The 138,010-nt window shown below is 36.4% G+C and overlaps 9 protein-coding genes, 1 long non-coding RNA gene and 1 other non-coding gene across 14 annotated transcripts; 5 read left to right on the top strand and 6 right to left on the bottom strand.

Annotated features, from left to right (window-relative positions):
* Positions 1–12,462: 12,462 nt before the first annotated feature.
* LOC121252513 (protein ACTIVITY OF BC1 COMPLEX KINASE 8, chloroplastic-like) lies at positions 12,463–25,123 on the bottom strand. Its single transcript, XM_041152207.1, has 21 exons — positions 24,385–25,123; positions 23,597–23,732; positions 22,963–23,129; positions 21,279–21,399; positions 20,980–21,080; positions 20,429–20,527; positions 18,090–18,200; positions 17,903–17,982; positions 17,706–17,775; positions 16,878–16,951; positions 16,706–16,775; positions 16,499–16,587; positions 15,726–15,850; positions 14,930–15,010; positions 14,780–14,840; positions 14,635–14,689; positions 14,446–14,544; positions 14,271–14,360; positions 13,829–13,888; positions 13,607–13,730; positions 12,463–12,889 (listed from the first exon to the last, which is right to left on the bottom strand). Exons 1-20 carry the CDS (start codon positions 24,841–24,843, stop codon positions 13,614–13,616), a joined length of 2,265 nt encoding a protein of 754 aa, XP_041008141.1. The 5' UTR covers positions 24,844–25,123; the 3' UTR covers positions 12,463–12,889; positions 13,607–13,613.
* Positions 25,124–26,233: 1,110 nt separating this feature from the next.
* On the bottom strand, positions 26,234–55,815 carry LOC121252512 (E3 ubiquitin-protein ligase RKP). 3 transcript variants are annotated; one of them, XM_041152204.1, is made up of 11 exons: positions 55,589–55,812; positions 53,665–55,352; positions 50,725–51,552; positions 43,094–43,254; positions 41,456–41,594; positions 38,739–38,822; positions 37,972–38,250; positions 37,744–37,875; positions 28,313–28,512; positions 27,559–27,763; positions 26,234–26,978 (listed from the first exon to the last, which is right to left on the bottom strand). In XM_041152204.1, exons 2-11 carry the CDS (start codon positions 55,162–55,164, stop codon positions 26,679–26,681), a joined length of 3,828 nt encoding a protein of 1,275 aa, XP_041008138.1. In that variant the 5' UTR covers positions 55,165–55,352; positions 55,589–55,812; the 3' UTR covers positions 26,234–26,678. The 3 variants fall into 3 exon arrangements, 2 of the variants coding, with proteins under 2 accessions (XP_041008138.1, XP_041008140.1); XR_005938229.1 differs by lacking the exons at positions 26,234–26,978; positions 27,559–27,763 and adding an exon at positions 29,356–29,452 and having other exon boundaries at positions 28,375–28,512; positions 55,589–55,815; XM_041152206.1 differs by lacking the exons at positions 26,234–26,978; positions 27,559–27,763; positions 28,313–28,512 and adding an exon at positions 37,405–37,587 and having other exon boundaries at positions 55,589–55,815.
* Positions 55,816–77,254: 21,439 nt separating this feature from the next.
* LOC121253322 (protein FAR1-RELATED SEQUENCE 5-like) lies at positions 77,255–77,934 on the bottom strand. Its single transcript, XM_041153354.1, has 3 exons — positions 77,860–77,934; positions 77,556–77,767; positions 77,255–77,438 (listed from the first exon to the last, which is right to left on the bottom strand). The coding sequence occupies exons 1-3, from the start codon at positions 77,932–77,934 to the stop codon at positions 77,255–77,257; spliced, it is 471 nt and encodes a 156-aa protein (XP_041009288.1).
* Positions 77,935–80,814: 2,880 nt separating this feature from the next.
* LOC121251845 (protein HEAT INTOLERANT 4-like) lies at positions 80,815–89,155 on the top strand. The gene is given in 16 exon segments (XM_041151231.1): positions 80,815–81,288; positions 82,048–82,086; positions 82,171–82,224; positions 82,307–82,325; positions 82,328–82,369; positions 82,535–82,593; positions 83,558–83,682; positions 83,793–83,852; positions 86,004–86,062; positions 86,347–86,426; positions 86,646–86,684; positions 87,144–87,206; positions 87,291–87,338; positions 87,424–87,552; positions 88,746–88,871; positions 88,907–89,155. Coding segments are annotated over 15 exon segments (1,023 nt in total). The 5' UTR covers positions 80,815–81,129; the 3' UTR covers positions 88,794–88,871; positions 88,907–89,155.
* Positions 89,156–89,778: 623 nt separating this feature from the next.
* LOC121251844 (protein CPR-5) lies at positions 89,779–93,948 on the bottom strand. 2 transcript variants are annotated; one of them, XM_041151228.1, is made up of 5 exons: positions 93,412–93,948; positions 92,581–92,637; positions 92,314–92,349; positions 91,435–92,172; positions 89,779–90,581 (listed from the first exon to the last, which is right to left on the bottom strand). In XM_041151228.1, exons 1-5 carry the CDS (start codon positions 93,808–93,810, stop codon positions 90,051–90,053), a joined length of 1,761 nt encoding a protein of 586 aa, XP_041007162.1. In that variant the 5' UTR covers positions 93,811–93,948; the 3' UTR covers positions 89,779–90,050. The 2 variants fall into 2 exon arrangements, with proteins under 2 accessions (XP_041007162.1, XP_041007163.1); XM_041151229.1 differs by having other exon boundaries at positions 91,435–92,169.
* A 1,055-nt stretch (positions 93,949–95,003) lies between these two features.
* LOC121251846 (nuclear transcription factor Y subunit B-like) lies at positions 95,004–96,051 on the bottom strand. The gene has a single exon (XM_041151232.1). The coding sequence runs from the start codon at positions 95,820–95,822 to the stop codon at positions 95,106–95,108; it is 717 nt and encodes a 238-aa protein (XP_041007166.1). The 5' UTR covers positions 95,823–96,051; the 3' UTR covers positions 95,004–95,105.
* Positions 96,052–106,754: 10,703 nt separating this feature from the next.
* On the bottom strand, positions 106,755–109,692 carry LOC121253165. Its single transcript, XM_041153107.1, has 2 exons — positions 109,306–109,692; positions 106,755–107,041 (listed from the first exon to the last, which is right to left on the bottom strand). Exons 1-2 carry the CDS (start codon positions 109,585–109,587, stop codon positions 106,802–106,804), a joined length of 522 nt encoding a protein of 173 aa, XP_041009041.1. The 5' UTR covers positions 109,588–109,692; the 3' UTR covers positions 106,755–106,801.
* A 2,175-nt stretch (positions 109,693–111,867) lies between these two features.
* LOC121253122 (protein MIZU-KUSSEI 1-like) lies at positions 111,868–112,806 on the top strand. The gene has a single exon (XM_041153046.1). The coding sequence runs from the start codon at positions 111,949–111,951 to the stop codon at positions 112,687–112,689; it is 741 nt and encodes a 246-aa protein (XP_041008980.1). The 5' UTR covers positions 111,868–111,948; the 3' UTR covers positions 112,690–112,806.
* Positions 112,807–115,190: 2,384 nt separating this feature from the next.
* Positions 115,191–115,297, top strand: LOC121253744. The gene has a single exon (XR_005938465.1). It is a non-coding gene; the product is annotated as a small nucleolar RNA R71 (small nucleolar RNA).
* Positions 115,298–131,418: 16,121 nt separating this feature from the next.
* On the top strand, positions 131,419–133,542 carry LOC121253178. The gene is made up of 2 exons (XR_005938366.1): positions 131,419–131,456; positions 133,401–133,542. It is a non-coding gene; the product is annotated as an uncharacterized LOC121253178 (long non-coding RNA).
* On the top strand, positions 132,449–133,359 carry LOC121253177 (stress enhanced protein 2, chloroplastic). The gene is made up of 2 exons (XM_041153120.1): positions 132,449–132,853; positions 132,946–133,359. Exons 1-2 carry the CDS (start codon positions 132,542–132,544, stop codon positions 133,213–133,215), a joined length of 582 nt encoding a protein of 193 aa, XP_041009054.1. The 5' UTR covers positions 132,449–132,541; the 3' UTR covers positions 133,216–133,359.
* Positions 133,543–138,010: the final 4,468 nt, after the last annotated feature.

Genomic DNA, 138,010 nt, shown 5'->3' with positions numbered 1-138,010 from the left:
TGCAACATACACATACACTTCCCACCAACCATCCCTTCTCATTACCACCCCCATAATAGTAACTCTCATCCAAGCTCTACAAACTATCACCCTCAAGACAAACAGATCCAAACCCTTTACCCAACACAAAAGTCAAACTTCCAAAAATAAAACTCCCAAAGCCATGAATTCCATCCCTGATACAGAAAGCCATGTCTCAACAACCATAACCCCAAACTGGAAAGAATTGAATCTGGAACCAAAAACTGAGTATGCAACATATCTCTTTGATCATGCACTCATTGGCAAGATCGTGTCATTCAAACCCCTCAACAAAAAGGTCATTCATGCTACCATAAGAGCAGTCTGAAGCTTTGTTATTGGGCTTACCATAGAAGATCTAACCATCAATACTTTTCTGTTTACCTTCTCAACTCAGTAGGACAATAGTACAGAGATGGATCAACGTCTATGGAACATCAAGGGCTTCCACATGCTGATAAGAGACTGGCCTCTAGGTTTGAGCTTACAGGAAATAGACTTAAAAATGTTAGTGTTTTGGGTGAAAATCCACAGGCTACCTCTAGAGTTAATAACAAACCAAAATGCTGGAAAAATAGGGAGGAAACTAGGAAACTTTATTCAACTTGAGCAATCTTATAGCCCAAGTATAGTCTTTAGAAGGTACATGAGGATACTAGTTGAGATCAATGTACACAACCCACTGCCAAATGGATTCCTTCTAGCAAGAAAAATAAGGCCTGCCACATGGATAAGCTTCAAGTATGAGAGGTTATCAGACTTCTGCTATTGTTGTGGTTGCTTAGGCCATATACAACAAGTTTGCCCCCTCTTTCGAATTCAAACCGAGGTCACCAACTTTGATCCATGGATGAGAGCAGACAATCCAGCCTCCAGAAGAACCCCCTACATTACACATCAGTATGATCATCAAGGAAGTCAACAAACTGAAATGGTGGCCTTTGGAGAAAATGTAACAAGCATGCCACCAACTCATCGACCATCACCAGCAACAAGACAATTTTTTCCACAAACTCCCAGAAAAGGAAAGGAAAAGGTGATATATGAGAAGGAAAGTCACACTGCTAACCAAAACATCTTCTAGGTACAAAACAGTGTTGCAAGCCCCCATTGCATTCAGCTTGATACCCGTGGTGCACCCTTCCATGGAAGCCAAACCTGCATGAGCATGGAACTCAAGCTACAAAAAGAAACACGTGGCAGATATCCAACTTAGCAGACAAAGACTCAAGAAACAATTAAAGATAGCAGTGACTATCACATCTGACCTCCTATACAGACTCATATAGTACAAGCTAACCTCCCCATCACATTAGTCAAGGCAATCCAGCCCCTCCAAGAAAATAGTGGAGATCTAATGGCCAAAATCAAGCCTCCAGCATTAAAACTTAGCCCACAAGCCCCCTCACCCATCACCTCACCTTCAATTAACTCCCTCTCTAAGCAGCACAACCCTTCTAAACCCAACCTTTTCAAACAAATCATAGCACAGTTCAAGAAACTCCAAAGCCCAACAAGTATGGATCCAAAACACCATTCAATTTCACTCCTAGTCAGCCAATCGGGTAAATCTTGTTTTGCTATAAGGCCTAACTCAAACACACTCACCAACACAGCAAACCCAGACCATGACAACAATACAAACTCAACCCAAGAACTCAACATGTTCTTCCCCCCTTGCAACAAAAATATCACGGCCTTCCATTCAACCTGCATTAATACAACCAAGAACAATCCCTCCATCACTGAAACATAAATGGTGTTGACTCAAGAGGGACAAGGGGATTCGAGCAACCTTGGAGAGAAAGGAAACTGGAATGCTAAGTTGGGGAGACACAAATTTCAGATAAAGGAAGAGGATGTCCCAATTGCAATGTACATTCAGCTAGCAAAGAGCAAAGAGCAAGAGGAATGATGCCAATAACAGGAAGACAAAAAGACTTGGGTTCTCTCCATATCAAAAGGAGGGACAACTTCCTAGTAATATGACTTAGACTCACACTTTTGATAAGGCTGGAGTGGCAGGGCCCAAGTTGTCACCAAAAAATGAAGTTGTTATCATGGAATTGCAGGGGTATAGCCTGACCCCATGCAATCAGAAGCCTGCGGGCTAACATCAGGAGCTACAACCCTGATGTTGTCTTCATCTCGGAGACCATTTTAATGCATGTGAATATCTCTAGTATTGTTAATAGAGTAGGTTTCTCTATGTATATAGATGTTCCCCCTAATAGCAGAAAAGGGGGGCTTTTGTGTTTATGGAAACATGGCTTGGATGTAGAACCTGTGTTTGTTAATAGTAATATTATGTCTTTGTTTGTGTAGTCTAACCCCACCCATAATCCTTGGCTTCTTAATCTTGTTTATTGCCATGCTCAAAACAATCATAAATTGAAGTTTTGGGAAACCATGAACCAAATTGTTAATAGCTTTAGTGGTCCAATTTTAGATATTGGAGACTTAAATTCCATATTGAGCCAAAATGAGAAAATAGGTAGGAGAACCTTTGCTTGTTCCTCTCAAGGAAATGGTCTTAGACTTTACATGGAAAACACTGTCAAAATTGATCTAGGTTTCCATGGTCCTATGTACACATGGACTAACAACAGACAGGGCCTAGGAAGCATTAGGGAAAGGCTTGATAGAGGGATTGCTAACCACCAATGGATGATCATTTTCCCTAATGCCACTCACCACTACCTTCCAATTAGCTCATCTGACCACTCCCCAATTATTCTTGATACCTCATGGAGAAACCAGCACAAAACCTCCTTTAAATTTGAAGAGTTTTGGATGAGAGACTCCACCTGCCAAATCACCATTCAGAAGGACCATCCATTTTACAAGGACTCCTAGCTTCATTCTCTAAAAAAATGAAGTCAAAAAGGCCCTGAAAGTATGGAACAAGAACTACTTTGGTCACATCAAACTGCCATTAGAAATCTCACTCAAGAACTGTCTCAAATCCAATCCAATGACCCAACCATTCAGTCCATGATTAAGGAAACTGAAATCAAGGATTACCTTAATGAGCAGCTTAAAATAGAGGAGACCCTATGGAGGCAGAAAGCTAGACTAAATTGGTTAACCACTACTGATCTGAATACTAAGTTTTTCCACATGTCAAAAACCATAAAGAGGCGCACCAATTCCATTGAGAGCCTTAAGATCAACCCTCATACATGGGCAACTAAGATCTCTATAATTCAGAACAATTTCCTTGAGCACTTTAATGAGATCTTCACAACCTTTAACCCAATCATGCACACAGAAATGAGTGACCTATTCCATAACAAGATTTCAGACCTGGAGAACTAGTTCCTTTGTGAGGTTCCATCTGACCTTGAAATCCTCTCAACTCTGAGACAAACCCCTTTCACCAAGGCCCCTGGCCCAAATGGCTTCACTGGTATGTTCTATAAACATTATTGGGACATCATCAAAGAAGAATTTAATGTTGTCATCAAGAACTTTTTCATCAAAGGGAAACTGCTCAAAGAATGGAATCACACACACATTATACTAATTCCAAAGACAAATAGCCCTAATACTGTCCACCAATTCAAGCCTATTAGTCTCTCAAATGTCTGTTGCAAAGTAATAGCTAAGATTCTGGCCAACAGGCTGAAATTCCTTCCCAAGTTCACTTCTTCATACCAGACAGCCTTTGTCCCTGGGAGGATCATTCAAGAAAACACCATCATGGCTCAAGAGATCTTTCATCTCATTAAAAGGAAAATGAAAGGAAAAAATGGGCTAATGGCTATCAAGATAGACACGAAAAAAGTTTTTGACTTTATAAAATGGAATGTCCTGCTTAGTATTATAGACAACCTTGGTTTCCATAGCAAGTGGGTTAACTGGATCAGACAGTGTGTCTCCATTGTCTCTTACTTAGTGATCATAAATGGCAACCCTTGTGGTTACTTTCAGCCTTCTAGAGGACTTAGGCAAGGGGATCCACTATCCCCCTTTCTATTCATTCTTGGTATTAAGGTCCTAACACGTATGATAACAAGAGAGGAAAATCTTGGTCACCTCAGAGGGATCTCAACAAGCAGAAATGGACCAAACATCTCTCATCTGCTCTTTGCAGATGATCTTTTATCCTGTTTGGTAAAGCCTTAAAGAACAATGCTCAAAGGTTTTATAACTGTCTGGAGAAGTACTCCCTATGGTCTAGTCAAAAGGTCCATATTGTTAAGATGACCATTCAATTCAGCTGCAACACATTACCTCAAATCAGAAGAGAAGTGAAAGAAATCATTAATTTTAAAATTACCTCTTCTAATATCAAATATCTTGGTCTCCCCCTCATTTTCAAAGCTTCAAAAAAAAGCTCATTTCAAAGAAATGCAAGAAAGGGTCACTCGGAAATTGGTAGGGTGGAAGGCTAAGCTCATCTCTCAATCTGGTAGGACCACTTTAATAAGATCAATAGCTAGCTCTATTCATTCCTATCAAATGGCCACCCTTTCAATCCCAAAAACAGTTACTCACTTCATGGATAATTCCTTTATGAAGTTTTGGTGGGGTTTTCCTACTCAAAAATTACACAATTTCAGTCCTAAATAATGGAAGTCTATTTGCAAATCTAAACCAATAAATGGCCTCGGGCTAAGAATAACCTATGATTTCAACTATGCTCTTATTAGCAAAATAGGTTGGCAAATGATTAATGAGAGTGACAATACTTGGAAGAGAATGTTCACTGAGAGATACTTGAAGAATTCTTCATTCTTTACAACCAGTCCAAGATCTTTTGACTCTTGGGTTTGAAAATGGATCCTAAAACAAAAAGATTTCCTGAAAAATAGTGTTTGCTTTCATATAAGCAATGGTGTCACCACTAAGGTTTGGATTGACCCTTGGACCCCTACCCTCTCATCCTATCAACCCAGTCCAAAATCACCATCCACTCATAGGGACCGTTCACTAACTGTCTCTGAACTAACAATGGAGGAACCAAGAAGATGGAACACCATCCTTCTCCAAGCCCTCTTCCACCAAGACACCGTGAATGAGATTCAGAAAATCCCTCTTGACCAATTTGACTTTCATCACAAAAAGGAAAAAATCATGTGGATGCATCACAACTCGGGCAATTTCTCTGTCAAATCTGCCTATGTTGCCCTCTCTATGAACCAAGACCACACCAACCCCTTAATCAATTCAGTAACTGGAAAAAAACTTTGGAAAATTAGGATCCAAGACAGACTTAAACTATTTTGCTAGAAAATCATTCACAACATCACTCCTACAAAGAATAACCTGAAAAGGTTCATCCCTCTTAGTGCAGAAGACACCAAATGCCCCATTTGCAACACTGAGGAACAAACACAAAGGCATCTCTTCCTGAATTGCCCCTTCACAAGAATCCTTTGGGATTGTTTGGAGGCAATCCTCTTGGCCAATAGATATTACTAGCTTTGCAAATAGGGACATCAAACATTGGATAGATTGTATAACCACTCCCTCTACGAGTCTAAATATCCTCACCAATGATAAACATCACTTTCAAAGTTTTGCTATCATAGCCATGGACAGCATTTGGTTTCTTAGAAACAAGATTGTTCATGAAGCCATCCAACCTTGTGTTAGCAATTTTGTTAATGGCATCATCAAAACTTTTAAAGAGTACTGTTATGTTTGGGGCACTAAACAGGTAAATGAAAGCCACCACTCCAGTCATACCTAGTGATCACTACACTTTAACTTTTGATGTGGCAGTCAAAAGCTCAGGTAGTACAGCAGCTGCCATTTGTAGATCAGAAGAAGGTACACCAATCTTTGTCCAGACTGAGTTCATCCCCAGCCAAAATCCAAATCATGGTGAAGCCACAGCACTACGTATAGGAGTCAAGGAGGCAAAGGAAAGAAATATAGGAAAAATTGTAATTGTAGGTGACTCACTACTCACACTACAAGTAGTGAATGAACCAAAAGATATTGCATACTGGACTGTTCAGCCTATCATAAAGGATATCAAAACTTTACCGAACACTTTTCTAAGCTGGCAAACTAGGAAAATTCATCGAGATCTGAATCAATGCGCATATTCAATTACGCAGTGGGCAGCATCCAATAACATTTACAGAAACATACCCCTCATCTCAATTGCCCCTTGGCTCCTAAACTTTCATAGTGGCAAAGACCCCCCAGGTCTATGGTTTTCTTCTGGTCTGTAATGTGCTAAGTGTTTGGGTTGATGAACAATGTTTGTAAGTTATATTCTAGGAATGAAGCACTATTTGTAGGAAAAAAAAAGATACCGAGAAAAAAGACAGATGGTTATATAAGAAGAATACGAAAGTGTTCTAAACTTTTAGAGTTTTAAATTGTCTAATATTTATTTACAGTTGTTTTTAACTTAGGGTCTCTTTACAGACCAATGATGTGCACCGATCATGTACATCAATGGTGCATTTCCTCTGTATGTTTTTTTAATATTTATAAATAAATAAATAAACACAGAAGAAATGCACCATCTGTGCACATTATCGATTCAATTAGTAGTTTCTTTTAACTTAAATGACGAAACTCATGGTCATTTAATGTCGGAGTAGATGATGTTATCAAGCTAAGTAACTCTTCTGAGAGTTTTCACAAACACATGGAGAGCACTCTAGACAACTCAGCAGTAACGTAATGGCCAAAGAGTCTTTTCTCCAATTGTACACTTAGCTTATAGAATCTTCTAGAATACAACAGGAGAGGAAACCGTTACCCATTTCTCTCAAGTTATCTGCAAATTCATTATTCTTTTATTAGTTATTTCTGTGTATAAATAGCACTCACTACACATCAATGAAATTAGAAAAATTCTTTCTATTTTTGTCTTCATTCTGTTATCATGGTATCGAGAGCCACTTAAGGACCCACGTCCGAACTCATTCATGGCTTCCCCTGCACCATCTCTTTCCCCACCCACCCTCTCCTCATTCTCTCATATCGTAATTACAAAATTAACTAATGATAATTTTCTCCTCTGGAAGGTGCAAATTTCTGCCTACCTTCGTGGTCAGGGTCTCTTTGGTCATGTCGATGGATCTCTCCCATCTCCTCCTAAATACCTCACTGATTCTTCAACCTCTCAACCCAAACCCAACCCTGATTTTACATCCTGGCAGCGCACTGATCAACTTGTTCTCAGTGTGTTATTCTCTTCTCTTTCAGACTCCATTCTTGGCCATGTGTTATCTTCAACCACTGCGTATTCTCTTTGGTCCTCTGTTGTCTCAATGTTTGATTCTCACTCTCATGCTAAGGAGTTTCAGATCCGATTTCAACTCACCAATCTTTCCAAAGGTGACCAAACGATCTCGGATTATTTTGGGAAGGTACGTTCCCTGGTTGATTCACTGGCCTCGACTGGAAATACTCTCCCTGATAAGGAAATTGTCACTTATCTTCTGAATGGGTTAGGACCCTCCTATGAGGCATTTATCACTTCTGTCACTGCAAGGGCCGATCCTCTTTCCTCCCATGAATTATTTCAACTCTTACTTATTAATGAAAGTAGAGCTTCTCATCAAAATAGGAGCATCATCTCCTCTGAGCACTCTGTGAATTTTAGTATTTCTGGACAACGTGATCAACGTGGTCGTGGAAGTCAAGGAAGAGGAAGAGGCCGTTCAAATTCCTGGAACAACTTCCGTGGTGGGCGTTCAAACTCTCCTCAACAAAGCTACAACAATCAGCGTCCTACCTGTCAAGTTTGCAACAAATCGGGACATGTTGCCCTCCAATGTCGGTATAGGTTTGATCATGCATATCAGTACAAGGCTCCTCCATTTTTTTCGGCAAATTACACTGCTCCTAGCTCCACATCTGACACTTCTTGGTATCCTGACTCTGGAGCTACACATCATCTTACCAACGAACTCAGTAACTTGAACATCTCATCAGCACCTTATACTGGTAGTGATTCAATACACGTGGGTGATGGAACTGGTATTCCGATTCAAAACTTCGGTGATTCTCATCTCTCAACTCATAACTCCTCTTTTTATCTTAAAAATCTCTTACATGTCCCTGCCATCACCAAGAATCTTGTGTCTGTTCTTCGATTTTGTATAGACAACTCTTGTTATTTTGAATTTCATTCTTCTCATTTTTCTGTGAAGGACAATCAGACGAAGAAGGTGCTCCTCACCGGACTCACGCATAATGGACTTTACATTTTTCCCTCTCTATCTAAGTCTACGTCCAGTCGATCCAGCTATCTTGGTGAAAGAACCTCTCCAGCCCAATGGCATAAGAGACTTGGCCATCCTTCCTTAGGCCTTGTTTCTCGCATCTTACGGCAATATTGCTTGCCCACTAGTTTCAGTGATTCCGTTTTCTTTTGTAATGAATGTCCAATAGCAAAGGCACATCAATTGCCCTTTAGTGCTTCTCGAACAGTTTATACTAAGCCTCTTCAACTCTTATGTGCAGATGTTTGGGTCCTGCACCTCATACATCTAGGCTTGGTTTTAAATATTATCTTTCCTTTGTTGAGCAATTCACCAGATATACATGGATATTTCCTATAAAATTAAAATCAGATGTTCAAGTTTTTACCACTTTCCTTCCCTATCTTGAAAGTTTATTTAATACCAAACTTCTAACACTTCAAACTGATGGTGGTGGGGAATTCAAACCTCTCACTCAAATTTGTCAAAAGGTTGGTAAACATCGTCTTTCTTGTCCTCATACGCATCAACAAAATGGACTCATTGAACTCAAACACCGTCATATAGTTGAAACCGGTCTAGCTCTTTTGGCACATTCCTCACTTCCATTCTCTTTTTGGGCTGATGCTTTTGAAACTGCAGTATATTTAATTAATCTTCTTCCTTCTCCTGTCACAAAAAATGTATCCCCATATTTTCTTGTTCATAAAAGTGATCCTGATTATAAATTTCTCAAAATTTTTGGATGTGAATGCTGGCCCAATCTTAGGCCTTATCTTTCCAACAAATTGAATTTCAGATCTGTCTCTTGTTTATTCTTGGGGTACAGTACATCGCATAAGGGATACAAGTGTTTAGATCTCATCAAAAATCGCCTCTACATTTCACGTGATGTTATCTTTAATGAGGTATATTTTCCTTACAACAAAATTCGGCCCATTCCAAATACACAAATTCAATCTCCTGTTACAGTTCCTTTACCCATTTTACAACCGTCTATTCTTGGGCCTGGTCCATACCCATCCATTCCTCTGAACACTTCGGCCCACTCATCTCCTTCGTCTTCCTCCCACACCCCTTCTACCGCGAACACTCCCATTTCGACTTCTCCTACATCTGTTGTTCCTCCAAACTCCACTGACCTTTCCCTTCCCTCTAATCCAATACCCCCACCGCCTCACACCTCTCTTGTTCCTCCCCGTTCTCCCATCGTTACTCGTGCCCACACCAACTCTTCTCGACCCTGTATGTTCACCGACAGAACCATTCATTATCCTTCTCGGTATTGTTTCACTACTGATATTTGTGTGCCTAATGAGCCGTCTAGTTTTTCTGCAGCTTCTAGGTTTCCCGAATGGTGGCAAGCTATGCGACAGGAGTTCAGTGCACTACAACAGAACCGGACATGGAGCCTTGTTCCTCCACCTCCCTCAGCTAACGTTCTTGGTTGTCGATGGGTGTTTCGCACCAAAACTAAAGCCGATGGTTCCTTTGAAAGAAGAAAAGCTCGACTGGTAGCTAAAGGCTACCATCAGCTTCATGGCTTGGACTACACTGAGACATTCAGTCCAGTGGTCAAACCTTCAACAATCCGTCTCATTCTATCTATTGCAGTGACCCGTTCTTGGCCCCTCAGACAACTGGATATCCAAAATGCTTTCCTACATGGATCATTAACAGAGGATGTTTATATGCAACAGCCTCAAGGCTTTGTGGACACTGCTCATCCAAATTATATCTGCAAGCTTCACAAAGCTATATACGGCCTTAAACAGGCTCCTAGAGCTTGGTTTGCTCAATTAAGCACATGGCTTCTTGATTTTGGTTTTACAGCATCCAAAGCAGATCCTTCCCTGTTTACCTTATTTCATGGTAATGTGCAGATCTATTTTCTCGTGTATGTAGATGATATTGTCATCACAGCATCACACTCCTCTGCTATTGATGATTTAATCTCAGCCATGGGTTGCAACTTCCCAGTTAAGGATCTTGGTCCGCTCTCTTTTTTTCTTGGAGTTGAAGTGGATTATACTGCCAGTGGTACAATTCTGTCTCAACAAAAATATATCAAACAATTGCTCACCAAAAGCAAGATGTTATTTGCTAAGCCCATCACCTCTCCCATGGCTGCCAACCTTAAGCTCTCCAAGTTTGACTCTACAGATTTTGAAGATCCTACTCTCTATAGGAGCATCGTTGGGGGCCTCCAATATTTGTTACTCACGAGACCTGATCTCTCTTTCGCAGTTAATAAAGTGTGTCAATTTATGCACACTCCAAAAACTGCTCACTGGACAGCAGTGAAACGTATCCTGAGGTATCTCAAAGCCACGATCAATCACGGCCTCATCTTCAAGCAACAAAATGCATTCACTCTTCAAGCATATTCTGACGCTGATTGGGGAGGTTGTCCCGATGATCGACGTTCAACGGGTGGCTTCTGTATATACTTGGGTCACCACCTAATCTCGTGGAGCTCAAAGAAACAGAGTACGGTAGCTCGATCTTCCACGGAATCAGAATATAAGTCTCTTGCATCCGCAGCAGCCGAAGTCATCTGGTTACAAACTGTACTTCGAGAGCTACGTATCTTTCTTCCTTCAGCTCCTATATTATGGTGCGATAACATCGGCGCGACATACCTTTCTGTGAATCCAGTGTATCATTCCAAAACCAAACACATGGATATTGACTTTCATTTTGTGCGAGATCGAGTTGCAGCAAATACTCTACAAGTCAAGTTCTGTAGTTCACAAGATCAGTTGGCTGACCTTCTTACAAAACCAATTGTGGCTGATCGCTTCCTTCGTTTCAGGACGAGTCTGAACGTGGTCGACACCCCGTTCAACTCGCAGGGGCGTATCAAGCTAAGTAACTCTTCTGAGAGTTTTCACAAACACATGGAGAGCACTCTAGACAACTCAGCAGTAACGTAATGGCCAAAGAGTCTTTTCTCCAATTGTACACTTAGCTTATAGAATCTTCTAGAATACAACAGGAGAGGAAACCGTTACCCATTTCTCTCAAGTTATCTGCAAATTCATTATTCTTTTATTAGTTATTTCTGTGTATAAATAGCACTCACTACACATCAATGAAATTAGAAAAATTCTTTCTATTTTTGTCTTCATTCTGTTATCAGATGTGACTCATTGTTGCTCCGGCTTGGAAATAGATGGTGGAACCTCTTCAATTGAAAGGCTCTAGAGAAAAACACATACATCTCTATCTAAATGAACTGACAGGTAACAAGGCAACAAGACTAACAGATAACACAATAGAAATAGGATGGGTGTCCTATTGAAAGAAATTGGATGGGTGTCCTATTGAAACCTAGAAATGTAAAGTTTTCTGGCATATAGATTTGGCTCATCTTGAAAAACTATTGCGTTTGGATGTTGAGGTAATTTCAGATAATTTGGGTTGATTTGTGTATAGTAGTATTTTGTAGATCTCATTGAGATGTGTTTGAATGTAAATAGGTTGAGATATGAGTTTAAATGTATGAAATGGGTTGAAATGAATTTAACTTTTTTTTATAGGAAGTTGAAAAAGTAGTAGACCCCATCAATAATTGGTTTGGGACAAGTTGATTTCACTCCAACAACCAAACACAACTAAAACACCAATTGATTTGTGCAAAACTAGTCTCATTTGTTTTCAGTACTCATCTCATCTAATCATTATAAGTTTCTCAAATTACCACATAAAATAAAATAAACAATTCAATTTTTTCAAATCACAAAACAAAAATAATATTAAAAAAATATATTCTGACAATATTTTATTAAATTTTAACTTTAATTTCAACTCATCTCATCTTATATCATATCATCTTATCTAAAAAACAAACGAATACTTAGACTAACTTATAAGGGCATATACTAATTTCTCTTGCAACATATTTCTTGGTCGGTGCGAGTTGGTGATTAACAAAACAATACATGTCCACTAATTTGGGTTCAGCAGATCTGGCTTCAAGCACTAGGACAATGGTCATGTCATTGAAGATTCTCTCTGAGAGAGACTTTATCAGCTAAAAGTATGGGAACATGACCATGTGGGAATCTTTAGGATTGCTGATTTTTTTTTTTTTTTTTTTTTTAAATGGCGCAAGGGTCTATTACAAACATTTTTATATTGTGACAGTCATTTACTCTCCGGTATACCACTGCCTCTAAGATCTAACCAATAAGATAGACAAAAAAATAAGTGATGTGATAAACAGATACCATAACTTTTTTATAGAATCAAAGCAGAAACATTAAAAAAGCACATTTTATTGAATAATTTTGTCTTATATTACAAAATTATACACCATTAGTAGACATCCATCCAGTCAAAGATGACTACCATAGAATTGTTACAAATTACAAATGTAACTCCTCGTTGGGGGCTGAAAGCTATCCTTTATGGGCAACCACCAACTTGCGATTAGAAGGCATCAGGTGAAAGTAGACTTGAGAGTCCTTTTGGGATCATTCTTGTAAAAACTCAAAATTAAAATGGAACAGCTTCAGCTAACCTAATTACAAGTTCCAATCTCCCTATAAGCCCGCCCTTGCTTATACCGAGATAAAGGGACCCACCGTCCACGACATGCTCCTTCAAGCTCTTGCTTTTTTCTGATGATTGGACAGCTGACTTGGGTGATCATAAAACTTCATAAGAGCAGCGTCTGCACTCTAGATCTGTAATGAGCCCAACCAAAGGAATAAATTTGCTGAAAGGTTAAGATCGATAAAATATAAACAGTTCACAGCAGTTTCTATGGTTATAGCATAAAAATGTGACCCGGATTATACAAACGATCAAGCACATTCTAATAGCCATTAGAAAGTTTCTGATTTGGTCATGCAGCGGTAAGACAGTAGGTACAGTTGCTTATGATTCTAATAACCACCATCAAACTCCAAGGTGATTGTCATGCAACCCAAAGGTGCTCCAAATTCAGTTCACTTGATTTAGAATCCAATCTTGTAAGCCTTTCTAAAAGGTAAAGATTATGGGGAAATAAATTAACATGTTTGTCCACTTTCTTGCTAGCTTATACATGGGATCATCCATTCTCACATGAGTTCTCCAATAAGGCCCTCGGCTTACATATATCCACGATATTCTGCCATCCAATAACTTCAAACACCACTTAGGTGCACAGATTCATACAAAAAGACAAACATTGCTGAATATCAGAAATGAATTATGAAAAATAATGTCATTGTTTCCTAGCTTGAACACCTCCCACCACACAAATTGGCGTGTTAAATAAAGCTCACAAGTTGACGTCAAGGAAGTAGGTTATATGTTCTATATTCTGTCAATTTTTGTAGTGTTTGGTCATACATTACAGACACTCACATATGCAACTTTTCATCTGTCCAGAAGAAGAGGAAAGGGTATTCACTTACCGGTGGCTTAAGCAGTTCCTGTTACCAACCTCTCACGTTCATCAAGTTTTTTGACCTTTATAATGCCAAATAGAACTTGAAAGCCAAAAAATGCACAGAAGACATATGCTATAGTTGCAGGCACCTGAAAAGAAACAATTTAAGCAAAGCAATGAATAAAAATTAAGCCCCAAAGAGATCTGTATTGCCATAAAGAAAAAATATTAAAAGGGATTAGCTTACTCGTATGGAATTAAAATACAAAATCGTTGCAAGGTTTATTAGGCTGCCAGCAGCTACGGCCTGTTGATTAGTCGAAAGGAGATACAATCAAGGAGATAACATGATAAAGGGAGTATTACAAAAATTTTGTTAGCCTTTTAAATTGTGTCTTAGAGACCCCAGGTTATTGTATGTGTGCATTTTTGGTGTGACACTCTCATGCGTGCGCACACACGTACACACCCTCTCTCTCCCCTTTTTATTTTATGGTCTTCATTCTGGTGTTGGGAGACTTGAATCGCCTAAGGCCCAATAACCCTCCAAGTTTCATAAACTCTCTACTTTATATTAGATGAAGCTGCAGAAGAAGGAAAGAGGGAAAAAAACAAATAAACAAATTGCTCTAGGAGTGGAGGGGTAACACTTGTACAATTCCCCTAGAAGATAAGCCAGCCAAACTCACATTCCCTATAGTCCTCTGAACAGCTGCAACACGCTGGAACGCCCGCTCTGACTCCAAGGTTCGAACTCGAAGTTTCAGATCACCTCGCTCCTGTATTAAATGGAGGAAGGAAATTCAATTTGAAACCTACCAGATCAATGGAACATAATAAATCAGAGAAATTTTTAATAAGTACCAATCGTTGGATAATCTCTGCAAGCTTTTCAACTCTGTCAGCCTGTCTGAATAAATTGTAGAACGCACGAGATTGTCTGTCCCATCTCTTTCTGAAGTCCTGAAATACTCATAAGATTCATAAAAAATTGAGAAACAGACCAGAGAAATGCAAAAGATACTGAGAAAATCAAGAGAGTTTTGAGTTTGCCTTCAGGATAACTTCAACCCCAGCTTCCTTAAACCTTAACAACTCCATCGCATAGCTACAAGGTAAAGCATCAAAGGCATGTCAGAAACAAGGAATATCTAGCTTGCTAAATCTCAGAGTTGGAAGAAGCAAAGATCAAACTCACGGTTTGGCAATCTCAGTAATATCAAATCGAGGGTCAAGGCCCTTTCCAATGCCATCCAAAACTGCAGAGATGATAATATTTTACTGGTCTGAGGTTCATGTAGCACGTACAATTCATAACAATCAAGCCGGCAATCTCTTATTATATTACCTGAAAATGCTCTAACAACAAATGTGAATGTGGCGGGAAATCGAAAGGGTTGATCTGCTGCAATAGCTAATAGATCTTCCCCTGTTAGGAGAATGCAACAGTTAGAATCTCATGTTCATGGGGAACATGTGAAAACCCTAGCACTTGCTTTTGTTATCCGAAGTAGAACATTCACACGACTAACTGATCTGAGGGTAGAAAGTTCAAAGATAAGATAGAACTATCTGTTTACTTTATTATATCTGTACATATGCAGATATGCACACGTGTTACTGTACACGCATGGATACATTACATAATCTTCGTTATTCAGTTACCCATGAACAATTTAAATAACTTCTAAAATCTCGAGCATTAATGGGGCAGAATACAGTTGCATGTGTATGCATCAAACAAGCAGAGGGTTTTCTTATTCTAACCCCAGAGTATGCCTTAACTTCCTATTCCTATGTCTCAAGTTCAACAAGACAAAACTGACCCCAGAACAGAATCTTCTCTGAAAAGTCAAGACTCCCAATAAAACAGAGGACCACCCAGTTCCCATTTTATATGCTGGTAAGAAGCATGTAAGAGGTATTGCAATTGATTGCTATCCCTGAGAATATACCTAAAAATCATAAGACCAAATTACTATTTATGTTTCTATAAAAACAATATCCCAAAATGCATTGTATTGATTATGCCCACCACATGCACTTAACTCTCAAAATCTATTGCCATATAGTTGCGACATTCGAAACTTAATCAACCATGATAAAACCTATCACAGACATAAGATCTGCACCAGGTGAATTACCAATTGCAGCCAGTCTTTGTTTCTTTTTCATTACTCTTTCATCCTTACTCAATGGCTTTTTAAACCCCGGCTCCATTGTCGCCAGCTCTCTTTCCTTTCTTTGTGCAGCAAGACGCTCTTCAAAACTGCAAAACAGAAAGGTTATAATTTTAGAGTCAGAAAAACTCAACCAGGAAAAAAATGTCTTCAGAAAATTTAGCAGGACATTTTTGTTTATTGACATTAGACAATTTGGCAGGAAAAAAAAAATGTCTAATATATAATTGGCAGGACATTTTTGTTAATTGATATTACCCAGAGCTCCATCTTTTGTTTTTTCATAGGTAAACAGGACTGCTTTTAAAAAGAAGGAATAAAAAGCTCCATATTTTATTTAAGACTCAAAAAGAAAAACCATTAGCATTCCCAATCAATACACACAGGGCCTGGCTGTACTCAATCCCACCCTGTATATGATTAAATTCAAGCATCATTCTTGGTTTACAGACGGATAAGACAACAGCTAATATTTTTCTTTCTATTGAATTTAGAAATGACTTGTGTCAGATCTATAGTGCAATAAATTTAGCCCGCTGGAAGCATTGTTAGTATTCTTGGGGTATTACACTTGACCTGACATGGAGGCATTTCCCCGAAGTGAGCTCTTGAGGCATCACTGAACTTAAATTTATTTCTGTTTTCAAAAAAAGTTTATGGAATAAACTACTAAAGAAAGTAAAAGCATATCAACATATTAGAAAATTTGAGAGAGAAAACAAGAAAAGATGGAGCACCTGTTAAGGAAGAACTGTGCCGTTCGTCTGACAGCAGTCATATCTCCAGTAGGTACAAGAACACCCATTTGAATCATTGCCTGAAGCACCTGCACTAGCATAAGAGTTTCCACCAGTAAGTACATAAGAACCAACCATAGGAACTACAATATCATTAAAATATGATAATTGTAATGATGGCCACCACCCTTAAGGGGAAACAATTACCTTATCTGGATCTTTCTCATAGACTCCATAGAATGTTTCGAGCAAACCTTCTCTGATATTTTGGCTGATACTACAGGGAGAGTAAATGCACAGGACAGTCACCATAGGGTGCTACAGAAATGGAAAAGAATCAATGGATACTTAGAGTGGATAGCACAGGACCAGAAAATACCTTCCCATCATGCCAAAATCATAAAAGATCAATCTTCCACCGTTGACATCATCAACAGCAATATTTCCAGGATGCTGCAGAAAGAAACAAAGAAAGATTCTGGTTACATCCATGAGACAGATTTTTTTTTTATAGGTATCCACGAGACAGATATGCAATGGCCAGATCCGAAACTAGAGTAATGCTAGATACAGTCCTAAGGTGTGCAAGCTTACTAGAACTCTATCAGGGTATTAGGTTTGAAAGAGGCTATAAAGGAGGAGGGGGGGAAGAGATGCTCTAAAGAATGCAAGGGATTAACAACACGATTTCAAGAATGTTCCAAGAGGGTATTCTTGACCATCTCTTTTAATTCTTCATATGATTCTGATTTTATACACCATAATTTTTCTCCAATTTTACTAAATCTGTCTTGCCTATACCTTCACCTGTGAAGTGCTACTCTCCTGCTTACGAAAGATTACTTCCCAAGCAAACTACTGAAGACAGACTACTGAGAGTGGGAATAAAGCTCCAGCCCTTAGCCCTGAAATGCTTTTTTCCTCAGCAAATACTATCATAACTCTATATAGGGACCTTCTGACACCACAAAAGATAAGACTTATGACCAGTCACTCCTCCAGCAACCTCCCCCCCTCTTCCCAACCTGCTTCTCTATATGATCACTAGGGATTTTAAACTCCTCTATGAACCAAGTTAGTATAACTTATATTTATCCAAATAAAACAGTGCAAATTATGAATAATATATCTAGAAAATAGTCCTAATCATGGCATGCTTTATCAACCTTTATAGCATTAAAACAAAAAAGCAACAGCAGGAACTCACAGGATCAGCATGGAAAAAACCATGGGACAGAATTTGTTCCAAGTACGATTCAACAGCATATCGACCCAACCTAGAAAACAAATAAATAGAATTATCAGGTGTTACAGGTAAATCATCTTTTCATCAAGATGTACAAGAGTAGGTGATCTCGTGCAAACAGGGTTTTGCCCTGATGTAAGCCATGAGATTGGATTAACCTTTGGCGATCAACACCCAGCTGATCCAAAGCTTGTATCTTGTTTATCTTGATCCCTGGGACATACTCCATTGTCAGAACCTACACACAAAATTTTTATAATGATAATGATCAAAAGAGGTTAGATATTAAAAGGTAAATAATAATCACTTTAACTGGTTGAGGTTATGACTTCTAAAAGATTAAACCTGTGGTGTCGTATACTCCCAATATATTGATGGAACTTTCACATAATCCATATTTTTGAAGTTACTTGCGAATAGTTCTGCATTGGCGGCTTCTTTTGTGTAATCGATCTCCTGAAAATTGAAAATTCTAGTTGCTAATTGAACAGGAAAAATAAAAGAAAAGAAGGGAAAGTGTAAATTGATTCATTAAGATTTGAGTTCTGTTTGTTTATATTGAATAACTGTATAAGGTTTGAGTTAGTCTATATCTTTTTTTGATGCCTAGGTTTGGATTCTATGATTATATGTAACCCCTAGGCATCTGCTTGTAACCACGGTATTCCTCCGCCATAAGTGAGGGCTATCAATAAAATTGAGGTACCGTCCTCTTCTTAAGAAAAAAAAAGTAAAAGAATAAGAGAGGGAGAGAGAGAGAGAGAGAGAGAGAGAGAGAGAGAGAGAGAGAGCTTGATATCAAGGTAAAAGAGAGTATAAGTTGCATCAGAGACCTATTAGGGACTGACCAACTTCAAACAAAAGATGATCCTAATGTGTTAAAAGTTCTGCTCATTAAATCTAAAGTATTTTGAATTGTAACAGAGGTGAATTGAAAAGGCAACCCCATGCAATTTCTTTTCCCGAACAGTGTTATAATTTTCACACTTTTAGGCTTAAAGTAGATCACATACAATCCTCCATCAGCCCCATTTCAGAACACTGGGGCATATTATTATCAAGTCAGCCTTCTTGAAAGTGTGCAGATTATACATTATGCGGTTATCATATTCCAACTAGTTTGAAATTTGGATCCTTAACAAGGTATAAGTCAATTATATTATAACTTTAATCATTGGAAGGCACCCTATGGAGGACTGTCATTAACTCAAAATTTTGTGGGGCTAGGGGTGGATGGAGTATAAATGAGGTGAGTGTACCACATGGGGTGGGGCTCTAGAAACACACAAGAAGAAGATGGGAATCCTTCTCTAGACATACTCGGTTTGAGGTGGGAGATGGGAGATGAGTCTAGAATCATTTTGGCACGACCTATGGAGCCGGGAAAAAATCCTCAAGGAAGTCCATCCAGGAATTTATGGAATCACGAGGTCACAATAAGCCTTAGTTGCAAATCCATTCCCATGGAAGAGCACTTGGAAGACTAAGGCACTCCTAAAAGCAACTTTCTTCATATGGACGATCTCCTTAGGGAAGATCCTCACCATAGAAAATCTAAGGAAATGCCAGATTATGATAATCGATTAGTGTTGCATGAGCAAAACTAGCAGGGAGACGGTTGATCATTTACTTCTTTATTGTGAGGTCGCCACGACCCAATGGAATGACTTCTTTGCTAGAGAAGGAATAGCTTGGGTGATGCCAAGGAGGGTAGTTGAGTTCCTAGCAAATTGGAGAGGCTTACATGGTGATTGCAAATTGCAACAATATGGAGTATGGTTCCCATTTGTCTTTGGTGGTCTTTGGAGGGAGAGGAATGATAGAAACTTTGAAAATCAAGAACAGTCAACGGATGAGCTCAGAAGTTTCTTTTTTAAACTTTATTCCATTGGTTGGTAGAAATAGACTTCAATGCCATGCCTATTATCATCAATAAAATTCTTGTTTATTGATAAAAAATAAAAATCATTGGAAGGCCAACTTGAGCATGACATCTAACATGACCATGTGATTTTGGTACCAACCTCAATGTTTTAAGCTCTTTACAATCAGTTGGATGATGTTTTAAACACACCTTTACCAAAGGGGATCAAAATCAACTAGGCACCACAAAGAACATGTCCAACAAACTAGATTTAAGCTATAAGTAAATCTCTTGGCTAGCTTAACTAACAACAAAATGCCAGGCAAAGATGAAGAGGATTCCTGTCATAGTCAATAACACAACATAACAAACTCGACTTGCGCTGTCCAGAGGCCCTGGCAAATTTCATTGACACATTCTGTTTTACCACTTTAGTCTATGATCGTTGCATACAAGATTCTAGACCAGTGTTTACTCACAACCTTGACGCACACTCCTTTTTGTTCCCCTCATCTTTGTTGCATGATGGAACCATCTCAATCAACTTGCTTCAAAGTTATCCTTGACGCTGTTTAGGCCTAAAGTTCCTTAAATGTTTTGGTATGATATTATCAGTGTATCCTGTCCCAGCCCCTACTGTTCCATATGAACTTCCTTGTCTCAGATCAATTCATTTACCAATATTGATTTTTTTTTTTTCTTTAAACAAAGCGACCCTCACAGACAGGTATCTTATGAGCCTTACATTTATGTAGAAAAAGGTATGAAATTCCATCAAAACCCAAGCATAAGAATGAGCCTATCAAGGTAATATGACTACCTGATATAAGACACTAGCACACTCATCATAGATAGCAACCCAATCCCTCTTAGCACCGTCTGACTTTGGGTCAACTTTCTGAAGATATTCTGCAATTACCTGAAATAAAGAATGGTTACAGTATCAATGCATGTCAGAGTTGACAAACCTGTTAACATGCATAAATATCAAGAAATAACTTTCAGACAAGTTTATATATGAGCAGCAGGACACAAGTGCATGCCCATACAGACACGTCTCATACAGACATACAACATGCTCGCATGGAGACATAAATAAAGAAGCACAAAAAAATTACAAAAATGAGAAAGAAATAAGAAAATAAAACCTCCAAGTGTCTTTGTTATATTAAGCAATAATCTAATAAAAAATTTCATTTTCTGCAGGCAAAAGAAAGCATGGAAGGCCACAATTAATATATGATGAGTACTGGCAATTAACGATAGAAAACTTTTTTTTTTTTATAAGCAAAAATATTATATATATAAATCAATAGGAGTAGCCAAGTATACTGGACGTATACAAGAAACAATTAACAATAGAAAACTAACCCTCAGGTTTTTAAGATCAATATCAAAGAGATCCTTGAGACCAGGCCTTTGTACTTTAACAACAACTTCCCGTCCCTTCAATCTTGCACGATGAACCTGACCTGCATAAAAAATAAATAAAAATTAAAAAAATTAAAAAAAAAAAAAAAAAAAAGAAGAAGAAGAAAGATAGTATTTTGATACTTGAAATCTTATAAGTTAATGCAAAAATTAAAAAAAAACGATTTTACTGTAAATAGAACATATAAGGTACATTGAGCTAGGTTCATCATAAGCATCAAAAAGCAAATAAAAATTACCAAGACTAGCAGCAGCTATTGGTTCATACTCAAACTGATCAAATATATCACTCAAAGGAGCTCCAAGTTCTTCTTCAACTATAGACATAGCAGTCTCTGAAGGGAAGGGAGGAACTTGATCCTGAAGCAACAAAAAAAAAAAAAAAAAAAAAAGCAATTCAGTTTTACAAGAAAAATCACCAATATATAAAAGATAGCATCATAGCAGGGCCATAATATCTTTTCTTTTAAAAAAAAAACTTTATTAATATGAATAAAATAGGCATTGCCGACGTACACAGGAAGCAGGTCCATAATATCTGGTGACTGTTGTTCACTTATTCTTTTTTTATAATTAATAAGAGTTTTATTACTATGAATGGGTATAGCCCGAGTACACAGGAAGTATACAAGAGGAAATACCTACACACAGTGACTAAAAAGATAGAAAATACTAGATTAACTCCAACACATCATCACCGTTCATTACATTAGCCTTAGCCCATAGACATAAGAGTTTTAAAGAAAAATTCCCTAAGTGTACAAAATTATTCTTTCAGAAAGGTAAGAAGAAAAACAAGCTTAACTTCTACTTTTAGGTTCTGATAGCAAAGAAATGGTGAATGCCCAGAAAGAAAAGGCGGCAATGTAAAGAAAAGTGGTCCATATGTTATTTTTTATTTTTAAGCAATATTTCATTATGGTTGTTGCCACCACGTCTCTAGCTCCTATAAGGTGAGAACAGAAAATTAAAAAATAAAATAAAAATAAATTTATCTGCATCATCATGTTTTGACAAACTTTACATGCTCCAAGTTGAAAAGAAGTTTTCCAATCAAGTTTTTTCCATCTAGGAACATAATTTATTGCAACCACATATACTTTGGAAAATTAAATGGCTTTTATTTCTTTGTACATAAAAAATCTGCTGTTGATTTATTTTTTATTATTCTCGGAAAAAGAGATATACCCATCAAACAAAGGAAAAGGGAATATTAAGTCCAGTGGTCATTAGTATGGCATGGATGAGGAATTATAAAGACTGTTAAACTGACTGTCTCACATCAAGAGGCACACTAATTCTCTGAGGTTTTTGACATTGATGTACATTTTCAAGAGTATTGTGACTATTGTCCACAAATAAATGATCAAAATGATATTACTGGCATGGCTGTACAAATCTATCCGAGTTCAAAGGACTTCAACCTTTATTTGAACATCTCTCCCCATTCCACCCCCCAACACCTTCCCCAAAATTGAAATATAAAGCAAATCAATACACATTGGTTGCTCGCTTGTTAGCCATACTGGGAACTCCAATTGAGAAAGTAACATTGGAATGAGAAACCCTCTTTCTTACCCTACATTGCTATCGGCTAGCTATTCATGTTTGTTCCTTAGATGAGATCACAATGTAGCAACCTATCTCAGTCTCAGAAGGCTCTAAATGAACAACAGTCATAAAGTTAAAAGGAAAAAAAGGTTGATGAAAACACATTTATTAATCTGGTTCATTTCAAGATGAGCACTAGACAGTGGAGTGTTGAAGAGAATTAGAAGCAGAGCAGTGAAGTGCAAATGAAAACTTAAAAGAAGCATCCGAGCGGCAAGTACTAAGATGGTTCAGCCAATCAACACAACATTATTGATACACACTGTGGCATGAAGCACTCATGAATGACATCTAAAATAACATAAATTCAACCTGAAGTTCTGACAACTGATCAACGTATTCTTGTGCAAGAATGTCCACCCTTGTAGAGAACTGCTGGCCAATTTTGATGAACGTAGGACCTAATCTCAAAATACTTTCTTTAAGCCACTTGGCAAGGGCCTTCCGCCTTAAAGCTTTCTTCTCTTCCGTCATTCCTCCTGCAAATCCACATCTTCAAAATCAGATCTATTAACAACCCCATCCACCCCCCCCCCCCCACCCCCCGAAAAAAAAAAAAAAAACAAAACTACAGTTTTATCGAAGTAGATGTAATCATATCGAGAGAATTCTAGATATCAAGCCTGCTCCTAATTGGAATCTAGTAGAATTTACTTTAGCAATTCCAAGTTTGGCAGTACAACCCTTTGCAAATATTGCACCACAGGCTTTTGAACAGCTTTCTCGTCCTTGAGACTTACAAAATATTGCTGTTCGTCACTAAATATTGCAAAAATCTTGCTTTATTGATTCACTTCAACTTTGATGGATGAACCCATATTTCAAAAAGGTTGCTAAGTTTTCAAAGCTATTCTCAACGACACAGTATTGGAGTCTTATTATGAACAGATACTAAACTACATGCTTTCATTTGTTGGAAATTTTCAATCCAGTAGAAGTGCCAGACCTCTATAAGAGAACTTTTTATTGTTCAGCCAAGCCTTAAAAATAAATGTCAGAACAAATCCCCATATTTCCAAGGTCCTTTGTATTGTTGAGTAGGTTTTGAATCTACTCCAGCGGCCACCAGGTGCAACAGAAACCTGCAAAATGTTTCGCAAAAAGATTTTTCTCAATATATAAATATATATGCATGTTGCTTTTGTGTGTGTGTCGACAGATGGATAGACAGATATAAGCTCTCTTGTGAATAACCACATATATATATATATAAACAAAACGGCCACTTCCAACACCATCAACCAACCATTAACCTGAACTTAATTCCAAGTTTGATACCTTGGGTTATATTCTTCAATTACATATAAATGTTGAGTACCTTTAGCACATGAATTAGCTTATCGTTTATACTTTGTATCCATTACCATTTTTTCCTAGCTGTAATAGAAGAGATTTATATATGAACTGGCATTTAACTTTCTATCAAACCGCACTTACAATTTACTTGACAGACAATGACATGATGCTTTAAATAGCTGCCTTTTCTCTTTAGATTTTGGACACACTCAATCTACATTCCCTTGCACAGAGCCAGGCCCTTCAAAAGTGATTCCTAGGCCCCACTTCCAAATCTAGTAGTTTTCATGTATGTACTCAAATTCACTAAACTCCAAATTGAAAACAATAATAAAACAGCTAAGCAAAGTTTTTTTTTTCAAATTCCATAGAACTATTTTTTTTATAGGTAAAATGGAAAAATTCCATAGAACTGTATCCTCAAATCAACACCAATACCTCAATGGATTCTTTCCCGGATCCCTTGAACCACGCATCTTCTTTACCAATCTCCTCAATCCTTCTCTTCCTCCCGTCCTCCTTCGAAACCGTATCTACCTCGTCCACCAACTCCGCCGAGGCCACACCATTCCCGTTCACATACTTCACCAAGCTCCCATTCTCACGCTCAGACACGCCCACACTGCCATTCGAGTACCACTCAGTAGACACACCGTACCTAGTATCGCCAGTAGCAGCACTAGCAGCTCCATTTCCATTTTTCAATTCCTTGATCAATTGCCTCTCTCTCTCTTCTACCAGCAAACCTTCCTCACTCACAGCCCTAATTCGATTCCTAAAAGAAGGACGGCACCTAAGGTTCCTAGATACAGAAATATGAGAGAGAAAAAGCCGGTGTTTGGGAGTTGATTGCGGAGAGAGAAAAATGAGCTCGGGTAACGTTAGAGAAGCGGCCATGCTCAGGGTTTTTTGCAAAGAGAAATTTCTATTGAACCCTAACCTAGTTTGTCATTGAATGTGCAACACAGAAACGAATCCGAAGGCTTTCTTGTGGCTGTGGACAGTGAAGCATTTGCAAGACGAAGAAGACGACTAGGACGGTTACGGTAAGTGAAGGAAGGAGGGAGGGAAAAGGGTGGAAGTGGATACGACACGTGGCAAATGGAAAGATGAGCATAGTGGGGGATTAGGGGATTCTTATTGGGTGAGAACCCCGGCGTGTTGTCTTGGCCACAATCGCGTCTCGGTATCCTTTGCCTGCAAACTTCTCCTTGGGCGCTTTTTGGCTTACGTGTATACCCACATGTAACATGTTGCAATGCTCCCTCGTCAATAACATTATAAAAGATTTTTTTGTTTTTATAAAATATTAATTTTCTTATTTATTTTATAAATCAAAGTAAATTAAATTAACATTATATTCACGCTGAATTACAAATAATTTTTTTATAACTGTGATACATTCTTTGAGAAGATAAGCAGATATTATGAAAAATTGTGATGCACCTCCTCCTTTTTTTGTTTATAGAATCAAGTATTACTTCATTCAATATTCAATAACAAATACAATGAAAATCATATTATTACAAACACTGATAAGCCTTAAAACTACACCGCAGAACATCCCTCCGCATCCACTGCTAAACCATTGAAGAGTATCTTCCATCACACCTCGTCCTACCCAAACTTTTTATTAGATTTGTGTGATTTTCTTATGTATAAGCAATTTTGTTAAATTTTTTGTGAAAAATATGTTGTCAAACTGGGTGACCAGACAGTGGCAACGCTCACCTCGTCCGTTCCTTTTTTGTTTAACTGAACGATTTGGGGGGAAATCAATTAACAGTTTACAACTTTTACCTATCAAATGCCATGTTCTGATCTACTCCTAGCTGAGTGCATCCTCTACCAAACATTTATGCATTTTACATTACACACTAATCAACATCTTCTGTCCACTCTACGATCCACAAAATTAAAAGTACAAAATTATAAGGAATCTTACTAATCAAATCATGTCAATTCAATAATATAGAATGTATACCCTCCACACCAACTTGCATAAACAGAATTTTTATAACTGTAATGCTTTCTTTGAGAAGCTAAGCAACTAATATGAACAATTGTAATACACTTCATCCGTTCCTTTTCTCTGTGAATTTTTTTTTTTTTTTTTTTTTTTTTTTTTTTTTTTTGGGGGGGGGGGGGGGGGGGGGGGGGGGGGGGGGGGGGGGTGTTGGTTTGTGGAGTTTACAACTTCTAGCTGTCCAATGCCATGTTCTGATATACTCCTAGCTGAGTGCATCCTCTACTTCGCATTTATGCATTTTACACACAAATCAACATCTTTTGTCCAAATTCTATGTAGATTTCCGAGAGAGAAACGGTGTATACACCTTATAACATCTAATTCTGCTCTAAGATCCACAAAATTATACGGGATCTAAATCTTACATGCATCATGCAAAGAACCATACTGATTCAGACACCTTTCTGAAATTTCTGATAATGTTTAGAGAGAGATTTTCTCGCCATTTACATCTCATATTTACAGACTAATGCTCTATAATTACCTACAAAATTCCTATAAAACTCCACAAGAATCTCTCTCCCCCGACCACTTTGACTAGCATAGCACCAATGACTCACAATTATAATTGCAGCAACTCACTCTTTTCCCAAGCGAATGAGCAGAATATCTCCCCCAGGCAGGCAGCAGTTTCCTGTGTGCCATGGTTTTCAACAAGTTCTGTGTTGAAGCTTAAACGGCAACTGGCTGATTGCCTACCAACTCACAGTTCATTGGTAATACTGACAACTTCTGTGACTGTTGCGTTGCAAAAGAAACATCTACGGCAATTTAAAAGATGCCTGGTTATGCAGCAAGAACAAGATATGTGAGAACAAGGCACGAACCGGGCATCTGCTTCACCAGTATAACAGATGCAGCATGTGTTATCGTCCTCCTCAGTTTCTCCCCCATATCCCATTTTATCAACTACTTGCGACTCAGTCCGGCTGATAAGGATGCTCACAAAGTTCTCAAGCTGCCCAAGTTTTCCAGGATAAGCATCCCCCCGGAAAGATCCAGCCTGGAGAAAGTAAGAATGAGAGCATAAATTCCAGTTAAAACCTTCATCTTAACAGAGAATATCTAGTCATTTCAAGCAATCAAGATTGGGGTGAGCTAAAAACACAAATTGTATTATCCCACAAGCTGACAAGCTATTCCACCCACCAATACAGACATGAACAAGTTGCAAGTTTAATTCAAAGGGCTAATGCAAATGCCGTGAAAGCTTAAGCCACGTATGCAATAATTGGGAAAACGGAATATGACAGATGTCCAAAAGACATCGAGGCTAGCAGTTGTATGCAGTTGTATGGAAACACAGAATCCAGATCCACAAGTTTGGCAAATTACTAGCAGCTAGTATACATTTGCAATTAATCAAATAACCATCGTAAAAAGGGTAAGGTTGGGGGCATTACCAGCATAATACTAGTGAGTTCTTGTACCAAGTGATAGCACAATAAAAGTAAAAAATGAGTCTCATAAACTGAAACAATTTTCCAGCTGATGGGAAAAGATTAGGATTCATGCCAATATGAATGTACATAACCATGGGGAGAGACAGAAAGGACGGAGGGGGGAATCAGTCAGGGACTAACCCAGTTGTAATCCAAGAGATATTGGAAACCACAATGAACAGTTTTAGGGCAGTCCATGCTTGCAAAGACACCCACAAAATCATTGTGCTCCCTGCACTCTGCACCTGAACTGGCATCCAGCAAATTCAAGATGATCCCCACAAGAGGTGCCAATATCATGCCTCTGTTAACTTTTTCTAAAGAATGACCATGTCGTCTAAGCAGCCTGCAAAATTAACAGGCAATATGAAATTAGTTTGTAGGATTTTAAAATTCCTGATTCATTTCAGCTATTTATAATGTTATGATAAGATATCAAGTTATCCATGAGAAGGCATTGGTGGCCCAAATATGATATTAGGTTGGGAATGCAGAGTTCTTTAGTACGGAGCAAAAAAAAAAAAAAGAGCAAAAGGGAGGCATAAAATGATGTGGGTAGAAATCAAAGGCAAAGACATGACTGTTAAACGGTAAATGGAGCAGTGGCCCTAGGTAAGGATGAGTGGCATAATAGGATCCATATAGCCAACCTAAATTAGCTTGTTTTTAATCTCAGCCGAGTACATCAAGTTAAACTATAACCAAGTTTACTTTGTACCAAGAAGTAACAATCAATATGTTCCATACAGTCGAGGTGTGAAAATAGACTTATTTCATACAAGTTCAAATACTACAAGAAACAGAACAGATTCATGCAAATTTGATTGGAAAAGGGTAGACAGGTTCAGGGGGGAGAGTAACAGCACAAGTTTGTATTCAATAGCCAGGAACTTACAAGTCAAAAAACTCAGCATCTGTTGCTGAAGTTATGTGGTTCAGAATAAAAATGATCAGTTCAGTTAGCCGTCGAAGATTTGTATCAGTCCCCAACAAGAATGCTTGAGGGATTTCATGGGTACAGAATTCCAATACCCTGGTAAGATTGCATGAGAGATCAAATATGACACTGCATTTTCTTTGCTGAAACTCTAATACCTGCAAGAATGTTTTACAACTATTACATGGCATGATGGAGAATGGGGGAAGAAAGGTGTTAGGAAGGCATAATGGGGAGGGGGGTGGTTCAAACAAGAAAAAAAAGCTATGCACTTGCCAGCAAAATGCATATCAGTAAACCTATTATAAACTACTCTACCCGACAAAAACCTCAAAGGCAGAGAATTAACCTCTTTTGATATACCGCACCGTTAATGACTCAATCGCATCATGTGATTTACCACAATTAATTAATCCAATCATGATAAACATACATAAACAGATGAGAAAAAGCGAATCTCCATGTCTGAGAACAGGTAAGAATTCTTTTTTTTTCAATAAGTAATAGAAGATTTCACTAAAAAGGCAAAAGTCGTAGTTCAGATACATAAGAAGTATACAACAGGAACACTTAATTAGAAATAGGAAAAGAAACAATAAAATCAAGAAAATTCAACCCATTAAAATTAGTAGAAACTATCAAAAGGAACAAAGGATTGAAAGAAAATTCTCTGTTGTCTGCCCTCGATCCTCAAAATTTCTAACATAAAATAATTAAGAGGATAAAATTTAAAATTTTTTAAAACTTTTGTCCATAATTAGTGTGGCAGCAGGATATTCGATCGCCTTGCAACTGCACAACCCAACCCAGAAAACTGAGTAAGCAACCACGACAACTGGAAGAACAAGTAGGTCACTCCAAGTTAATTAATATTGACCACATGAGAGAGTTTTTATAGTCAATTTCAAAACAGACCTCAGCACAATGAAATAAATGTGGAACAACAGAAGCAAATATATGGATCTAAAAACCTACATCCACTAGAATATTCAAATCCCTACATCATATTTATTATGCACTGACAGCATGTCAATACACCCAGGCTGCACCATCCGACGTGTGAACCACCCGTCATAGTAGAGCCTTAACCCAGCCCATCTGTTTGCAAAAGTAGATAATTTAGAGGCACAGTAAAGAAGAATCAAGTCCAAATATTTCACCACAATCCCACCTAGTACTCTCAGGCTATAGATTAAGCCAATCATATTAATTACTATCTAAATCACGTGAACGGGTCAAAGAACACACTATCATCATTTGAACAGTTCAGAAAATGAAAAAGGCAGTGAGTTCAAAGATCAGACAGAAGTCAATTAAACAACTGAAAAATTGTTCGAAGATATCTCATTAATAGGCCAGCTATGGGCCTAACTCTCTAACAACTATGGAAATCTCCTACATAACAAGTCGCTACCCACCCCCCCCTTCCCCCCGTGTCCCCCAAACTATTTCTCACATACAAATACACACTAATCTCCAGTGTTAACCACAGCTTTGATCACTGCAGTGGACATGCACAAGACATGTTACCAACTCCCAAACATTAACCTTCGTGTCAGTCACTACGGTGGATGTGCACATCGCACGCAACCTGCTCCCAACCACAAAGTGGTGTAACATCTATCACAATATATAAAGCTGAAGCATTCTCTTGGTAAAAAATTGTGCCACCTCAGCATTCACTCAATTAGTTTTATTATTTTACTATTTTCAATTTTATTTTGCTTCACCACTTTCATTTTCCACTTTCAATTTTCAGCCCCTTCAATCACCAGTCCGTTCTATTCCTTTTGTTTTAATTTTTTTTTTTATAAGTAAGAGATAAACTTTATTGATGTGAATGAAATAGGCATGTACCAGGTACACAGGAAGTATACAAAAGAACACCCAAATACATTCTAACAGCGATGAACTAAGGACAAGAATTCATGAATATCATCCCCGTTTAATACAATAGCGGAAAACCAAAGCAATAAAGAATGTAGAAAAAAATTCTTCAGCTCCACCATTGTTCGTTCCTTGTCTTCAAAATAGCGCGCATTCCTTTCCGTCCAAATACACCACATGATACACAATAGAATCATCCTCCAAACTGCTGCCACTTGATGACTGCCCTGCAATTTTTACAACAACCCATCAAATCCACCACCCTCATAGGCATTACCCAAGCAACACCAACCCTTCGAAAGATCTCATCCCACAACCCCCTTGCTACGTCACAATGTAGTAAAAGATGATCTACCGATTCTCCATTCTGTTTACACATGTAACACCAATCCAACACTACACATCCTCTCTTCCTCAAGTTGTCTGTGGTCAAGATTTTCCCAAGAGCGGCATTCCAAACAAAGAAAGCAACTCTAAAGGGCACACGAGACCTCCAAATGTTTTTCCAAGGGAATGGGGTGTGACCCTGTGTAATCAAGAGTTTATAATACGCTTTTACTATACATTTCTTGTGATCCTGAAACCTCCATTTCAAACTATCATGATGTGCCATAGTAGTCCCCAAGGAGTGTAACAGGCTGAAAAAGTCTGAAACTATAGATAATTCCCAGTCATGAATATTCCTATTAAACAGAATATTCCACTGATGCAAACCATGAGCAGATAACCGCACATCCGCCACTGAAGCCTCCCTATTAACTGCAATACGATATAAAGCCGGAAAAACCCTTTCCAATGCATGATCTCCACACCACACGTCCCGCCAAAAACTGATCCGGTTGCCCTCACCTACGACAAAGCGAATATGATTTACAAAGCTTGTCCACCCCTTCCTTATAAACTTCCATAGCCCCACTCCATACCCCCCTCTCTATTCTTTGGAACACCAACCACCCCAAGCAACACCATATCTAGCATCTATAGTTTCCTTCCACAATGATCCCCCTTCCAAATGATATCTCCAAAGCCATTTCCCCAATAACGCTTTATTAAAAGTTCTCAAATTACAAACACCCAACCCCCCATTCACAATTGGGGCACATACTGTCTTCCAATTAACCAAATGAAATTTCTTCTCCTCCCCTATGCCTCCCCATAAAAAAGCCTTAAAAAGTTTCTCAATCATATTCACCACCCCTACAGGCATAGGAAAGAGAGAGAAAAAATAAGTGGAAAGGTTAGTGAGGGTGCTCTTGATAAGAGTGAGATGACCCCCTTTCGATAAATACACCATTTTCCATCCAGCCAACATTTTCTCTATCTTCTCTACCACCCCATCCCATATTGCTCTACTCTTGAAAGTTGCACCTAACGGAAGACCCAAATATTTCATTGGGAAAGAGGACACACTGCAATCCAAAAGACTTGCTAGACTGCGTATATTAGGAACCACACCCACCGGAACCATCTCAGACTTGCCAAGGTTCACCTTAAGCCCTGACACTGCTTCAAAACAAAGTAATAATGCACGTAAAGTTTGGACCTGACTCCTATCCGCTTCACAGAAAATCAAAGTGTCATCTGCGAAAAGGAGATGTGAAATGATACAAGGGCTACCAGAGCCATTTCCCACCTGAAAACCAGATAAAAAATCCCCACCAACAGTAGCCTGCACCATCCTACTCAATGCCTCCATAACTATGACAAATAGAAGAGGAGATAACGGATCATCCTGTCGCAAACCCCTCGAGCTATCAAAAAAACCAGCAGGAATGCCATTAACTAGCACTGAGAAATGGGTCGTTGAAATACAATGACGCATCCAAGAAATTCACCTATCTCCAAAACCACACCTCTTAAGCAAGTAAAAAGGAATTCCCAGTTCACATGATCATAAGCCTTCTCCATGTCAAGCTTGCAAAGAATACTTGGACTTCCCTCCGCAATCTAGCATCTAGGCTCTCATTTGCTATGAGCGCCGAATCGAGCATATGTCTCCTGCAAATGAAAGCATTTTGAGGCTTGGAAATAATATTTTCCAACACTGGACTAAGCCGGTTAGTAAGAACCTTTGAAATAATCTTATAGACACTACTAACCAAACTTATTGGACGAAAATCCTCAATACTCGAAGCCCCGTGTTTCTTGGGAATGAGCGCAATGAAAGTCGCATGAAGTGATTTTTCAAACTTTTGAAAAGCTTGAAATTCACTGAACACCCGTAAGACATCACCTTTCACCACATCCCAACAAGTTTGAAAGAAACCCAGTGAGAAACCATCCGGACCCGGCGCTTTGTCCTTAGCCATACCAGAGATGACCTTGAAAATCTCATCTTCATCGAAAGGTCTCTCCAAGACACTCATATGTTGCGGATCAATTGCCACAAACGATAAGGCATCAAGCTTCAGCCTCCAAGTTACCGATTCGGTAAGAAGAGTCTCATAATAATGTGCAATATGACTTTCTAGTTCAGCGGGAGAGGATAGCACCTGAGCACCTGAATGAAGCGACTCGATCGCATTGTTACGTCTATGTGAATTAGCCACTTTGTGAAAGAACTTCGTACACCTATCACCCTCTTTCAACCAAAGGGCTCAAGATTTTTGGCGCCATGATGTCTCCTCTGACAACAAAACCCTTTCCAACTCTGCCACAACCGTGGCTTTCCTCAATAACTCCTCTTCTAAGGCCCCACCCAATAATTCCTTACCCTCTAACTCCTGCAATTCCTCCAACAAAGTGGACTTTTGATTGTCAGTGTGACCAAAAACTTCCAAGTTCCACTTCTTCAGATCTTGTTTTAAAGCTTTCAGCTTACCTGCAAGAATGAAACTTGGAGTGCCACTAAACTGGTACGATACCCACCAAGTACGCACCAACTCTGCAAACCCATTCACTTTAAGCCACATATTCTCAAACTTGAAATACCGGCGACCCCCGTGAATGCCCCCACAATCTAGGAGAATGGGAAAATGGTCTGAACTGACTCGAGCTAACCTTTTCTGACTTACTTCTAGATAGTGGGCTTCCCATAACGGCGAGACAAGGAATCTATCCAATTTCGACCAAACACGGCCGTTAGACCATGTATACCCGCCACCCACCAAGGGAAGGTCCATAAGGTCCAGATCAAAGATGAACTCAGAGATTCCGCCATGGCCCGAGTGTACCGATGATGCCCCGATCGTTCACTAGAAAAACAAGTAGTGTTAAATCCCAACACTTGCTCTTCCTTTCTCTCAAGTATATATATCCGTTCAAGTTCCAGCCAGCTAATTTTATTGTGCATCAATGGTCTAAAAAAATTAGCCACGCCTCTTCACCTTCCATCTTACAATTCCCCATCTCATCATGCCTCTTTGGTTTCATCTCTTGCAATTCTCCACCAGTTTTTCACATGGGCTGGTATCTATTTATTTTTTAATTTATTGCAATACTTATTTCTCCTATAATAGAGAGGTTGTCGCTAATGCTCACAAACCATCCAGTTTTCTATATTGATGTTCCTTTTGTGGCATGACTGTAACGAGAAAGAGAGAAATAGAATAAGGAGAGAGGGGCCAAGGTAAGAGAGAGAGAGAGAGAGAGATGTCTCTTACCAAGATGGGTGGCAAGCGGTGGTGCAGCAGGGCTTCTTGGTGGAGCAACATTGGCGGCATGGAATGCTAGGTGCAGAGGTGCAGTAGCAGCAGATCTTGGGACACGGTGGATTTTTTTTTTTTTGTGGGGGGGGGGGGGGGGGCTTGGGTGAGGGTTGGTATTTTTTGTATTCATAATGCTCAACTCTATGTGCTTGATTAACATGTAACTTGCAGGCGGTGATGGGGAGGTTGTGGAAGTTGCAAGTTCTGCTATGGATACATTAAATAGGACTTACAGGATGCCTTCCCTGTTGAATGGTTGTCCTCCTTATGAGCACAATTCTAATTGAATGGTTGTTTCCAATGTCCCAAATTGTAAGACACTGAGCTACTTGAGACGTTGGAAAGTGAAGAGCGCAATTGGGGGAGATGGAGGAAGATGGAAAAGCCAGAGTTGGGAAATCTTGAAAAAACGCACGTTTTGATTTTTCTTTTTTTCCTTTTTTCTCTGGGCTGGGTTTATGTATTTAAAAGGCTGAGTAAGCAGCAAAAATCGATGCAAATATGGCCCTTGGTACAAAGAAATTATTTTAACTGCTTTAAACCTAACTTTTTGGTACAAAACAAAAATTAAAATCTTAATTTTTTTTAGTTTGTACCTATCTATATAAATGGTGCAATCTTAATCAATAATTTGCCCGTGCGGTGCACAACTAGTTACTATGTATAATTGAGACAAAAAAAAATTGTCTGTCTGCTGTGATGGAAAGATGTCTTAAGATTCAAAAATTAGGGAAAATTGTGTATCACAGGGAGATTTGGGATAGATGGTCCAATTGAGTTCATCAGGGGATTTATTTTTCCAGCACATTTATCAAATCTGTTGGCAAGTACGTCTGAACCTTACAACAGGCCACCACTACTAAGCTTAAGGGAAGAGATTCTGGTGGGAGAGTGTCATTTTGCTTCTGATCACTTGACTATTTGATCATATCCTATTTTTGAGGTTCTAATTTAGTCATGCAAATGGTTCAAAACATAACCCCAGACATAAACTCTTTCTCCCTGTACATCCAAGAAAACCCTAAGGAGACCGCCGCCATCCACCATTTCTGGCAAGTGACCCCTCACCGCCGTCACAGACAAAGCCGACGAGCCCCGGCGACTTCATTGAAGGCCGTCCGGCGTCGGTCCTGAGGAGAGAGAAATCCTTACGAAGTTAGAAAGCCCTAGATCTGCCGCCACCACCCTTGCCGGCGAGAGATACCGCACCGTTTAGTCACAGATAAAGCCGACGGACCCCGGCGACTTCGCTGAGGGCCGTCCGGCGTCGGTCCACCCTCCGGCGACCTAGATTTCTCTATGTCCTCTCTCAGAGTACTCCGGCGACCTCCACTACGGCTCCGTTGGTCTTGCCGTCGACAAAGAACAAGTCAACGCTTTCCGGCAAGTCTTCTGGGAGTACTCCAGCGTCAAGTAGTGGTCTTCAACCGTGGTCTGCAGCTGTGGTCTTCAGCCATGTTCCTGTGTCGCAGAGTTCGTCTCTCTGAGATGACGAATGGTTGTTGAAAGAGGGGAGTTGGTCGGCACGAGCTCTTCTATGGAGTTGGTCATAGAATCTAAATTCTTTACTTTGATGAAGGAGGGGAGCATGTTGGTCATCACTGAAAGGAGTCGAAGGGTGATATCTAAGCTGGTTTTGGGTTTAACCACAATACAGTGGCTGACCAAGGCCATTGAAGCGTGCACAAAAGATGAGAAACAAGATTTTTTCTCTACTATCCGGGAAGGTAGACGCAATTTCACAGCGCATCGTTGCTCGAATGCTCGAGGACGTTATATGGCGGTGGAGGAGTATGGAGGTGGAGGGAGGAGGAATTTTATTTTCATTCCTGAGGAGGGGAGCAGTGGTTGGAGAAGGATGGGGGAGGTGCTGCGTGATTTTTCCTTCGGCAAGAGAGGGAGTGACGGGTTGGAAGAACAAGGTGCTGTAGGACATGGCTCTGTCAGGGAGCCGTGCAGCAGACATGTGGCGAGGAGATCCTATGCAGCAGCTCTAAAGACGGGTCAGGTTTCGGGGGTTCAGAGTGAAGAGGGTCTACAAATTTTGCCTCAAGACCAGCTTGTCGAGATGCACAATTCTTTAAAAGAAATGGAAACCCAACTTGGCAAGTTGAAGGCAACGATAACTATATTGTCTACGAAAATAGACGGCTTTCAGTTGGAGGCAACAGGGTTGTAAGTAACAAGATAGGCCCGAATCCTTTAAACTCAGAAAAAGGAAAACGGAAGATCGGATTCAGCCTTGTCCCTATAACCAGATCAATGAGAGTATGGTGGGTCAAAAGGAAATCTAGGTTATTTGAAGCGGGGTCTACATCGGGTATCGGCGTAGAGACATCAGTGGAATTTCATTCGCCTCATGTAACACAGGATAGACCAATAGTCGGTATTACACCCTTGGTCCCCGAAGAAACTATGGCTCCCTCGTCAGAGTTGAGTATACTGCCGAGGTCTGAAGAAGATGTAGGATCTGCTATCACCCCAGAGGTGAAGGGACTTGCTGCCACCCCAGAATCTCCAATGGAGAGAACCAATGAAGTTGCTGGAGAACCTATGGGTTTGGCATTGGTGCCTTGTGTAGAGTCGGGAGTGCAGTTGGATACTGTGTCTGGAGATAACGTTGCTCCCCTGGTCTCTCTTCCTCCAATAGCAGACTGGATTCTGCCTAAAGTTAATGAGATTCAGCAATTTGTGGGAATCTCACATGGAGGATGTGAAGATCAATTTAGAACTAATCACTACGATTGAGGCGAGGCGAGGCAAGCCACGCGCTTGAAACCAAATCAAATTTCAAGAAAAGCAGGGAGTTACAGCGTCTTTCCTGGGCAATCAACTACGACACTAAGGGTGGTAGCTCATCTAGAGGGAAGTCTAAAGGGAGGGCATTGTGAAGACGGGAGGAATCAAAGGGTTGGGGTTGGGTGTTCAGGTAGAGTTTTAGTTCTATGGAAAACAAGGGGTTGGGATCGGGTCTAGTGTATTTTGGGTTGTTTTTCCACGGGCTTGTTGGGTCATTAGGGACTTTTTGGGTCATTTTGGGCAAGGTGTTTTCTTGCATACATTCAGTGTACTTGGTTTCTCCTTTTGATATATATAATTTTTTACTTATAAAAAAAAATTTAGTCATGCACTCAAAAAGCATGTGAAAATACTAAAATATACATTCATCTTATCCATGTGTTAGTTCAATTCCAACATTGCCCCAAGAATCTTATGTATTCAATGTTGTCACTTCATACTTTGCACAGCACATCCCAGCACTAAAAACAGGCCAAGCAACGGGAAAAGGGACAAGAAAAATGGACAAACATGATTAATGTAGGTTACCCAGGTTTGCACTATGTGGTTCCAATTAGTCAATGCTGAGTGAAATCCAGATGAACGTTAGTTCCAGGTTTACAATTTGATTTTAAAAAAAAGGGAAATCATTATGCTAAACAGCAGTGCAATCAACACCAACATCCCCAGCATTTTGCTACCTTGGTTATTACGTCTATATCATCATCATTGGCCAAATTAACTCAAAAGATAGGGATCAGCTGCTGTACTCCCAATCCACTTAATAGCTACTTCTTCCATTTGTTTTAGATCCTCCAAAAAACATTCTTAACATTCTCATCTCACAGTGCACCCATCCCCTCTCCCCCCCAGGGATGGTTGTTTTTTAAGCCCTTCCACAGATACTGTGGTGCTCCCACACTGTTATCAGAAGTTCTTTATCATGGCATGTTGTATGAAATGAGAAGAAAATACCTCCTAAACAATAAACAGGTTTTGGAACAAACACAAAAAAAAAAATTAATATGATTGAGAAAAGAAAGTATCACATTTCCATAGGAACCAGATTACCCATACCTGGAATTTTTCTTGCATTTCACGCATGGAAACGGAGAATTCGGTCATTGTCCAACTGAGAGTGTTAAATAGACGGTTGAGGAAAGCCGAGAACAGATCTTTGTCATTGATGCAAGCTTCCCGTAGCAATCTCTTCGAGAATGAAAAGGCCAAACAGCAAAAACTGGTCAGAAGTGACTCTAATGGGTAACTAAAAAGTCATATATCAAAAAAGGTGTAACTATTCACCTGGAAAACCACAGATGATGATGATTCCCCATGCTTGGAAGAACCAAATCCAGAACCCCTACATAATCGCAGAAGAATGTTGGTTACTGGGATCCAGGATCTCTGATCAAATGCTGAAATCAATGCTGTTGGCAAGATGTGTATTGCTGCTTCATTGCTCTCAAAAGCTGCCAAATATTCCTTGTACTGTACCAGGACCGATATGGACTGGAGGAGAAGATCCTTAAGATCTGCACTTGATATCCTTGGGTCATTGAAGTGGACTACTACAAAGGTAACCTGTTCCACAAAACGTCTCATATAAACTTAACTGACTCACATTATTGAATACGTTAAACATTCTGAATAAAGAAAACATCGTGAATCTGTCACCTGAACAAAAGGCCCAAATAATAAGGAAGATATAAACTAGTAAGTCAGTGCATCATGTGTCATAATAATTCAAAAGCTACATGTAAGCAGGTCAAAATATACCATGCCTATGGTTTCAAAACCTTGTAATGAAAATTTAGAAGCTTCATAAAATTTGGTCCCTTTTTAGGATATGAAGACGCATAAGTATGTGTTGAAGGCTTTTTACAAGAGAGTGAAACCTGTACTTGTTTATATCCTTTGTATTATATTATTTTAAATAAGAAAGAACAATTTTAACTGATAATCAATCATGTTGCAGAATCAAGAGGTTTGACAACCAAGATCATACACCACTGTCATGCCAAATTACACAGGGAAGAAGAAGAAGAAGAAGATTAACAGATGAGACATACAAATGAAGCAAGTCCCTGCTTGACAAATATCGCAGGTGCAACAAACGGAGGATCACTCTTCCGCAACACATGAAAGCAGTCAACCTGCATAGAGAATAGCAATCGATAATAAGGTTAATGGAAACAAAATATCATCAACTCTATACGTGCAGAGTGCTTGAGTGAAAACTAAAATGAAGCAAATACAAATGTTATCAGCAAAATTTCTCAATAAATGTTTTTTTTATAAGAAGAAATTTGATTGATATAAAGATAGGCATAGCCCAAGTACACCAAAAGTATACATGCGAGTACACCAAATTAAGAACTAGAAACTGTTACAAGAAAATCATGGAAGCTGAGACCATTTAAATAAAGTCTTCCAAAAAAAACTCCTAAACTCCTCTGAGGAAAGTTCATGATCCTCAACATGTCTATTATTTCTTTCGCTCTAAATACACCAAAAAATACAAATAGGAGCCATCTTCCACACAGCTGCAATCTGTGGTGTCCCTGTGATCCCTCTCTAGCTAGCTAGTAGTTCAACCACCCTTCCCGGCATTACCCATGATAATCTCATTCTGCTGAAGAAATAATCCCACATGTCCCATGCAAAGTCACAATGTAAGAGTAAATGATCCACCGTTTCAACACTATTTCTGCACATACAACAATTATAAGTCCATGCCTTCTTAGATTATCAATGGTTAGAATCTTCCCTAAAGCTGCTGTCCAAACAAAGAATGCAGCCCTGGGAGGTGCTTTACTCCTCCATATGTTCTTCCAAGGAAAATTGGGCCTAGATTGAACTATAAGTATGTCATAGAAAGAGCGTACCGAGAATTTCCTTTTCCTAGAAGGTCTCCATTTCATCTTGTCCTTAGCTGTAACAACAGAAGTGGTGTTATACAGCAGGTTAAAAAAATCCACCAGAGCACTCACTTCCCAATCATGTGCCTCCCATGTGAGGTTGATGTTCCACTCCTGTGAATCATGACTAATTACCCTCACGTCAGCCACCATAACTTCCTTTTGTCATGCAATTCTAAAGATATTGGGATAAGCAACCGTAAGGGCCGTATCTCCCACCCACACATCATGCCAAAAGCTGATTCTACTGCCATCCCCCAAACACAGCCTAGTATTACTCGAAAAAGCCCCCAACCTTTTTGTATAGACTTCCATAACCCCACACCATATGCCCCCCCCCCCCCCCCCCCCCCCCCCCCCCCCGGACTCCCATACTTTGCACCAATCACCCCTTTCCACGCCAAAACCATTTCCCTAATAGAGCCTTATTAAAGGCCCTCACATTACGGACCCCCAAACCACCATCTCTCATAGGAGTACACACTTTATCCCATCCAAATAGGTGAAATTTAAACTCATCACCTAGTCCACTCCACAGGAAATTACGTTGGAGTTTCTCAATCCTAGATGCAATGCTCGCTAGAAGGGAAAATAAAGACAAGAAATATGTGGGAAAGTTGGATAGATTGCTCTTAATAAGTGTGGTCCGCCCCCCTTTCGATAAGTATAACATTTTCCACCCGGCTAGCCTACGCTTTAATTTCTCTAGCACCTCCTTACAAATTGTCTTAACTTTAAAAGTTGCTCCCAACGGGAGACCAAGGTACTTCAATGGCAGCGAAGAGACCACACATCCCAACATGTTGGCCAACCCCCTAATATTTCTTACATCACCCACCACAACCATCTCCATTTTAGCAAGATTTATCTTTAACCCGGATACCGCTTCAAAACAAAGTAAGATAGCCTTCAAAGATTGAATATGTCCTGCATTATCCTCACAAAACAGCAATGTATCATCCGCAAACAAGAGATGAGAAATAGTGATGGAGCCATGGTGAATAGCCCCCGCTGAAAATCCTGAAAAAAAAAAAAGCCCTTCTACGGCAGCCGACACCATTCTACTTAGAGCCTCCATCACAAGGACAAATAAAAGTGGTAATAGTGGATCGCCTTGTCGTAGCCCCGCGAACTATTAAAGAAACCCACAGAATCACCATTTACCAAAACCGAGAAGCGAGCCGTTGACACACAATGTCTCATCCACCCCCTCCTCCATCTTTCCCCAAATCCACATCTACGTAACAAATAGAACAGCAAATCCCAGTTGACGCAGTCATAGGCCTTCTCCATGTCCAGTTTACATAAAATACCCAGTACTCCCGACTTGAGCCTGTTGTCTAAACACTCATTAGCTATAAGAACCGAATCCAATATTTGTCAAACTCTCACACAAAATATAATAAACAATTCAATTTTTTCAAAACCCAATTTAACTTTTTCAAATTCCAAAACAATAATAATATTTTAAACTTTCATCGAAAACCAAAAATTCTCATCTCACTCCCCAAACCTACCATCGTATCCATGATTGTGCTCATCCTATTGGCAAGTACTTTCTCATTAAATGTTAATACTACTTGTCATATGTGGTATGTCTAAATCCTTTGACATAACACACAAGCCTTTTTCTTCTTTTTGAGTAATAAAATGGCAACTCACACATTCAAAAGTGGCTCAAGACAATCAAATTTATTGCTAGAAGAAAATATATATATATATATATATTTGAAAAAAAAGATCAATAATGTACCATATGTGTAGGTGATGAACAAGGAAACAAGTTATACATACTCTATGCAATACCTATATCTGTGATATAACATGATTTTACGAAGTTTCATTCTAAATAAAGATTTTATATATACCAGAGTTTCCAGATAAAATTCAGGGATGTAAAAGAACAAGGAATCCACTTTGCTAAGAACCAGAAGCAATTGGACAATCCACATGCACATTGCATACATCCCTCTCTGCTTCCATTGAGAACAAAGAGAGATGCGATACCTGTAAACCATAGAAGTAAATTAGAAACTAAGGGTACAGATGAAAACTAAGTTTTTCAAATCACAAAGTGAGCTGTCACTTTCCTAAAAAATCTTTATATAAATATATATAAAATAAGTTTTATTAACAAAAGTTAAAAAGTAAAATTATCAACATCATAGTAAGGACCTTATTGTCCCAGACAAAGCTCTGATGTTTTTCATATTCCAACATCATGATAAAATATTAATCAGAGCATCCGTACACAAAACATCTTCTCAGTTAAAAAATTACAAAAAGGGAGAAAGACGATAACCAATAAAAGAACCCACATGGGCCTGGGCTCTAAAGCACATATTTATGTCCAAGTATCATTCCATAAAACCAGGCATCCTTGATCACTATAGAACACCATGCATGATAATATGACAGCTAACCCACCCCCCCCCCCCCCCCTCCCCAAAAAAAAAAAATAAATAAATAAGTGTATACGAACCAAAAGACTATCATTGGGCCATAAATAACCCAAGCAAAATCAATGACATGAAAACTACAAACATTTAATGAAAAGGGCAAGCGCATGTGCATCTAAAACATACTTATAAAAAAATGTCCATCTAAAACTACAAACATTGAAATTATTGCAAATTACCTATTAACACTGCAGCTAAATTAACAGGCCTAGATTCAAACAAACGGCAGCCACAACTTTTTTTTTATAGGTAAAAGTAATAGAAAACGGCAGCCACAACTGAACAGGAAGATATAAAATACAACAGAATAAAGACGAAAGTATCAGCACATTCCAGAAATTGGCCATAGTTTTGTTTAAAGGATAAAGGCCATCTAGAAAACAACCTATGTCAACATCACCATCTTTATCAAGACATCATAATCAAAAGTATGTCCATTATGGTATAGTTAGAGTCTCAACATTATGGTGGTGAGGCCTAACCAGTATATGAACCCATGTCAGCTCCATTTAGACTGATGTTGAACCCCTCACAGATATTAATAAGGGGGGAAAAGAATTTTTTATGAGAAATGGGGGAAAAAAGAAATTGTGGCACGTATAATAATTCTTGAACTTTTTTTTTACTTAATATGCCCAATTAGGAGAGGGAAAGATAGGAGAGAAGCAGGTATTTAATGTGGATAATTCATAGCTACAACTTATCAATAGTTGCACACCAAAATGAGTACAGACATAGCCACAAATACAAATCAAGCATAAGGCTTACGCTTTACTTACAGTATCAAATTATAGCCTAGACTAAAAAAGATGTGGAAATCTTAATGTCTTAATGTGGCCATGACCAGGAAAACATTAATAAACAGGTTTGTTTTCCTTTCTTTTTTTGTTTTTTTTTTTTTTTTTTTTTTTTTTTTTTTTTTTTTTTTTTTTTTTTTTTTTTTTTGTGGGGGGGGGGGGGGGGGGGGGGGGGGGGGGGGATAAGGGAAGTGAAAAATAAACACAAGCCAAATTGAACTTCACAAAGATCTCCTCATGCTCATCTTACCATGTACAATGTCTTACAGAATCAATAACTTCTTCACGATAACAATTGCGGGCTTCTTTCAAACGCTTTAATTGCTCGCTGCAAGTTCCTTCTCTTATCTGTTTATCAGTTTCATCCAGCACAGAGATTGACTGGGACTGATGAGACATGTAATATGATGCCTACAATCCGAAAAATTTACTTCAGATAATTTGAAGTATTTCAAATCAATCAAAAAATGCGAAAACTACAAGTCAGATTATTCAGTAACAGGTTAGTTAGTGCACATGTGCGAAAGGTCTTGGGTAGTGTATGTAACGCCTCAAGGAAAGCCCAAACCACACCTGGGGCCCTGGGCCACTCCAAAAGGATTAGTTAATGGTACAATTGGAGCCCCATTGAAATCATTATAAAGAACAAAAAATTCTCCCTCCCAAGCAATATGGGATTGCATACATGGTAGACCATCTATACCCATGGGGTATCACAGTGTACATGACTGAAAATGCTTTAAAAAAGGGAATATTTCTTTTTTTATCAGAAAACAAGACTTTAATTGATAAGAAATAGGCATAACCCAAGTAAGTACACAAGATATAATTTTTTTATAAGTAAGATAACATTTTATTAATAGAAGTTTTTTTTTTTATAAGTAAACATTTTATTAATAGAAGTAAATAGGCATAACCCAAGTACACAAGAGGTATACAAACAGCATACACATAGTTATATAAGAAGGAGCCAGAAAGAGATACAAGAAAGTCATTGGAGCAAGCTCCATTAAGAACACAAGAAGATGCCCAAGTACACAAGATATATACAAGAGCGACACCTAAGCATATAAAAAAGGGAATTTGCAATTAGTAAATTGAAAAAAAAAAAAAGTGCTCAAATCAAGAAACACTGCAAAATAAAGGTAGTTTCACCTATGAGCAAAGATCACCAAAAAGTCAGTTTCACCTATGAGCAACACCACTTATTACAAAGGTATAACCACCATATAAAAGGTACTCTAAATCAACAAATCACCATGTTAATCTCGACATCAGTAATTCTTTTATAAATAATGCAGACATATGTAAGATAGCATAAAAATGGAAATAAATAATGCAGTTACGCACAATTCCACCTGTTCCAGACTGATCAAGCAACTATGCAAAAGGCAAAGTTGAGCGTGTTGAGCATGTGCAACAATAGAAATGTTAAGATGTGGCCATGATGTTTCTAAGTTTGCATCAATACAAACCTTAAGATCAGACAAACTTGAGTATGTTTCTTCAAATATTTGAAACTTGTTGCACCATACATAATTGGGACTCTACTGACAATGGCTTTTTAGTAGGGGTGTGCAAAATTCCGAGAATTCCGACTCCGTCCGACCTCCGCTCCGACGCCGACTCCGACGGAGTCGGAGTTGTCGGAATTCGGAGTCGGAATTCGGAACTACTCCGACTAGTGAGTCGGAAGCGGAGTCGGAGTCGGAGCTCCATGTAGCTCCGACTCCGACTCCGAAATTTTTTTTTTAAACCCAGCTGTAAAACGACGTCGTTTTACAGCTGGGTTTAAAAAAAAAATTTTGAACGACACCGTTCCACTTAATATGAAACGGCGTCGTTTCATATGGCTTCCTAAGGAAGCCTTCTCCCCTTCTTCTTCCTTCTCCAGTTCTTCTTCTTCTTCCTTCTCCCTTCTCTCTCGCGTCTCCCGTCCCAAACTCCCAGTGACTGAACCATCCATTCTCTCTCGCGTCTTCCGTCCTAGTGCCAGCGTGCCGCCGTTCGTCGTTGCTCCTCCGTGCCGCCGTTTCTCGTTGCTCCTCTACTCAGCTTCCAAGTTCCACCTACGGTGAGCCCTAAATTTATGAGCCCTAAATTTAATTCAAGCACGTCTCTTATGAATTGGAGCCTGCAGTTGTGATTCTTGTGAATTGGTTGTATTGAATATTCAATATAGTCCCAACACGGCGCTCAAAACCCTGAATTTTACATTGTATTGCAGACTTGCGCTCGAGCGAGGTGTCGAGCGCAAGTCGAGCGCACGTTGTATTGAACATTGGTTCGAGCGCCATGTCGAGCGCGAGTCGAGCGAACCTCTCTGGATGGGTTTTGCTCGAGCGTTACGTCGAGCGCACGTCGAGCGAACCTCTCTGGATGGATTCTGCTCGAGCGCCATGTCGAGCGCACGTCGAGCGAACCTATCTGGAGTCTGGAATCCAGACTCTGGATGGATTCTGCTCGAGCGCCATGTCGAGCGCACGTCGAGCGAACCTCTCTGGATGGATTCTGCTCGAGCGCCATGTCGAGCGCACGTCGAGCGAACCTCTCTGGATGGATTCTGCTCGAGCGCCATGTCGAGCGCATTTCGAGCGAACCTCTCTGGATGGGTTCTGCTCGAGCGCACGTCGAGCGCACGTCGAGCGAACCTCTCTGGATGGTTTCCGCTCGAGCGCACGTCGAGCGCACATCGAGCGAATATCTCTGGATGGGTTCCGCTGAGTCGAGCGCAAGTCAACCGAACCTCGATGTAATAATACATCGATACAATAATATATTATGATACAATAATACATGTCCTATTGTAAAATACAATAGCCTAGTTTATTTTTAAACTAATTTTTTGCTTCTAATTTAATTTTTTCAGCTTCATTGATTGTGATATGGATCCTAGACATAGTGGAGATGATCGTCCACAAAGGAATGTGGCGGATGCCAATGCTACAACTCCTACACCGGTGGGTACTTCCACCCCTAGAGCCACATCTAGGGCAGCTACATCTAGAGCAGCTACATCTAGAGCAGCTACATCTTGTGCGAGTAGTCGACTCCCACTCCCAGTTGATATAGAGGATGAGGATATGTTCAACGAAGAGGAGGAGATGCCCATTGAGCAAGATCAACCACCACGACCTTCTAAAAAGAGGTCGTGGACATGGGAGCATTTCACCAAAATTCCTGGTGAAATTGCAAACCCAGTAGCAAGATGCCATTACTGTGGATCACTTTGTGGATGCCATTCGAAGAAGCAAGGTACCAGTGTGTTAATAGCACATCTAAATGGTTGTCAACGATATAAAATAGCGAAGGGATTGCAAGCCACTGATCAGACCAACCTCAGTTACCAAACTTCTACAGCCACTGATGGTACACAGACTAAGAAATTGGTCATCCCTCAATACAGTGAGAAGATGTTGAGGGACATGCTTGCAGAGATGATAATTACTGATGAGATGCCATTTACCACAGTCGAGAAAAGAGGCTTTCGAAAGTTTCTAAATTTTGTTGAGCCACGATTTCCCATTCCATCACGGTATACAGTGATGCGAGATTGTATGAAGAGGCATGCGAAGGACAAGGAGGAGATGAGGAAGATGTTTATTACCACTGGCCAGAGAGTGTCTTTTACGACTGACACATGGACTTCCATACAGAACGTCTGCTACATGTGTATCACAGCACACTACATTGACAGTGAGTGGATTTTGCATAAAAAAATTATTGGTTTTAAAGAAATTGTGGATCATAAAGGTGCATCCATTGGGGCGAAGATGGATGATTGTTTAAAGGACTGGGGAATTCGAAAAGTGCTGTGTATTACAGTTGACAATGCCAGTGCGAATGAAACAGCAATTGATTGGTTTAAGCGGAACACGACGGTGAGAGATGATGTCATTCGGGCCCACGAGTTTATTCACGTTCGATGTTGTGCTCATATCATTAACCTCATAGTTGTTGAGGGATTAAAAGAGGTTCATGATTCCATAACCCGAGTCCGCAACATTGTACGATATGTGAGGGGTTCCCCTCAAAGGCTTGCCAAGTTTAAGGCAATAGCAGAAGATCTGAAGATTGAATGTTCTAGTATGTTGTGCTTGGACGTTCCGACTCGATGGAATTCTACATACATGATGTTGGATGTGGCACAGAAGTACCAAAAAGCATTCGAGCGGATGGAGGTCGAGGATGGGGGTCTGAGGTATGCTTTGTTGGAGCCAGCAGGACAGGGGCTCGGTGCGCCGGACGCACATGATTGGACCAGTGTGAGTTATTTTGTTGAATTTTTAAGAACTTTTTATGAGATAACCATGCGGCTATCTGGATCCAAATATACGACTGCGAACTCATTTTTCAACGAGCTCTCGGAGCTTCACTTCCAGTTGGAAAATAGTTGTACTGACTCTGCTGGATTGTTATCTGCTATGGCTACGAGGATGAAGATCAAATATGATAAATATTGGGGGAATATTGAGAAGATAAATAGATTGCTATTTGTGGCTGTGATCCTTGACCCCCGAGTTAAGTTGGCCGTTCTAGAATTTTGGGTAAATTCCGTCCTTGGGGCAGTGAAGGCTGCAGAGTTTATTAAATTGCTAAAAAGTGATGTTGATGACTTATATCATCACTACAGTACTAGTGCTCAGCCTTCATCCGCAGTTGGTAGCTCCTCACATTCGAGGCCGACAGGATTGACAGTTTCCTCAGGTGATACTGACCCATCTGTAGGGGTTAGAGGCAATCGTATTATACAGCAGTATCATCAACTCATGTCAACAAGGAATATTATGCATTGTATATCTGAGGTTGAACGATATTTTATGGAAGCTGTCGAGGCATTTAGTGATGTATTTCAGTTATTAACTTGGTGGAAAGTTAATTCCACTAAGTATCCAGTCCTTTCCCTTGTGGCCCGAGATGTGCTAGCCATTCCTGTCACTACAGTTGCCTCAGAGTCGGCATTTAGCACTGGAGGTCGCGTGTTGGATGCTTATCGGAGTTCATTGTCACCGTCAACCGTGGAGGCCCTCGTTTGCATACAGAATTGGATAAGTGAAACGCCTATTGGACTAGATACCGTTGGCGTTGATGCCGAGAGCTATAGGCTTGAATCGGGTAAGTTTATATGCTTTTAAATGATGATTTAATTATTTTTAATGTTTCTAACTTCTAATTTTTATGATTTTATAGATCTAATTGTGAACCCTAACATAATTACCGATGATTGAGAGTCTGGAACGGACGCTACTTGAGAGTTGGGATGGAGTTGGGAGAACCTCCTTTCTTGGTAAGAATAAAATTATTCTTTTACCGTATTCAATTTTTTATTATCAATTTTTTTTCATCTATTGATTGCTACTTTCTATCTTCATTTCAGGCATGACCAATGGAACAAAAAGTATTTGACTGAAATCCGTGTTTAATCGAATTGTAGTTATATTTCAAATTCTCTCTCATATTGTTATTACGTTATAAATGAGACTGTTATAACTTATGGCTACATCATACATGTTATTTACTTTTTAAACTATTTATATAGTTATATTTATGTAGTTATATCCCGAGCAAAGACGTGAGATAAGTACTCTTTATTCTATAATTTCTATTAGTACTTATTCATCCTCTCTCAAACGTTTAGAATTTATTATCCAACTGAAATTAATTTATTCATACCATCATTCTTTTTTATAAAATTTTAAATTTATGTAATTTTCAACTCATGAGTCATGAGCACTTTTAATGCTAAATTTCAGGCGGACATAAAACAAATTAAAGATATAATCAAAATTCAGTAACAAAATCAGAACGAATATTTAAATTATTGAGAACTCTTGAATAAACCAAATATTTGTAGATCGTTTCACTTTTAAAAAAAATATATATGTTGCTCACTATCTGAAACGAAATTGAACAATAAAATTTAAATAATAATAAAAAAAAGAACAAAATTTTGTTCGGAGTTCGGAAATTTTATTCGGAGTCGGAGCTCCGAACTCCGATCGGAGTTCCGATCGGAGTTCGGGGCTCCGACCTCCGTTCGGAGTTCCGATCGGAGTTCGGGGCTCCGACCTCCGATCGGAGTTCGGAGCTCCGACCTCCGATCGGAATCGGACTCCGACTACGTTCGGAGTCGGAGTCGGAGGGAAAATTCGACTCCGACTTTTGTCGGAGTCGGAGGTCGGAAATGCCAACTCCGACTCCGTCGGAGTCGGAGCCCACCCCTACTTTTTAGGCATGGCATGCTCAGAAAACTTGAGACAAGGAGAAATAGCCAGAGAATATCCCAAATATAGGTCTAAGAACATAATAGGTAAAAGAAAGATGATACAGAATGGTCAACCACTCAACTAAGGGGAAACTGTACAGGACATGGGAAGCCAAAGGAAGGCTAACATTTTTTTTTTTATAAGTAATAAGATATTTTATTGATCAGAAAATAGACATAGCCAGGTACATTGGAAGTATACATGTGAAAACACCTATTTAGGAACTAGAAACAGTTACAAGGAAGTCATGGAAGCTGAGACCATTCAAATCTAAAGCAACGGCCCACATAAATAAAGTCTTTCAAAAAAACCTCCTAAACTCCTAACATAGGTGGCAAGCAATTGTCAAACCGATCCATTCCCAAAATAGCATGCAGCAACTTATATCAGCATTCCTAAAAAAAGACCCACTTTGACCTCTTGTAATATCCAACCAGCATTGTATCAAGTTTCAGCCAAAACCAAAAGGTTACAGATTTATCTTGTGCACAGTAGCCTCCAATATAAGGATACAAAGCCATTAAGCTAGTGCTGCCCAAGATATAATTACAACATGGATTATATGCATTGTAGAAGAGCCACTAGTAACTACCCTAGCTTAATTTCATGTCATGCTTCTACCAAAGATGCTAACTTTTGGAACACGGAGATCAGATTAAAAGTTAATTGAAAGCGTTGTACATTTCCACATTAGCTTATAAATTACTTATCAAGAAATCATAATCATATCAAGTTAAGAATTAGCTTTTGATGCAAAAAGGAAATCGGTGACATTGATAACAAAATTTACTCTTGACATTAACTGTTAGAAGTTTTTGAGCTTCATCAACTGTTCATAATCACAGTTACACCGCTGATGGATATGAGTCCATGGGAACTTGGACCCTTAGTCAAAAGATGCAAATTCTTAATCTATTTTTATTTCAAGCTTTTTGTAGTTTCCCTTTTGCCTTTACAATGCAGCTTAGATATTTTTAAAATGGGGTGGCCAAGATTTTGTGGAATGAGATTTTTGGTAGGACGGGAATTGCTTGGGTGATGCCTACGCAAGTGGTGGATTTTCTTGCTTGTTAGAAAGGTTTTGAGGGAAGACAACATGCTGCTGCCATTTGGAAGATGATCCCCTTGTGTTTGATGTGGAGCTTATGGTTGGAGAGGAATGGGAGGTGTTTTGAAGACAAAGAACACTCAATGGGAGAACTTAGGGAGTTTTTCTTTAATACTTTGAGTTTGTGGGATAAGGCTCTTGTATTGAATAGAGATGATTTTCTCAATTTGCTTTAGTCTTTTTTCAGTTTCTCGAGTGTATGCAGCTATTTCCTCTTGTATACTTCATGTGTACTTAGGCTATGCCTATTCTTTGTAATAAAATCTCTTATTAATTATAAAAAAAATGGGTGATTGGCAAAGGAAAAGAACAAGGCATACCACTCTTAATATCAATGGAGATGCTACTTATCCTTTTATATATATATATATATATATATATATATATATATAAGTAATGCAGTCTGCGGATGCTACTTATAAAAAAAGATCAATGCAGATGCTACATTTACAATCAACAATAAAACTCGTGCATCATTTAAAAAGGAAATTTTCCTGGTATCCTTACCTGCTTAAAGTTTGGTGCAAGACCTATGTGATACAACAGCAGCAAAGCATCTAGAAGTTCTTCTTCTTGTAGCATAGCTGAAGAAACATCATTCTCCCGGGGTACAATCACAACATGTTGGACTGAGCGATAACCAAGTTCAGATTCAGATTGATCACTGGAGCTAGGTTTATCCACTATCTCATCAGTCAAGCTTCCAGCACTACATTCTGTAGCAACATGAGCAGATCTCTCTGGAATATGGTTGCAATGGCCTGGAGAACTTTTGGCTGTATATCTAATTGGATCCTTTGAGATTCTAGTGAAGTCATCATAACTTGAACTTGAACAGCAACATGGTTTCTGCCAGGTTGAATGAGTAACTCTGGTTTCTTCGTCATCCATACAGCCTTCCTCCCACCTGATCACTTCTGCTTCCTCATTATTTGAAGGGTTTGAATTCAATAGATGACTGAATGATCCTCCAAGCCTAGATATGTCAGTTCGATGAGGATCATTTTTTAAAAATAAGTACATAGGAAAACTTCGCTGACCACCCCTGTGAAGAAAACCAATATTGAGATCAACCATTTCACAGCTCTTCAACCAGCCACAGATATCCCTCATGCCAAATCCTTCAGATAGGAAATGGAGGATAACTGTGAACAAAGAAACAAGAACAGAATTGCTTGAAACTCCAGGTGGCAGTACATTATGATCTGCACCTCTTTTCTTTAATAAAAGATTCTGTACAAATGTCCTAAACACTGAACCAGGCAACTGAGGAGGTGTTAGAGGCGGTATGAATTGAATGACCAAGCGACAGAGATCCCTATGCTTCTCTTCTATCTGCAAATAAAATAGATACCTTTCAGTTATGAATTAGTATGAAAAATTGTAGAGCTAGAATCCAAACAAATTAATCAACATAATGTTGCCCCTGCATATGCCTTAGAAGAATACAATTCAAGGGAACCCATAGCATACAAGTAGTCAATATTGAATATTTCGCACCACAATGTCAAGCCTCAACTTGATAAACTCTTGTATAAAGAACTTAGAGAATACAGATAAATGATGATAACTTAACTTTATTCAGAACATTCCATATATATAAACATTTAACTGATCTGCGTCCCTCAAATAACATCAGTTTGTGGCCAGTTCAGACTAATGCCTTTTTCTTGTCTTGATAATTAGCGGTAAATATATGCTATTTTAATATGAAACTAATTAACTTTGCAGTGATGTGAAACAAAGATCCGATACATTAGTAATTGTTGATGATTTGGATGGGAACAAAAACAACTTTGACGAGAGAAGCTTTGAAGCATGAGCTCATTTAAACCTTTTTACTCTCTTGCCCTTTTCATCTACATATTTCCTTCCAATCTTTGATATGATTATCAGCTTACTTCTGGTAAGCTTTCAACAGTCCAGGGATGAATTCTGTGAAAGACCAACTCGGTCAGAGAGCTATGCTGTTTTATTTTTGGTATTTCAAGGCTACATGTTTTATATCACTTTGTATCACCCGCTTTATATTACTAATTTTCCAGCAAAAAATCCATTAATAGGTCAAACAAGTATCTCCATTCACTTTGCCTCCCTAAAAAAATGTTACCAATTCAACTTATAAGGCAGCCACACCGCACATTATTAGCCCATAAACTTGTGCGTTTATTTCATGATCGGTTATTCATGAAAACGTTCTATAAAAGTGCTAGTCGAATAAGGCTTGGTTTGGATAGAGAGATGCTTTCATCTCACCCCATCTCATCAAATCTCATCTCATCTCATCTCATCTCAATATCCAAACATCACAAACACACACACACTTTTCAATTTTAAATCTTCAACATTTTCTTCTAATCATTACCTAATTATTACAACTTTCCCAAACTTACAAACGAAACATAACAAACAATTCAACTTTTTCAAATCCCAAAACAAAAATAATATTAGAAACTCTATTCTAACAATATTTTAACTTTATAATATTTTTATTCAACTTTTTCTCTCTTCTTTCCCAAAACCCCATAAAACATTTTAACTGAAACAATTTCACTGCTATTCACAAACCATCTCAAATCGTCTCATCTCAACTTACTATCCAAACCAGCCCTGAGATAATGATGCTAAATTCAAGAATGTTACTATAATAGAAGATCTTTACCGAATTTTTTTCCAATCATGAACAGTTGAGTACTTTATCTATTTGTTGTTGAAATATTATGTGCTTACTTCTACGGCATGTTATGAGGAAAAAAATGACAATTCCTTATAAGTGCAAGCTAAATGAGATGATGAGAGGTGACTTAAGGATGTTATCATAGTACAATATTCTTACAGGATTTCCTTTTCAATTATCAACCACTGGGTTGTTCACATCCATGGTGCTTGACTAATTTTTACTGCCACTATAATTGACAATACCACTTAAAAAAATGTAGCCAGCAATATAAATTTGAGAATGGAATAACTGTTAATACAACTATTAATGTGGTTATCCCAACTATAGTCTGGCTGGCTTTTTTGGGTAAAGTATCCCTGTGTACTTCATTGTACCTTTTGTGCCTATCAATAAAGATTTAATACTATTTAAAAAATATATACTTGGCTTTCTTCTATGCTTGGAACTATATTTTTTTTTTATAAGTAATAAACTTTTATTGATCGAATGCAACTAGGCAAAGCCCATGTACACAGGTAGTATACAAAAGAGACCCCTAATTACACTCTAGCAAGCTGAAAAGAAAGTAAAAACTCATGAACATTTCCTCCCTTTAATACAATAGCAGAAAACCATTGAACTCTATGCTTGGAATTATATGATCAGTGCTTTAAAAAGAATTATTCTCCTTTCCATTACCATTTTTCAAATCTTTTATTAAGGATAACTGGAACACTCTTATAGACTTATAGTTATAATGAAAATATAAACTGTGGTTAAAAATGCACCTTATTGATTGCTTTGGACAAAGCGGTAGTTGTCAAGATCATGCCACTCTCATGGGAAACTTCTTCACATGAACCAGGCCACCATACAGAAGGCATTAGGCATTCAAGATCCTGTTTGTTTGGGGACTTCTGTGACAAAAATCCTTCAAACAAGAATTCAAAATCTGATGACTTCCACCACAGCACCATCAATTCTTCCCGTCTTAAGATATGACATGCCAATGCAAGATAAGAATATGATCCTGAATATGGGCACTCAGTGAGAACCAACGACCTTGTTTTGCAGCCACATGAAAGGGCATTTATCAGGTGCTCAAATAACAAATGGGATCCTTCAAATTTTAGAAAGACATCGACCGCTCTATCCAAGCTTGAATGGTCATGTGGTGCCTGCACTCCAAACACTTCCATCATGAGTGACAGAAATGGACCCCAGCCTATATACTCCACACTCCCAGCATCAGTTTCAAGTAAATGGAAAAATTCCTCACATATCCCTTGAGATACTGGATCAAAAAGTTCTTCAAATGAAACAAGTGCCTTCAATCTCCTCAATTTCTCAATAGAATAATGCTCATCTCGTTCCATACTTTGCATATCCAAAAGCCTTGACAAGCACCTCAACAACTGAGTAGCAAATAAAGTGACGGAGGATGGTGATTGAATGGGGAGATAGCCTTCAATAGGATACTTAAATGGTCGGGACCCAAAGTTTAATTCACATCTTTCACCTTGAGAAAGAGAAATTGCTGGATAATACCCAAATTCGGGCCCTATCTTGCGAATCTCATGAAACGCCACTCCAAGTGAGATACCATTTCGATAGAAAGAGATCTGATCACAATCCAAGTCTATGCAGCATCCAATGACATCACCAACAACCCACGACTGACCATATGACTCAGCTTCCTTATTCCATTTCTTCTCCCTCCTTCCATCAAATGCATACGAATCTTCAGCATCACCTACACCCTGATGGTCAGTGAAAGGACAAGAAAGAGTTACCCATCCAAGCTGCTGTATACCTGATGTTTCTAAAATAACCTCATACATCCATTTCCCTTTCCAAACACAGGCATTAGCCCTGGCACTACTGAACATTGCTAGACTCTCTACAAGCAACGGTGGCTTGATGATTCTTATATCACCACAAATGCTGATATCTTCAAGAACAACAACATGGGGACCGCAACCATTATCATATATACAAAGTCCATTCATATTTCTAATCAAAGAATCCAAGTTCACATGGAAGTTTGAGAATTCATTCTTTATGATAGAGCGAACAAAATTACTGTCAACTGGTATGGTCAATGGACGAATTGATTTGTTAGGTAGACCAAATACATATTCAAGAGTTCGCTCCACAGATTGGTGACAAAAATCATCGCAGTGTGAAACAAGCCGGGTTTTTGACGAATTCTCTGTACCATCCTCACCATTCAATATTACAGCCAAACCAGAAGAAAGCCCACCAATCCGGAGGCTGTCTTCGGCCATTAGCAATATATAAAACCACTATCCCCTTCAATTGATGACCCAGCACCTGACCAAATCCTTTCAAAATTCAGATACCCTCGCAGAGATATCGGTCCTTTCTAAAGCAATTTGACCCCTTGAGCCTGAAGTTCCCAAGTCACAGCGCATGACTATATGACGAAAACAATCTACATAGAACTGTTTGGTGGCTGGAAAAAGCAGAGGAGAACAAAATTAAAGCAGCAGCATGCACAGTCCAATACATAAAACCTTTTTAATCGTTACAATGACGCTAAGTTAACTAGGAAGCTTCACCCCCCAGCACCGACCCGAGGCGCCAGACAAACAGTATATGCAATGATTTTTCTCACCCATTCCTTCTTCCTTTAGTTTCCTCGGCAAGCAAACAGAAATCGAAATGAATCGAACAAATTAAAGAACTTACAGGTGTTTGTTCTGTTTTTCGTCTCTTGGGGCTTCAGAACTGAGAAGGCGGCGGGGGAGGAGCCATGCTAGGGCTTTACAGGAGCCGTTGATTGAAAGAGAAAGAGGAGAGAGAGAGAGATAGAGAGAGAGAGGGAGGGGGGGTGGGTTTATGCCTTTGTAAGTTCTGGACTTTCTTTAGCGTTTGGCCAACGGGCCAAGAGTTATGGCGAGATTTGAAGGAACCGAACCCCAGGCCACAGGAGCACCAGAGCAGCCGCTCCTTCCCCCGACCAGATCGACCCCACCAGGAAGAAATTTTCCGACACGTGTCCATCGACTGTGGGCTTCTGGGTTGCTGACGTGGTACAAACCGCACCCTCTGGTTTTCCTTTCTTTTTAATTTTTGATTCTGTTTTTCGGTTTCCCTGTAACTCGGTCAACTATCTCTCTCTGACTCTGATCTGAGAGTTTTTGAAGTGTGCTTCTCAGACTGGGAGCAAGGTTTTTTTTGGACACGTGTCTTGCTGAGACTCCGTTGATATTACTTTTATTATCGTCAATGGAATTGTGTTCATTGTAAATTCTGCCAAATATGTGGTCAAAGGATAGAATTAGAGCATGACATTATAGATGATTCACACCTGAAATCCGGGATGCATCTTTCATTCCATCACATCTCATTTCATTATATTTCATTCTCAAACATCATTTAAACATAAATATTTTCATACTAATCATTACAACTTTCTTAATTTCTCAAACAAAAAATAAAAAATAATTCAATTTTTTTAAATCTTAAAAAAAATTATATTATAACAATATTATAACTTTATAATATTTTTTATTTAATTTTTTTTCTCTCCTTTCCCAAAATCCAATAAATACTTATCTCAAACTATCTCACTACTATTCACAAATCATATTACCATTATTCACAAAATTTTCATCTCATTCTCCAAGCAGACTTTATAGTGAGATGAGATTATCTACGGATAATAATAAAATGATCTGCAAATAATAATAGCGTTGAAAACCAACCCCTTCGGCGCAGTTTCTGGATAAAATTGAAGCCGACCGACGACTGAAAAGTGGGGGGAACAATCGACCATAACCGGTCGATGGGGAGGAGGAAAACCGGCCATATCGACTCCGGCAGTTCTCGGTCAGCTTTCGGTTCCCCTAGCGGCAAGCTGCTTATGAGAGAATAGAATAGATAGAGAGAGAGAGGACTGAGAGGAGAGAGATAGTTGCAGGGGTTGAGATTTGAATCAAGAATAAGGTTGGGAAGAAGAAGACCAATCTCGAAACAATGTCGTTCCACTTAAGTTTAAGTGAAACGGTGTCGTTTGATACATATTTTTTTCCATACATTTTTAATAAAATGACGCCGTTTTTAATACCAAACGGCGTCGTTTTCATTATGTGTTGTATACTTAAGGTGTAAAATAATATCATTTTAAGGGTATATTAAAAAATAATAGTTTTACCCCTATGGTCGGTTTAGCGGTCCGGTCCAATTTCAAATCGGGGTCGAACAGCTGAACATCGATTCCTTCAATTTGCCACCGCACGCCGGCCAGTTCTTAACGCGGCCGATTGATTCCCGTCTGTGGCGACCTGTCCCGTCGGTTTTTTTTCAGCCCTAAATAGTAATGAAATTGTTTGGTTAAGATATTTTTATAAGATTTTAGGAAATGGGAAATAAAAAGTTAAATACAAATATTATAAACTTAAAATATTGTTAGAATATAATTTTTTAATATAATTTTTATTTTGAAATTTAAAAAAGTTGAATTGTTTTTTATTTTATATTTTGTTTGAAAGTTTAGGAAAGTTGTAATGATTAGGTAATGATTATATGAAAAAGTTGAAGATCTAAAATTGAAAAGTATTTGTGTTTGTGATGTTTAGATATTGAGATGAGATAGAATGAAATTTGAGGATCTTGCAATCCAAACAAGGCCTAAAACTCAGTCGTATTAAGAACAATAAATGTACTTATCATCCCATATCACACATCAATAGGTGATTTGTCATTTTTTCCTTCTATATAAGCATCAATATGTGTGTGTGTGTTTATATAGACTGACGAAAATAACAAATCAGTGTGTGTTATAGGGGATGATAAGTCAAATTATTCTTTAAGAATAAGAGTTTTGCTTCACTCAAGTCGGTGTATTTAGCACACCGCTTATAGTGGGACTCATTATAACTTAAAAAAAAAATTAAAACAACAATCATTTTTTAGCATAATTGATGTGGAAAGCTTCCACATCAACGTGTGCTGGATGTGTACAAAATAAGGCTTCTAAATACATTAAGGGTGTAAAAAAATAGATCAAACCGGCTAGGAGTGAAATGGACCGGCCACCGGAGTACGAAACCGGCTGAAACCGACAAAGAACTAGTAGGCCAGTAGTAGAAATAAGTTGAAACCAACGTTGGCCGGTTCGGTTCCGATTTGAACCTAGTTCAAACCGCCCTTTTATATATATATATATATTTATATATCTTAGATTCGTTTTACACATATCGTTTAGAAAAATAAATTAGAATGAAACGACGTCATTTAGTTTAATCAATTTAACATTTAATATCCCCTGCCCTAATTCTTCTTCTTCCAATTCTCATCTCAGACTCTCGAATGAAACAACGACATTTGGTTTAATCAATTTAGGGTTTAATATCCCCTTCCCTTATTCTTCTGCTCCCAATTCTCCTCTCTCTCTCTCTCTCTCTCTCTCTGTGCGCACCTTCCATCCCCCTCTCTCATCGCCACGCCGAACCATTCTCTCTCTCTCTCTCTCTCTCTTTGAGTTTTCGTCTCATTGCGATGCCAAAGGGGCATCAATGATCGACAGGGATCACGCCGAAATCGATATTGCCGATTTTATTCATATATATAGGTTGTCAGTTCAATTTCGATTTTCAACCCTAATTTACATGTTGACATGTAAATACATAATGTATTGTGTATTCATTATGAAAAATTCTATTTTATAAATAAATGCAGATAACATATCTAATAAAGTGTTTATATGAAATAATTTGATTTTGAAGATAAATTTTAAAATTTAAATCATACAAATCAAGTGTTATTATTTAAGTGAAGTGGATGGTGTGTTCTACACACCGACTTGAGAATTAAGGCTGAAAACCGAATCAATCATATATTGGTATGTATAAAATCGGTCGAACTGACCGTAAATGGGAGAAAATTGGTTGGAATAGTTATGGTCGGTTCGACAATTTTCAGATCGGTTTTACAAACACAAACCCAAATCCAGAAAACGACCAAAACAATAGCATGATCGTCGATCGATAATAGAAGTAACAAATATGGTGAACCTAAAAAATATGCTACATATTCAATGATTTATATTGTAAAATTTCATAATAAACAGATATGGAAGGCTAAAAGCAAACTTAGCACTCGGAAAATCAAAATCATATTGACCGAGACTGGGAGAGCTAGAGAGAGAGATTGGAAGCGAGATATACAGACGACACCAGGGCAAGGTGGATCTCATTAGCGGCATGAAAGAGGAGAGAGGTTGTGTGGCACTACGGCTATTGGCTAGTGCGTGAGAGAGTAGAGAGAAGTCAAAGAGAATCGAGATGAAGAAGAGGGAGAGGGGCATGGTTATTAAACCCTAATTCAAAACAGTGTCGTTTGATATATTAAACCAAACAACGTCGTTTTTTATATATTTTTTTCTAAAACCGTATGTGTAAAAAACGTTGTTTAATTCACTTAAGTCAAACAACGTCATTTTACATAAGAATAATATATATATGTATGTATATATATAATATATATACACGGTAGTTTTAACTTGGCTCAAACTAAAACCGAACTGACCGGCGCCGATTTCTACCATTTTCTATTGCCGACCAATCGGTTTTCCACCAGTTTCGACTGATTCCAAACTCCAGCGGCTAGTTATGATTGGCGACGATTAGTCTCGTCGATTTCTGTACAGCCCTATTGAGAATAGAATAACTTATTCATTAAAGTTATAAAAAAATTTATAATACAAATATTTTTTATATTAATATAATTAAGTTCAATATTAAGAGTCTATTTAGTATATCAATAAGCAGACTGATATTTTAAAATATGATATTATATGATGTAAATAGAAGGGCTATGATAGTTTTGATGTAATCTGAACAAAGGGGCAAATTTGAAGTGAAATAAGTTTTCACATTTTTAAATTTAGTGCTCTTAATATTAATTTAAATAAAATTTGATACTTTCTTATTACTACACAGCTCATGAAAATTAAACTTCCAACTTTTTTATTACTATATATTATATAATACATATTATCATAATATAATTAATTTTGAGTTATTAGAGAAATATTATAGTTATAAAAATTTTTTACAAAATTAAATTTATAAATTAATGTGAATTATGTAATATGTTATATTTATTTTATAATAAAAGTAATTTAATTTTACAATTTAACATATCATATTAAATTATGTCTGTTTGTAAGATTATTGAAATCTCTACTTAACTAAAGTATTTCTAGAATTTTTATATTTAAAACTTAAAAATACTTCAACTTATCTATGCGCGTAAATTAAAAAGCCTATGAATGAATACACCCAATTGCCCCCCGGGGTTGAATTTTTGTTGGCGGCAGGTTCTATTGAGTCGATGACGCTACAGTGCGCAAGATGCGCACTCAAGTCTCAAGCCTAGATTCTCCTATTGATGTCCTTGGTCACTAGTAGTGCGCGGTACGCACTACTGGCGCATTAGATCCAACATACTCTCTCCCGGCTTGGTCTCTTTTTGTTCCTTCAACCCTTTGGGCTTTTCCTGGTCTACATTAGTTCCGTTCCGTTCCGTCTACTCTTTCATGAAAACAACAGGTACTCGTTATTTTGAACGGCACCTGTTGAAGCAAGGGTCACACATCGCATATGTTCTCTAAATTTTTTAAGGCAAAACTGACATTCCTTAGAGTTAAATAATAATTTCAAAACCATATCTGAGTTATACCTATATATTAAAAAACAATTCGATACATCACATCATCATTCTTTTTTTATTTACTATATAATATATAACGCATTTATTATCATTGGATGATCTTTTATTTATTCACAATTTTTTTTTTTATGAAATTACTGCCTTAACATATGTTCAAAATAAGGTTCAATACTAGTCGGAGTCGCGTGCCTTTTATGAAGGGTGTCTATATATGTATAGCAGGGTAGAAATAGAAATTCCCAATATCCATAGGAAAAAGAAAAAAGTTCGCCTAGATTGGTGATTAGGACAGAAGCTTGGATTTGGGCGGCTTTGTTTGACTTGTTGAGTCACTAATAAATTGGAAATTTCCCGACTGTCTCTGGGGGAGCTTCTAGCTGAGTCTGATTCACAATGGGTAGGTTGTGTGCAATTTTTTTCAATTACTTTGACCCCGAAATTAGATAGGTAATTTGTTAGTCAAGAATATGATATAAATAATTAAATTTATTTATTTTTATTAGTTTAAAATTTTTAAAATAAGTGGTGATTTTAAATAGTATTAGAATAAAAGTTTGAATTTGAACTCTAATTCTGCACTCTACTTTATTTAATTAAATATGTCACGTGTTGAACCTACTTGTTGAGAGGTACTGGTCTACACTTGAGTGAGTGTTGAAAATATAATTTAAATAATTAAATTTATCTCTTCCTACCGGATTAAGTTTTTATGTCAGTGGTGATTTCACCCTCATGACTTTAATAGTCATGACCTTCAAGAGATGTGTACTTATTTACGAAATAATGCTACTAGGCTTCCTAATTTATACCATTCACTTTGCCCTCTTAATGTGACACTACAAAGCAATACCGCGTGGCTCATTAAAAAAATTAACATCACAAATGTATAAGGTTTTATTTTGAATATGTATTTTTAAATTTAATAAGACACGTGATAACATAGTGTCAATCAAGGAGGTAAAGTAGTACCATTACTCTTATTTGAGATGTAGATTGAGTTTTCTCCCATGCCCCATGTTTGTTGTTGGAGTAGGATTGCTTGGTGATGAACTTTTTGTTTGTTGCACGTTGGCTTGGGCAATTCCTTGGCCAAGTTGGTACTTCAATAAAAAGTATCTCAACTACAAGCTTTGTAAAGGAATCATCGTCTTATTCACACGTCTCTTATATAAGGGAAGTTGCTTCCAAATTGGTAATGGATCATCAATCTACATGTATATATATAGTTCCAACACTTTGGATTCCTTCCATTGCACCCAACCCTCCCATATCAACGGCAATTCGTCTCATCAGCTTACACATATCTTACATTTGATCGACCAACACTGAACACTCAATGCCTAATACCTTCAAAATGTAAGTATTTTCTTGAATATTATTCCCTCATCTCGCTCCCCGACTGCGGAGGCCACTTCTATGTCTACTTTGATGCTATTATCCGCTCCACTTGCACAAAAATTGCTTATATATATATATATATATATATATATGTTGGGACAATTTATTCATGACCACTCATATGGTTTACACGGCACGTGCCCCCTCCCCACTTTTGGGATAAGCATCTATACCATCATAGCTTTTACTCAAGTTCACATGATGGCTCTTTAGGAATTTGTTCTAGAGAAAGATGTCCGGCAAGTTATCTCTACTTTTCAAAACCTCAACAAGGAAAATAGAATATAGGTCTCGTTTGTGTACAAGAGTGTTCTCAAATATTTTTATATATTCTAAAATATTTCATTTCCAAACATACTAAAAAATAAAATACTTTTCAATTTCAAATATTTAACTTTTTCATTTAATCATTACAACTTTCCTAAACTTTCAAACAAAATATAAAAAATAATTCAACTTTTTCAAATCTCAAAAGAAGAATAATATTAAGATATTATATTTAATAATATTTTAATTCAATTTTTTTTCTCATTTCCTAAAACTCAATAGACATCCAAATTCAAATCATTTCACTACTATTTACAAACAATCTCACTATTCATAGATATACTAAAATATTCTAAGTATCCTAACGAAACCGTACTATTTACAGATATACTAAGATATATTGAGATTGCCCCATTTGGATTCAGAGTTGATCTCATCTTATTTCATCTAATCATTATAACTTTTTCAAAATTTCAAACAAAATATAATAAACAATTCAAAAATTTTAAATTCTAAAATAATATTAATATTAAAAATAATATTCTAACAATATTTTATTTAACTTTCGAGAATCGCTTCACAACGGTCGGACTGCAAATCCCACAAAAACATCACTCCATTTATCTCAAGCCAAGTAGGAAAAAACACTCTAAGAGAATTACACTCCACCATAGAGAATCAATTCGTATGTGCTAGCTCGTTTCTCATTTGCACCGTCCTCTGCCCTTCTCTTCGTCGCTGCTCTCTGTGCACTGCCCTTAGTCCGATGCTGATGCAAGCATCTCAGTCCGACGTATCTCTATTGTCGATCTCCCCCATCTCCGTCGATCATCTCCATCTCCTCTTCATCAAAACCCTATCAAACCAAAATCCACAATCAAATCAAAATCAACCCACAATCAAAGCATAATCCATTCAAAATCACAGTGAAACACATCTCAAACCTGCAATCTCAGATCATCAAGTATAGAGAATAAGCTCAAAATCACAGTGAAACCCATCGCAAACTCGCAATCTCGGTGGCATTGGGTTGATGCCATAAAGATATCGGTGGCGGCACTAGGTAAAGAATCTTGTCGGCGGCACTAGGAGGGTCACGATTAGAGGCTAGTAGTGAGGAGAGTGGCGGAGAGGGTGACTTCGGTGCGAGAATCAATTAAGAGGGAAGGGATTGTGGCGGAGAGGGGGGCTCGAGTTCCTCATGCGACGACGGAGAGAGGGGCCTTCGTGGTGGTGGTGAGGGCGGTCGTCGTAGAGGAGAGGATTCCGTGGGAGAGAATGGAAACCAAATCGTCTGAGTCCATGGGGGAGAGAATGGAGAGAGGGAAATCGCGAAGAGAGATAGAGAATTTCTGATGTAATGTTGGTTCAGGATAAGTGTGGTAGAAGTCCTAGGTGTTGTTATGTGATTAGGAGGTTGTTATTTGACTAAAACCAGCCCGACCGGTCATAAGGAATTCTCTTAACTTTTATCTAAACTCATTTCATCTAAACTCATTTCATCTTAACTCACTATACAAATCTCATCTCAACTCATTTCATATCAACTCATCTTATCTCAACTCACTCTCCAAGTCTCATTCTCAACCCTTACTCTTCTTCCAAAGTGTTTTAGTCGCGTTATATCTTCACTTTCTTTATTTTCTTCTTTTACCTTTTCTTCTCTAGTTTTCTTCATATTTTTTTCAAGCCTTTAAATGTTAAAGATGTAGAGTTTTTGGTCTACAAATCACCACACTATCATGCCATCAATTCTACTACAGGGAAGCCCCATTAAGTAGAGCACACCTCTCTGCTAACATGTATAAAAAAAAAAAAAAAAAAAAAAAAAAAGAATTGCAAACGAAGCCATACTTTTTCCTTTCTCGTACAAGGAAACCACATTCCTCCCTCACTTCTTCCTTTTTGCAACCAAGTTTTCTGCAATCAAGTTGTTTCTCTCATTTTCAACTTTCAAAAGAACATCATTTCTCCTTTGCAACCAAGTTAATCACCTCTCTCTTTCTCACCCCAATCTGTGTAATGCTAGATTTGAAAGGGGAGAGATTTTTTCATTAAATGCTATTAAGATTTTTCACCAAAAAAACTATCGAATTTTTCCACAAAAATAGTTCAAAATTTTTTTCCTTTTTTTTAAAAAAACAGCTCAACTGAGTAATGTTGAGTTGCCTGATATGTCAAGTCATATATAGTCTCATGGATAATAGGGTTACCAAAGGTATTTGACAATGTAACTCAAATTAGTTAGTATGTATACACTACCATGTGGCAGATAGTTATCTAATATAGTTGTGTACAACTGAGTATATAAGAGCTGCTTGATACCCATAATGAAATTATCAAAAATTCAGTTTCTTTTTTCCAATCTTTCTCTTTTTCTCTATGATTTTTTCATTATACAAACACTGAAATTCTTAATGGTATGAGAGCAATTCATGTGAGAATTGGTTCTATTATCGTCATCATTATGTCAATTTCTTCCTTTACAACTTCCTCTGTTGAGGATTACTCAATCCTTATTTTCTCCATAATGGAGAAAACCATGAGTGTATGCTGGTTTCTCAACCATTAATGAGAGATAATTACCATTCTTGGAGTTGTTCATGATTGTAGCTCTTAGTGCCAGGAATAAAATGGGTTTTATTGATGGAAGTATCCAAAAGCCTCTTTTGTTTGATCCTCTTTGTGCTGCATGACATTGTTGCAACAATATGATCATAGCGTGGTTCTTGAATTCTCTTTCAGAGAACATAGCTAATAGTGTGCTGTTCATGAGAATTGCGAAGGAAATCTAGGATGAGTTGAATGATCGATTTTCTCACTATAATGGACCACAAGTTTTCCAACTTCGAAAAGAAATCTAGAATTTTTCTCAAGGCCAGCTCTCTGTTAGTGATTATCTTACTGAATTGAAGGGTTTTGGGGATGAGTTAGAAAATTACGAACCCTTACTTAGATGTTCTTGTGGAACATACACTTGTTGAATCCACAAGATTTTGTTTGACCACCAACAACGTGGATATGTGATGCAGTTTTTAATGGGACTGAATGATTTATTTTCCAAAGTGAGGGCTCAAATCTTGTTGTTAGATCCCCTACCACCCTTAAATAAAGTATTCTCTTTGGTGATACAAGAAGAAAGACAGAGAGAAATCACCATCAACCATTCTTCAAATTCTAAAACTACTGCTTTCTTGACTACTACACTAAATAATGGTGGCAAACCATATTTTCGTCGAAAAGACAAGCCCATATGTACTCATTGAAAGATTTCTGAACACATGGTAGACAAGTGCTACAAGCTTCATGGTTACCACCTAGGTATCGCAATAACAAGCCAAGAATTCCATCAGCCAACCATGTTAATGTACGGACCCTCATTTCTCAAGAACAACTACCAGCAGCTCTTGATCAATGCCAAAAACTAATAAGTTTCTTGAAACAACAATCATTAACTGAGATTCCTTCTTCCATTAACCAAGTAGGTAGTTTTCAATCATCTACCAATCAATATTTGCTAAATTTCTTAGGTATAAATTCAATGTTTTCAACCTTTAGCATTCAAGATACAAATAATTCAGTTTTATCTTCTACACATTTCTTCTATATTCTCAACCAAATTTGTTGATATCCCGTAGATCATTGGCACTGGTGCCACCTACCGTATTTTTTGTTCCACTTCATTTTTCACGAAATTTGATTATGTAGGCAATACCATAGTCAAATTGCCTAATGGAAATTCAATCTAATGTCCTTTGTGTTCCAAGCTTTAACTTCAACCTTCTTTCTACAAGAAAATTGACACATAGTATATCTTGTTGTCTCATATTTCTGTCTAAACACTGTCTCATTTAGGACCTATCCTCTTGGAAAATGATTGGACTGGGTGAAGAACTAGATGGTCTATACTATCTGCTGCATAATTTTTTTCACCTCAAGTATTTAGGCTTAGGATTCTTTTCCTTCTGTCTCAATCTTTTCTTACAATTTCAATTGTATACCTCTTTCAGATGACCATTTATGGCACTATAGATTAGGTCATTTATCACCAGCTAGATTGAATTTGTTACACAATTTTTTACCCGTACTTCTGATAATAATAATCATCTTTGTATCATTTGTCCTTTGTCCAAACAGCAAAGATTACCATTTGTTCCTAGTCAAACAGTTTCTCAACATTACTTTTATCTTGTTCACTGTGATATTTGGGGACTCTTCTTAGTCCCTTCTTTAGACGGTTCAAAATATTTCTTAATCATAGTTGGTGATTTCTCGAGAGGCACATGGATATATCTCATGAAACAAAAATCTGATGCACCTTCGTTATTAATCTCTTTCTTCAACATAATTCATACTCAATTCAATCCTAGATTAAAAAAATAAAAACTGATAATGGTCTTGAGTTTAATCTTTCTTCCTTTTTCCAATCTAAATGTGTTACATAAAAAATCTTGTGTTGAAACTCTTCAAAAAATTGGAGTTGTGGAAAGAAAACATCAACATATACTCAATGTTGCTAAAGCCCTTAAGTTTCAAGTCAATTTACCTCTAAGGTCTCGTTTATTTTTGTAGATGAGATGAAATGAAATGAGTTGAGATGAAAGTTGAGATTTGAATAAAATATAGTTAGAATATATATTTTTTTAATATTATTTTTGTTTTGGGATTTAAAAAAATTGAATTGTTTATTTTATTTTGTATGAGAATTTAGAAAAGTTGTAACGATTAGATGAGATGAGTTGAGAAGTTTTGTGAAAAAACGAGGCCTTAAATTTTGGGGTAATTGTGTATTGACTGCTGCTTATTTATTAATCGTATTCCTACTCCCTTACTTTCCAACAAATCGCCCTATGAAGTTTTGTTCTTTGTTCCTCCCAATTATAATCATTTGAGATTATTTTGCTGTCTTTGTTATGCTTTCACATTGACCCATAACAGATACAAGTTTGATCCTAGAGCTAGAGCATGTGTTTTCATAGGATACCCTTTTGGTGTTAAAGCTTATAAGCTTTATGACATGGAATCTCATTCCGTATTTATCTCTCAAGATGTGATATTTCATGAAAATGTGTTTCATTTCTCTTCCAATTCTTCTTTACCTACTACCACTACTGATTCTTTTATTTTGTCTAATGTCATTACTGATTCTATTCATATTGATTCTTTTAGTTCTCTTCCTACAACTATTTCTGCTCCTGCTCCCAAAAGATCTTTGAGAAATAGACAGCCACCTACTTACCTGCAGAATTATCATTGTCATATCTTCTTGTCCTTTCCCATCTCCTTGGACATTCCTTCTCAGCAACAAGCAAGTTCTACCTCTCACCCTTTTTCTAATTTTCTCCCATATGATCGATTCTCTCCTTCTCATAAGTTCTTTATTGCTGCCATATCTTCTCAAAGTGAACCTCAAATCTTTTCTCAAGTTGTTAAAGATCCTCATTAGTTTGAGGCTATTAGATCTGAAATACAGACACTTGAGGCCAATAATACATGGACTATCACAAATTTACCTACTGGTAAGACTCACATTGGTTGTAAACGGGTGTATCGTATCAAATATTGTTCCAATGGCTCCATAGAGCGATACAAAGCTCGTTTAGTAGCCAAAAGCTACACTCAACAAAAGGGCCTAGACTACCTTGAGACATTTTCCCCTGTGGCTAAAATGTCTAGTGTGAGATGTCTCCTAGCACTTGCTGCAATTAAACAATGACAATTTTTTCAATTGGATATTAATAATGCTTTCCTCCATGGGGGTCTTCATGAAGAAGTTTAAATGCAAATTCCATCTGGTTTTGGTAAAAAAGGGGGAGAATAAAGTTTGCAAATTTAACAAATTCTTTTTATGGGTTGAAGTAAGCTTCAAGACAATGGTTAGCAAAGCTATCAGATTCTATCATTAGCCTTGGCTATGTCCAATATCGGTCAGATTATTCATTATTTACTAAAAGTAGTGTTTCTTCTTTTACTGCTCTTTTAGTCTATATTGATGACATTACCATTGCAAGCAATGATGTTGATAATGTAAATTCATTGAAGGCGTTTCTTGATGAAAAGTTTCACATCAAAGATCTAGGTTCCCTTAAGTACTTCTTGGGGCTGGAAGTTATTAGATCTTCTCATGGTATTTTTGTTTGTCAGAGAAAGTATGCTCTTGACATACTTACTGATTCAGGCATGCTTGGTGCTCGACCTACTTTCTCTCCCATGGATCAAAAAATTAAATTGACCAAAACTGATGATTCTCTTCTTGATGATCCTATTGTGTATAAAAGATTAGTTTGACTGTCTTCTTTATTTGGCAATTACTTGACCAGACCTTGCTTATTCTGCACAAGTTCTCAGCCAATTCATGGACTAGCATTGGAAGCCTCGTCTGGATGCTACCTATAAGGTGTTTCGATACATCAAAGGTACCATAGGACAATGTGTTTTCTATTCTACTCCCTCTGAGCTTAATCTCAAAGTTTTTTGTGATTTAGATTGGGCTGGTTGCCCAGATTCCCGCAAGTCATTGACCGAATATTGTGTTTTCATTGGAGATTCACTAGTTTCTTGGAAATGCAAGAAGCAAACAATAAAGCTTTGGAGAATCTGAATATCGAGCCACGACAGTCACCTGCTGTGAAATCACACGGTTGATTTCTTTATTCACTGACTTGGCATTTCTCATCCCTAACTAGCTTTACTTTTTTGTGACAATCAAGTTACATTACATATTGCCGCAAATCAAATATTTCATGAAAGAATCAAGCACATTGAAATCGATTATCACTTGGTTCTGGATAAGACTCAAGATGGGATTATTAGAATACTTCATGTTTCTTCTAAGAACCAGCTCAATGACATTTTCACCAAACCCTTATGTAGTCTTTGCTGCCTTATTAAACAAGATGGGCATTCATAATTTGACAGCTCCATCTTGAAGGGGTGTATTAGATGATGCAACTCAAATTAGTTAGTATGTATACACTGCCACATGGGAGATAGTTATGTGTATATAAGAACTGCTTGATACCCATAATGAAATCATTGAAAACTCAATTTATTTCTTCCGCTACTTTCTTTTTTTCTCTTTGATTTTTTCCTTATACAAACATTTAAATTCTTCAAAAGGAATAGGTGTTTTCATAAAAAAAATGCTATTCAAATTATACACCATGGAAATAGGATCTTTTCATTATTCGTTGAATTTTGTCTTGAATTAAAATTTGTTTGAAAATAAGAGATTTTTCCAATATGTCAAGTGTGGTCATTTCCTCCCATTTCATTGCACCTTTTCAGTTTCTTTGCTTTGTTAGAAAAATTGAAGAGATTTTATTTTTTATTATTCAATAGAACCTTCTTGCACACGAAATATGGGCATGATTGGCCTTTGTATATGTTTTCATTATTACCTTAAGTGTTGAAGGTAGAGAATCATAATAGATAAAAGGATGAGAAATTGGTGATTAGAGATCAGAAAGGCCATGACATGCTACTAATGAGGAGCAGTACAATAATATTGTGTACTATTTACTTGATGTGAAAGACCAATGTTGTGCCACAATGTATGAACCAAGGCCTATAAAATAAAGAAATACCACTGATGCGATTGTAGAGAAGGTAAAAAAGCCCTCAGTCCAAATATTGTGAGAGGTAAAGGGAGGCCGCCAATGCGACACAAAGTTTTCATAGTTAAGAAGATCATTAAAAAAAAGAAAAATAACAATAAGAAACAAAATGTTTACCATTTTATATATGATTTTTAATTTACTGGAATTACTAATGTAACATTTTGTTATATTGACACCCATCGTTAATTTCTACTAGTCTCTCAAAGTAAGTAAATCAAATAATATGCTACGAACCCCTCCAACTCAAGTTACCACAATTATATGGTATGTTTTTCTAATATGTTTTTTATGCTTTTATATTTCTTACTAATAATTTTTTTCCTCCATATCTGTAGGAAAAATGTACAACATCCACTAGAGTCTAGACAATTGTTTAGCTTTGATGCCTTTGATGGCTGTTTTGAGATAATTGTTTAGCTTTGTACAACATTTTTGTCTAGTTTTGGTGGCTGCCAATGGTTTAGCTTTGACGCAAAGGGTAAGAGTAGTTATGAATAGTTATATGGTTGTTTTTAAGGATTGAAGGTGCAAGGTTTGAATACCATATATGAACATCACTTGTATGAACATCAGTTTCTCCAATTTATTTGGTTATTTGATGTTCTTATTATGTATTGCACAACAAAGTGCCTAAAATGAAGGAAAAAAAAATCTTGATGGTGTTCACGTGAAGAGTCTCTGCAAGGTGATTGACATAGTATTACACAATCTCAAAAAGTGGATCTTTTACAAAATATTATCCAACATCTTATTCACAAAGTAGAAGGTAAAACACAGTCTTGCATTACACAACATCTCATTCACAATATTTAAGAGTGGATCTTTTAAAAAAGTAATACAAAAGTACACTATAAGCCTAATCAAATGATTGTCTGAAACTGTTTAGTACAATATAAGCCTAATATTCTACACTAGTGCTTTCTCCAGCGATGGAGATAATCATGAATGAATGCCTTTTTCACCGGGGTCACCATTTGCTCCAAAGTGGTTGAAAATAACAAGTTGATTATAATGGACAATCCCCAATATGTGCATAAATATAGCCGTGCACACCTATTTTTCACCCCTTGTCTTCAAAGATTATCATACTTATTTTCAATATCGTTCGTCATCTGTATCAGTTTATCCTCATTGTTCTGAACTTCTAATTCTCTTTTCAAGAATTTATCTTCAATTTTCTAAACTTGAAGTTCTCTCTTCAAGACTTCATCCTCCCTAAACATAAAGCTCTCTCTCCAAGGTTTCTTTCATTCTATTTGTGAGTTCGGCTTCTCTATCATTAGTATCATTTACCCACATAAAAAATTGCATTTCAGAATCCTTTGAAAGCAACAATTTAATTAACATTAAATATTCACATATCAACATATTCACATTTTTATATATAATAATGCGAGAAATTATCGTATTATATTTTGGGCAAGCAAATAATTGTCACCACATATTTTTTTTTTTTTTTTTTTTTTGGTGTGTGCGATGTTTGGAGTGGAATCTCAAATCGCACCAACATAGGGGTACGTCAATCAAAACCCATCAGTTATAGCTAATGATTGTGAAGATGCCATACTTAACTAAAACAACCACTAGACCTCTACATGATATGAACCAATTTTTTGTAAGATGCCAATTTGTTGAAAACAGATAACACATAGCAACTATGGCTAGTATTTTGGGTTTGGAAGCTAGTATTCTGGATCTATATAGTTAGGAGTGATCAATATTTTATATCTATAATGGTTTGTCAATATAAATGGGTTGTCAATTGACAAATCAATTTCAGTGAATTATATGCAGAAATTACAGCATAGTTAACATGAAGTCAAAGCATCACAACTAACTCCCCTATTACAGTATAGCTAATATGAAGTTAAATCATCTCTAACACCCCCCGAAAATTCATAGCTAAAATGAAGTCAGATTAAGAAAATTCACCACTACAGCATGATTATCTCATTCCAGCATCTCTATCCCATTTCAACACAAAACCAAAACATCAACACGAAATTCACATACTTTTTTTCACAAATAAGCTCTAAATCACATATCCAATTCGTAATAATCAAACAACCCTCTAAGATGAGTTTCTCATAGACTTTGAAAGCATATACGAATGCTTAAGGGAGGAAATACCACTTGAAAACAACCTATTGATCTCCAGAACTATTTTGAACAAGTTGTTAGCTCCTCCAAATACATTTTTTCCATATTACAATGTTTAGGATCAAAGGCTAATGGCGAATATTAGTGATCGAGGTACATGTGAATTCATAATTACTTGTGCGAGTAAACATTGACATGGATATTGCAATAATCCATTAAAATTAGGCTACAACAATTTCGAAGTTATTGGTGGCATTAGAATACAATCGTATAGTTGTTGCATCATTGCTCGAGAAACCAACATCTCTACCCAATTTCAACACAAAACTGAAGGATTCAACACAAAATTCAATACAAAATTCACAAAATTCAACCCAAAACCAGAGTATCAACACAAAATTCACACAATTTTTTTTCACAAACTAGCTCTAAATCACAAACAATTCATAATCATACACCCAAACAAAAACTAGTTCTAAATCGCTGATCCAATTCCTAATCACATGCATGATTTCAGACAAAAAAATAGAGATAAGCTATGAGAGAGAGAGAGAGGGATAGCGTGGTGAGAGAGAAACCCTAGATGAAGATTCTGAAGCCTATGAGTAGCTCTCTCTCGAGCTAGTTTTCGTCAAATGTGAAAAGCCCTAGATGAAGGCTCTTTCTCGAGTCGGTTTCCGTCAAGCTGGTTGCTGTTGATCTTGAAGAGCCTTAGGAGAACATTTGGAAGCCTCGCATGCTCTCTCTCTTAGAGCTAGTTTTTGGTGGAGAAATAAAGGAATATGAAATCAAATGATTTAATTTAAATGAGGGCAAAATTGATATTTCATATACATGGAGGGTATGCAGGGTGTGATAAGTTAAAGACTTCCGAATAGCATTCTTCATCCTACCATTGGTAGGGCCGCCCAATTTTTATCCATCATGACCACTGTCCTGACATCATCCATCACTCAATGCGTGTTTGCCATGTGCCACCACCAACACGTGTGGCTGTCACGCACCCCCTTATCATCTCGAATTTCTATCTTCTTTTGATACCAACAAATTATAATTAGATGCTGGTTGGTTTTTTAGGTATGATATGAAAATGTGTTTTTTTTTTTTTTTCGCCCTTCAGATTTTTCTTGTCTTTCTTCTAAGGACTATCAACTTCAAATTTACACCTAACTACAGCCCACTACCCTACCACATGCACCCCCCACAGGGAGTTCCCTAGTGTCTAGCTCCACTTCTCCATGAAACATCACCTCATTTTGACTAGCGCATTAGCCCCACACACTGTTGCAAAGTTTGCCGCCTCTTTTTGCCAAGAGTTTTGTGCTTCTTTTTATGAAAATTACATTTGAATATTCAATTGTCCAACAATGTGGAGAGAAGATCGTCAATGATAGCCACAAATCGAACAGTTCTTCTGGACATCCTAGCATTAATGAACTTTACTTCAATTAACAAAAGAGCCTTCATGATGGCCTTTTCTCAATTACGAGTCTACGAGTTAATAGATTATGGAATTGGAATCATTACATTTCATTTTTTTCCTTTTTTTTTTTAATTTTTTTTTACATGTTGTAATGTTTGTGTTGTGATATTCATTGAGTTCTCCACGCCATTGTTACTCTACTCTTAGTTTTCTTTTTTCTCTTTCAAAAGAAAGATCTAATTTACTTAACTGGTGAGACAGATTGAGAAATTTGTGCCTCTTATTGTCTAAAGCTGCTAAGCAAATGTCTTCTAACTGATATAACATTTAAGCCAATGCCATCAATCGCCTATCGCCTCTATTTCAACCTCAATTGCTGCCAAAAAGTTTCTTAGAACCTATTTGGAATCACAACTGCTCTACAATATTTTCAAAATGTTTCATTACTATTTACAAATTACTCACTATTATTTTACTATTGTTTATAAATTGAGAATAACTTCTGGCAGGATGCACCTATAATTTGTTGTTATCAGAAACTAATAGAGAGGTGACACGTAAGCAACACATTATTCAAATTACACTCTTCGATACAGGGGATCTACGTCTTGCCTCCCTCTCTCGAGCCTCCCCTCCCTCTCTTTCTGCCCTCTCACTCTCTCTGTTCAGAAAACCAAACCCTCCATCTCTCGAGCCTGCCCTCCACCTCTCTCTGCTCTCTCACTCTCTGTTCACAAAACCCTCCCTCTCTTGAGCCTCCCCTCCACCTCTCTCTTTGCTCTCTCACTCTCTCTGCTCACAAAACCTCTGCTCCCTCTCTTTCTACTCTCATCGAAGCCACCCAGATGTGTATCGAAACCTCTGCTCCCTCTCGAAAGACAAAGCCCTCACCTAGATTCTCTCTACTATCTCGATCCGAAACTTAGGGTCATGCTGCCTCTTTCAAGACCTGCAAAAAAGACGTCAAGGTAGAGTTTTTTTATTACTCCATCTCCGTCTCTCTCATGATTTTATTTTTCAGAAATCACTAATTTTTGGAAGTTTAATTTTGTAGGATTTTTTCATTGCTTGCTTGAAAAAACTTCAAAACCCTAACCCAAAATCCTTGAATCCACCGAATAATGAAGATAAGTAGTGAAATCTGAGTTGGATAGATTTGGATATAAATTTTGGATAGAAATTTGAGTTTGATAGATTTGGATAGAAATCTTAGTTGGGATAGAAATTTGAAGTCATTTAGATGGATAGAAATATAAAGTCATTTTGATGGATAGAAATCTTAGTTGGATTGAAATCTTGGAAAGAAATCTGAGTTGAATAAATTTGGATAGAAATCTGAATTGGATAAAAATATAAATCTGAGTTGGGATAGAAATCTGAAGTCATTTAGATGGATAGAAATCTGAGTTGGGATCTTAGTGGGGTGAAGGGGTGAATCAAGTTGACATTAAATCTATGCATTTCATCAATGATATTTGGATTAATGCTGCTGGTTTTTTCCGTGGTATTAATGTGGTTGTTATATCTTAGCACCACATTTAATGTGTAGAAAGTGAGAGCAAACTGTAAAGTAGTTGTTTGTAAATGTAATTTTATTACTCCTTTCAGTCTGTTTGGACTATGTTTGGACTATTTTCATGTGACTGTTTAGACTATTTTCGTACAATGTTTGGACTAAAATTAGGTCATCAAAGGTTGTAAAAAAGGCTAGTTTCCACCTTACTTTCTTGGTCTTGTTTAATTTTCAACTAACTGTTTTGATATGCTCGTTGTTCTTGCCGTTCAAGTTTAACAGAAGTGCTAATTCAAGTTTTTGGACTTCAAGATATGAAGATTGATTGGAGAGACCACTTTGTCACTGTGGGATTCCATCAAATCTATGGATTTCTGCGAAAGATACTAGTTTTGGCAGACGGTTTTTCAATTGTCCAAAGTATAAGATGGACAAACAGTGCAGTTTTTTTCAATGGCTTGATTTTGAAATGGACATTGGAGTTAGCTCAAAGAAGGAACGACAGGATTAATCAAGAACGTAAGTTCGCTGAAGAAGCAAAATTCAAAGTTATGGAAAAGAAGTACAAGGAAACATTAAAAGTTTTATTCTTGTCATGGTTTTGTATTGTTTTGCTTTGTGTTGTAATTGTTTTAACTTTTGAACGATAATCATGTAGTAAGGACAATTGATTTATATGTAAGATGACCCTTTATTAATCATGTAGTAAGAACATTTGGTTTATAAAATTAATGTTACTATTTGTCTTTGACTAGTTGTTACTTAATTTGTGTAATTATTATGATTACAGAAAGTTCTGCTCATGAATTTTCAATTTAATAATCACGAGCAAATATTTTGCTAGAATAAAAGATTGAAGTACAAAAACAGGGGGATTTTGGCTGAGGGGAAGATCACAAACAAGCTCAAATGGGTTCAAGCAATTTGTTTTCAGATTTTGATTCAAGTTCAGAACCAACTGTCTAAGTAGAGAAAGGAACCAGGATATAGCATGCCTTACATGACTGGTATTAGAAGGGATTAAAACATGTTTAAACAAAGAAACTTGGATGCCATTAAAGGAAACCACGACAAAAAGCCCCATAAAAATTTGTGAGGCCTCTGAGGACATGAACTTGCAATTGTAATTTTATGATATGCTCCCGAGTCTTTAAGCACAGAATTTCAACATCCATCTCCTCACACCCAGGAACAATGCTGCGCAGAGTATCGACATTTATGTGTCTTTGCGATGAACTTCTAGCAAGCTTCAACATGTTTCTAGCAATTAAATGGATCATCTTCATCTTTTGGAATTTTCTATTAGCCTATAACAAGCAAGTTCTCCCCATGAATACAGAATTTTAAAAGCAGACAATGATGGTGACCATAGTCTTCACATAGGTTTTTATAGATGAGTTTCTCTATTAAGGACAACACTGTTGCTCTGTATTTGGCATTTCTTGGTCCCAAACATCTAAGTAACATTAAGAAACATTAAAAAAACTGAAACATTAAAAAAAAATCAAATAAGTTTTGGCATTTCTTGGTATAGTTGCTAAACAAAAAACTTAAACAAAAAGAGACAAAACAAAACATCATAGGATTGAAGTGTAATTCCAACAGCAGCAGCACTGGCCAAGACGCCACCACTAATGGTTGAATTTTCAGAGGAATGGGGCTGGTGAATCAGTGAATTTCCAGACCTGTAATCAACAGTGAATTACACTTGTGAGAGCAAAAAAATCATCAAATTACAAATAAAGAATAATTTTCCAAACATGAAACTAACCAACATGAAACTATCTCTATAGGCTGTAACATTAAAAAAAAATCAGTTTTGCCAATAAGAGTACCATCACATTCCATGCAAAGAAGTTGTATGCCCAAGTTAAACACCAATCTCATGTTTTTTGTTCAACATTCACACTTTGTAATATGTTATCATTTATATTTCCAACATTCCTACATGAAAGACAAAAAAAAAAACATAAAAATAAAGTTATTAAATTAAAGCATAAGGAAAAAAGGATCTTTGTACTATATCCCAACAAAGGACAGTTGTTCTTGGTATGACCCTCAATCTTACAAATGCTACAACGCCTTTCATTCGCTGATGCAGTCTCTCTCGGGTTCTTTGTTCTCAAAGATTTTGGTCTTCCTTTCTTTGGCACCCTTTGAGGATCTTGTAAAGTTTGTGAGAAATTTGATATTACTTGTGATCTTAACATAGGGGATTCATTACGTGACATGTCTCCGACTTCTAAATTTTGTTCTTCAATAGTATCCATCAAAAGCAACTCCTTGGGTACCTTGTCCAACGCAAGAGAAAGGTGGCCCATTTTAAATCTTGATTGTGAGCCAAGTTCTGCAATATCTTAAAACTGCATCATCAAATGACTTTTTCGCATTATCGGATCTTCATGTGTCGAAACTTGGACATCAGAATTTGGTATTTCATGAATAGCTTGACTCTTAGCGTTGATGGTCCATCTTTCAAGAACATACTGATGTGGTAAACTATCCAAGTTTGATTTCTTCATGAAGACACATAGGATATACCTACAAAGAATACCCAGAAACTTAAACATATGACATATACATATTGATATTGCTTCTCTATGGTCCACAATCACATAATAAATACGTTTGTCCTTGCCCTTAGGTGCCACCTCGTACATCTTACTTTCACCCTCAGTTTGAACTTTTGTTGCTTTGTACTGTTGGCAATTGAATGGCTCATCTTGAAAGATACTGAATGACTTCCTTGTATATACTTTGGTTGCCTCTTCTTCAATTTTCCAATATGTTTTCAAAACCGGCTTAGTCGATTTCTTTCTCACATCCTTCTCTTTCTCATTAAAATAGCGTGCATCTAAGGCTTTCTTGTACTGATGCACAAAGTCACTCACTATCGTGCTCGATCACACATAATCCTTGAAAATTTTATTCATGCTCTCGCTCCTTTGTGTGGTTGACATACTGGCACAAAATGTAGTTCACAAGCAAGCCGGAACCCACTTCTCCTATCAGTTGTAAAGATTTTGCAGCCAATCATTACCTACTAGACCATACTTCATTGGTATGGTAACCCATTCCTCCTCGAACTCATTAGATGTTCTTGTATCATAGATACAATGATGGAACTCTTTTTGAAAGTCTGGAAACTTGTTATAGACATGTGTCAAATGTTTTGAAATTTTTTGTAAAATATGCCACAAGCATAATCGGTGAGTTGTATTTAGGAGTACTTTTGCAATGACCTTGGCCATATCTTTGTCATCATTAGTAATAATGGTTGAAGGGCATGCCCAAGCATTGCTTCCTACTATGTTCTCAATAACCATATATAAGATTCAACTGTCTTATTGACTAACAACGCACAACCAAACATTATGGTTTGGTGATGATGATTAACTCCTGAGAACGACACAAATGGCATCTTATAAACATTTGTCAAGTACGTCGCATCAAACGTGACAACATCTCCGAATATTGATATACAAACCTTGATCTTGCATCTGCCCAAAAACAGCTTCCTATACACTCATTCTCATCGACTTGCATGGAATACACAAATCCAGGTTCTTTATACTGTTGTTCAAGAAAGTATGCATACAACATTTGTGCATCTCCCTCTTCAAACAATTTCCTTCTTTTATTTCCCAAATAATTTTCTACGTCCTTTCCAATACAACCAATGTTAAAATCACTACCTGCTTCTTCGCTTAGCACCGACATTATCTTCCTTGTCGGTACACCAGACTTATTCAAAGTGAGAATGAGATTTTTTTGCACGCGTGTTACTCTTCTATATCCACGAAGCATATTGGTACTTATTGGTGTGAGTAGCTCATGATTGCGTTCAGGCACGAACTTGCATACTATCCACATTTCATCATCTTTTTTTATACACATTATAGCTTTACACCCAATCTTTGTTTCAGTGGGTTTGGGAATTTATCTTTCTTTTTGTTTGAAACTTTCACGCCTAAATCCCTTCCTTGTACAAATATAGTGAATTCCAATTAATTTTTTTCCCCTCTCGATAATTGCATATGGTTGGTCCTCATTGCAAAACATTTTCGTCTTGCATACGCCTTGTAAATGCTTGGACGTCCTTAACTTCATCAAATTCTTTCCCAATGCACGGTTCAAAAACTCCACTACTAGAAGTGGAATTGAAATTGACTCTATGTCCATCTCCATCTTCCACATTCACTCTATTATCGTTAATGTCTCCCAAATTCACGCAATCTCCTACATTCACATCACATTATTCTTTCACGGTTTCATTCTCAATAGTTTCATTTACACCTTCCGAACATTTTCTAGTCGTTAGTATCTCAACATCATCACTATGTGAACTCCACCCAAAATCCTTCATCCCAACATAAAACAATGTAATCAATATAGGATTCAGTCCCTAAAAAATTCCCATAATAGCAATTTGTTTGGAAAATGAAATGCAATAAAAAAAACACTGACCATGTGAAATGCTTGGTTCATCATTGTGTAGAAACTGAGAAATCAAAGCCAAAAATCTCAAAAATCCTACAACAAAACACACACAATTAGAAATTAGGGATTACAAAAAATTAGGGATTACAAAAAGAGATGGGAATGAAATAATGGTATAACATTAACACCCCAATAGGTGAGTTCTTGTAATCCGTCGACGGTGAAATGTAAGCGAAATCTTGTAATCGACGGTGAAGTGTAAGCGAAATCGGTCCAGGACTGACCATCGATTTAGTTCTTGATCAAATAACACGAAATCCGACAGAGGTTTTCATGAGGCATATCGATGGAGAGAGATCGAAGTCGAGAGAGAGAGAGAGAAGAAGAAGAAGAAGAAGAAGAAGAAGAGAGAGGGGGAGTCGATCGATCTAAGAGAGAGGGAGAGTCGATCGAAGGAGAGAGAGGGAGAGTCTACCTGTATTCGTGAATCTGGGTGTCTTGAAGTAGAGAGAGGGAGAGACTTCCGTGAGCTATCAAATGAGAGAGAGCAGATCGAGTTCGAAGGAGAGAGAGGAGACTCGATCGGGAAGGAGAAACACATGGATCCCCTGTATGCGTCCCCACTATCACAATTAAGGAAGCCTTACGTGTCACTTTTCTATTGGTCTCCGATAAATACATATTATAGGTGTCTCCGGTCAGAAGCAGTTCTCTTATAAATTATTTCATTATTATTTATAAATATTTTAAAATATTCGTAATATTCAAACGATACGTTAAAGCAAGTAATTAAACTTAGGGTGTGTTTAGATGTTAAAGTGAGTTGAGTTGAGTTGAGTTGTGATAATAAAATATTGTTAAAATATTATTTTTTGATATTATTATTATTTTAAAATTTGAAAAAGTTGAATTGTTTATTATATTTTATGTTGGGATTTGAAAAAATTGTAATGATGAGTTGAGGTGAATTTGATAACCAAACGTACCCTTAGAAGACAATTGAAAAGCTGAATGGGTTTCAGGTTCAGAAATGTTGGTTTTTATTTGGGTTGATATTCACTTTCGAAAAAAGAAAAAAAAATTCTCAATGAATTATGCTATTTAATTTCCTTTGTTTTATTTTTTTTAATATATGAAAAAATTGTTTTGAGTATCGGTGACGTTAAAAATTTAAATTTCGATAATTCTTTTTATAACAAAAATTATTTGAATGTAATCAGTGTCAAATTACACCTCTACGTGAAAATCAGTATCAAGCTGCTAATAAATAGCAAAACTCAAACGTTTTCATTAGGGATAAATATGTCATTTCCTCGAAAGAAGAGCACATCGAAGATTCGAAGTCTTAGGTACAAATTACATATATTTTACCGTTCGTTTTCACTCTTGTAACCTTGTTCTTTGCCGCCGTTGAATTATTTAGTATTATTATTATTTTATTTTATTTTATTTTTTTGTCGGGAAATTTGAATAATTCCGGTCACAGTCTCTAAACCCTATACCTATACATTTCCGCGCCTCTCTCACTCTCTTCAAATTCGGACCATCCGCGTTTATTTCACGCACAAATCCTCTCATATATACACACATCCATATAAATATACATGCGCGTGTGTATGTATATAATTATATATAATATCTGCTTCTAAATTTGTAATTGTCTGAGTTTCATATTTCCAAAATCTGGATCCACCGCTTCCGAATCAAAGCCCCAAATCTGTTTATCTCTGTTCCTTCAATCTCTATATCTCTCTCCATTTTGTATCTCTTTCTGTGTGAGCTGCGAATAACAATGAGGAAAGGTGCAAAGAGGAAGGCGAGTCAGAAGGAAGAAGCCAAGCCTTCGCACGAGAGTCCCCAGAAGTCCAAGAAAGCAGCTTCTAGGGCTAAGCGGGTCAAGGCCACCAAACCCGATTCCGAGCCCGAGTACTTCGAGGATGAGCGCAACTTGGTATACCTCACTTTCCTAGTTATCGCATGCAAACTCGATTGAATTTGTCTCTGTATGTTGGATTGGTTGGTTGTCGTTTTGATTCGTGGAAACAAGCTATTTTCGTTTGGATACGAATTGCATTAGCATTGTATGATTTACTCCGATTCTTGAAGCTCCTCGTGGTATCTTTGCAATGTATGACTGAGTTGTGATTATTATTGTTATTGTTATTAGTGTTATCATAAAATTTCTTTTCTGCGTTTTCATTTTACTTCTAAAAAAAAAAAAAAAAAAAAAAAATTCTTATCTGCGTTATTTAGGCTGACGATGCGAAACACAATTTTGATTGTCTCCATTTGGTTGCTGAAGAAATTCAATAAGTAGAAGAATGTTAATGTATCATGCCAATTCTATTTTCGAAGAATATATGAACACTTGGCTGAGTTAACCTAAGTACTTGCATGGAGCTCCGCTGAGTGGACTGTTTAGCTCGATTAGGATTTCAAGCAGTTTAAGACAAAAAAAGAAGAAGAAGAATTCACATAGAAACATGTTATATTTATATAATTTTCCTTTATTAACTTTTACTGTGAGCAGATTTTGAATCATAGCTTTGCTAAGCATTGCTATGGCAAAGTATAGTTTATCACACAGCATCACTCTTGCAGTCTTGCTTTATGTTTTTGTTTTGCTTAGCGAAAAATTCACTGTAATGTCTCCACAATGAGACGCACATATCTGAAGCTATTATGCTTTGTTTCTGTCTTGCTTATGCAGGAAGACCTATGGAAGGAAGCATTCCCAGTTGGGACAGAGGTTGGATAAATCTTTTGATTATCTCATGTTAGGTTCTTGTTGTTGTCGTTTTTTGGCTTATATAATACCAAAAAAATGTATCAGTGGGATCAATTGGACTCAGTCTACCAATTCAAGTGGAATTTCTCAAATCTAGAAGTAAGTAACAACTTACGTTTTCATTAGTCTAAAGGCTTACTGGAATGATTAGTTCTTAGAGAAATGATCTAATTGTGGTCAGGATGCATTTGAAGAAGGGGGAAGCTACATGGGAAGAAAGTTTATCTCTTTGGTTGTACAGAACGTGAGTGTCTTACTGACTTGGATTACTTAATAAATTTACTGAGAGAACATTTTTTATTTCATGTGAATTATATCTGATTACATTTCAGTCACCAAGATTCTAGACTTCAATTATTTCTAATTTCCGCTTCACATTCTATTCTCACATCATTTTACGTTACTGCAGCTCAATTGGTCTTTTTCAAGGGTGATAGCAAAGTTATCTGCATACCTGTTATAGTGGCTGTAAGTTATTCTGTATTGTTGCTTTTGCACATTCATTTGAAACTAAGATTATATGAAATCACCTATCTAGGTGATATAGGTAATGATCAATGTATATAAAGTTAATCTGTGGAAGTTAGTCCGTTAGGGGTTGTAATTTTGCAGCTGCTTTAAATCATACAGTTGCTGTTCTTTGATGCTTGAGTCTTCTCTATCATGGATTGTGTTGCTGTAAATTTCACTTGAAGCTTTGGGTTACTGCATCCAAGATGCACAATTTAGAGTTTTTGTTTGGGCATATTAACTCACAATAGTTATATTGTCTTATACTAAAAGGCTAAAAATTCTAATATATATTTTTTGGATAAGTATTTAAAATTTCATTAAAAAGCACAAAAGGCGCTATCCAAGTATGCAGGTAATTTGTGCAACATGATATATTTGGGTTTCTCCTGTTGATGCTATTTTTGGGTGAAACTTTACTGAGAATCTTCTTCCGTTTTTTTATCATATCTGTCTGTTTTATCAATTGTAAGTGTTAAACATCTAATACCTAAAATGAGTGATACAGTTTGTATATTAACTTGAATTGTCACGTGGTTATTTAGGTTTCCAATAATGTTGATTCTGGACTGTCACACCATTAGAGCTTTTCATTTATTCTTATAATATTCTGAAGACTGCCATTTTTTCTTAAAGATGTATATTCTTTTTATTTTCTTACTACTCTGGTGCAATCATGTGTTTTCTTTTTATTTTCTTACTACTCTGGTGCAATCATGTGTTTTGATTTCTCAATAATTGCTCTTCTTATATCTTATTAATTATACTGTAGGCAACAAAGGATTTTATCGAATAGTTATTACAGTGGATGCTAGTAAATAATTATTCATGTTGCAATAAGTATTTCCACTTTCTTGCTCTTTAATTGATTTGGCTTCTTGTTGATTAAAAAAATGAATGGTTTTTTTTCCTTGTTTCACAGGTTGTATCTCCCTTCCCTCCTTCTGATAAGATTGGGATTAACTCGGTTCAGAGAGAGGCTGAAGAAATTGTTCCAATGAAACAAATGAAAATGGACTGGGTTCCTTATATTCCTCTTGAGAACAGGTACTGAATATATTGCTGTTATTTCAACTGATTTTATGGATTATCTCTTATGGCTGTCTTCCAAAGTCTTCAGATTCCTGATGTCATTACACATTTTAATTCTTCTACAGAGGCAGCCAAGTTGATAAACTGCACACTCAAATATTTATATTGAGATGTACTCAAAGAAGGTACTATGCCATTGCATTCTCTCTCTTCCGCTTTCTCTATACAAAAAGACATACATACATATATATATATATATATATTTATATCCTCATATATTTTTTACCTGCAATTGAGGAAGGTACCATTTACATTCTTTCTCCCTTCATTGTTGATGCCCCTTAAATTTGTAGATTAGCAGTTTCCTACCGTTGATATAGGTGGGCTGTTCCTATTTTATCAGAACACAAATTAGGCGGGTTGTGGCTCTAGGTTTATACTTGTGGGAAGGAAAATGTGGAATTTCATTTATTTGGAAGGAAGCTTTGCAAGAAAAGTAGTAGAGATTGTAGAAATTTTAGAGAACAGATAATTGAGGGATTTGTGGCTGTGTGCTAGGTTTAGGGCTCAAATAGGTGAAAAATATTTGGATTTTGGGTATATACAAGAGGGCTTAGAATTGAAATTAAGAAGGAAAGCTATAGTCAAGGGTGTTGTCCTGGGGTTGAGAAGTCCAAAGAAACAAATCTGAACCTTTTTTGGTTTTAGATTGTAATTGATAGTGGGTTTGTTAAAGTTCTTAGATAAAATTTAAGGGTTTGAGAAGGCTGAGAAGAAGTTTGGTTGTGGTTAATTTTTTTATATAATTTTTATTAATAATCAATGAAAGAGAACAACCTATAATTGACATACACTGGAGGCTATACAACAAATACAGCTGGTGCGAAAAATTGGAAACAGTAAGGAAATCCTGCAAAGTTAGGCTAGAGGTGCATAGGTTAGCAGATAAAAAAGGAAAGCCTACAAAAGTCTTGATTCTCTTTGGGTGTCAATGAAACTACAGTCATTTCTTTCCCTCTAACATCAAGTAAGTTGGGATCATCTTCCACAATCTCTCACTATACCTCCCACCAACAGGCTAAAAGATCTACCACCATGACAAGACAATTTCTTAAGGAAGGATTTTACTGAGTGCAGTCGTCCATGTAAAGAAGGCGGCTCTCATTAGGACCTTGCTCCTCCAAATGGTCTTTTATGAAAATGTAATGGTGATAAGGGACTGAAAAAAAGTAATGGCGTCATAAGGGATTTGTGCCTTATAAAAGGACTTTATTTGAAACATCCCTCTCTTCAATATACTCCACCGCATCTCCTTTTTTTTTTTTTTTTTTTACTTTATCCAAAAAAAAAAAAAAAAAAAAAATCTTTCCATCCCAGTCCTAGTCGTATAGAATATACCCTTAGCATAAAAGGCGGTAGTGAAGCAACCTCCCAATCCTGTGCCACTCGAAAAAACCTCACTTCTCATTGAGGGAAAAAATCCATTTGATAGTCTTAAGTTGTGTGCCATCAATGCACTGATAACAAAAAAGGTGTCTGCCATTGATTCATTATTCTCCTTAGCTATGCCAAATAGATCTGAGAAAGGGGTTGGTCGCCACACAATACATCGTCCTAGAATTTTATCCTTGTTCCGTACCTCACCTTATATATGATGTGTTGGGAAAAATTCTGCCAAATCTTTTTTTTTTTTTTTTAATATTCTTCCATAACCAAATACTGTAACTCCCATTCACCTCTTTGGAGCTCCAATCAACCCATCAACTACCATACTTCAAGTCCATGCCTCCTTCTAAAGACTTCCTCTATCATTTGCATAGTGCCATAGCCACTTCCCCAATAAAGTGCTATTGAATGTGGTCATTCTTCGTATACCCAAACCGCCTTTGGAAAATGGGGAACACACCTTGGGCCAGCTTACCAAGTGGAAGTTCCTCTCCTCCCCTTGCAGCCCCAAAAAAGTTCATTTGAAGCCCTCAATAGGGTTAGCAACACCTATGGGGGGAAGGCGGGGCTGGGGGGGGGGGGGGGGTGGTGAAGTAAGTTGGCAGGAAGAAAGAAAGAATGAAAAAGAGGAAAAGCATGAAATCTCACTAAGTGTTAAATCCGTTATCGGTCCCTATAGTTTGCTAGTGGCTTCAATTTGCCCCCTATAGAGGTTGTTAGTGTATCGGATTCCCACTGGTGTAGTCTTTGTTATTTATGATTTTTTCTGCATCATACACAATTTTAATCTGAGAAAAGTATGATCTCTGCTAATGGATTTAATTTTAATTCCTGTTTCGAACAAGATAATAACCCCTACTATTCCTTCTGTTTATGAATTGTTTGTGCAGGGCTGCTTTGAAACACTTGAAATTAGACCGTGTCAAGAAATACGAGTACTGCTTGCCTTGTTAGTTCTCAAACCTCTACCGTCTAAATTTCTGCTCAACATTAACTTTATCGCCACTTACCAAAGAATACAAGACAATGAGCTCCCTCTTTATCCTTATTGACTGGACGACCAATGGCTTTATAACTGGCTTTAAAAACGTAAAGCTGTAAAAACTCTCTTGATTTTTCTTTTTGCTTTACGAAACCCTATAGACAGTTCCTGAAGCATCTTGGGGAAGACTTAAACTCTGTTGCCACGTTTGTTACTTTGCCAGTATGTAATCTAACTAATTCTTTTGGCAGATATTTACCAGCCCTTAAAGGAAGATGAATTGGAGCAAAGCACTGAGGTTCAAATAATATTTCCAGCAGAACAAAAGCCGGTAGGTTATGAAATGTGATGGTAAAATAATGATGCTTACAAAATGTGATGTTTAAATAATGATGCTTGTATTTATTTGGATATAGATGGATTTAAGTTCATCCGAGTAATCCAAACTTTTGTTATACATCCACTCTATGATGCTCAATGGAGTTGGAATAATAATGGAAGATGGACTCCTAAATCTTGTGTTAATTGACTTCTCTTTCTGTCTCTGCAGGTTTTCTGTGAATTTGATTGGGAGTTAGATGAGCTTGAGGTACTGAATCAATTTTCAATATTTTTCTTGTATTAGATACTAAAATGCAGTTGTGAATTTATAGTTCCGTGGTCTTCTCACTTTATTTGGCTATGGTTATTGAGTCCTATGTGTTAATTACTGCAATTATTATGCCATTTGATGGATTTGCCCGTTTAATCAATTGATCTTCAAACTTTCTCCTTGAATTTGTTTTCTATGGCAGTCATTTTTTGATACGTGTTTGTTCATGTAACTTGCTACTTGTTATTGCATTATTGAACTCTAATGTGAAATATCTGAACTGAGGATGGGATTGTCCCAACTTGTGGAAGATGAGGTCTTGCAGTCACCTGTCAGTTCTGTCAAATTTACCACCCAAAAGAGGAAAGAACAAAAAATTGAAAAGGGTAATAAGAAACAGGATTGGAGAAGGGGAAAAAGGCGGATATTGTACTAAATTGCAGCTATAATTTGTAGGAATTCACAGACAAGCTAATCCAGGAAGAGGAATTGTCTGAAGATCAGAAGGATGCCTTCAAGGTAAAACAACAATGGATATGCAAGTAATTTGTAGTTTTTCTATCTGTAGAAGCCAACGCAGGAGTTGATCCCCCTCTTTTTCAGGAGTTTGTTAAGGAGAAAGTTCGAGAGGCGAAGAAAGCTAATCGAGAGGTAGGTACTTGGGCAGATATGGTTGTAAGTGTCATTTTCAAGAGCTTACATATTTGAGCAGGTTTGCTAATTTCTTCTTTCATAGGCAAGGGAAGCTCGGAAAAAAGCGTGTGAAGAGATGAGTGAGGAAACTAAGGCGGCGTTTGAGAATATGAGGTTTTACAAGTTCTACCCTGTGCAAACACCAGATTCACCTGACGTATCAAATGTTAAGGTAAATCTTTGGAAATCACTGCTTTACAAATAACTCGGGTGTACCACATGTTGGAGTTTTTATAATAACGTCCCCCTCCCCACGCACCAAGGCATTTTTTATTCAACTTGCAATATCTTAGGTTTTAAATACTAATAATTACTCGGATAGGATTTTGATTTGTATTTCCTAGGTTATGAATAGTTGATCTGCATATACGCATATTGCATGCTGACAAAGCATGTAGGGTTAGTCTTTGATATTAACTCTGATTGTTTACAACTTCTTGTGGTCAAATCAGTTTATGGCCACATTGACTCTGAAGTTTTGAAGTGTTAATGGGCTTGAAAGTTCAATCTGAAAAAGAAAGCTGAGTTGTATATGACTTGTCAAAATTATGAGTTATTACTAGTCGTCATTTAGTAAAAGTCTGATAAAAAAAAAAAAAAAAAAAAGTTTGCAGTTTGCCATTTGCTAAGTTATTTGTTGAATGGTTGGATTGGTCATTTGAATTTTTATTAACTCCAAAGGATACAGTGAAGGATTCAATTTTCTGATCAAGGAAGATTTCCCCTTTACAGAAACTTATCAAACCCTTAAGTATTTAGAACAGAAAAGCAGAGTTAACCTTTGTTGGGAGTGCAAAAGTTCATTCATTTCTCAAACTTGGACTCTTTCTAATTATTTGCTTCAATTTTTGTGACGTATGCTGTGACAAGTTGAGCATGACTTTTACCGGTCATGGTGCAACATAGTTAAGCTGTACTCCTTGGTTCTACCAGTTTCATGGATTGTCTGATATATGGTTCTGGTGGGTGGGGTTGTATATCCGGGTTTACTCTCCTGGCGTGGGTTCAAAGGATCTTACCTTGGTGAGGTTCAATGTCATAAAAAGAATAGAAAGAAAAGTTCAAGCATGATTTTATAAGAGACCTTATATTTGACTATCGATATCAAGAATCTGAAAGTCTTGCAAGTTATTGTTCCTCGATGCATTGTCTTAGTATGTACTCTGAGATTAGAGACAAAGCTTAAGAGTAGGACTTGTTTACATCTTTTCTGCATTGGCCTTTTCGGATATGGATTTAGGCGACTGAGGTTTTGTTTCTTAATCATCCTTATTTTCTTTAAGTTTTTTGAAGTGGACCCCTTGCTTAATATGAAGTAAGCCATGTCTTCCTCATAATTATAACTGCAAAATTTTGGCCTTGCAGGCTCCTTTCATAAACAGGTATTATGGAAAAGCTCACGAGGTTCTGTGATTGATCTCGGGGACCACTATGGCCGAGGTGTGGTCTCAGCCTGCCATGATTCCCAAAGCAGTTAAGATGCCCAAAGTTCCCCCCCCCCCCCCCCCCCCCCCCCCCCCCCCCCCCCCCCCCCCCCCTAATCATGAAGTTTAGGAGGCAAGCCCCGGTTGCCTGTGTCTGTGTCACATTAATAGATCAGAGCGCAAGTGTCTCTCAGGAAAAAAGGATGTAAACTAGAGTTTCAGAATTTGTAGACAGACAAATGAGATGCTATTCTCACCATAGGATGAAATTGTAAGATACATTGTTGAGGCTTTTCAAAATTTTTAAAATGAGTTCTTGAGCTCCCAAGTTAAATACTCAAGGGTTCTCGACGTCTCAGGTTCGTTGTGGTTCTCCCCTTTGTCTCAGGAATATTTGTTTTTGATTCCATTGACTTTAGTTTTGCACAACTAAAATGTCAATCTTGCAAACAATAAGAAATAAAGAGCTTGAAGAGCAAATCATTGTGCTTCTTATTGGTGGTTTAAGAAATGCGAGATTGTGCAATGTGCGAAGTGGCGAGAGATGGAGAGGGATTCAAATTAGTAACCTCCACCTCTACTTCATAAGATATGGCGTGTAAATGGATGTGAAAATAAATAAATAAAGAATAATACTATGTATAATTATTGTAAGCGTTGCAGTCATTTAAAAAAAAAAAAAAATCTATTATTAAAAAATTAATTTTTTTCATGTAAATCTCATATCTATTTTTTTCAAAGTGATTGTACGGTACTTGCATACTCACGACTACAATTATCATTTCTCATAAATAAATCAGATTGAAATAATGATGAATCAATTTAAATAGCATTAAATAGATTCACCATTTAGGTTATCATATATTGTGGCAATTAATCCAACTCACAAAAAACAATAGATAGATGGGGTCTGGCTTACCTCCGGTTGATATTCCGCCGGTTTGGGCCGGTTTCTACAGATCAAAACAGAATGATACAAGAGCAAGTTTTTTATCTTTTTAAGTTTAGTGCAGTAGACTTACAAGGCTAAGATACAACAGCATCACATTACAATTCACACCAAGCAGAATCCCTGACAACATCTTCTCACATGACCCAAGTTGAGAAAAACGGCTTACATAGTAACTAACACATGAATAAATACACCTGGCTGTGCTAGCAGAGCTATCTTCAGCATATACAACTATTGGCAGCTTCTGATACAGTAGACTCATAAGTTAGGCTGCTCAAAGACCCAACTCTAGCTTCAGTCACCAGGAAACAGATAATCATTTACCCGCAGTGAAAAGTGATCTTTCCATTCACCAAGGCTCGCAAAAGGCACAAGACCACAGAGTAGTGGCAGAAACAGGAGCAAGATGGTATAGAACAGAAACCGACGGATCCAGTAGGGTAATATAACATTGCCTTTGGTTCCTTGAGACACATTGACAGGTCCATGGAGGATAAGGAACAACGATGATGTACATACATTAGAAATGAAATGCAGCAAGCACAGTGTCTCCCAATATAGGAGCCAATGATATCCACTCCCTCCTAGTGTGTCCACACAAAGCTTGCCTGCAAAACCACAGGCAAGTCCTAACAGCAAAAGCATGAAAGTGACTGGCATTATCTGTTTCGTCGTTGCTGAACGCTGGAGAAGCAAACAAGCAATTGTGACAATCATTAAGATGCCAAACAGCATTCGACTCACAACTTGAAACTGACACCTGAGGATGTGAAGCCCTGAATTAAAAGATGCCATTGGCTTTGGGATCCACCAAGACTTGGACTCCTGAAACAGAGAAAATAACATAATCTTTCCCCTAAACAAGCAAATTAGCATTGGGAAGAAATGTAGATTTATTTATTTATTTATTTTTTAAATCATCTGTTATATGCTGAGTAGTGCAGAGTCTTATGTGAGTCCTACTCATGTCAAGCGACTGATTTGTAGATTGGAAAATTTCTACAAATAACTGCAGCAGTAAAAGAAATTGTTTTTTTTTTTAATTTTTATAGGTAAACGAGAATTTTATTGATAAAAGCAATAGGCATAGCAAAAGAAATTGAGTTCCACTAAGAGATAACCTTGGACAAAACAAGTCCTGGGAAAATTTTGGAGAGCGCAATCTGTTTTGCCTCTATTATTCTATCTTATATGAATGTAATTTAGGGATATTCCAAGGGGTTGGCTCAAGTAGTAAAGGCTTTGGTCTTGGTGGTATGCTCTCTCCAAAGTCCAATGTTCGAATCCTACTGAGTGCAAACAATCTCTAGGGGCCATCAGATTGGAGGATTTTCCCCTTGAATTACCCGAGACACACTTGTGGGAAACTCTTTTCCGAGGACTTGTGCACCTCTGGGATTAGTCGGGATGCTAGTCCTGGACACCCAGTGCCGATAAAAATAAAAAAGGATATAATCTATGTATTGGAGAACTCACATTATTGGATTTTATTTTGAAATACAATCTATCTAATTACCATTTAATTATCCAAACAACATATATTTCTTACTCTTTTTCCCTATTGCTACAAGAACAGCAAATTTATAATAATATGTGAAACTAAAAGCAAGTAAAGATGTGCAAAACACATCTATGTGCTGTGAACAAGATTATCAAACCACGGAGAAATGATGCTTGCCTGGGGTGAAGGTGTGCAAGATTCAGTAGCGTCAGTAATCCTCTTGTATGAAAACACATAAGCACCATATAACAGTGAAGCTGACATGAAAAGCAAACCAGTAACAAGGCAGTCTACGCACTTTCTGAGCAGCTCAGCATGTCTCATGTCTTCTAATTGGGTCTTGAATTTTTCAGCTTTAAAGGATGCCTTTGACATACCCATGGCCAACTTTGATTGCTCTAGATGATTTAAATCCAAGTTGAGAGCCAGCTGGGTCTCTTTCAACTTCAATCTTTCCATTGTAAGACCAAGCTCCAAAGTCTTAAGGTCATTAGAACGGGTGTGCTCTGTGACCGATTTCTGAATGGTGCTAACCATGGACTGTCCGATTACAGAACCAGAAATGCTTGGCAAGATACAAGCCAATTGGTTTGTTTGCCCATGCAGGGCAAACTCCTGATTACCGGAATCAGTTAACGTATTCTCTCTTATCTCATCACTGGTATTTATTAGATCCTGACATGCAAAAGTTTGCAAGAATGCCTCTGACTGAAAATCTTCTCTACCAGAATTGCTCATGCAACCTTCTTTGTAAAGACTCGTAGGTGAAGCAGAACCTTCTACTTTTAAGTTGCTAAAATGCTGTCCTCCCTTTTCCACATATGAATCATTGATCGCTCTAAGTGTCCTCAAGGTGCTCCCAAATGACTTCTCAAAATTATTCATAAAACAATCGCATTTGTCACCAAAGACCTGCTGCCACAGAGGCAATCAAAAGAGGCATGAAGATAAAACTTTAGCCACCTGTATTGAGTGATGTTGGCAAGAACTACAAGGGGAAACTTAACTTGTAAAACCAGAGTCATGGATGAGTCAGCAGTTTAAGATCTGGCTTACATTGACTAGAGATTCTCTGATTGCCGAAGTGCAGATCTACAAGCAAGAATGAATCAACACCGAATATATCATTCAAACTCAAACACATATCATAAGCATGTTAGAATAAGTACAAGAGGTTTGCCCCAACAGTGCAAAATATTAAGAATTGATTATAATTTCCTTGGGCATGCCAAGAATGATAAATGGGAAGCAATGTGGTCCGGGACCAAACAGACCCCTCTAGGTTAGTCAAAGTTTAATCGGATAAGAGGGCTAGGATTATACCATTGAAAGATGATCCACAGAGATCCTTCCACGTGCTGGGTCTTTCGTTTCCAGAACCTAGAATCAACAGTTTTTTTTTTATAAGTCAGCAACAAAAAGCAAAAAAAACGAGGCACATATATCAAACAAGTTCCATTTTATATCTACGCAAACGATACTTTCTGCAAGTGGCATATGTTACACTTCCAAACAAGTAAAACACATTGTTCATTACTTATTAGTCATCGTGACAAAATTTGCTCAGTAAAATTATTTGAATTCAGAGGACCTCCACACAAAGCACTTAACTTTTCACATGGTGATAGTGTTTTGAGTTACGCCAAAACTTTCTTCTTTTCTAATCATAGCCCATGTCTGAGTTCTCTACCTAAGATTGTGTTTGGATGTTGAAGTGAGTTGAGTTGAGTTGAGATGATAAAATATTGTTAGAATATTATTTTTTAATATTATTATTATTTTGGAATTTGAGAAAGTTAAATTGTTTATTATATTTTGTATTGAGATTTGAAAAAATTATAATGATGAATTGAGATAATTTATAGTTTCAAACGAAGCCTAAATCCATTGGGTGAAAACTTAGAGTGCATTTGCATTAAAAAAAAAAATCAAAAATCAAAATCCTGTTCACCCAATTTAGGATTTGACAATCCCAATCAAATAAAAAGATTCAACAGCAAATAAGAATAATAAGAAAGGACCGAAATTAGAAGGAAACCCGCCATCAAAATCAAAGCTTCGCCACTAACCCAAGATTTTCAGACCAAAAACAAAAGACAGAAATGACCAAAAACAAAAGAAAAAAATAAGAACAAAAAAGGTTGAGTTTCGAACCAGAGCAACAAGAGCTGCGACCGACATTCCGAAAGGGAGAGCAATCGCGGCCACATTACCCTCGCTGCGCCGCGCAGCACCGAGAAGGAGCCTAGGGCTTCGGCGTTTCAGCACCAAGCGCGTGGCCGGAAAGGAAGAAGAGGATGAGGACGAACAAGAGGAAGACGAATAAGACAATAAATCCGATCCACCTGGGAATACCCTTCTCTTCTTAATCTTCTTTTTCGTCGTCTTATTCTTTTGGACCATGGTGATGGGCTTCGAATTATCGTCGCCGGTGGAATCCTTAGATAAAGGAAGTGAAAGGTCTTCGACCGCCGAATTTGGAACTGAATCGATGGTGGGGGCGCAGGCACTGGATTGAAGAGGTTCCTGAGGAGGCGAGGCAGCGGCCTCCATGGAAAGGCAAGGGTTATGATTCTGAATCTGAAAATTGTAACATATATTTTCCGACAGACAGAAAGTGGGAGGAAGGAATTAAGGAATCAAGAAAGTACGTCGGAAGTCTTAACTCCGAAGTTTGATCCTTTTTTAAAAATAATAAAAAAAAACTCCGAAGTTTGATACTTGATTGGTTTGAGGAGTGGGTCCCAGATTCCCACGTTCATTTTTTATTTATGATCACGTTCATATTATTTGGATAAGTGATTCTTATTTTTCTGTTCATTTTCGAGATGTTGAGGTTGCCACAATATTATTTTTTATCTTTTATTAATTTTTATTATCATATTATACGAAATATTTAAAAATATTTTACTATTCAAATATAATCTTAATCATAATCCTCTATCAATACAATAATTATGTCAAAGAAATAATTTGGATAAATTTTATACAAGTATTTGTACAAAAGGTAGACTTTATCTAAAAATAAATAAATAAATTATTATTTATTAATAAAATATATTTATTTTATAAAATTAATGTATTTAAAACTTATACTCTAAATTACTCTCATCATAATTTTTGATTTACACTTCTAAATTTTGTCTACTGTTAGGCTAAATAAAGGGAACCCGATATTGGGCTTGAGCAGGCAAAAGAGGCCCACTAAAGCCCAGCTCATTAAAGAAGAACACTTTATCCGGTGAACCAGTCGAAGGTTGAGAGAATATCTCGCAGGTATAGGCTGGCTATAGATTGCCCGCGGGGAAGGCTGACAGGTTTGGCGTCGAGATAAAAATTTTATGTTTTGTTTGAAAGTTTAAAATATTATATTTTATATTATTATTATTTTAAAATTTAGAAAAGTTAGATTAAAATTTAAAAAAATTGAATTGTTTATTATATTTTGTATGAAAATTTAAAAAATATATAATGATAAGATGAGATGAAATGTGAATTTTGTGTTTTATCTTATGTTTCAAACTAGTCATTTTTTTTATATTTTTAAATATTTAAAAAATTAAAATATCATTAAAATTTTTTTATTTAATCACTAAATAAGGGTATCGATAGAAATATCAATAAAAAGTCATTGTTGTTCTTGGCTTCGCGTTACGAAAATTGAGAGAAACTCATATATAGATCAGTCGATATTATATATATATATATATATATATATATATATCTATATAAGTCACAAATAAAAGTAACAATTAGAATTTAGCCTTGGTATTATTTATCATCAACAAATACATGAAACTCATACATATAACATACTACTACTCCATATTAATATATTTTATTAATCTCTACCACTCAACTACATCATGATGAAGATGATCATGAGCTTGAGCCACAGCTCTATTGCCATTTCCATTGCCATTTTCACAGAATTCATTTCCCTTAAAAGCACCAATCACCATATTCTGATCTTCATAACCCGTGCCTGATCTTCCACTACTTGCTCCATAACTATCCGGATTTACTTGTGTCCCAAACGAATAAAACCCACCGCTAAAACGCTGAAAATCTCCGTTCGCCAATACAGAATTAGCAGTAGTACCACTACTACTCATGGCTCTGTGAATCTGATCATTGTAATTAGTGCCATGATCGGTGCAGGAATCAGTCGGAGATTGGTCTCCCTGTCTAGCCATGGAAGTCTTGTCTCCTTCGGTCTCCCTATACTTGCCGAGGTAGTTCCTCAGGGGTCCGACATAGTTCTCGAACCCTAGTATCGTCATGGCCCACAAGAGGTCGTCACCATTAATGGTCTTCCTCTTTTCTCGTTGGCACTTGTCTGATGCTTCACCGGTGATGAAGCTGATGTACTCAGAAACACATTCCTGGACGGTCTCCTTTGCTTCCTTAGAGATTTTGGCATTAGCCGGGAGCGATTTCTTCATGATACGGCTCACGTTGGCAATAGGGAGGAACCGGTCTTGTTCTTTCAAAGAGATCTGCATGATGTCTCCGGAGGAGGGGCTCCCAACGTCCGGGCTGGTTTGGCTTCTTTTTCCTGTCATGGAGGACAGAATATTTATATCTATTTCTGGGGAAAGAAGAAAGAAAGGCTGTGATATATGGGTGAAGGCAGGGATTTGATCAGGAATCTATAGTACTAGGAAGGAGGCATGCATGGGCTCTTTTTAAGCTAACAGAAGCTGGGAAAAAGAGAGAAAAAATAATGCAAAAGTGCAAAGGCGGTTTGATGTGGACAAATAAAAAACAAACAAGCATTTGGTGACTAACAATCTATGAGAATTTTTCTCACTTTCATCCATAATTAAGAACAACTTGATCTTATAACTTATAAACCATTGAAATTTTCTATTTTTTGCCATTTATAACTAAACATCCAGTGCCCTGCATAACTTACAGCTTGTTGACATGATCGACACTTTGATACGTACATGGCCAAATAATGATGGAATAAATTAATCCAGAATATATATAAATATTAATGGTCGATCGACATTAATATTAAATCTAGCTAGCTAGCTAGCTACTGCATGCGCGCTGTTTACTGGCCGGGTTTATTAATATTCCAGCAACATATATATATATATATATATATATATATATATATATAATATATGGCCTGGCCTGTTGATCTCAATCTTATAAGGAAAAGGGATGTAAAAAAAAAAGGAGGGCATTAGCACATATTCTTCACTACTTTGCCCTTTATTTTTATCTTTCTAATATTCTCTACATCACATCGGGATAGCGGCGCCACCACGCATGCATGCCATTTGATCTCTAGAAGCAGTTTAGCCTCAAGCTCCAGCCAGCGATCAGTTAATTAATATATATTGGAGGATCATGCATCAAAATTAATTGTCCTAATATTTAAGAAATTTCTGCTGGTTCTTAATTATAAGTTCTCTGAAATAGTTCATAGAAAAATCGCCTTGTTCCCTTGCTTATACCCTTTTTCTCAATGAATTATTAATTTCATATATACATCGATGATCAGCCTGCATATATATATACATGCAGTAGACCACATGAAAATAATAATCATGACTAAAGTAGTATTAAAGTTGTAAACGTCAGGTCGGTCGGCATGCATGCATCCTAGCTAATAATTAGTTAATTAATTTCTGAGGATTTATATAATGCTGTGATGAAGACTGTTTACTTTCTTCTTCCCTTTTTCTAGCTATGAATCGGCTTTCATTTGCCTTTTCAATTCTTCTTCCTGTTTACACGGTTGTATATATTCTTCTTTATTGAAATATGCTCTAATCAGCAGCTTGCTTGTTTCATTCATGATCGCTACTTAAAATTATTAATACGACGCATGTAGTGATTCAAAATTCAAACCCTAGCCTATTATATATAATATATATATATATATATATATATATATATATAGGTTAATTAGAACGCAATTTATTAGAAGCTAGCTACGTACGGCGGCTTATGATCAAGTCTCAACAGCTATCTAGGCTTGTGACAAATGCCGGCTGCCTTTATATATTTAGCATTTAGCAACAGCCATTAATGCCGCTAATTACCTGTTCACATTATACGTACAGCTAATTATTAAATTCACATGATACTTAATTTGAAACTGTCTCTAACAATGTAATCTGATCATATCTATCTCTTGCATGCAAGCTAGACTTACGCGTCCTTAATTACTGATCTGATCAGTCTTTATATATTATCAGAACATTATTTCATTGTTTATGGGTTCTTGATCAAATCATTCACACATAAGAATATATTATATGTATTTTATGAAATCCAAAATTACAATATTCAAACAAAAGGGTTTGAAAACGGTGGATGAATGTGGATCATTCCCAGGGCTGATTAATAATCACTTTTTAATCGTGTGCTCTTTCTTGCAAAGATAGAAAAATTATATTTGCAATTCTCATTTAAGAACTGTATGTGCAGACCTTTTATTAAATGAAAAAAAATATTATTTTAGGATAGATATTTTTATATTTTTAAAAAATTTTAGAAATAAAATTACCTAAATTTATATAGTTCTTAAATAAAAATTGTATGTAGCATCTCTAGCAAAGGTATATATACTAAAATGCATAACATTTAATGCTGCTGCTGGTGGAATAGCTTATAAAAATAAAAAACTGACAAAATGTTGGTCATCATGTCGGGAAGCATCCGAGCAAACAATACATCACCTGAGGCAATTAGCATATAAAGATCGTCCTTGACCATGCTTTTATATATATATATATATATATACATACATATTGCCGACCTTAACTGATCTGGATCATCAGGCCGCCGGTTAGGATAGGGTTAGACTTTGCTTCAATAAATATTAAATGTTTACCATCAAAGTAGTGTTAGTACTGTTAATTATGTGTAAATTTTAGATCTTGATCACAAGGCCAATTGAGTATTTATCTGCATTAATTAAAAGATATATTAGTTTAGATCGGTTGTGGTACATCTAGATGATCCCTTACATAGAACCTGGCAAACTACGTATATATATATATATATATATATATATATATATATATATATTCTTTAATCATGTAATCTTAATTATAACTTATAAAGACAATTTTGTTATATTATAAGTACAAATATTAAGGATATAATTTAAATAATTAAATTTACGTCTTTTTATCAATATAAACTTTTAAAACAAATTGTGATTTCACGGAGAAATAAGTAAGAAGAATTATTTTATGGTCAGAGACAAGAAGTCAAATAAGCTGGAATTGGTCAATATTGTGCATAAGCATATGTTTCTTAGCGTCAGATCAGAGCTAGGCTCCTAACAAATTGTGTCTAGACTTACGTTCATCATTCAAGCAATTCTAAAGCTTCGTTTGGAAAGTAAACCCATCTCAATTCACCTCAATTTATCATTATAATTTTTTTAAATTTTAATATAAAATATAATAAACAATTCAACTTTTTCAAATCTTAAAATAATAATAATAATAATAAATAATATTTTAACAATATTTTATCATCTCAACTCAATTCAACTCAACTCAATTTAACATCCAAACACACTCTTTAATATAGGAAATCATGTATTACGCTCCGGTTTCATCATATTCATCCACAATAGATCCTTTTGGGCCACGCTTTTTAGGCTCCATAAGACATTTTTTATTGCACCTCAAGGAAGGAAGACCAAGAGTATTCACCCCCCAAGAGCTAATGACATCTTTTGCATTGATCCCCCAACAAATTGGAGATTCTTTTTTTTTTTTTTTTTGATAAGAAAAGAAATTTCATTAAATAAAAGATTACAAACATTAGTCAAGCCATAGAACTTGAGAAAAAAAGTCTAGAATACTATTCCACCGCATATCAATGTTTTTCACATTTTTTGCATTTCTAGCTAACCGATGTGCAACCATATTACCCTCCCTAGGCACATACACAAAATCACATTCAACAAAACAGGATGAAAGAGATTTTATTTCTTTGTATAATAAGCCAAGCAGTGATCCCTCCATGCTGTTTTGCTTTAATGCCTCCACCACCAACAAATAGTCAGGTTCTACTAAAAGTTTTGAGATTCCCATGCTCACGCACAGCTGAAGGCCTCTGAATGTAACAGTTAACTCAATTGCTTCAGCTTCCTTCACCTTATTCTCAACCTTACTAGCAGCCATCAACACATTACCTTGGTTATCCCTCAAAATTGCACCAAGACCAGATTTATTTTGATCTTCAAAAATGGCACCATCAACATTCAGCTTCAGCACACCTACTGGAGGGGGCTTCCATCGAAAATGGTTCTTCAACTGAACATTTGATTTTAATTTGACTTCTTTAAAATTTATGGTCAACGCAACAACATTCTCAGCAACATTCTTTGGGTTCAATAGCAACTGGTCATGTACCATCTTGTTTCTTCTATACCAAAACCTCCATGTCAAACAAAAGAACAATGGTAGCTTCTCCTTTAATACGCCCTCATAGAACTTCAAAGCAGTCTCATGAAATTTCATTCTGGAATCTATCAAAAAATCTGGAAACATTTCTTTTCAAACACCCTGAAGACAAGCACAACTAATCAAAGCATGATGAGTATCCTCCACCTCAAACCCACAGAAACATCACTTCCCTTCAATTAATACATGTCGTCTTAATAAATTCTCTGTTGTAGGGAGCCCCTCTTTACAAGCATGCCAAACAAATATTTTTATCTTACTTAGCACCTTCATCTTCCATAACTGTTTCCCTAAAATCTGATGAGTCCCAACCATAGATCATTTTACAAAGCTAGAACCCATTCTTGCCTTTATGAATACGTAACAACTTATTACACTAAATGATCCACTTCTCTCATATGCCCAAACTTTGCTATCCATTGAATCTCCTGGACAGATTACTATTTTAAGAATGTTAGCCACCACACTTGGATTGAAAAGAGCTCTAAGTTTATTTACATTCTACATTCTTGTATCATTATCAATAAGTGTTGCCACCAATTCTTCTTGTGTATCTTCTGGTCTAAACACCCATTCTGAAACAAGCTCAGTATGCCCTGGTATCCATTGGTCACTCTAGATTCTTATAGCTCTACCATCTCTAACAAATTGGAGATTCAATAGAATGAGTTTTTTGACATGGGCTTCGCAAATTTTTTTGGTCCAATTTTCATGCACAAATTTATAAGAAAAAAAAAAGTTTCTACTCATAACATTTCAAACACAAAAATCCCTCACAACTAGTACTATGACAAGTCACTTCAATGACTTCTTTTTATTAGCATCTACAAAACATCAACAGTGTTGGGCATATTTAAAAAAAAAAAAAAAACTTGTATAAGTTTGTAGTATTTTGGGCCTAAATTAACCCTTTAGAGGATGACGGCCAACAATATCCTACCGAACTGCCCTTCCTTTTCTACATGAACCTGGGTGGGGGATGTTCAGTGCTATGAAATTAGGGATGGCAAATCGTGTTTTTGGATCGTGTTCATGTTGTGTCAAATTATGAACATTCGATTATATAGGTTAACCTAAACCCAATCTGTTAAGCTAAACACGTGTCAAACTTCCAAACCCTAACCCAATTGATTTAGATAATGGGTTGTGTCATGTCAACCTTTTTGATCCGTTTAATAATTAATTACAAATATGTTAACACAACACAACTCACTTAAAGTTTGTTTAATGTAAACGGGTTGAACTAAAATGCATAAATTATTTTAACTGATTAATATAATTTTATATAAAAGTTAAAATCTATATTTATTAATGACTACAATATCTTAAAAAATATATTTCAATATATTTCAAATTTTAACACATAATAAAACCAATATTACAAACCATACAATAACAAATATAAGCATAGGTCTAAAATTACAATCCCAACAATATAAACAATAAAAACATAAGCATGTTAAGAAATACCAATATTACAACTTAACAATAATAAAATTTTAATTTTGAAATAAATTCAAAACGTGTCAAAACAAGTTGATTTCGTGTTAAGCAGATTGATTCGTTTATAAATCGCGTCTTAACAGGTTAACCTGTTTGACCCGAACCCGTTAACATCAAAGCTAGACCTACTAATTTCGTGTCGTGTTCGTGTTGGGTTCATGGGTCGTGTCGTATATTTCCACCCATATCTGAAATTGTAGTTGTCGAACCCTTGATTAATCATAATTCAAATTATCTCAAGGAGAAAAATTCTCACAAGTTTGGATCTTTGCTCGTCTTACAGCCCATGTCACTTTGTTGTAATTACACCTCTATGTCGCTTATGAGACTACTAGAGTCTCTTAAATAATTTTACACTTCAAGATCAAGAGAGTTGATCAAAATAGTTGCTCTAGAAAATTGTAGAGAGACAGAGAGCCTTTCTGTACATTCACTTTTCAATCTTATAATTAATGTATATAAGACTCTCATTTATAGAATTTTCTAATGGGTGATTAATTAGCCTTCTTAAAGTTAAGTGCTAGTGGTGGGGAGTACTTAATTAACTCGTCGTCGTGGAGAGTTAATTAACTACTTGTAACTTCCCTACACATGTGGACATAACATGGGTCATGGAGTGCCCACTACTAACATCTCTCACTTGTCTACAATGAGTGTTATGCCCATTAACAATCTTCGCCTGATCTCTCGATCAATTATTCATTATACAAAAAATGAAGCGTATGACCTGACGAGAAGGCAAATGGTAGAAGTACTATATTAAATTGTCATCATCTTACTAACATAGTATATCACTCATAAAATCTCGTCTATGCCCCGAAATATTTGATCTCACTAGGTCAAGGGTCCTTAATCCCTCATGAGTTTTTATAACTCAAAGCAATTCTTGATCTCATATTATATAATATACTTATGATTATCTCGAGTCATACTGACATAATTGCCCGGACTATGAGTCATAAAATAATACGTAGAAATCCAAATAACTTCTCTAAACACTCATGTCAATTTAATTAGACTTGACTATTGTTAGTGCCTAAAAATCGCGCAACAGGCCAAAAAGGGAGAAAGAGTCATTCTCGGCCAGCTATAACGATTTGAGTCTCGATTGGTGTAGTGTGGAGCCCTTGACAGTGGTCTGGTGCAGTTGTACTGTGTTCATGCGTACATTCATAATAGTGAAAAAGAATAAATGCAGAAAAAATAAAAGAGACGGAGACATACCGACTTACGTGGTTCGGAATAATGCTTACGTCCACGAGGGTTTGGGGAGGGGAGAATCCACTATAATATGATTGTTTTACATCTCTCATGGTCTCTCATTCTTGTTATACAATGGAGATTAGAGATCTATTTTCTGAAGGAGACCTTGTCGTTGGTGCTCTGGTCGCAAGGTTGAAGAAGTTGAAGGAAAAGTCGAAGTCGCAGTTTGGAAGACGAAGCCCTCTCTTGAAGTCGTTTGGTCCATTTCTTTTATCCTTTGCCCATCCATCCTTTATGTCACATCACATCTCCTTTATGTCTCATCCCTTCTTTTCCTTCTAATACCCTGACACCCTTTTATTTTCTCGAGCTTTTGTTCCCTTCTTCACTCTCTCTTTCTTCCCTCCCGATGAGACCCCCAATCTTGGGCTGGGCTTGGAAAGCCACTTTGGAGCTGAGATATTTTATCTCCTCCAACTACTTCCCTAGACATGCTCCGCGAGACCGTATCATTCATGGCTCTAAGAAAATATGCTAAAGTAGCAATATCAAATCTTCATCTCATGATATAATTCCAAATTCAAGCACATAGGAATATATTTTATTTTTTTATTTAATAGGTGTGGTAAAATCTCATTGTGAGCTAAGTGACACAGATTTGGTTATTAGGAACATAGTTTTAAATTTCATTCCGTTCCGGCCATTACGACTGGAATTTTTCATTCTGGTATAGTATCTGGTGCACTATATCTGTCATTCTGTTTCATTCCAAATTCTGGCCCATTTTGGTCAAATTTCTGCCCTTTTGGGCCTTATTCCGTTTTAGATTGGTTTTGTAATTTTCTTGAGCTTGGATGATATTTTTGTAAATTTTAAATCTAGATGGTATTTAATTAATTCTAGAATATAAAATGTATTTATATAATTTTATTTTTCTTATAACTTTAAATATGTCCCCTCATTCTTTTCTTTTTAATATCATTATTTTTAATAATTTCTCTATTCTTTTTATTTTTTTTCTTTATTTTTGTATCTTAGCTCAAGTTTGTGATGTTTTCAATGTATATTCATTTTATAAATCTTCAATTGTTCTATATATATATATATATATACACACACATATACATGATACACACTTACATATATATGTATTTATTCTATTAATTGTTAGTTTATATATACATATAAATATAAATATATAATATATAGTTAATCTCAAAACGTTAAACCAGAATACACCAATATTAAAATATTTCTACTTAAACTGAAATGATTACCAGAACGGGATTTAAAACATTTGTTAGGACTGAAGAGAATACGAGAGAAGATAATGATATATATAATGAAAAACTCAATTTTAGAGTCTATATACAGACCAAAATCATCCGAACCATATAAACTGTCCCAAAAGTCTACTTGCACTCGACCTGAGGAACCACCACGTACCCGTCCCACCACGTGAAAAATTGAGACAACATGTTTTGTATTTAACCCAAATGACAGAACACCAACATTCACGAATACAGCAAGGTTCGTCTTCTTCGTCTACCTATGAACAGAGCAAGGGTCAGGTCTTCTTCTCATCTTCTTCGTCTACCCACGAAGACGAACATAGATTAGGTTCTTCTCATCTTCTTCTTTTTCTCATGCCCTAAAGAGTAGATTCGGTGATTTTGAGTCTTCTTCTCATCTTCTTCTGGTAGGACCCCTTTCTTTATGAACAAAAATCAAGCAATTTTGCTTGATGAATAAATTCAAGAAGAAAGCTCTTAGAATAAGTTTTTTTGAAATCTTTACTTTTGTTCATGATCTTAGAATCCCTATTTACTTACTTCAAAAAAATAAATGGGATTAGACAGATGTTTAATATGATTAACACAGACAAAAATATTCAAAATCATGTTAATATAAATGACAAAAGGTACTGTTATTTGATTTATCAATTATTTTAGTAAAAAAATTGATGTAAAGAGCAAACTAGCATTAGAAAGGCACTACGTGCAAAGCACAGGTTTGGGAACATCGTTTTTGAGCGTTGAAAGTATGATATTATGCAAACAACATATAATTACACATGGAGACATAGCATACATCGGGAAAAAATCTAAAATAAATAAAATAAATAACACCCAAGCTACCTATCAATGCGTTCTCCTTCAAAGCACAAATGGATATGCTGCACCTGAGGCACAAAAAAGGCAAGAAATCTGACTTCCAAAATAATATATTTAGAAAGCACCTAAGACCTATTAAAATGAAAAAACAATGTGAATAGATCTGTTCTTCCTGAAATAAACAATGCTCATACCCAAAATAAACTTTGGTAAAGAGAATAGATATGTTCTTCCCTTTATCGGCATTAGCACATTTTCCTCACTGCTCAAAGACGACACTCTCTCTCTCTCTCTCTGTCTTCTAAACTGCCAATGCTCTCTCTCTCAGACTGCCAACGCTCTCTCTCTCCCAAAAGGCACTCCCTCATTTCTCTTCTTCAGTTGGGTTTCATTTTTCCTCTATTTTTGTGTTTTTGTTCTTCTTTTCTTTTGTACGTTTTTTTTAAAAATATATCGGCTGATTCCCCCAAAGGTACCCAAAGTCGAGTACTTGTAGCAAACTGGTATACAAGTTTGACTCACTAGCCTTTTGTAAAAAATAAGACTTCATTATAAAAAAGTTCTTTTTTTTTTGTGAAATTTATTTATTTTTTATAAAAAAATTTGCGCAAACTCTTTCTGTAAATCCATATTACCATTTTTTTAAAACTTTAGTATCTAGACGCTCGCAGTTACTGAAAATAATATTTTTTTAAGGGAAATTGTTATCATGGATTCATCAGAAAAACTTACATCTATGACCGGATACATTCTGAGATGTCCCCAAATCAAACATGACATCATAAATCAAAATAATGCATTTGGAGCTCCACTTATACCTATGCTATTTCCTTTTGTAACTGGTCCGGTCTTCACTATTGTTGATATTTTTTATAGACAAACGTCCAAGAGACAACTCTATCTGCCTAAACAGAGACACAACCTCACCCTTCATAGAAAGAGATGACTCAACCTCTACATACAAACGTCCGAGAGACGAGCTCTTTTTTTATTTTAATTAAAAATAATGAAATAAAAAAGGAAATCAGTAAGATATATGAGAAAAAGAACGAATTACAGTTTGAACGAGCTCCAGTAGACTTCGAAATTTGTGATGGCCAGTGAAAGCAACACACTTGTCTCTTTTTCAACCACAAAGGTCAGATATGAAAGGTCTAGTGGTGGTGAGTTTGGCGATTTGGCGTGTGTGTCGAGAAGAGTTGTCGAAATGGGCGGCGCATGAGGACTACGCATAAATGTGCATGGCGAGTGAGAACCATGCACATTGATTTTCACAAAACCACTTTCCTCCAAACGATTTTCGACCTGTGAATTTGCTTGTGCTGCGCGTGTCTCTCATGAGTTGCCGGAAAGCTATATTTTTGACCTTGAAGAAAGCAAAAAAAAACTAAGCAAAAAAAAACTTGATAGACAAGGTGAGTGAATGGAGGAATGAGGGAAGGAGAGGAGGAGTGTTGGGATAAACCGGTTATCAAAAGCTAAATTTGAAGTATTGCAGTGGAAATAAACAAAATAAAAATAACGACAATCATACACATAACACTAAGATTTAAGTGGTTCGGCTCAATATGAGCCTATGTCTACTAGCTGGATCGGTCTCAATCAATTCACTATCAACAAAGATGGAGTACATGAGATTTAATCAACAAAAAACTCTTTACAAAGAATCTCTCTTTCCCTCTCTCTCTCTCTCACTTCTCTCTTTCGAGCTGCTGCTACCTAAAAAATGAAGTAAGTTTTGAAAAACGAACGCTATTTTTTATTTATACTGAAACAGTGGACAATAACTTTCGAACATTCGCTCAAGCAAGTATCGAGCAGTGCTCGAGCGAACGTTAGGGTTATCATCCTGCTCGAGCGGATTGTAGAGTGGGTGTCGAGCAAACTCATTGGTTGGCCTCTCATTCGAGCTGATTGTCGAGCGGATGTCAAACGAACTCTCTGTTTGAATCTTTGCTCGAGCGGATAGTCTAGCGAAGTGTCAAGCTAAGGTTGCTTGAGCCAGGGTCGGGCCAGGGTCAAGCAACAATCAAACCAAGCCTCAAGATTTACATTTACAGTAGGAAATCAAGTCAAACTCAACAAGGAGGAGTAGGAAGCCGAGACCTCCTCCCCTCCGATGAAAATGAGATCTAGAGCCCTTCATTTTTTACGAGAGATCGAGAGATAGAAAGAGAGGGGCAATGAGGCGCCTAGTTACCCAAAAGAATATTAATTTTACCATATACGATGCAAATAATTAATTTGTGAGATTTTCACTTATAATTTTTCATTCATTTAACTCTCTCTCCTAACGGAATTCTGATCATGAGTGGAGTCAAAGCCTAAACATTTAAAAAATGCTATTGTAGCCTGCCTGAAATAATCGCAAGGGTGATAATATTTAGGGGTTACTGCAGATGATGATTCCCTTTCTGTAACCTGATCTTCTGCTTCTCTCACCGATCTTCTACTTCTTCTACTCCTTCTACTCGTGCTTGTCCCTATTTCTGATCTCTTTATAATTCCTCCTCCGACCTGCCAAGATATATAATTCCACTCTGTTATGCCTAATTAATGATCTGTCAAATATAAGGCCGTTTTAGAAGGAAATTAACAGAAATGCACAGTCCTAATTAAGTTTTCCTTTATCCTTCCTATGCATGAATTTTCAATGGTATTTTTTTTTTTAAATGAGCAAAAATGGTACGATCGATCCGAGTGTGACCATGGTTGTATTTTACCTACCGGAAATTGAACAAGAATAAACTGGGTCTAGACGGCGGAAAACATTTTCAATAGTCATTAATTTTCCTTACGTATACCCATATGGCTCTCCCTCAGGCCTCAATTACCATATTATATATAGCAAAAATGGTATAAAACGATAAAACGTCAAAGTCGATTGTTTGATCTAAAATCACAGTACTTCGCAGTCTCAAACTATTATGGACTTTGTATTTTCACATTAGACTACTAAGATTGACAAGTATATACTGTACATCTTGACTACCAATAACTAGAAATTAAATAGGAACATCGATATCGCTGAGATTTTACTATTAAAATGGATGAAAAATAAATAATATAATTAATATTATCTTAATGTGAGAATCTTAATGAATGGCTGATCAGAGAGTACTACTATAAAATGTAACTTAGCCCAGTTTGAATTCAGAAAGTATTTCATCTTATTTTATCATTACAATTTTATCAAATTTTCACACAAAATATAATAAATAATTCAACTTTTTCAAATAAAAAAATAATAATAATATTATAAAATAATATTCTAATAATATTTTTTTTAATTTTATCTAAAACCATCTCATCTCATCTCTAAATTCAAACCAACCTTTAGTGTTTTAATTTATAGTACTACTGGTAATACAAAACGCAAATAGTTTTTTTTATATATAGTAGCAACTTAGCTTTCTTCTACAATCACTTGTCACGTGTGCAGTACACCCCCACCCACGTATAAGATATTATTTTTAGGAACGGAAGAACTCAAATTTAAAATGCTCCTCTCCATAATCTCTTCGTGTCCTTTTTTAATGAAGTGATACTATACACCACACTCTCATCTTACTCTCATCTAATTATGTAAGATGTGATATATTTATCACTATTAAATAATAAATAATCATCCAATAAAGGATCATCCAACAATAATAAATGTGACACATCTTCTATAGTGGGATATTAAAAGTGAGATTATAGTATGGTGTATATATTTATCTTTTTTAATATCCTATATTTTTATTGGTATGAAAACTTAAAATGCCCATCTCAAGTAACCGAGGACAAAATTGGCTTCATAAAAACGATAAAATGTTGTAATGCTCGATCGTATTAATTAACAATATCTTATATATTATAAGATAGTACTGCAGCAGCTTAATTGGTTTTCGACAAGAAAGAGAATATATTGTCTCTTTGACCAATTAAAATAAATAAATAAATAAATAAGATTATCTTAGTGTACGTATAAATAGTTGAAAAGATTAATATTGGGTATGAGCTGATTGGATTAATTATTATAAATAATAATCTGTACCAATAAATCACACCCTAAACGTCTATTGTTTTTTATTAACAATATCCCAATAAAATTCAAGACGAATTGGTAATGTACGTCTCCCAACATCTAGATCGGTATCAGAACTAACTAATCAATGAAAAAAATGTACCAAAAAGAATTAATTAGTGTCACACTATCATATACTAATGGTAGTACTACCACTTTCTTTATATCTTTCGATCGAGAGCTATGGTACGGAGTTATTTGCATACCATTTTGCAGGAAAGCATTGTGAATTGGAGATTTGAAATAAAGGCCGGAACACAAAAGAGAAGGCATCAGGAAATCATAGCTAGGATGGGTCCTTCAATGGTACCCAAAAATACCGTTCGGGGCGGTGTAAAACATAAGCAGCACAAAAAAATATAAGGGCGGGGGGTAAAAGAAATAAAGAATGGCCATAAGAATCAAGCCTGTGATCGGGAACTGGATGTTTTGATATTGCAGAGTAACACAAACCCAACTCGAGTAAGCCGAATTGATCGGACTCACACAAATAGATAAAATATAAGGTTGAAAGACCACGAAGATCATCTTCTCTTTTCCAACAACTATATACAAAGATGGGAATAATAACATCAAAGGAATTAGGTGGGTTTTATGTGTTTTAATTTTTAGCGGGGTGACGACATGGAGGAACGAGAACATATATAATGATCATGTGAAAACAGACACAGAAAAGAATGCACGGGAAGATCATCATGATACATAGGCGTACCTGAGTTATAGTCTCTAAGCATGAATTTGTAACATTTGTTGTGGTATTGCCTTTAGGGATCGACCTATGTCTCTGGGTTTCGTTGGAAACGAGCTGACTCGTATATGTAGAAGAAGCAGCAGTACTGGTAGTTTGGTCGGAGTGATGATCTGCAGGGACAAAAAGGGTGAAGCAGTAAAGGAGAAAGAAGAGGAGGACCAGGATCAAGAGCTGAATCCATATAAGCCAAGGGATTGATCTGTAGCTCTCTATTGAAAGCTCATCATCCCCAAAATGGGACATGTTTTTTTGTTTTGGGATATTTGACTAATTTGGAAGATGAAATTTACGTTGAGAGGGAGAACAGATCAGAAAGTAGAGGAGGTTGATTGGGGGGCTTTTGAGAGAAGGAAGGTAACTTGGGTAAGTAGTTAAGGTAGGTAGATGGGTAGGTTGGAAATTAATCAGAATGGCTGCTTTTGTTATAATTAGGAGAGGACGACCCTCGCTACGTACAGCTAGCGCATGGTTTTAACCGATGTTTTAAATTCCGTTCCATCATTCCGGTTTAAGCATTGGAACTGAAAGTGAATTTCGATGTATCCCTTCGAGATTAATTATATATTATATACAAATATTTATATGTATATATAAACTAACAACTAATAGAATAAATACATGTTTGTGATCCCCTTCTCACTTGAGGTTTGAATAAGAACATAAGAAAAGCCTTTTTTCCCTTGTATGTATTTCATTTGGATTCATTACAAAAACACAAGATCAACAATAGTGACACTCGGTATATATATGTCATATGTATACTCACTCGTGTTGTGCATGTACTTTATGTGTGATAGATTCCTTTTTGTTTCTCACTCCAAAAAAGGGGACCGATCGAAAACTAGATTTTTCTAATAGTCTAGAGACGTTATGGGTCGATCGAAATGATCTTGTTTTTGTTCTCTATCTTTAAATTTCTACAGCCAAGCTGATCCCGAACGATTTTTGGATAATCTTATTAATTTATTTACTATCCAAAATAAGGCCACGAACAAAATAATTAATCGTGGCTCCCAAAATTAGTGTCACGCTCATGATTAAGATGAAGTTTATACAGTCATTAATTGTGCAAGTATCGCGCACTCCTTTTGAAAAATAGTGGGTTTTACCATTAAAAGATTAATTTTTTCATGTAAGTCTCATATTAATTTACTCATTTTTCTTAAAAGAAAAATGTGAAGGGTCTTGCACATTCTATGACAGTAAATATTATTTTTATGAAATTTAAATTTAAAGAGTCATGTATATATAATATCCAACATCGATCATGTTTGTTTTAAATTTCATATTTAATTTTAATTTGAAGGAAAATGAGACTTCTTTAGGTTACAAAATCTCTACATACATATTCTCAAGCTTTCTATTATTATTTTTTTAAAATGATGACGGTATCTCAATTTTATTTGTATACCTTCACTTATTGTAATATATAGGCCATGAAAGAGTTATAAGGTATAGAAAATACGATAGAAGAATTTCTCTAGAAAATAAAAGTGACTTTAATTTGTCTAAAAGAGGGTAAACCAGATCTAACGATCATCCATATTTTATATATATATATATAGGCCGTGAGCTGGATTAGGTCATGGGAATTAAACAAATCCCAATTCTCAAATGTTGATATTAAATATGGTTCTAGTTGAAATTCATAGCACAATTTTAGACAACACTATAATATCCTAAAATAGAAGCTTAATTCGATAGTTTGAAACACTTAATTTGTACAGTCATTCACTATATAATTATATATAGCTACAAAGTTGATGTATAAGTAGTACTTGACCATGACATATAATTAAAGATTTTTTACATGCATGCTAATTAAACAGGCCCATGAACATTGATAAACATGATCAGTTACTTTTTTGGCAAGAATTAGAATTTGATAATCATAAGTAATAGTTTTTTCATGGATTACATGAACATCATGTGCTGTAACTGAAACTAATATTTTCAATTAATATACCCTAAAACTTTTCTCAAACTTTTATTCAATTTTGACCTTTACTCGAAGGCTTATATTAGAAGTAGACACATGTAAATTATTTAATAATACTGTAGAATTTATTTCATGTATCTATTTTTTTAGAGAAATTATTTGTACAAGTTCTAAATATATAGACAAACCTCGTGAAAGTCCTTATAAAAAAGTGGATCCCGCCTTGAGAAAGTAAAAAATTCTTTATTAGTGAGACTTACTTTTTATTTTACAAAATGATTATATGTGATTTGTCTATTTAGAGCTTCTAAGTACCTAGCATTATACTTATTAGCTTTCAAACTCGAATAAAAATCTAAAAGAAATATTTAATGGTAAAATGTGAAAGTTAGATCTTTCATTTGATAGAAATCGAGCCGTTGTAGAGTTAGTCTAAATGATTGATCTCATATATATGTTTGGATAAGTATTTTTGTTCCTTGTTATTTATAGCATAATTGATCTTGCATGGACCAAAATTTAAGGGAACGCAGACCAATTTCATACCACAAACCAGTACCAAACTTAACGAAGCGACCAAATTAACCAGCTGATCTCTCTTTCCCTATCTCCATCTCTCTCTTTTGACACCCTTCTTTTCCTGGTTAGTTTATCGAGCTCCATTAATGGCGGATACACGAATACTTCCCAATACACCCATCGAAGATTCTTATGAAACATCTCCACGAACGCCTCCGCAGTCAACAACGCCGCGCCACTCATCCCTCGTCCAACCATCCCAAAAAAAGAAGCGCAAAACCAAAGCTTACAGAGTCTTTCGCTCCGTCATCCGATCCTTCCCTATCATCGCACCGACATGCAAGATGGGCTCACTCCCGATCGGTTTACCGGAAGGATATCGCGGCATGAGCGGCAGTACCCGAGTCACCGGCACCGTGTTCGGGTACCGGAAAGGACGGGTGAGCTTGTCCATTCAAGAAAGCCCGAGGTGTTTACCCTCGTTGGTGGTAGAGCTGGCCATGCAAACAAACGTGTTGCAGAAGGAGATGAGCTCGGGTATGGTCCGGATTGCTCTGGAATGCGAGAAAAGACTGGAGAAGGACAAGACGTGGATCTTGGACGAGGCATTGTGGACCATGTATTGCAATGGGAAGAAGTGTGGGTATGGCGTCAAAAGAGAGGCTTCGGAGGAGGACTTGAACGTGATGGAGCTCCTGAAAGCCGTGTCAATGGGTGCCGGCGTTCTCCCGGGGAATTCCGAAGTCGAAGGTACGGACGGCGAGTTGGCATACATGCGTGCGTATTTCGAACGAGTCGTGGGTTCCAAGGATTCCGAGACATTGTACATGTTAAACCCAGACGGTAGCAACGGTCCTGAGCTTAGTATTTTCTTCGTCAGGGTTTGATCATCATGATTATCATCAAATTAGCTGTTTAATTAAATATTAAATGGAAAAGAAGAGCAATCGATATATACTTGTTGATTAATTCATCCAACATATATATAAATACAGTTTCCTTTTGTCAAATTAACAATAATAGTTGATTACTCTAATTAATTAATTATATATTGTTCAATAAAATTGTAGGTTAATTTAAAACTCTTGAAAGAAAAAGCCCTCATGATCATCCGTAAATGCCTGTTATTTATTATTAGCTGCAATATTAAGGCTTGAAACAAAATGTTTAGTGCTCAATTACGATGATTATATCATTTCGATAATTAACTTAATTCCCAGCTTATATGATTAATTAGGGCACATATATATAGTACTAGACGTGCATCCTTTTAGATTTTAATGAGAAGTCATGTACACAAATCAAAACTGGAATTAACTACATGATTAATTCCAAATGCAGATGCGCTTTCAGGTCTGAATTAATTAATAAGATCAGTTTGAGATCAAGTGATATTGTGTAATTAATTTCTTGTATATTCACAAATCTTTTAATATATTTTTCATGATCATTTCATCATTCTAGCTAGCTTGATGAATGGCATATCAAATTATTAGCAATTTTCATTTAATATATTCCGACAAAATTAAGGTAGGTGTTAATGAAAAGATGACGATTAAAATGTATATAAACAATATCATTTTTCATTATTCTAATTATCATTTCCAGCTTGAAGGGAATAGGATCATGAACTGTACGTATATGATCTATGACTCAGTCCGTACTCTTAAGAGAGTGTTTATGCATGTTTATGCATGCATGCATGCATGCATATGTGTCTGGTCGATATGAACAGTAACTAGATGATAACCCATTTAAATTTCGGAGAAGAGAGGTATTGGGAACCACGCATGTCAAATGCATGCATATGTATAAGGAAAAATCTAATTGTAACCGATTCTGTGTATTAATACGTGCATTTATTCAATATGATTGGTCAGAAAGTAAATTTTATTGAAAACAATGCTAATTTAAATTTAGAATATGAAGGTAACAATATTAGTATGCAGATTGGTATGTAAACTTGCTTGTACATAACAAAACTCGATGTATAATGTATTGAGACTACTTGATTTGGAGCATCAGCCCGTTCTTGTCGTCTTCTTCCATGGCCGCACAAAGTGACTGTCCCTGTAACTGCATGCATGCATATATATTTATATAGTAATGCTTCTCATCATCCATTTACTAATCATTCTCTCATCATCCCATGATATGATATTAGATAATTGGAGACTATGTACTATATTTTACTTGTGAATCTATCATTTAATGCCACATCATAAGATGATGAGAGGATGATGAGAAAATGATAATGAATAGATTTTTTTCATATTTATAAATCTCGTGTGATATCTTCGATTGAGGCAATTATTAGCAACGGGTGCAACATCCATAATAGTCTCCTATGAAATAAAGAAACTGTTGGGAAAATTATATGGATAATAAAAGATATATGTGCAAATGATTTGTAAAGTACTACAGAATATGTAAAAATAATAAGAACAAATTAGAAAGAGAGAATCTGGTCATGTTGAGACATGTTGTGATGGACATTTTTCTTAGAGTAGATTCCGGAACCTCCAAATATTTACATGCACTAAGCTTTTTGACAGTCTACTCTCAAGATACAGAAACGTTGGTTCTCGTTAATCTCTTTATCGTTGCACACAAAAGGAGATCCTCGAACCTGATATAAAATATCCAAAATCCAAAGAAAGAAAAATAAAAAAGAATGAGCAAGTGTTTCTCTAATATTTCTAGAGAATTTGGAGTGAGAAATTTTGTGGGCGGAGTTCCCTATTTATAGAGAATGAAATGACACTTGTGAAAAGTTATAACTAAAATGAAATATCACTTATGAAAAGTCCTAACTTGTATAAATGAAATGGTACTTGTGAAAAGTTACAACTAAAATGAAAGAACACTTGTGAGAAGTCACAACCTCTCAGATTGCAGAGAAGACATTGAAAAGGTTTCTAATTCTCCAAAGGGCACAATCCCTCGTTTGGTGGCCAAGTGGTTAAGGCTTCTATCCCCAAGAGGCATGCATTGGTTGAAGTTACGATGACACATTTTCATTTAGATTTTGACACATCATTGTCATTAACTTAACAATAAATATTTTAATCATTTCTAAGTCTAAAATCCAATAGAAACAACTTGTATGTAATTCCAACAGAGGATGCCTCCGACCAATAGTTAAGTTAGTGAGAGACAAAAATTTTTGAATAAATTTAGATAGATGTAATATATACATACCTGAAACTTTCTTAGGCATATCTCTTTTATTAGACTACTGATAATTGTTAGGGGCCATTTCTTCTAACAACTCATATTCCTCTTCTGTTGACTTACTCATTAAATTATCTCCTGCAGCTGTGTCTATGGTATTCCTGACTGAATGTGTTAATCAATTATAGAAAGTCTGTACAATCAGCCAATCAGGAAGACATGATGTGGACACTTCCTTTGCATTTTCTTAAATCTCTCCCAGGCTTCATACAAAGATTCACCATCAAACTAAACAAAACTGGTAATATTATTTTTAAGTTTGGCAGTTTTACCTGGAGGAAAATACTTACTCAGAAAAGCTTGTGACAAGGCATTCCAGGTGGTGAAAGAGTTAAGCGCTCTGGAATTCAACCAGACCTTAGCTTTATCCTTTATAGAAAATGGAAAAATTCGGAGCAGAATAGCATCATCACTAACTCCATTCATCGTAATTGTATCACAAATCTCCAAGAAATTGGCAAGGTGTGCATGTGGATCCTTAGTAGGTCCTCCACCAAACTACTCTTACTGCACCATCTGAATGAGATCATGCTTAATCTCAAAGTTATTAGCATTGGCTGTAGGTCTCGCAATACTGGGTTGAGCACCATTGACATTGGGCACGGCATAGTCACGTAACACCCTCTAATTCTAGTTATCTGCCATTACTTGCTCTTGCTCTAGCTAAGATCTTTGTTTTCTCCTTAGTGCACGTAGGGTTCTCTCAATTTCTGGATCAAAAAGCTCAATTAGCTCACAGTTACGTGGCATACACTAAATACAAAAAACATAAATTGACAAACAGAAACACAAAACAAACTAAAAACCCTATAAAACAATGGAATTTGATCTCGAGAGGGTGAGGCCAGTCTAAATGAATAACAAAACAGTATAATACAATCTAAATTAATACAGGAAGTTATTTGTATTAATATTGAAAACAATCATTCTCGGTAACGGCGTCAAAAACTTGATAGTCCCTAGACTCTACCACAAGTGCATGGGTTGTGACAAATAGAACAGGACAAAAAGAATATCATTTCCATAAGGAGGATATTCAAGTACCGATTTATAAAATTTCTTATATTATTTAGACGATCCCAAATTGATGTGACTGATTGCAAATTCTTAACCTGAAAAATCAAATATGAAAGGTTCCTAAGGCTTGGATTTCATCAATTGAATTCATTCAATGAATTTAAATCCAATTGATTGCATTAATATTTTGCTAATTGCAATAACTGAATTCCTTTTTTTATGTGATATCCTCTTTCAAGGTATAACACCTATATCTATATTAATCCTATGTCTATTGTCGTGATCACATAAATTAATATAAATTTATTATGCTCTATGGAATTCTTGAATATAGGTCACAAATGTGTATATTTATTCTAAAATACACTATCAAGGTTTGATGAATTCACGAACTAATATTGGACTTCAACTTTTGTTACTTCATTCAACGTCTTAAGTATGCAATTCATGGTCAATAAATTGCAAGAATGAAAATCGAAATTATTTAATTGCAATTAACATAGGGTATTCAATACAACCATACTCAAATTATATCCAAAATTCAATGACTACATTGTTGTGCAAAAAGCACACACACACCAACGATGGAAAACTAAAGTAAAATCAAACACGATCAAGTACACGACACACAATATACGTGGTTTGGCAAATTCCATACATCCACAAAGTTGCAGAAATCTTATTAATCAAAGGAGATTACAATCACTCAATCTCAACTCACTTTCTAGGGCTTTTTACTCTCTCACACAATATGCACTCACTTAACAATTGTTCTCTATCAAAATATGTTAAAAGTCATACAAAACAATTCAAATATACAATATTTATAGTAAATGACGCTGGAAACCCTAATCCGGCAAAACTTACGTTCTTCGCTAGAGTAGCATGTCGAGCGTGCCTCGAGCGAACAACTAATGAACATTGGCTTGAGAGGGGTGTCGAGCGTGGCTCGAGCGAACATTAGGATTTATGTCTTGCTCGAGCCCACTGTCGAGCGCACCTCAAGCGAACTCATGGGTTGAATTTTGCTCAAGCCCACATCGAGCGAACTCACGAGTTGAGTTTCGCTCGAGCGCCATGTCGAGCAACATCGAGCGAACTTTATATTTCTCGATTTTTTGCTCACAGACCAGACTACACATGCACCCCAACAATCTCTCACTAGGAGACTGGGTCTCCACATGCCAGCCACCATTTCTAGTTAAGCCCTATCATCTCTGCAGTTCACAGCTTCTGTCTTCAAGCTAGAAGACGCACTGAAGTAAAGCTTGACTTCGGTTTTCCATGTACATTGCCCTTAGTTAATACATTCACTGGGCGACTCACAACTCCCAATGCACTAGGAGTATCCGGTCTAGAACCGATCTTGGCAACCTTAGCCAACTTTCCCAGGCTTACATGAGGAACAACAAAACTGACTCCCTTCGGCTTCCTCATATATTTCGTGAGATCAAACTTGCCCTTTTACACTCTTGTATTTTCTTGTACATCACTGGATCTTGATATTAAATACAAAGAGTTAGATCTCTTACCATGCACTAAGACCAGCTCTCCCTTAGTGATCTTCCAAGCTCCTCTAGAGAATGCTACTGCATAACTGTTGTCATCAAGTTGTTTCATAGAGATCATGTTTTTCTTGAAATCCGAAACGTGTTTGACTTGCTGTAAAGTCTATACGCCCCTGTTTGGAAGTGTGATGCGCACATCACCCACTTCCACTACATCATGTGCCTCTCCATTAGCTGCATACACCTTCCCTAAATCACCAGCAACATAATTATTCATGATCTCTTGATGTGAGGTGCTATGTAATGAAGCCCCTAAATCCAACACCCAATTATCAATCGGACTGTGCACTACAAGAATTAGGGTATCATGAATTTCTTCTGCCACTACATTCACAACATCATCCTCAACATGTTTTTGATTCTTGCAATTTCTCTTGATGTGGCCCGGCTTGCCACAATACCAGCATGTGATTTGCTGCCTAGATCTCGTCTTACTCTTCCTCTGCTCTTAGAGCTTGACCTGTCATGTCTTCTGCCCTGATTGTCAACATTCAGGGCCGATCCTGAACCTGAAAACTCACTCGAGTCTCTTCTACGTACCTCTTCAGTAAGGATCATGTCACATACGTCTTCGTAATTCAGTTTCATCTTGCCAGCTAAACTACTTATAGCCATCCCCATGACCTTCCAACTATTTGGTAGCAATGCCAACAGAATCAATGCTCTAATATCATCATCAAACTCAATCTCTACAGAAGACAGTTGATATGTGACTGTATTGAATTCATTCATGTGTTGGGCCATAGACATACCTTCTAAAATCTTCAGATTGAATAATTTCTTTGTTGGCTTTTCATATATACCTGACAAAGTCACTATGAGATCCGTCGTGGTTATCTTCTTACTGACATTGTGTGCCACTGTTCTGGGCAAGGTCAGCCTAACAATCCTCAGAACCTGTTGATCTAACAAGGTCCACTCAGCATCATCTATGCTTTCTAGCTTCTTTCCCAACAGTGGAAGGTGGAGCCTCTTCTCATAAAGATAATTCTCAATCCCCATCAGTATTGTTGAACTTCTTGATCACGAGTGCATTCACTTTATCTCCAGCCATCGTTCTTAAGGCTGTGCAGAAAAGTGTAGAACCCATTCCGTTCGATAGATCCGACCTGACCCTTCCGAAAAATACAGTTTGAACTAGTTTGCGGGTCGAACCCGCTAAATGTTGAAATGACCTGACTATTTCTTTTCTTTCACACGATTCTTCTTCTTTTTTGGACAACCCTAAAACCAACCCCCACCAATCAGGAGCAAAGTCCTACACCGCAAGCAATCAAGACAACGAGAAATCGAGCGTAAAGTCAAGAAATCAAGGGATATGCAGCCGCTTACAGATTACCTTCTGTCGATTACTTTTGGAGCTCGAGGACGTAAAATCGAGGTATAGATTGGTGAACGTAGTCGTGTAACTCAAGGGGTATAGGTGTTTCTCAGTCGTCCTGGAGGTGGTTTTCCTGTGCCATGGACTCGCACTTTCTGACCCATCAAACTGTTCGTGGACCAACGAGAAACACTTGCGGTCTTCAACACCATAAAGGCCTCAATTGTGCTTGCAGTGTTTGAGAGAAACGGTCAGATTGCTCTCCACCTGGACCATCACTTGTTGGACAACTTGGAGTCAACCTTAGATTCGAAGACGCATAGAAGAGAAAAACTTGCCCCAGGTAAAATTAATATCAATTATTGTTTTGATCTCTGATTGCTCTTGATCCTATCAATGGGCTTTTCATATAGTCACGGTGAAGGTAACGGATTTGAGTTTTGTTGCCTTTTTGGACTTAGATATTGGCTATGGAGGTTTTGCTTTCGAGTGGGTTGGAGTTGAAGAGGGTCAGTTTGACAGCCACGAATGGTTGCTGTAGAATTTGAGAAGAAACGGGTTGGCCCGACTGATGTTGGGTCGGGTCAGTTTGTGTACCTTGGGAAGCGGTTCGGGTCGGGTCGGGCCCAAACACAGCACAAGTTGCTTGGGTTGCAGGCCTAATCATTCTCTTTCAGGTCGGACCGTGGCTCTTGATACCATTTATTGTGCAAAAAATACACACATCAACGATGGCAAACTAAAGTAAAAGCAAATGCGATCAAGCACATGACACACAATATACGTGGTTCAGTAAATTGTCTACGTTCATAGAGCTGCAGAAATCTTATTAAACAGAGGAGATTACAATTACTCAATCATAACTCACACTCTCTAGGGTTTTTGCTCTCTCATATAATATGCACTCACTTGACAATAGTTTTCTATCAAAATATGCTGAAAGTCGTACAAAACATGTAAAATGTATCATATTTATAGTAAACGGCATTGAAAATCCTAATTCGGCAAAAACTACGTTCTTCGCTCGAGCGCACCTCGAGCGAACAACCAATCAACATTGACTCAAGCGGGGTGTCGAGTGTGGCTTAAGCAAATACTAGAGTTTGTGTTTCGCTCAAGCACACTGTCGAGCGCACCTCGAGCGAACTCACGGGTTGAGCTTTCTTGATTTTCTACTCACATACCAATCTCCACATGCACCCCCAACATACATCCTAGCCTTAGAATAAGAAAACTAGCAAATCATAATTAATAAAATAATTCAATTATTTATCAAATATAAATTCAAATTAAACATCCTTAATAACAATTCAGCAACTAAAAATTTGAGAAAGAAAAAAAAAACTCTGTAATTACAGAAATCGTGAGCTTCGTTTTTCATTTTGGAATTACAGCTTTTCCTTCAATCCTCTTCTTTTTTTCTCTATCGGTCTATTCTTTTTTAGACTCTCCTCAATAAGCAGCTCTAGAAGTTTTTTCCCGCTTAGTCTCATCTAGTTTTAATTTTAAAATGTTTTTGTTATGTGCCAGGTAATTCAAAAACCTTCTATTCATATCTGCAGCTGAAAATCCAATCAACTCAAAACCAATTCTCCTTTCAAATTTTAAAATAGATCTGCTGCTGAAAATCCAGAATTCTTGGCTGACCGACTTCCAGCTGAATTTAGAGCATCAAAACGACACAGATTGAGTTGGGTCCTTCACAAAAGTTTTACATCTTGTCCTCACGTTCAAACATTATGCTTGCTTTATTTTGACTTCTAAAACTCTAGATACAGGCTGAAAACTGAAACAGAGTCTTGGCTGCAGTAAACTTCTAGACAGATTTGAACTTCTCCATTTCTGCTAAGTTTTGAACTTCAAAAAGGTAGAACTGGATTTTGGGCTCTTCATAAAATCTTTAGGCCTACGTTTTATCTTTCCATCAATCTAAAAAATATCTGAAATCGAGGTCTGTAGCTCCAGTTAGAACTTAAAAACCGAACAGTGTTCTGGTTTGACAAGACCAGACCAATTAGGATTTGCTCTCTAGTTCTAGCCCGATTTCTGCATCTTCATATCATCTCAATTTCAACCTAATTTAATAATTAAACACTTAAAAAATATCAAGAATTTTAAAAAATTAGATAAATGTAAAAGACACCTAAAATTCTAGACAAACGAGCTAACAAACATACAAAACACTCTGAATCAAAACAATTAGGACTAAGAAAATGTGTGAAATAAATTCCCACATCAGAGAGGAGTCCTTGCAAGACTTGTAATTTCTTCAACGTAAATCTGTCACACGATACGCTCTATCAGATAAAATTCTGTCAAATACAACAACTCCAGGATCCTCCCAGATGATGCATTTGACCTATTTCTACTCTTCCTCGCCTTCTTTCTTTTGTGCTTCTTGAGTACATTTATTTGGTTGCCTATCAACTTTTCGATCCGATGCCCTTGTTGCATACTTTTACCTAATATCTTCTATACAAAATCGGGTATATACTTGGATTTTGTCTTCTCCATTCACCACTACAACAATTTGCCTCTTTTGTGACGGAAATCTTCGTCCCAAAAAGATATTGTTTCGTACCAAAGCAGTTTTTGGTAAAAAAAATAAAAAGCTTCGCAAATTCGTCCCAATATCATTGTCCTGGAAGGTTTTTTGGGATAAAAATTTAGTTTCAAAATGCATTACACATAAACTCATCAACAGTCTTACACTACTCTCTCTAACCAAAATTTAGTTTGAAGTCATCCTTGAAAAAATAAGAGTCACAAACAAATTAATTGCATATTCTATATTTTGCATCCTGGATATAGCTCACGTTGTGAATCATTCCACAAACGTTTGAACGTGTTATGACCTGCGTCATTTGCAGTTGATGTGTCTGCAGTACCTTCATCCATAAACATTCCTGCTCCAATTTCACCCAACATTTGCTCCATATCCTTGTCGTAATCATGACCACCATCATCTGTTTGTGCACCATTCAGAGGCTCAATTGTTGGATATGATTTTCCATATAAGACTCAATCTATATAACCCTAGTCAATACCATTGACAAAGAGATGCTCACCCACCAAATCCATCTTATGAGAACATAAATTCTTGCATTTTTGACCTAGACATCTAATTCGCAAGTCAATATCAATTGTACTGCGTGCGAACTCCAAGAATCTCTTAACACCTTCAGCATATACGCTGTAATCCTTATCCAATCGATCATTCACTCGTATTCAACTCTTATCCATTACTAAATCCCTATTACAAACAATGGGCAACCATTAACAAGCAACCATATTCAAACGAAACAATGTGTTCTTCTTCACCTCATTGAGTAGTTAGTTCTATCACATTCGAGATTGTAAGCTCATAGTCGCTAACCTACCAAATATTGTCTATTATGTCTAACGAAATTTTGGCAGAATCTCCCCCATAGTTCTCCAAATATGCTTGTTTTATTTCTTAAATTTCAGTGCCATTACAATGTCTTATCGAGGAAGGAAGGGGGACAGGTCAGGGCAACCCTCCAGTGAAAAAGTCCAAAAGAGGACTGTTTTGTTGGAGCATTAGGTGAAGATTGAGGATTTTCAGGATCTTCTGTGAGAGGGTTGTTTTGTGGCATCTTTCTTCCTCGATCATGGTTAGACACCGATCATCGATCTGGATGATGAAGGGAGGGACATGATCATTTCTCACATCTACAATGTATCTAAGTTCTATAGAGAAATTGGTGGTGGTGGCCAGAATGATGACACATACACATTTTCTGTTCGGGGCAAATAAATTAGATTCTCAATGGATGTAGTCATCGATTTTTTTTGTAGCCCTCGACTGCCCACCACATATCCGAGCGTGGTGCCCAAGAAGTCTACGCCTGCAGGTGATTGGGAGATTGTTGAGGATGAGGACACTGATGTAATAAATGAGTTCGATGGCTTCGTTGATCATGAGGTTTGTCAGTTGGTTGTGGGTCTAGATACTTCTCCCTATGATGGGACCAAGGGCATCAAACAGGTCGACTTATCTAGTTTTTTCAAGATCATAAACATAATAATAGCCAACAACATTGATCTGTGGCTGCACAAAACTGAGGTTAGAATGAATCAGGCATAGTTTATGATACGAGTTGCACGTGGGCTGCCTATCAACCTAGCGAGATATCTTTGCTAGGATTTGATTAGAGACCACCTATATTACGATAGATATATTGCCATTTGGGGTCCCGCTTACACAATTTCTTTTAGCGACAAGGGTCTAGCCAGATGTGTACGAGCGTGTTCGGAAGCCGATTGGACCAATTAACTCCTCGACCTTCACGCAACACGGGACACTCGAGATTTTGTATTCGTGCACCCACTATAGAGACAGTAGATATTCAAGGAGATGCACACTCGAGAGATCATGGCATATCGGGTGAGTCATCTACACAGGGCGCATCATGCACTGCTATTGATGAGGAGATTGCAGATATCGTGAGTGTAGAGATCCGTGCACAGACAACAGAGCTAATTGATGTAGTGCATACAGAAGTCCGGATCGCCCTCATAGAGACTAAGTCGAAGATTTTGTCTCGGTTGACAGATATTGAGACACGCCTTGGTGGAGTCGAGATGATGCTATGAGATTTGGGCCAGTAGCGTATATCTTTTATTTGCATTTTTTTTGGTTTTCTTTATGGACTAGCTATTTGTGTTTTGTATAATTAATTTAAATATGAATCGTTTTTTCATTTTCTAAATTCGTTATTGAGTTCCTTTATGTATTTATATTATTTAAATGCTATAATTTTTTTATATAAATTAAATATTTACCTATAACTAATTAATAGGGTATTTTTTTGCAATTAAAATTTGTAAAAAATATGCCGCTGTTCAAACGTACTGTAGAAGCCTTCAAACGTATTTTCTACTCTTGCCAAACATTTATTCATCTAACCCGCTAGAATTTCCGTTCGAACCATTCAATGGTCGTTCGAATGTTAACTTTAGATGTTCAAACGTTAATTCTTTCGTGTTCAAACATCTAAGTAGACTGTTCGAATGGATACTAAAATTCCCACTAAATTTAATAACTTAACCTACCAATTTAACGTTCGACGGTTCCAAATAACCATTCAAAGGTTTATTAAATTTAAGATTGAATGGTTTGGTACCCGTTCGAATAGAATTTCTATTAGGAACAAATATTTTCGTCCCAATATATTTCGTTCGAATATAAAATTATACGTTCAAACGGATAACGACATTTGTCAATTTTTTTGAGCGAAATTTGAATTTTGACCCTAAAAAGCATATTTTGGGACGATTTTCATTTCATCCAAAAAACAAAAGAATTTGTTGTAGTGCACATCATTGACTATACGTCACATTTTAATTAAGAGACTTTCTATTTAAGTGATTTAGTTATGAAATTATTCAAAATGGACCATGCATATCAATCAATATCGTAATTTATTATAAAATCTAAAATAATAAAAAAAAAAGTAATATTTCTAGATGGTTAAATTTGTAACATGCATATTATATACAAAATAGAAGGTTTATAAATGTGGTGTAAATTCACTAATTACATATATATATATATAGGTTGAAAGGTATAAAACTGATGTACTGGTTTAAGAATTCCAAGTACGTACGAACTTGGAACCGAAATTTATTACAAAATTAATAATCCATGCTATCCAGGCTCTGTTTGGTTTTCAAATTTAGTTAAGTTAAATTCAATCTAATTTTAAATTAAATTTAATATCTAAATATTCAATTCTCAAAATATTAAATTCATTCTAACTCAAAATCTTCTTATATGTAGAACTCATAATATTTTTTAACTTAAAATATTTTTATACGTGAGACCCATAATTTTTTTTAATTTCTTATAAAAAGTATTATACTTATCTTAATATATAAATACACTTTAAATTCAATTTAGATAAATCTTATATAATTCAATATACTATTTAATTTATTACTATTTATAAATAATTCAATTTAACTGAAATCAGCTAAATATTCAAAGCCTAAACGTATTACGTACCGATCGAGAAGTCAGCCTTTTCCGATCGAGATTATAAACTGCGAAACACGTGTCGTCCTTGTTCCTCGAGTCAGACTTCTCAGGACTCAGTCGAGAGTCTACCCTGGCTTAACACACTCGTGGGTACAGATGAACCGAGTGCGCGCCTCCCCAAAGATTTTAATTTGAAAACTATTTATGGATTCTTTTTTAGTACTTTTTTAATAATAATTATTAGTTTTAATTATTTGTCTTAAATATATCAATCGTTTGCAAAACTTGCTGCAATAAACTTTCAACATATTGATTTTTTTTTATAGTACTAATTAATAATTTTGTACATGAAATACTTAAATTGGGCCAAAATTCATCTCAACTCATTTTATTTAATTCTTACAATTTTTTCAAATTTTAACATAAAATATAATAAAAAATTCAACTTATTCAAATTTTAAAATAATAATAATATTAAAAAATAATATTATAATAATATTTTATTCAACTTTCAATTTTCATCTCAAATCAATTTAACTCAGTTCAACATTTAAACGTAACTATTAATGATACGTAGAGCTTAGTGTATCATTAATATTTTAATAATATTTTATTTAACTTTCAACTTTTATCTCAACTCAACATTCAAACACATCTATTAATGGTACGTAGAGCATAACGAACTATGTGATTAATTAAGCTTGCAAATAATTTTTTTTTTTAAAAATATCTTTGTAATCATAGCTAGAGTGCAATATTCCCAGTAACTAATTTCATGTTAAGTTAAAACTAACACTAATTTATTTCGAATTCAAATATATCCCCAGATATTTACTGCTATTATTTTTTACGCACAAGCCATTTCCCAACAACGACTCTGTTTTCTAGACGGTAGAACTACTACTGATCCACAAAGAATGACAAGTGTAAAGTACTATATACTGGAAAAGAAATGAAAGAAAGTAATGGAATATTGTAAGTATAATGGTTCCTTGCATGCTTATGATCATCATTTGAATTGGTCCATCCACCAGTTTTTCAATAATTAATTAAGCAGCAATTGAGTAGTTTAACCCTTCCAATCAAAGACAATGGACTATAATAATATCTTTATACGACCCCGAAAATTAAGAAAAACTCAAAAAAAAAAATCTTGAAAAAATAAAATAAATTATCTGATCATCTGCACATGGTTACTGGACTTTTCTTGCAGAGTAACAAGCTGCTGCTCACCCGGCTGGGGCGCCAGGAACTTATAACTAGCGATATATAAAGCTGCTTCGACCCTGCTAATTAAATAGTAAAGCCCAAATGGGGAAATTTGCTCAGGATCTGAAGAAGGGTTTACTCCATATGGTTGAAAGCATCAAAGCCTGCAAAACTGGTAAAGGTAAAACCATTGCATCTCAAAAGCTTATATATATGTTAATGTTTCTATTCAACCATATGACTCTTTTGATCTCTCATTCGATCTGGTCCGTCTTTTCTTTCTTCTCGATCTGTTTTCTTTAATTACTTTACTAAACTCAAGTACTGCCATGCATGTTCTTATTGATCTATTTACCAGGACATGATGAAGAAGAAGGAGAAGAACCCAAGTTGGAATCTGCTGATCAGGTATACCTGTTTTTGTTTTCTTCTTATTCTAATTTTTTTTACACCATATTAATGGTGAATCTATTGGTTATGGAGTGCTCATAGCAGTATTGAAGGGTATATTAACTATAGATCTGTTATTTTTCATTAACAGAAACTTCGTGTACAAGATAGAGCCATCCACATCAAAGTGGCAAGAGGTCCAAAGCGCCCAAGTGTACCCAAAGGTGCCCCTCCTCAGACCAGTTGAAGTCTTGAAGATCACGTTGTTTTTTCTTTTATGATTTTTTTTTTTTTTAAATTTTCTCCCTTAGGCCCATACGTCTTGTCCATTTATTCTCTTATTCTTATCGTTTCGGGTGTCTCTTAACATATAAATCGTGGGATTTGAACAATCTTTTTGGCGATTAATCATCGACTCTATGATAGATCAAAAGACTATTTGGAAAATATCTGTCTTTAATCATGGAGGTTTAAGACTTAAATGCAGATATTTAAGACGTACTAGATTACTAATGTATATGATCGATATGTTTTTGTTTCTTTTTGGATGTCCTTCTCATAGTTATCTCTTTAAATTTCAAGAAAATAAAATGAAGACAACAGCCTAGCTTGGAAAAGAAAGTTCTGACTATATTTGTTTTTTTCCCCAGCTGGTTCCGTTCTTATCCTCTTGGAGTACGGTTTCCATAATAATCAACCGTTTTTCTCTTCTCTTTTTTTCGAAAAAACCATCAGTATATTGCAGAAACAAACCAGCTATTCAGTCATTTCAAAATTTTCCTTCCCGACAGTATACATAATCTGCATAGGCCCTCTTCTAACCAAATTCTTTCATCTGTTTGCATAAGAGAGCCAGTTTTGCTAGTAGATGAGCCACTTCATTTGTTTCTCTGTAATTGAATACAACCTTCCATCCAGGCCATTCCTTCAGCATTGACTGAGTATCATGCACCAAAGACCTATAATCTGTACATGTTGACATCTTCTTTACTGTTTGTTGACTTTACAATAAGTTGAGAGTCTCCCTCAAATTCTACTCTAGCTAAACCCAAATCAGCACATATTTCCATTGCCTTTCTTAAAGCCATACCTTCAACTATAATAGGTTTCATATTAGAGCTATAGTTTGTGCAAACACAGGCCATAATGTCACCAAAATCATCCCTGATTATAATGCCTAACCCAGTCTGTTTTCCTTGATCATCCACATGAGACGCATCCCAGTTAGCCTTGACATACCTGTCAGCTAGTTTTTTCCATTTTGTTGCACTCTAACTGTAGCTTCTCCTGATTGTTGTTCACCCTCATGAACATGTGATTGAAGAAAAATATCCTTATCTACACTAGCAACTTTTATAACCTGTTGTGGACTCTCAGAAGTTTTTCCAAAAACTACAAAGTTCCTTCTGATCCATATTCTTCTCATAACAATATTTGAAAACTGTACATCTTCATCTGACAGCCTTGAATTTAAATCCAACCATAAATCCTGAAAATCTAAAGCTGAGCTTGACCATTTTGAAACTGGACTTGAATTTTTAGCCCAAATATCACTAGCTGCAGGACAACTCCATATAGTATGAAAAACTGTTTCAGCTTCCCTTTGGCAAATTGGACATAGATCATTATCAACCACCTTCTTTTTAAAAAAAATCTGCATTGTTGGTAACAACTCATTAGCTGCTTTCCATAAGAAGTGTTTAATTTTTCCTGGAACCTTTAGGCTTCCTAACTGTTGTCAATCAAATCTAGTTGCTGATAATCCAAAAGATTCTCCACACTTTTGTCTTTTGATTGTGTAATTAATGCAAGTGGTATGCACTTCTAACATTAAGGCTCGTTTGTTTTCAGAGATGAAATGAGATGAGATGAGATTAAAGTTAAAAAGTTGAATAAAATATTGTTAGAATATATTTTTTAATATTATTTTTATTTTAGAATTTGAAAAAGTTGAATTGTTTATTTTATTTTGTGTGGGGATTTGAGAAAGTTGTAATGATGAAGTGAGATAAGATGAGATGTTTCCTGAAAACAAACGAGACCTAAAATTCCCATTAGTAGTATATCCCCAAATCATTTTATCTTGAGTACGCCTACAACTTACAGGTATTCTACATATCTCAGACATCAATTCTTTGTTCCGGCCAGGTGCTTTCACTATCTTCTAACAACCGTTTTTCTCATTAAAACATGAAAACGCTAGCTTAATTTCCTAACTATATTTGAAGAATATGGTCCAAGTACATGAGAAACACCGTTTTAGATGAATACAACGACTATACAAGCTAGCAGCTTTAGAAGAAGAAAAAAAAAATACTATATATATATATATATATATACAAGAGAGGTACTATAGCGAATGTACGTACATCCATGATGAATCCAGCTCATTCCTATTTGCAAAGAGAGAATTTTATACCACATATTTTCAGCATCTAATCAACATATATATATATATGTATGATATGTCATTTTTATCTTTTTATTTTAATGCAAATATGTACGGCATGTTTAATTAGAATAAAAAATTGATAAATCACATATTGATTAAATAAATGTACGTGGTGTATGGCTTTTATTCCTCATTTGCAAAATAAGACAGAGTATTAAAGCAGGCTAGAAAAATAAAAAGTTGCCGACAGATTTACATGATTCCAGGCTTGTTCATATGAGAAGGACGTGGTTTACGTAAGTTACGTTAAGAAAAATTAGGGTTACAACTGATATTTCCTTCTGGAAATAGAGAATAATGTATTCTCGTTAATTATTACGAGTCGTAATCATCTCATTACAAGAAAAATAGATTTTTGTGACCATTTAATTGTGGCGAAATGAGTATTTGTGATCAAAACAGACTTATTATAACTGTAAATAGTCATTTTGCTAGAATTAACTGATCACAAATAAACAATTTTCTTGTAGTGTCTCTAATATTGAATTATTTATCACGGCCACTATAGCTATATATATGCATGCAAGAGAATTAGGACGTTACAAATTCTCGACTGTAAAGCAAATTAGGTTACATCAAATTAGTTTAAATAACGTATCCAATAAAACAAAGAAAAAAAAAAAAGGTGAAAGGGGCTAATTAATAATCGCATACACGCACCGGCCATGAATAATTTAAGCGTATACAAGAAGACTTACTAGCTAGGCCCGGAAAGCAGCAAGTATTAGGGATTGCTCCTAACTCATGTGATATTCATGTTCTTGCCCCATACCCATGACTCACTTCACTGACTGAGACTTGAGTCACATATTATTAGCATAAGTGACCATTGAAAATTCAAGTGACATCTTTCAGACTGTTAGTTAATGGAATGTTCGTACAAGACTAGTAATAGTGCTTTAGCGATTATGTTCCCATGTATCTCGCTATAAAGACAAGACGGTCATTACAAGAAAACTGTTTATTTGTAACCAGTTAATTCTAATAAAATGATTATTTGTAACTAAAATTAGTTACGAATAGTCTTTTGGTTACAATAAATTAGTCATGACAAAAGCTCATTTTTCTTGTAGCTAGCAATGGTTGCCCAAAGATGCTATTGGATTCATTAGGACTGGCCAATGAGGCCTGGGTGTCGACTATGATGAGTAGACCGTACTGTTTCCTTAATGCAAACATTGGGCTTGTTAGTGCGTAGGAAGGGGAGTGGTGACCTCTATTAAGCCTAAGTGTCATTCACTGTAATATTATACTCAACGGTGGCTCCATACGGTATAATGTAGGTTAGAAGATTTCTCAAAATTGTTATGTGATAATTCATTCTGCTTAACATATGTTATTTCACTGAGTCTCCGTACCTATATCGGTGGTGAATCAAAGAAGTAGGATGCCCTCATAAGGGGAGGGGGAGGGGATGTATAGTAGGAATACAAAGACCCTCCTAATTATGTAGCATGTATAAAACAAATTGATCATGATATGGCACGCACCATATATACATACATGTATATATATGAAACTTTACCATGTCAGCCATTAACTAAATGCATGAACACCATATATATATACTTGTCCTATATACCACATTAGCCTAAAATTAAACAAAACACCAATAACTATGATGCACGGTTGTTAATGGGTGATCTCCACACCAGTAGAGATCCTACTTGAGATGATATTCTCCTGATCCATGACTAGCCTTGAGTTTTTTTTTTTTTTATAAATATTATCTGACCTTAGAATATATTAAAGTTTGATTTGCTTTCACAAACCTTTCAAATCGTCTTATCCTATCTCATCTCAACATCTAAATACTATTCAAATACAAACATATTTTTATTTCAAATTTTCAATATTTTCATATAATAATCATTACTACTTTTTCAAATTTCTAAATAAAATACAAAATACAAAATTTTTCAAATCTCAAAATAAAAATAATATTAAAAAAATAATATTATAATCCTCTTTTAACTTTATAATAAATCTTAACTCATAAAATCTTAACTTAAATCATTTCACTACTATTAATAAATTAACTTATTATTATTTATGAATTTATCTTCTCATCTGTGTAATCAAACGAGACCTAAATAATATTTGACATGAGAAATACGTTGCATTAATCATATTGTAATTCAAAGGTAAAAATAAGATTACTCCAACGAATATAGAAATTATAGGATCAGCCCAAATTAACAATAGAATAGGAGCTCGAATTCGTACCATCCCACACTTTTTCCCCCTCTATCCTAAAATCCCACGCCAACCATACAAGATAAGTTGCAATAGTTTTTTTCTCTCATTTTTTCTTCTACAGGCGGCTGGCGGCTGCTTTCAGAATAAATAGCAAAAATGGTGGATTAATTGTTTTCTGGTGAACGTTCACAGCATGCATGCATCCCATACCGACAAATAAAAATCTAATATATATATATATATATATATATATATATATATATGTATCATTATTTTTATTATCATTTTCTTAATTTTTAAATGATATACTAAATAATTGGCATAAATAAAATATCATAAATAATTTTTAATGAATAACTTTCTTAATAAGAAAAAATCAGTCTCTTTTTCTGAGAAAGCAACAGGTCAGTAGACAATGATGCCCAAACGTGTCACCACCGCAATGAACAACTCAAGCTTACCAACGCACCAAAATAGAGATAACAATATGTGATATGCTCCATAAATTCAACACGAATATGATATAAAATTAATAAATTTAGATTTGATATTAATAAGTTCAGGTTAAAACGAGTTAATCCATTAAGATATAATTTATAAACGAGTCAACCTACTTAATGCAAAATTAATCCATTTTGACTCTTTAGAATTTATTTCAAACTTTAAACTTTATTATTATTAAGTTGTAATTTTAATATTTTTTAGAATGCTTATGTTTTTGTTATTTTTATTGTTAGAATTGTAATTTTAGACCTATGCTCATATTGTTGTCGTATGATTTGTAATATTAATTTTATTATATGTTAAAATTAAAAAAATATTGATATATATTTTTTAAGATATTGTGGTTATTAATAAACATAAACTTTAACTCTTACTTAAAATTATTTTAATTAGTTCAATTGAGTTATGTGTTTTAGTTTAATCTATTTACATGAAACAAATGGATTTAAATAAGTAGTATTAATATATTTTTAATTAATTATTAAATAGATTAAAATAAGTGACATAACATAACTTATTATCTAAATGAATTAAATTAAAATTTAAAAATTTCACATATTTAACTTAACAAGTTTTTGAATTAATCTATATATTCAATAGTTCATTACTTGATCTTGTCGCGACCCGAAAACAGAATTTAACACCCCAACTAATAAGACCAAAGCAGCCGTCACGTCACAGACTCCCATGAACGTCATTCCTACCTCGCAGACAAATAAGAGACGTGGATTCATGGACAACCACGAAAGATTCCGAAGGTCATCAATCCTCAAAAAGCACCGAAGATTCTCGCTATTACCCTCATTTCTCACAAGCTCGTTCTGTGCAGTCTCGGATTTTCCCGATGGCCTCGGCGGCGCGTGCAATCCACTCCGAGCTTAGGTCTACGAAGCCGGTTCTTCAGAGGAGAGAACCGCTGGCGCCGGTTCAAGTTCAGGTTCCCAAATCCAAGCCCGCCGATTCGGATGGAACTAAGGTTGTATTGCAGCCTCGGCTGTGTAATCTGAGATCGTACGGCTCGGATCGAGTCGGGGTGATAAAGACGAGGAGGGACGGCGGCGATGGCGTATCGCCGTTCTTTGCGATTCTTTCGGAGTATATAGAGAGCTCGAGGAAGAGCCATGACTTTGAGATCATCTCCGGTCGGCTAGCCATGGTGAGTTTCCGCACGCCGATGTTTCCTTTTCTCTGTTAAATCAATTTGATGTGCTATATATGCGTCGTTGGATGCGTTTGAGCTCCATGCAGATAGTTTTCGCGGCAACCGTGACAGTAGAGTTGGTGACGGGAAACTCGTTGTTCAGAAAGATGGATGTTCAAGGTATTGCGGAGGGAGGTGGGGTGTGTTTGGGGGCCATTACTTGTGCTGCTCTCTTCGCATGGTTCTCCAGTGCCCGAACTAAAGTAGGTCGGATCTTCGCCGTCGGCTGCAACACGTTTATCGATTCCCTCATCGATCAGATTGTCGATGGCTTGTTCTACGAAAGTGAGCTTAGTGACTGGTCCGACGAAATCTGAGACCGGAGTCAAATCAACATCATCTTCTATCTGCAAGCTTAATTAATACATACATAGATAACAAGGTTTGGTCCTTAATTGGATTAGGATATAGTCATGGAACTCCAATATTTCATGGTATGGTATTTTTGTAAATTTGGGATATTTCTAGTCCCTTATTAAGCATGCAGTAATAATATATATAGCTCGACCAAATGTTAATTTGGTTCTGTTTTTTTATATCTTTTTTTATTTTCTTGAAGTCAAATTAAAAGAAATTGTTGGAATTAATAATGCAGTGAGATAGATATATATATTATATATATATATATATATATATATATATATCTGATGGTATCTGCTCAACATAACAATGCAAAATCTCACCTACTCCTTAATTAGCCCAAAAATGGGCAGCTTCGTTCGAGAAATTGCAAGTGTTATCCAAAATAAGTAGGCATAAAATTAATGATATTTTATGATAACTACTGAGAATCGAAGTAACACGTTACGTATATAATTTTAACTTTTTACAAAATATTATTTTATTAAAAATAAATATTTATATAAACAATTTTAATATTATATTATGTTATAAAAGATTAGGAATACAACGGCACCCCGTATTCCAAAACTCACTAATAATTTTCTTGAAAAAGGAAGAACCACTAAAGTAGAATACGGCGGGGCCAAGGGAATATTTTTGGTGCAGCACGGGGTATGTTGCGCAAAGATCATAAAAAAGAAGACAACCACGCGGAAGGCATTCAATTTGGCAAACAGTACTAACACTCAAAGACTTGTTTGGATTTAAAAACTATCACAGTTCATATCATCTCATATAATCTAATTATTACAATTTTCTTAAAATTTTAAATAAAATATAATAAATAATTCAACTTTTTTAAAATTTAAAATAAAAATAATATTTTAATAATATTTTATTTAATTTTTATCTTATATTTTCTCAACTCAACTCGCTATCTCAAGACAAAAAACTAGAGTGCCAAGGGAAAGAAACAACTTGTTAGAGATAGTGATCAAGAACAAACTACCTTCAAGATTACTGCTGGCCCCACATACTCATTAGATAAACAAAATAATTCAAATTCAAATGAAGATAACACCGATGATATGTACTTTATTGAATATCATACTAGAACCAACTAATATTTGAATATTGAATATTTGTACTCATTTATAGATGTAACACTTAAATGCAGTTTCAATTCAAATACTTGCACTCTATCCATATAAACACTAAATGCAATATGACTGGTATAATCTTGAATCAACCTTTTTCAGTTTACTTTCTAATTTGGTATCAAAACTTATCAAGCTCACGCTTTTTTTTTTTTTTTTCCTGATTCATTATTGGCCTCATCACCTGCACCTATTGTGCCTCCCTTTTCATTCCAAACATTACCCTTTTGGTATCTATCAAACTTGATTGAACCAATTACTTAAACTGGACTACTCAATTTATCCCAATTCTGAGAAGACATGAAAACTTAATCTTATATGTTGTTGGAGGACTTAATCTAGCCTATAATCATTTTATCACATCTCTCATCTTTTCAACCCGTGATAGCCCCCATTTCCTTGATGACTTCCAAGCTGAATTGCTCAGTTATGAGCAACTCCTTGAGGTCTAAAGCAAATCTCTCTCTTCTGAAGGCACTCAATTGGCCTTCTTCACTCATAAACAAAAACTCCATCAAGGAAAGAAATCAAATTCTCAAACTAGGAAAACCAACACATCTCTTGACCTCTCACCAATTCCAACTCTACTTCTCAGACCTCTAAATCATAGTCCTCTAGCACACATTTCTTCTCAAATAGATTTCTACCTTGTCAAATATGTGGCAATACCAATCATCAAGCCATCGATTGTTACCATCGAATGGACTTCTCTTATCAAGGCAGCATCCCCCATCACAGTTGGCAACAATGGCAGCTCATACTCATGTTGAACAAGAGATTGAACAGCCTTGGTATCTTATAATGGAGTTAATAATCATATCACTTCTGAGCTTGAGAACTTAACCTTTTAGCAGCAACCCTACCAAGCAAATGACAAAGTGACAATGAGCAATGGAGGAGGTTTGCTAATCAACAATACTAGTTCTTCTTTGCTCTGTAACTTCAAAACAAAATTCCTTTTAAACAATTTACTACATTGTCCTCATGCATTTTCCAATCTCTTATCTATCCAACGTTTTTGTAATGATAATAATTGTTTCTTCATTCTCACTACAACTCAATTTATTGTGAAGGATCTGCAGATCAAGGAAATCCTCCTCCAAAGGCCAAGTAAAGCTAGTTTGTACCTTATTTACCTGAAGCAGCTCAAACTTAATAAATCACCCCCTAAAGCTCCTTTCCTTTTTCACTGCATTGTTAAGTGTTAAAGCTCTCATTCAAATCTGGCACTCAAGATTGGGTCACCCATCAGAATCTATTGTTTATAAATTAGTCAAGAGTTCTATGTTGCCAATTTCTAGTCCAGAAAAGTCTAAACAATTATGTGAGTCATGTCAAGTTGCCAAGAGTAATAAACTTCCTTTTGTTGAGTCCAATAACAGGTCCACCTCTCTTCTTGAGTTAATATACTCAAATGTGTGGACTTCTCTTGCAACTTCAATTGATGGTTGTAAATTTTACATTTTATTTATTGATGATTTCTCCGGATTCACATGGTTGTTTCCCTTAAAATCCAAATCAGAAGTGTTTAGTTGCTTAGTTCGATTCAAGTGCCTAGTTGAAAATCAATTTTCTAGCAACATTAAACAACTTTTAATTGATAATGATGGTAAATATGTGTCTGCTACTTTCCAAGATTACCTTTCTAAACATGGCATTTTACATAAACTCACATTCACTTATACCTCTAAACAAAATGGCATTTTAGAGAGAAGCATAGACATATCACCAAAACTGGCATCTCCCTTCTAGCTCAATCACACCTTCCACCCTATTATTAGGTCGATGTTTTTCTCACTTCCACTTACCTTATAAATAGACTCCCTACACTAGTCTTATCCAACCAATCCCCATACTCTACTCTTTTTAACAAACAACCAGATTATTCATTCCTCAAAACTTTTGGCTGCTTATGTTTTTTCACTTCTTAAGTCCTACAATCCATATAAACTAGTTTTCTGAAGTAAGAAATGTGTGTTCCTTGGCTACAGTGCTAATAAAAAAAACTAATGTTGTCATGAACCTCAATCTAAACGAGTTTACATTTCAAGACATGTAATCTTTGATGAATTGAGTTTTCCTGCTCAAGCTACAACTACTGTTTCTCCAACCTTACATGTTACAACTCCTCCACAACTAGGTTCCCTCTCTAATCCTTTGTCCTCTATTTCTGTTCCTTTATTTTTAACTTCTCATGATTCACTCATATTAGACCAGCTGCCACTATCTTCCCTATCTCTCCCACACATAACAACTTACCTGCCTCTTCGCTTGATCTCCACCTTAATCAAGAGATTACTGCTGCTCATTCCAATACTGATTTCCCTTCTATTGGCATTCCAACTCTCATGACTGAACCTATTTCTCCTTCCCCATCTTCACACGTGTATGAAACCAACACCCCTGAGCCTACCCTCCAATTTATCCCCTCTCTTCATCCAAAATCATAACTTGATCTCAGACCAACTCCTTGAAGCCTAAATGATTCCCAGATTATCAACTCTACTAGTCTACTAAACATCCTCTTTGAGCCATTTTCACCCTCTCTTTGCCCTCTGAACCTAGAACCTATAAACAGGCAGTGAGGGACTGTCTTTGGATGAATGCGATGCAAGCTTAATACAATGCTCTCTTGGCTAATAAAATCTGGACTCTATGTCCGAGACCTAGTCATAAAAAGGTAGTGACGAACAAGTAGGTATTTAAAATCAAACAAAAATCTGATGGTACTCTTAATAGGTACAAAATTGAATTGGTAGCTAAAGGTTTTGACCAAGTTGATGGAGTTGATTTTAATGGGACTTTTAGCTCTGTTCTAAAACCTACTACAATCAGGTTGGTTTTAACCTTGACAGTCCACCATGAATGGTTTATTAGACAGCTTGATATATCCAATGCTTTCCTCCATGGCTATCTTGAGGAGGAGGTTTACATAGGGCAACCTCAAGGTTTTGAAGATCCACACCTTCTTGATCATATTTGTCTTCTCCATAAATCTATTTATGGTCTTAAACAAGCTCATTGGGCTTGGCTCTTTACGATTGTCTCAGGCTTTATTGGAACTAGGTTTCATTAGTTCTACTAACACATACCTATTTACCTTTCATCATAACAAAATCTGTATTTTGTACTTATATATGTAGATGACATCATTCACCAGGAACACATCATCTTTTATTGATGCTCTTATCTTTAATCTCAATTGTTAGTTTGCTATTAAAGACTTTAGACCATTATCATATTTCTTAGGAGTTCAAGTCACCAATACATCTAATGGTCTGCATCTTCATCAAGGTAAGTATGTTGTTGATTTACTGCATTGTATGAATATGGCTAGTGCTAAACCAGCACCCACACCGTGCACCTTAGGTGGCAAGCTATCCAAGTTATCACGTGACCCACTTAATGATCCTACAAAATATCAAAAAATGGTGGGAGCTCTTCAATATTTAACTCTCACAAGATCAAATTAACCTTACAATGCGAATCAATTGTGTCAATTTCTACATTGCCCAAGAACCACTCATCTTATAGCTGCCAAGAGAGTATTATGATACCTCAAAGGTACTCTGCACTTTGTTCTTCAGTTTAGCAAATCATCCCTCCAACTCAA

This window comes from Juglans microcarpa x Juglans regia, chromosome 2S (assembly GCF_004785595.1).
Source record: "Juglans microcarpa x Juglans regia isolate MS1-56 chromosome 2S, Jm3101_v1.0, whole genome shotgun sequence".
NCBI classification, from domain to species: domain Eukaryota; kingdom Viridiplantae; phylum Streptophyta; class Magnoliopsida; order Fagales; family Juglandaceae; genus Juglans; species Juglans microcarpa x Juglans regia.
Note: the sequence above shows the minus strand (reverse complement) of the source record. Positions and strands in the feature narration are given on the sequence as shown.

Coding starts and splice junctions, on each gene's coding strand:
- LOC121252513 (XM_041152207.1), bottom strand. CDS start 24,843: ATGGCCGCTTCTCTAACGTTACCCGAGCTCATTTTTCTCTCTCCGCAA. Junction 18,201..20,428: donor GTGCTAGTGTCTTATATCAG/GTAGTCATATTA, acceptor TTCAATTTTCAG/GAGATCGATTACACAAAAGA. Junction 13,889..14,270: donor TTCAGAGGACTATAGGGAAT/GTGAGTTTGGCT, acceptor ACTAATCAACAG/GCCGTAGCTGCTGGCAGCCT.
- LOC121252512 (XM_041152204.1), bottom strand. CDS start 55,164: ATGGCCGAAGACAGCCTCCGGATTGGTGGGCTTTCTTCTGGTTTGGCT. Junction 51,553..53,664: donor TGTCCAAAGCAATCAATAAG/GTGCATTTTTAA, acceptor TTTTATTTGCAG/ATAGAAGAGAAGCATAGGGA. Junction 27,764..28,312: donor GATGCTGAGTTTTTTGACTT/GTAAGTTCCTGG, acceptor TTAATTTTGCAG/GCTGCTTAGACGACATGGTC.
- LOC121253322 (XM_041153354.1), bottom strand. CDS start 77,934: ATGATTGGCTGCAAAATCTTTACAACTGATAGGAGAAGTGGGTTCCGG. Junction 77,768..77,859: donor GTGAACTACATTTTGTGCCA/GTATGTCAACCA, acceptor TTTGTGCATCAG/TACAAGAAAGCCTTAGATGC. Junction 77,439..77,555: donor ACTGAGGGTGAAAGTAAGAT/GTACGAGGTGGC, acceptor TATTCTTTGTAG/GTATATCCTATGTGTCTTCA.
- LOC121251844 (XM_041151228.1), bottom strand. CDS start 93,810: ATGGAGGCCGCTGCCTCGCCTCCTCAGGAACCTCTTCAATCCAGTGCC. Junction 92,638..93,411: donor TCGCAGCTCTTGTTGCTCTG/GTTCGAAACTCA, acceptor TGTTGATTCTAG/GTTCTGGAAACGAAAGACCC. Junction 92,350..92,580: donor CTGTGGATCATCTTTCAATG/GTATAATCCTAG, acceptor TCTTGCTTGTAG/ATCTGCACTTCGGCAATCAG.
- LOC121251846 (XM_041151232.1), bottom strand. CDS start 95,822: ATGACAGGAAAAAGAAGCCAAACCAGCCCGGACGTTGGGAGCCCCTCC.
- LOC121253165 (XM_041153107.1), bottom strand. CDS start 109,587: ATGTCCCATTTTGGGGATGATGAGCTTTCAATAGAGAGCTACAGATCA. Junction 107,042..109,305: donor GCTTAGAGACTATAACTCAG/GTACGCCTATGT, acceptor ATATCTTGGCAG/GTCGGAGGAGGAATTATAAA.
- LOC121253122 (XM_041153046.1), top strand. CDS start 111,949: ATGGCGGATACACGAATACTTCCCAATACACCCATCGAAGATTCTTAT.
- LOC121253177 (XM_041153120.1), top strand. CDS start 132,542: ATGGCCTCGGCGGCGCGTGCAATCCACTCCGAGCTTAGGTCTACGAAG. Junction 132,854..132,945: donor TCTCCGGTCGGCTAGCCATG/GTGAGTTTCCGC, acceptor AGCTCCATGCAG/ATAGTTTTCGCGGCAACCGT.